Source organism: Salmo salar, chromosome 12, assembly GCF_965601325.2.
Source record: "Salmo salar chromosome 12, fSalSal1, whole genome shotgun sequence".
Taxonomy (NCBI): Eukaryota; Metazoa; Chordata; class Actinopteri; order Salmoniformes; family Salmonidae; genus Salmo; species Salmo salar.
This window is the reverse complement of record NC_138302.1, coordinates 26,245,150-26,389,328: the sequence shown is the minus strand read 5'-3', so window position 1 is coordinate 26,389,328 and position 144,179 is coordinate 26,245,150. Positions and strand designations below refer to the sequence as shown.

At 44.5% G+C, this 144,179-nt stretch overlaps 6 protein-coding genes across 9 annotated transcripts; 4 read left to right on the top strand and 2 right to left on the bottom strand.

The window, feature by feature from the left end:
* Positions 1-4,009: 4,009 nt before the first annotated feature.
* LOC106564584 (uncharacterized) lies at positions 4,010-38,828 on the bottom strand. The gene is made up of 4 exons (XM_045691158.2): positions 38,126-38,828; positions 35,812-36,964; positions 5,840-5,897; positions 4,010-4,654 (listed from the first exon to the last, which is right to left on the bottom strand). Exons 1-4 carry the CDS (start codon positions 38,360-38,362, stop codon positions 4,636-4,638), a joined length of 1,467 nt encoding a protein of 488 aa, XP_045547114.1. The 5' UTR covers positions 38,363-38,828; the 3' UTR covers positions 4,010-4,635.
* Positions 38,829-39,147: 319 nt separating this feature from the next.
* LOC106564604 (protein transport protein Sec23A) lies at positions 39,148-57,090 on the top strand. The gene is made up of 17 exons (XM_045691157.2): positions 39,148-39,319; positions 42,567-42,792; positions 43,209-43,266; positions 43,536-43,622; positions 44,075-44,311; positions 45,034-45,261; positions 46,540-46,698; positions 47,611-47,726; positions 48,010-48,214; positions 48,417-48,506; positions 48,728-48,834; positions 51,876-52,029; positions 52,420-52,497; positions 53,248-53,409; positions 54,434-54,520; positions 55,468-55,689; positions 55,973-57,090. The coding sequence occupies exons 2-17, from the start codon at positions 42,572-42,574 to the stop codon at positions 56,060-56,062; spliced, it is 2,301 nt and encodes a 766-aa protein (XP_045547113.1). The 5' UTR covers positions 39,148-39,319; positions 42,567-42,571; the 3' UTR covers positions 56,063-57,090.
* Positions 57,091-62,442: 5,352 nt separating this feature from the next.
* Positions 62,443-72,901, top strand: LOC106564598 (germ cell-specific gene 1-like protein). 2 transcript variants are annotated; one of them, XM_014130745.3, is made up of 5 exons: positions 62,443-63,108; positions 66,169-66,216; positions 69,502-69,660; positions 70,189-70,300; positions 71,152-72,901. In XM_014130745.3, the coding sequence occupies exons 1-5, from the start codon at positions 62,820-62,822 to the stop codon at positions 71,444-71,446; spliced, it is 903 nt and encodes a 300-aa protein (XP_013986220.2). In that variant the 5' UTR covers positions 62,443-62,819; the 3' UTR covers positions 71,447-72,901. The 2 variants fall into 2 exon arrangements, with proteins under 2 accessions (XP_013986220.2, XP_082814917.1); XM_082958791.1 differs by having other exon boundaries at positions 62,443-63,113; positions 66,174-66,216.
* On the bottom strand, positions 72,758-98,563 carry LOC106564597 (transmembrane channel-like protein 5). Of its 2 annotated transcripts, none has more exons than XM_082958790.1 (21): positions 98,237-98,563; positions 97,458-97,643; positions 96,491-96,747; positions 92,459-92,536; positions 90,271-90,387; positions 89,796-89,898; positions 89,285-89,366; positions 88,603-88,863; positions 88,264-88,412; positions 83,401-83,545; positions 82,686-82,838; positions 78,638-78,813; positions 78,096-78,171; positions 77,887-77,984; positions 77,604-77,699; positions 77,047-77,122; positions 75,592-75,725; positions 75,015-75,188; positions 74,410-74,488; positions 74,029-74,112; positions 72,758-73,794 (listed from the first exon to the last, which is right to left on the bottom strand). In XM_082958790.1, exons 2-21 carry the CDS (start codon positions 97,532-97,534, stop codon positions 73,159-73,161), a joined length of 3,051 nt encoding a protein of 1,016 aa, XP_082814916.1. In that variant the 5' UTR covers positions 97,535-97,643; positions 98,237-98,563; the 3' UTR covers positions 72,758-73,158. The 2 variants fall into 2 exon arrangements, with proteins under 2 accessions (XP_082814916.1, XP_045547112.1); XM_045691156.2 differs by having other exon boundaries at positions 97,458-97,636.
* A 480-nt stretch (positions 98,564-99,043) lies between these two features.
* LOC123725466 (transmembrane channel-like protein 7) lies at positions 99,044-112,853 on the top strand. Of its 2 annotated transcripts, XM_045691152.2 has the most exons (16): positions 99,044-99,205; positions 99,719-99,986; positions 100,522-100,670; positions 100,983-101,138; positions 104,872-104,957; positions 105,090-105,235; positions 105,440-105,587; positions 105,865-106,041; positions 107,314-107,459; positions 107,703-107,817; positions 109,546-109,643; positions 109,720-109,903; positions 110,305-110,435; positions 110,734-110,889; positions 111,081-111,159; positions 111,355-112,853. In XM_045691152.2, the coding sequence occupies exons 1-16, from the start codon at positions 99,190-99,192 to the stop codon at positions 111,532-111,534; spliced, it is 2,235 nt and encodes a 744-aa protein (XP_045547108.1). In that variant the 5' UTR covers positions 99,044-99,189; the 3' UTR covers positions 111,535-112,853. The 2 variants fall into 2 exon arrangements, with proteins under 2 accessions (XP_045547108.1, XP_045547109.1); XM_045691153.2 differs by lacking the exons at positions 99,044-99,205; positions 99,719-99,986 and having other exon boundaries at positions 100,546-100,670; positions 105,090-105,131.
* A 178-nt stretch (positions 112,854-113,031) lies between these two features.
* On the top strand, positions 113,032-134,508 carry LOC106597070 (BOS complex subunit NOMO1). Its single transcript, XM_045691151.2, has 29 exons — positions 113,032-113,263; positions 113,957-114,046; positions 114,554-114,599; positions 114,677-114,777; positions 115,189-115,295; positions 115,543-115,615; positions 115,849-116,001; positions 116,413-116,550; positions 116,840-116,929; positions 117,084-117,189; positions 117,390-117,540; positions 117,669-117,846; positions 118,174-118,315; positions 118,686-118,817; positions 119,123-119,259; positions 121,332-121,419; positions 121,631-121,694; positions 121,787-121,882; positions 122,300-122,601; positions 123,410-123,569; positions 123,923-124,049; positions 124,354-124,467; positions 124,685-124,812; positions 125,133-125,274; positions 125,504-125,698; positions 127,081-127,182; positions 131,987-132,106; positions 132,391-132,483; positions 132,725-134,508. The coding sequence occupies exons 1-29, from the start codon at positions 113,135-113,137 to the stop codon at positions 132,854-132,856; spliced, it is 3,636 nt and encodes a 1,211-aa protein (XP_045547107.1). The 5' UTR covers positions 113,032-113,134; the 3' UTR covers positions 132,857-134,508.
* Positions 134,509-144,179: the final 9,671 nt, after the last annotated feature.

Genomic DNA, 144,179 nt, shown 5'->3' with positions numbered 1-144,179 from the left:
TAATTTCCACCTGTTGTCTATTCCATTTGCACAACAGCATGTGAAATTTATTGTCAATCAGTGTTGCTTCCTAAGTGGACAGTTTGATTTCACAGAAGTGTGATTGACTTGGAGTTACATTGTGTTGTTTAAGTGTTCCCTTTATTTTTTTGAGCAGTATATATACACACTGGCCCGCCCGTTCCCCAGACCTGAATCCAATTGAGCACATCTGGGACATCATGTCTCGCTCCATCCACCAACGCCACGTTGCACCACAGACTGTCCAGGAGTTGGCGGATGCTTTTGTCCAGATCTTGGAGGAGATCCCTCAGTAGACCATCCGCCACCTCATCAGGAGCATGCCCAGGCGTTGTAGGGAGGTCATACAGGCACGTGGAGGCCACACACACTACTGAGCCTCATTTTGACTTGTTTTAAGGACATTACATCAAAGTTGGATCAGCCTGTAGTGTGGTTTTCCACTTTAATTTTGAGTGTGACTCCAAATCCAGACCTCCATGGGTTGATAAATTGGATTTCCATTGATTATTTTTGTGTGATTTTGTTGTCAGCACATTCAACTATGTAAAGAAAAAAGTATTTAATAAGATTATTTCTTTCATTCAGATCTAGGATGTGTTGTTTAAGTGTTCCCTTTATTTTTTTGAGCAGTATATATATATATATACCATTAGACAATATTTTCCATCACATGTAATGCTTTTCATCCATTTTGATGAAATTGTAGTAACATTTCACAGTTTCCTTACCACAAATTCTTCATACCATTGAAGTCCAATGTTGCATTACAATGGCATTACACACCAGAGACATACTATATGCATAGTCCCACAGCAGCATATTACAGTACAGTTCAACACAGTAGCCTACCTACTACAGTACAACAAAGTGCAGTAATACGAAATATCACTGAAACATATCCAAGACTTTCAGTTCAGAAAACAATGACAAACATTGGTCCTTGTGCTACTGTCTGACTTTACTTGAATTACAAGTGAGCTCCTTAGGGAAACACTCTGTTCTCAGCACCAACACACATACTCCACTCTTCAGAGACTGAACCATACATCTTCCAAAGCCTCGTTCATCTCAACACACTGCAAACCAAGACCACAAGCTAAATAGAGACACAAGTTGAACATAAACACAAACACATCATTTTCTCTATCTCTTTCTGAGCCCATGCAGCATCCCTGATAAGACACACACACACACACACACACACACACACACACACACACACACACACACACACACACACACACACACACACACACACACACACACACACACACACACACACACACACACACACTCCTCGCTTATCCTTACCTCATTCTGAGTCAGAACTCTCCCTTCTAATAAGGGGATCACTCGATTCCATCAGCAGCCTGATCTCCCAGAAGCATCCGTGATCCATAGGACAACACCCACTAACAACACAGATATGACATCACTAATACACAAATACTTTGGCTGGGAGTAAGTCTCATTAAAGGGATTATTCTGGGGCAATAAAGTGAACCCTAATCACTCCAAACGAACAGATAGATGAAGTAGATCAGCCGGAATTTGATTTCAATCACACACACACACATATAAGGGCACACAAACACAGGCACATTAACCAACACACACACACACACACACACACACACACACACACACACACACACACACACACACACACACACACACACACACACACACACACACACACACACACACACGCACATCCATTACACCCCCATTACCAAACCCCTCTTCCATCCAAAATCCAGAGAAGCAGATGTCATGGTAATTGAATGGGATTGGGACAGTCTATCATCCTCACCGTGTTCCTCCCAAATGGCACCCTATTCACTATGTAGTGCACTACCTTTTACCAGGGCCCATAAGGCTCATAAGGCTCTGGTCAAAAGTAGTGCACTATGTAGGGGATAGGGTGCCATTTGGGACGCCGACAGGGAAGAGGTCAGAGGTAAGAGGAAATGGAGCTTGGGTTACGAAGTGACCTCGTCCTACGGTTACACAATGGACAGAGTCCCTATGGGGTGAAGCAGCTTCCTGTCCAATGGCCAAGCTACTACGGACCCTGTCTGATCTGATGGGACAAGGCTTAGTTACTACGAACCCTGTCTGATCTGATGGGACAAGACCTAGTTACTACGAACCCTGTCTGATCTGATGGGACAAGACCTAGTTACTACGGACCCTGTCTGATCTGATGGGACAAGACCTAGTTACTACGAACCCTGTCTGATCTGATGGGACAAGACCTAGTTACTACGGACGCTGTCTGATCTGATGGGACACGGCCTAGTTACTAATGACCCTGTCTGATCTGATGGGACAAGGCTTAGTTACTAATGACCCTGTCTGATCTGATGGGACATGGACCCTGTCTGATTTGATGGGACAAGGCCTAGTTACTAATGACCCTGTCTGATTTGATGGGACAAGGCCTAGTTACTAATGACCCTGTCTGATTTGATGGGACAAGGCCTAGTTACTAATGACCCTGTCTGATCTGATGGGACAAGGGGAGTTGATGGTGGTGAGTGACACCATAACCTACTATTGTTAGACTTTCAGACTGTTGAGATCATGTCCATCTAAATCACCATAGAGAAGTCCTGTTTGCGTACTTACTATATATCAAAGTGGAACCTTTGACTAATTCATACAAATGCACATTAATATTATAGTCGTCTATATACAACATAGAACATACAGTATCTTTGCATAAAATAAGGTAAGACCGGGATTCAATCCAATCGGGTGTTGTAGGCAATGTTCCAGTGTTCGCAGAGATTGCATTCACAGTAAACACAGCATAAGTCGGCCCATTCAGAAAATGTCGCCTTGCCTACAACCCGCAATCGGATTGAATCCCAGCCTTAATTACATATATAGTTGTAGTAGTATCATGCAAAAATAAGTTTTCCAAAAACCAAAGTTTACATAAAGAAGAATCTTTATTATTTTGTATACATACTTTTGTATACATATACAGACTTCATATAATTGTTCTAATACCAGTCAAAAATAATAATCATTATATATATATATATATATAGAAAACTAATCCCAATAAACTACTATGTACTTTGACTTTACATTTCTTGTATAAAACAACATGGAGAATGTATACTCACCTCCCTAGCTGGAAATATAGGTGCTCGGAAGGGAGCAAGATTTTACAAAAAAGAAAACTAGGCTAACACCGTTACACTGTATCTGGTTAGAACTACAATGTTACCCAACAAGCTAACATTGGCGGCCATTTTGTAGTTTTGTAATAAGACAGCATGTTGGTGGTGGAGGGTAATTGCCTAGGAACTTCTAAAAAAAAGGATAGTTCAGCAAAATTAGATATTTGAGAAACTGTTTTCAAGGTGAGGAAACAAATATCTAAATATGCAATTTCGCTGAACTTTCCCTTTAACACAAACTTCAGCTTTTTCACTCTGTTTAATGAAATTGGTTAAAAATAGTTTGAGATGATGACTGGGAGAGGATAGGATAATCTTATCATCTAGATTTGTGGCTGCAGACGAGAGGAGGAACATTAGATTACTACTGTCTCAGTACACAGAAGAAGATGATGAATATCTGTGGAGGCTGCTGGAGGTAGGGTGGGAAGGAGGGAGAGGGGGAGAGGGAGGGATGGAAGGAGAAAGGGGGTGGTAGGAGAGAGCGAGAAAGCAGGGGAGAGAGGAAAGGGAAGAAGAAAGTAGAAGTGAAGGGGAAGATATAGAGATTAAGAGAGAGAGGGGAGAGGCTGAGGGAGAAAGAGGAACAGGAGAGAGACAGAGAGAGAGAGAGAGAGAGAGAGAGAGAGAGAGAGAGAGAGGGGGAGAGAGAGAGGGTAGAGGCAAAGGGAGAAAGAGGAACAGGAGAGAGACAGAGAGAGAGAGAGAGAGAGAGAGAGAGAGAGAGAGAGAGAGAGAGAGAGGGGGAGAGAGAGGGTAGAGGCAAAGGGAGAAAGAGGAATAGGATAGAGAGAGAGAGAGAGAGAGAGAGAGCAAGAGAGATAAAAATAGATAATGAAAGAGGAAAAGGAATAGGAGAGAGAGAGAGATAAAGAGAGAGATAAAGAGATAATAAGAGAGAGAGATTGAGAGAGATTAAGAGAGAAAGGGGAGAGGCAGAGGGAGAAAAAGGAATAGGAGAGAGAGAAAGAGAAAGAGAGTGGACCCCATACTGATGAGCTGAATCTGTAAACAGAGAGAAGTGGTCCGCTTCTTCTCTCCTTCTTTTCACTTCTTCCCCTGCTTCTTTCCCTCTCTGGGAGGTAGGCCATATCATGGTGGTTGGCAGGGAGCTCATATGCGGTATCCAGTCTCGCTCTAATCCATTTAGCTGTGACAGTCTTTGGGAATGCCATCCATCCGTCTTAATAGCATTCCCAAGTTATCCCCCGAATTGTCCCAAACTCTAGATATGTAGAAATGGTGACATAGTAGTATATGAGGACGGATGGGACAGACCATCAGGATCTTGGAGAGGGGTGTCCAGTTGTCCTAGTGTCTGATTTGGGCCAGGGCAGCAGGAGGGTTGGACCCTCCTTATCCCCCCGTTGAGGAGGTACCGTCTCACCCCAAACGTCCCAGCTGGGGTGCAGTGTGGTCAAGAAGAGGCATCAAAGCTATGAGGGAGAAGAAGATATGTTTTAGACATACTTTGAATGCATCAATGATATACTTACTGTTATGATGTGACTAAAGGCAGAGAGAGCGAGAAAGAGAAAAAGAAAGGGGGGAATACGAGAAAGAGGGTGAGAGAAATTCTGAGAAAGTAAAGAACAGGAAACGAGTATGTTCCATCTTTAGGCAGAATGAAACATCAAGAAGTGATTGTGTGTATGTAAGGTGGTGTGCAATCCCCCAGGAGAGAGGGGATGTCCTGTCGCTGAATCATTCAATACTAAAACACACACACACACACACACACACACACACACACACACACACACACACACACACACACACACACACACACACACACACACACACACACACACACACACACACACACACACAGAGTCATCTGCTCCCTCCTCGCTGGGCCAAGATTTAAGATGGGAAGGTCACCTCTATCTCTTCATTACTATAAACCCACTACAGTCGCACTGTCTGCCACACAGCTTGATTATTACACACCCAGATTGGCCAACTGATGTGATGCATACCTTAGTTACTACACTGGTAGCCTGGTTCCAGATCTGTTTGTGCTGTCTTGTCAACTTCTGGTCATTGGCATTCAAGAGAGCACAAACAGATCTGGGACCAGGCTACCACACTGGGCGCGTTCTCTCTGACTCATAGGATGACACAGCTAGAGTTACAATTCTTCTATTCCCTCTGGCTCAGGTCTGCTTATACAGGCTTTGTAAAGTTTTGCTCAGGGCTACGTTTAAGGAAGGGATATTTTTTGAAATATTTTTTTTATTTAACCTTTATTTAACAAGGCAAGTTTAAGAACAAATTCTTATTTACAAAGACGGCCTACACCGGCCAAACCCGGACGATGCTGGGCCAATTGTGCGCCGCCTTATGGGACTTCCAATCACGGCCGGATGTGATACAGCCTGGATTCAAACCAGGGACAGTAGCACTGAGATGCAGTGCCTTAGACCGCTGCGCCACTTGGGAGCAAAGTTGGTAGAGCATGGCACTCGCAACACCAGGGTTGTGGGTTTGATTCCCACGGGGGACCAGTACTGGGGGAAAAAGTATGAAAATGTATGTACTCACTACTGTAAATCGCTCTGGATTAAAGCATCAGATAAATTACAAAAAAGTTCAAATGTGTCTTATTGAATGATTCTTACCTGTCCCATATTTTCACATTTCTACAGTTGGTGGTACAGCATCCAGCTGACATCAAAGCTGATAGAGAGAGAAAGAGAAACAGAAGAGATGCAGCTCAGTGCTATGTGATTTAGTTCTACAGTTTGGGTGTTAAATGAAACAACATCCCTTTTAACAATGAAACAGCTGTGACGGGGAGTAAAACAGGAGAGGAGAGGGACAATACTGTGCATGACTGTTTAGTTAATAGTGATAGATGCTATATTACAACGTTCTATTTGATTGCTCTATCGTGTGTTTGGTATGATAACTCCACTCCAGACTGTGTGTACAGGCTTTGAGGCGTTCCCCCTCGACTGTTTCAATCCTCTGCTGCAGCGCTGCAGTTGACAGCCACCAGACAGGCCTCTCTCCTGTAACGTCAGCCAGCCTTCTCAGGCTCAGCTAAGTCAATTTGGATAAGTTCTGTTTTAGTTTTCCACCATATTCCCCATGTGTGGGTGTGCACAAATGTACACGCAAAAAAGGCTTACACAATCTGATAGCCACACAGCAGTATGAAACACACAGAGAAGGTGAGGACAGTAAAATAGTAAGGAAGGTGAGAGGAGGGGAGAGAATGAGAGAGATATGGGGGAAAGAGGAGAGAGGTACCAATGGGCTAAGGTGTGAAAACAAACAAGGCGCTGTGGAGTTCAGTCCATTTCCTCTTGTACTCCTTTTGACAGGATGTGAGATAGCTACAATCCATGACATTAACACAAGGACACATCATTGTAATGTGGCACTGATTCTGACAGAACACCAGTTCTATCAAACACTGATGTCTCAATACAATACAGAACTATCCCTCTTAGTTTATTCTCTCACTCTCTCTCTCTCCTCCACTGTTGTCCTCCCCATGCGACTATAATAACGTTTGCAGCACATTTTCTCCCCCAGCTCTCTGGGATGGCTTCTATTGCCTATTAACTATTCATAAGATCTTGTGGCTGTAGACTTCTACAAAAAATCCCACTGTAAGCCTCCACTACGCTAGTCCACACATCACCATCAAAGGTGCGCGCACGCACACACGCCTCAATTTATCTACGGGAGGGAGAAAATAGCGAAAACTGTTTTTGTGTGTGTCTGCCTGTGTGTGCGTGTGTGAGGATAGAGATCATGTATGAAAATTCCCTTAAAGTTTTGGAGGTCAGGGTGGGTGGAATGGAATTGATTTCACGACTAAGGAGCCTCAGGGCGTTATGAATGAAGAGAAGGTTAGACGCTCACAAACACACACACACACACACACACACACACACACACACACACACACACACACACACACACACTCCATTTGAAGTGTATAAGCAGCTGACAGTAGTCTGACCCAGATGCTAATAGTGACATTAGAAAGGTGAGGGAGGGTAGGCAGACTGCTGATGACATCGTGTTCTGTGATAGGTGGGTCATTCTATTTGTAAGCTGACAGCTTAACGTGGAGGAGAGTGGGAACAATTAGCCTTAAACGGATTAGCCAATCCCAAGCTCAGGAATCCGACGCAGGTCATGTGATCGTACGGTTTTAATCACAGGCTTGTGATAGGGTGATGATGTAACGTTTAGATAACGTTTGACATCAACTGGACTGATACTGACAACATGCTGAGACCCCTTCCAGTATGAACTGACTAGAACTGATTGAATGGATTCAAATGATCACGAACTGATAGAATCCCTCTCCCAATATTCACAATGACATTGGAGATATATTCAAACCTGACCGGAACGGTAAAGTGAGGAACAGTTCCTCAGAACATTTAGATATTCAGGGGGTTGGGTGTTATACCGCTAACCCGGAATTGGATTTGGGGTCACAGAAAGAATAGCTGACGTGATTATTCAAGAATAAAGTGGAGCTTAACTTTCCCAGACCTTCACCTCTGTGCTCAGCGGAACGGCTCTTCATTTTTCTTTTCCTCCAAAAGATTTGTGTGATTTGCTGTGCAGAAAATCTGGTCCCACTAATACATCGCGGTTCCGGATCTAACACTTTCCATGCAGCTCAGGACTAAGACTAATTATGACTTTACATAACTGATCGTTCTTCTATAGTACAGAGAGAAAGGGCAAAACAATCTTTTGTAAAACAGAATTAGCAATAGCCAATGTGACCTTTTTTCGAAGGAAAAACTTTGACGCTCAGGACAGGGATAGTTTCCCAGACCCAGATTGAGCCTATAGTCGTTGACTAAAAAGCATTGAAATACACTATATTAAAAGTGTTTTTTATTTAGGCTTCATCTGTGTTTAGAAAACTGTCCCTCAATGTTAAGGAACTCAAGGAAGTTATCACATTTATAGATTGACCAATCCTACCCATGGCTGCAAACTACCTGTGTATTATCAAAATGTGTAATCGAGATATAATGTATGTCTAAATCAAACCAGAAAACACATCAACCCTTCCATGTGGCCCCAGTCAACCCCTTTGGTCCTTTCTATCGTTCCAGAAATGATGCAAAAGAGGCGGCAAACAAGTCAGGCTGCTCAGCAGATTGGTTCACGTACTGTCAATTGAGATTTTTTTGGACTAAACTTAACAAAAAATAAGAAAGAAAATACAATACCAAAAGACATAAAACACAATGGAAAAAGCCTCAGTATCAGAATGGGAGATGAATAATAAACTGGTCTTAAATACATCTACAAGTTAAAGCACGGTATTTGGTTCAAAACCTTCTCTAAGACCTAAACCTCACCTGGAGTTGTACATAAAGGGTGTGGCCACTGAGCAAGTTGAGGAAGTTAAACTCCTAGGTATAACACTGGACAGTTATCATGGTCAAGTTGAGGAAGCTAAACTCCTAGGTATAACACTGGACAGTTATCATGGTCAAGTTGAGGAAGTTAAACTCCTAGGTATAACACTGGACGGTCAGTTATCATGGTCAAGTTGAGGAAGCTAAACTCCTAGGTATAACACTGGACAGTTAACATGGTCAAGTTGAGGAAGCTAAACTCCTAGGTATAACACTGGACAGTTATCATGGTCAAGTTGAGGAAGCTAAACTCCTAGGTATAACACTGGACGGTCAGTTATCATGGTCAAGTTGAGGAAGTTAAACTCCTAGGTATAACACTGGACAGTTATCATGGTCAAGTTGAGGAAGCTAAACTCCTAGGTATAACACTGGACAGTTATCATGGTCAAGTTGAGGAAGCTAAACTCCTAGGTATAACACTGGATGGTCAGTTATCATGGTCAAGTTGAGGAAGCTAAACTCCTAGGTATAACACTGGATGGTCAGTTATCATGGTCAAGTTGAGGAAGCTAAACTCCTAGGTATAACACTGGACAGTTATCATGGTCAAGTTGAGGAAGCTAAACTCCTAGGTATAACACTGGACAGTTATCATGGTCAAGTTGAGGAAGCTAAACTCCTAGGTATAACACTGAACGGTCAGTTATCATGGTCAAGTTGAGGAAGCTAAACTCCTAGGTATAACACTGGACAGTTATCATGGTCAAGTTGAGGAAGTTAAACTCCTAGGTATAACACTGGACGGTCAGTTGTCATGGTCACGTCATATTGAGAAAGTAGTTGAGACGTCTGTTATTGAAGACTTTCTCATCTGCAGAAGTTCTGCATTTATTTTAACACAAAAGTTAACTGTAGTTGTTAAGGCTCTGGTCTTGTCCCATCTTTCATTTCATTCATTTAAATAACTGTTCATCTTCATACTGTCTGGTAATATGGTCAGGTGCAGCAAAGAAAGATCTAGCAAAGCTGCAGCTGGATCAAAACAAAGCAGCACGCCTTGCCCTTAACTGCACACACACAACTAACATCAACAACATGCATGATAGTCTTTCCTGGTTGACGGTTGACGAGAGATTAACTGCATGTCTTCTAGTTTTCATGAGAAATAAGTACTGTGACGAAAATTCCAGATTGTCTGCATGATCAAATAACATTCAGCTCGGACACCCATACATACCCCACAAGACATGCCACCAGGGGTCTCTTCACAGTCCCTAAATCCAAAACAAATTCACGGCACATTTTATACAGAGCCATGATCACATGGAACTCCCTTCCATCTCCAGTCACTCACCGGTGTGTCAATCTAAGTAACATAATACAAAAAATCCCCATCAAAATCTTTCCGTTTAAACTAGAGATATCATTTTTGCACGGGCTGCGTCTCAATCCACCGCATCAGCCAATGGCGGCCTTCCACATTTGTGGTGTTTGTCAGAACATGAGACATCCCGAAAATGTGTCTTCTCACGAATACGTCCGTAGCGTCCATTTTGCTCAACGGCCCCCCACACGTGTCACGGGACTCGTCTGAAGTCAGTACCGTCGATGAGCCAACTTATAGCATCCGAAACCGATTCTCACGAACACGACGGCGTTCTCCGTTTTGCTCTACGACCCCCACAGTGTCACAGGACTGGTCTGATTGTAACCCATACCATTTAAAAGACAAAACGGAAGTATAGAGGTAGTTTTGTGCCTTCCCAAAAAAAGAGGTTAAACCCTGAGCTTTCTTACATCTCCTAGATACGGGACAGACACTTCAAAATCTTGTTTCTTATGATTCATTTTTTGACTGTCTTTTTTTTGTTGCTATTTATGAATGTGTTATTCAATGCGTTTCTATGGGCTATAGTAGTAAAGGCCAAATTCAATATTTTATCAAATAATTATTTTATATTTTTGGGGGATACCTAACAGGGTCCTAAAATTCTAAATCAAATAGCTAAATAATCCCTGGTATGACCTTATTAAAACAATTCCATATGTCAGCTCAGAACCCCCCCCTCCCGCCAAGGCTTAGACTTACAGTGGTTAAACAACATCTCATGGAACTGTGGGGACCGTGAAACACTCTAACACACACATTTTTTGCTTAGTTATATTGACTGTATTATTTTTGTTGTTGTATTGTTTGTATATCATTGTCTTTTAAAATCAGTGTATCAGTGTCCTGCTACTTGTCATGTTCTGTGTTTCTTTGTGGACCCTAGGAGAGTAGCTGCTGCTTCTGCGAAAGCCAATGGGGATCCAAATAAACAAATGATCCAGATCAACGCATGGTCATTTCCGAGCCTCAGATCTCCTAAAAATCGGCTTTATTAATTATTTAGGGGCGCGGCTGAGAGGAAGGCATGTTGAGATGCACTGTAGATCAGTGACCTTCCGCTTAGCTAGCGGTCAGTCTGTCTGTCAGTAAGTCAGTCAGTCTGCCCATTAGGCAGACACAGTTACATATAATATATAATAATATATGCCAATTATTAGACGCTTTAGTCATGCGTGGATACATTTTAAGTATGGGTGTTCCCGGGAATCAAACCCACTAGCCTGGCGTTAGAAGCGCCAACTGCTGAGCATCTACCACAACTAAAATGTCACTACAGCATCACTAGGCTGAATATAGGTTATAATGTAACCCTTTACAGTACATGAACTGTCCAGCTACATTACCAGGGGAAAAGGAATACAAGCTGAAAAAGAACACCGATGCCTTGGGGCATTGTATAGGAGAAATGCATCTGCAACTATGCACTCACTGCACTGCATCTATGTACTGTAGGGTACTGTATGTATTGTTCAGGGCATCCAAATGTGTTACATTTGCAGATGAGAACGAGAGAGTGATTCCAGGAAGCTAGAATTATCTCCTTTACATAATGTTGTGGAGTAGCAATCCAGCCCTCTCTCTCTCTCTCTGTCTGTCTCTCTCTCTCGTCACTGTCTCTTTCTCTCGCCTCTCCTCTCTCTCGCTCTCTCTCTCCTCTCTCTCCCCTCTCTCTGTCTCTCTCTCTCCTCTCTGTCTCTCTCTCTCTTTCTCTCCTCTCTGTCTCTCTCTCTCTCTCCTTTCTGTCTCTCTTTCCTCTCTGTCTCTCCTCTCTCTCTCGCTCCTCTCTGTCTCGCTCTCTCTCCGCTCTGTCTCTTCGTCTCTATCCTCTCTGTCTCGCTCTCTCTCTCGCTATCCTCTCTGTCTCTGTACTGTAGGGTACTGTATGTATTGTTCAGGGCATCCAAATGTGTTACATATGCAGATGAGAACGAGAGAGTGATTCCAGGAAGCTAGAATCTCCATCACATAACGTTGTAGAGTAGCAATCCAGCCTCTATCTCTCCCTCTCTCTCTCTCTCTCTCTCTCCTCTCTGTCTCTCTCTGTCCTCTCTGTCTCTCTCTCTCTCCTCTCTGCCTCTCTCTCTCTCTGTCTCTCTCTCTATCTATTCTGTCTCTCTCTATCTCTCCTCTTTCTCTCTCTCTCTACAGCAGTGGTGTTGTGTGTTGTTTCAGGTTAGTACTCGTAGGATGAAGGCCAGTTACAGTACATTGCATAGCTGGAGGGCTGAATGCTAAACGTGACATCTACTGTTCTGTATGTAATGTATATGCTAGTAATGTAAGATACTGTATTGTGTTACAGCATACAGTAAAGATCTTATAGCACAGTTCAATTGTGTGACAGGAGAGCTGAATGATAGTGAATTCCACAGTTTGGTTTCTTACGGACCTGTCGGCTGTCTGCTGCTATGCCCAGGACTCAGTATCTGGCTGTACGTACACACACACACACACACACACACACACACACACACACACACACACACACACACACACACACACACACACACACACACACACACACACACACACACTCTGGGCTGCGGAAGCTTGACTGTGGGTGATTGGAGCGTGGAACTCACCAGAGTGGAGCTGGCTAATGAGGTTGACCATGCCTGGGGCTGTGTGTGTGTGTGTGTGTGTGTGTGTGTGTGTGTGTGTGTGTGTGTGTGTGTGTGTGTGTGTGTGTGTGTGTGTGTGTGTGTGTGTGTGTGTGTGTGTGTGTGTGTGTGTGTGTGTGTGTGTGTGTGTGTGTGTGTGTCTACTTTATCACTGACTCCAATCAAGAACCACAGACTGAGACACAGAGACATCAAAAGACGCACACACACCCACCCACACACACACACACACACACACACACAGAGAGTAGCCCATGGTAACCTCTCCTTGGTGATAAATTATAAACAAGGGAGGGGCCACGTCATTGGCAACCTCTCCCCACTGTTAACGACAATGTTACCCCAACGTTAGCCTCCGGGCATCCCCCAATGCACCACTACACTACTGCTTCTTCTAGTGCCCAGGGTCAAAATTGAATGAGTTTCTCCCAACAAATCGCACACACACACCACACACATCATACACACACCACACACATCATACACACACATGGTACAGACACCATATCGTGCGGATTACAGCAGAATGGTCTGTGTGTATGTGTGTGTATGTGTGTTTGTGTGTTAGACACCTGCCTCTCTTCAGTTCTGCTGCTCCTTTGATCTCAGTTCTACTTATCACTGCCTCCAATCAAGAGACAGACTGAGACACACAGACATCAATAGACGCACACACATTGACGCACACACTCATGGTGCAGACGCCATATCGTGCGGATTACAGAATAGGACCTATTTTTACAGTGATCATATTGCATTGCAGTATGCTGGGGGGGTAGTAGGGGAAAATAAACACACACAGAAAACAGTATTCCTTCACGCCTGGTAAATCTGCCTAGATCCTCCACTCCACTCAAGTGGAGAAGAACCTCTAATTTATTCGGAATAAAGTAAATAGTTCAAAATAGAACTGAGTGTCGGGTGTCAGAGGGAGCTCACAGATTCCAATGTAGATGTATTATTGTATCAGCATCAGCTAACTGTGCTAATCTATTGCCTCATTTCATGGCTTAATATAGTCTATAACCCTGTGCTTTCAAAGATGGTCACTTCATGGTCACTCTGGGTTGTATTCATTAGGCACCCAACGGACGAAAACAGACTAACACAGGGAGGGTCTGCTTGGACTTAAAAGTAATGCTCATTAAGAATGCTCGTTAAGAATCCAATAAAATATGCTCTTTTTTGTTTTCCGTCTCAGAACGTTTCCGTTAAGTGCCGTAAGGAATACGACCCTGTATTCAAAAATGGTCACTTCCTTCTTAGCTGTACAGAGGCATGTTTCGGAAATGACTCTCAAAAGGCAAATTAAATATTGAAGCATACATTTATAAGATAAACTGCTGTTGTCCTAGCTTTGGAGACAAACACAGTAGCCCACGGTAACCTCTCATTGGTGATAAATTATAAACAAGGAAGGGACCACGTTATTGGCAACCTCTCCCCACTGTTGACGACAGTGTTACTCCAACGTTAGCCTCCGGGCATACCACAATGCACCACTCCACCACTGCTTTTTCTAGTGCCCAGGGTCTAACTTGAATGAGTTTCTCGCCACAAATCACGCACACGCACACACACACGCACACACACGTGCGCGCACACGCAGTCTCAACTCAATACCTTGGTTATCCACTTCCTAAGGAGATACATTGTTTACACTCTTATTTTGCCCTCTCTATGTCATGCAGTTCTTTTGTAGCTGTTGCATCGCTGTATTTCCCTTCAATCTAAAGCTTTTGTTCTATTTCATATGGGAATAATACGCAATCACAGCAATAGTCTAAAGCTGGGGTCTAAAGGGCCAGTCTTGTGTAATCTACCAAAGAAACGCTTTAAAGACAGAAAACACTTCATTAGAAAAAAAACAAAGACATTCTTCTGATGAACCCAATGCAGACAGATGTGGTGATGATGTCGTAACAGCAACATCTATACCGTTAGTAGATACAGAAGATATCTCCTTCCCATATAGCATCTATGTCTTTCTGATATAGCACCTCGTCTCTGTCTTTCCCATAGCATCTCATTCTCACTGTGATCAACGAGGGCTCTTCTAACACTGTACAGCCAAGGTGAGATTCACACTCCTATCTCAGCGCTGGGAGAAGAGGCAGGAGGGGGATTACACAACTCAACTAGGGAGTACTCTTGATGAATGCCAGTTCAACACACACACGGACAGACAAAGACACACACACTTGCATGTGCACACGCGCACACGCTTCTTGACAAACGGCAATTGAACAACAGCACTGCAGCAAATCCCTCAACCTCAGCACCAAGGCATGTATCCCTGACCTCCCCTTGGAAAGACAGACACAATCAGAGCCTCAGAAGTCACGCCAGCATTTTCTTGACTAAAAGTCGAGCAAGAAAACACTCGCAATTCTATGTTTCACCTGCGGCGAAAGTTCCTCTTAGAGCCAAGGCCAAAACCGTAATGAAATGTTATTTTGCTGTAACCGCGCAGAGGAAAGAAAAAGAGCGAGTTGGGTTCTAGCAATGGGGGGTAATGAGATACAGTAGCCATTATCTGCAGACTGCTGCTCGTAATTGTGTCCTATCAAGAGGAAGAAATCTCTCTACAGTACAGAGAAGCAGACAGTATGCTACAGCTAGACACAGGAAATCAGACGTATGACCTTGATGCCAATCATTCAGATGTCAAGTTTAAGTAAAAAAAACATGATTATCCATTTTCCTGTGAAAATGTACATAATTATTTTGCTTACAGGCATTTGGCTCAGACACATCACAGATCCATCCCGATCAAAGGATGAGCACATACAGTTGAAGTGGGAAGTTTACATACACTTAGGTTGGACTCATTAAAACTTGTTTTTTGACAAATTCACACATTTCTTGTTAACAAACTATAGTTTTGGCAAGTCGGTGCATGACACAAGTGATTGTTCCAACAATTGTTTACAGACAGATTATTTCACTTATAATTCACTGTATCACAATTCCAGTGGGTCAGAAGTTTACATACACTAAGTTGACTGTGCCTTTAAACAGCTTGGAAAATTCCAGAAAATTATGTCTTGGCTTTAGAAGCTTCTGATAGGCTAATTGACATCATATGAGTCAATTGGAGGTGTACCTGTGGATGTGTTTCAAGGTCTACCTTCAAACTCAGTGCCTCTTTGCTTGACATCATGGGTAAATCAAAAGAAATCAGCCAAGACCTCAGAAAAAAATTGTAGACCTCCACAAGTCTGCTTCATCCTTGGGAGCAATTTCCAAATGCCTGAAGGTACCATGTTCATCTGTACAAACAATAGTACGCAAGTATAAACACCATGGGACCACGCAGCCGTCATACCGCTCAGGAAGGTGACGCGTTCTGTCTCCTAGAGATGAACGTACAATGGTGCGGAAAGTGCAAATCAATCCCAGAACAACAGCAAAGGACCTTGTGAAGATGCTGGAGGAAACAGGTACAAAAGTATCTATATCCACAGTAAAACGAGTCCTATATTGACATACCTGAAAGGCCGCTCAGCAAGGAAGAAGCCACTGCTCCAAAACCGCCATAAAAAAGCCAGACTACGGTTTTCAACTGCACATGGGGACAAAGATCGTACTTTTTGGAGAAATGTCCTCTGGTCTGAAGAAACAAAAATAGAACTGTTTGGCCATAATGACCATCGTTATGTTTGGAGGAAAAAGTTGCAAGCCGAAGAACACCATCCCAACCGTGAAGCACGACGGTGGCAGCCTCATGTTGTGGGGATGCTTTGCTGCAGGAGGGACTGTTGCACTTCACAAAATAGATGGCAACATGAGGCAGGAAAATTATGTGGATATATTGAAGCAACATCTCAAGACATCAGTCTGGAAGTTAAATGGACAAATGGACAATGATACAAGCATACTTCCAAAGTTGTGGCAAAATGGCTTAAGGATAACAAAGTCAAGGTATTGGAGTGGCCATCACAAAGCCCTGACCTCAATCCCATAGAAAATGTGTGGGCAGAACTGAAAAAGCGTGTGCGAGCAAGGAGGCCTACAAACCTGACTCAGTTACACCAGCTCTGTCAGGAGGAATGGGCCAAAATTCACCCAACTTATTGTGGGAAGCTTGTGGAAGGCTACCTGAAACGTTTGACCCAAGTTAAACAATTGTAAGGCAATGCTACCAAATACTAATTGAGTGTATGTAAACTTTCGACCCACTGGGAATGTGATGAAAGAAATAAAAGCTGAAATAAATCATTCTCTCTACTATTATTCTGACATTTCACATTCTTAAAATAAAGTGGTGATCAAACTGACCTAAGACAGGGAATTTTTACTACGAATAAATGTCAGGAATTGTGAAAAACTGAGTTTAAGTGTATTTGGCTACTTCAACTGTACATACCATCTTGTCTGAAACATAGAAAGCATTATAACAAACAGATAATGAATGCCCCAGGCACTGAAAAGATTAGAAACTACATTGAGGGGTTGTGATAAAAAATGTAGAATAATGTGGTCGGTGCTTAGCTTTGACATCCTACGTTATCTTAAAGCTACATTCTGGGATTTAAAAAAACAACAAAACGGCAGCCCTGAATTGAAATGAGGAACAGATTCCCAGATCCCATACTGTACCTTTAATGATGTGTTATCTCTCTTCCCGTCCCTGTTATGTTGTGATAGATGTTATCTGACTTTGGTGAGACCAGAGTGATGTTGTTACTGGAGACAATATAACTCTGGGAGGTGTCCCTTGATCATTGATCAAACTGTTAGATAACACACTGTTAATAGATGCTCATCAAGATAGCATTGTTAACAGCAGCGGAAGCCAGTTGGCTAGCAACAGAGAACGTGAAAGCAAGATGAGTACTCACTGTGAACGTCACTTCCAAGATGGATGACATTCAGGTTGACATTAATTCAACTACTTCTTGCCCACCAGGAATGACACAAACTGTCACAACCTGGTAATAACATCCAAGATGAGCATTGTTTAAGATCGTATGAATTGAACTGCTTTGAACTGAATCCATCTACCAGAAATGACAAAAACATCAAGTCAAGGTCACCTCCAGGTCTTCAAATGATGAAAACATGGAAATATTCCTCCAGGTAATTTCTCCCCTGGAATTGATGCCTGTATCTCCCCTCTCTCCATCCTCTCTCCCCACTCTTCATCCTCTCTCCCCTCTATCCATCCTCTCTCCATCTTCTCTCCCCCCCGTCATGTCTGCTTTTAGGTTTAGATCTGATTTGTCTCAGCCCACTGGTCCATCTCTCACTGGCACGCCACACCGGGAGAGAGAAGACCAGGGGAGGACACTGACTGTCTATTCTCTCTGTCACTGGAATGAGATTGCGTGTCTACGGCCCAGGCCTGACTCTGGAACAGTTGTCACATATCTCAGGATCTTGAGATGAGGCCTGGGAGCAAATGCTTGGAGTTGGTCCCTTCCACTACTGACCACATGGTAGGGGTGTGAAGGTGAAAGTTGAGGCCTTTAACTAAGAAATGCCTGGTTTTAATCTGTAAAGATGACGATATCTGAACTTTCCCTTCAATATAGTTTAGCTACAATTCAACTCTCCATGTCATTTTCACACTGAAGTGCCAAAATAAAACGGTTCGCCTCAACTCAAAAAGTGAAAACTGTTTATCTGTGAGAACGACACCAAAAATAGTTTTTTTTAGCTTAATAGTGATCTGCTAAACATCTCTGTGTTAAACACACACACACACACACATGAACGCATGCATGCGCGCACACACACAGTTGTCCAAGGGGAGCAGACATTAAGGTAATGAGGGATATCAACAAAATGTTTAATAACACTCTTGCTATAATGTTTGCTCCGAAGGTACGTTGGCTGTTGTTATAAGGTTATGTGTCCTAGACGTGAACACAAACAAATATAAAACAAAAGACCGTAATTCAAACCCGGTCTCCTGGGTACCATGAGATTATGTTAGTCCTCTGATGTTAGTCCTCTGATGTTAGCCCTCTGAGTCTTCAGGTCTTAGGCAAGGTTACTCAGCACACGAGTGTGCGTGGTTCCAAACCAGCTCTGTTAAATAGCTACATCTCCAAAGTGCAAGAGGTAAGGTATGGTATATGTTAAGAACATCTAATACTTTTTTGATTATACTAATCCATGTGATAAATGTCTGCCTAATACTCACATATTTCCAAACACAGAATCAGTGACTAAATGTTGGATTTCCTGTACGAATTTGTTCTCACATGAACGTAGCTTGTGAGTGTGACATCTTTTGGCAGACTTGCACGGAAGAAGAACAGAGAGGAAGAGTGACAACACACTCTCTCTCTCTAATCCACTGTGTGTGTGTGTGTGTGTGTGTGTGTGTGTGTGTGTGTGTGTGTGTGTGTGTGTGTGTGTGTGTGTGTGTGTGTGTGTGTGTGTGTGTTCTGAAACAAGGCTTTCTGATGGTGCTACTCCTCAGACAGGTGATTGAACACTGTCGACCAATTAGGAAGAGAGAGAAACATCCTGGTACTTTTCCCTGACAGACTGACTGTGGAGACTAGAGAGAGAGAGGAGCGCACACACACACACACACAATCACACACACATACACACACATACACATACACACACACACACACACACACACACACACACACACACACACACACACACACACACACACACACACACACACACACACACACACACACACACACACACACACACACACACACACACACACACACAGAGCGGGCATCAGAGCAGAGGCCAGACTACAGTAATTGTTCTGTCACTGCACTATAGACATTCTCGGGCAGCAATACGACTTGAATCTAATGGATACTTTCTCTACAACCAATGCAGTATTATACAGATTGTAAAATAGTTGCACAAAAACATAGGTTCCATCAGCCAGTCAGTCAGCACTTTATACCTTTTCAATAAAGTGGAATCTTACCTTGGACCCCCAAAATACAATAAGAGCATCCATAAATAAAGCAATTCTCGAGAAAGTAATATCATGGGAAAAATTGATCAGAAACTAAAATCTCAATTTAGATCAATTCAATTTCAGAGAGACAATTCAGCATTCAACAATGATTGACAGCCAGGTGGGACATTGAAATGAGTTTATTTCTGGAATGCGTGTGCGTGTGCGCAGATGTGTGTGTGCGTGTAGGTGTGTGTGTGTGTTTGCACGCTTGCACACAGGGAGCGGGAGAGAGAGAGAGAGAGAGAGAGAGAGAGAGAGAGAGAGAGAGAGAGAGAGAGGAGGGCTGCTGAACCACAGGCTTCCCCTTTGCACCGGAGGGAGGGAGAAGGGAGAGAGAGAGAGAGAGAGAGAGAGAGAGAGAGAGAGAGAGAGGGTAGGGGAAAGAGAGAGATGGGGAGAGGAGAAAGGAGGATAAACCCTGTCCCTCTGTGACTACTGCCAGACAGTCTGCATTACCAATCTCCCATTGTCACTGGGGCTTCACGCACTCTCTGTGTCCCAAATGGCACCCTATTCCCTTTGTAGTGCATCCACTGACAAGCAAGATGGCGCCGGAGGGTAGGGCTGCAGTCTTATCGGCTCTTAACCAACCATGCTATTTTGTTTGTTTTTTCGCGTTGTTCGTAAATTGTTTTGTACATAATGTTGCTGCTACCGTCTCTTACGACCAAAAAGAGCTTCTGGACATCAGAACTGGGATTACTCACCTCAAATTGGACGAGGAGTTCTTCTTCAATTAGTTGGACACGAGGGATATACTACAGACACCCGACCAGGCCCAGATCCCCGTGATTCGCTGGAAAAGGAAAAGTACACTACCGTTCAAAAGTTTGGGGTTACTTAGAAATGTCCTTGTTTTTGAAAGAAAGCTAAGTTTTTGTCCATTAAAATAACATCAAATTGATCAGAAATACAGTGTAGACATTGTTAATGTTGTAAATGACTATTGCAGCTGGAAACGGCAGATTTTTTATGGAATATCTACATAGCCGTACAGAGGCCCATTATCAGCATCCATCACTCCTGTGTTCATCCCGGAGTCGCCGGAGTCGCCTCTTCACTGTTGACATTGAGACTGGTGTTTTGCGGGTACTATTTAATGAAGCTGCCAGTTGAGGACTTGTGAGGCGTCTGTTTCTCAAACTAGACACTCTAATGTACTTGTCCTCTTGATCAGTTGTGCACCGGGGCCTCCCACTCCTCTTTCTATTCTGGTTAGACAGTTTGCGCTGTTCTGTGAAGGGAGTAGTACACAGCATTGTACGAGATCTTCAATTTCTTGGCAATTTCTCTCATGGAATAGCCTTCATTTCTCAGAACAAGAATAGACTGACGAGTTTCAGAAGAAAGTTATTTGTTTCTGGCCATTTTGAGCCTGTAATCGAACCCACAAATGCTGATGCTCCAGATACTCAACTAGTCTAAAGAAGGCCAGTTTTATTGCTTCTTTATCAGGACAACAGTTTTCAGCTGTGCTAACATAATTGCAAATGGGCTTTCTAATGATCAATTAGCCTTTTAAAATGATAAACTTGGATTAGCTAACACAACGTGCCATTGGAACACAGGAGTGATGGTGGCTGATAATGGGCCTCTGTATGCCTATGTAGATATTCCATAAAAATCTGCCGTTTCCAGTTACAATAGTCATTTACAACATTAACAATGTCTACACTGTATTTCTGATCAATTTGATGTTATTTTAATGGACAAAATTGTTTTTGTTTTTTCAAAAACAAGGACATTTCTAAGTAACCCCAAACTTTTGAATGGTAGTGTAGGTTTCGCGGAAAGAGATCAGGATGCCTTGTGAGGATCAGGCGACGAGTGGCTAATCTGCCCTTGCCATCCGTTCCGCTAGCTTACGTTCATTCGCTGAAAAATAAATGGGACAAACTGAAAGCACATATATCCTACCAACCATCCTACCAAACTGTAATATCTTATGTTTCACCGAGTCGTGGCTCAACGACGACATTAAGAACATACAGCTGGCGGGTTATACACTCTATCGGCAGGACAAAACAGCAGCCTCTGGTAAGACACGGGGCAGGGGCCTATGCATATTTGTTAACTATAGCTGGTGCACGATATCTAAGGAAGTCTCAGGGTTTTGCTCGCCTGAGGTAGAGTATCTCATGATAAGCTGTAGACCACACTATCTATCTACAGTGTTTTCATCTGTATTTTTCATAGCTGTCTACATACCACCACAGACCGAGGATGGCACTAAAACCGCACTCAATGAGCTGTATTCCGCCATAAGCAAACAGGAAAATGCTCATCTGGAGGCGAAGCTCCTAGTGGCCGGGGACTTTAATGCAGGGAAACTTAAATCAGTTTTACCTCATTTCTATCAGCATGTTAAATGTGCAACCAGAGGGAAAATAATTGTAGACCACCTTTACTCTACACACAGAGACAGTACAAAGCTCTCCCTCGCCCTCCATTTGGAAAATCTGACCATAACTCTTTCCTCCTGATTCCTGCTTACAAGCAAAAATTCAAGCAGGAAGCACCAGTGACTCGGTCTATAAAAAAGCTGTCAGATAAAGCAGATGCTAAACTACAGGACTGTTTTACTAGCACAGACTGGAATATGTTCCGGGATTCTTCCGATGGCATTGAGGAGTACACCACATAAGTCACTGGCTTTATCAATAAGTGCATTGAGAACGTTGTCCCCACAGTGACCGTACGTACATATCCCAACCAGAAGCCATGGATTACAGGCAACTGCTGCTGCTTTCAAGGAGCGGGACTCTAACTCGGAAGCTTATAAGAAATCCCGCTATGGCCTCTGACGAACCATCAAACAGGCAAAGCATCAATACAGGACTAAGATCGAATCATACTACACCGGCTCTGACGCTCGTCAGATGTGGCAGGGCTTGCAAACTATTACAGACTACAAAGGGAAGCACAGCCGAGAGCTGCCCAGTGACACAAGCCTACCAGACGAGCTAAATAACTTCTATGCTCGCTTCGAGGCAAGTAAAACTGAAACATGCATGACAGCATCAGCGGATCCAGACGACTGTGCTATCACGCTCTCCGCAGCCGATGTGAGTAAGACCTTTAAACAGGCCAACATTCACAAGGCTGCTGGGCCAGACGGATTACAGGGACGTGTACTCTGAGCATGCACTGACCAACTGGCAAGTGTCTTCACTGACATTTTCAACTTCTCCCTGTCTGAGTCTGTAATACCAACATGTTTCAAGCAGACCACCATAGTCCCTGTGCCCAAGAACACTAAGATAACCTGCCTAAATGACTAACGACCCGTAGCACTCACGTCTATAGCCATGAAATGCTATGAAAGGCTGGTCATTTTTCACATCAACACCATTATGCCAGAAACCCTAGACCCACTCCAATTTGCATACCGCACCAACAGATCCACAGATGATGCAATCTCTATTGCACTCCACACTGCCCTTTCCCACCTGGACAAAAAGAACACCCATGTAAGAATGCTATTCATTGACTACAGCTCAGCGTTCAACACAATAGTGCCCTCAACGTTCGTCGCTAAGCTAAGGACCCTGGGACTAAACACCTCCCTCTGCAACTGGATCCTGGACTTCCTGACGGGGCGCCTCCAGGTGGTAAGGGTAGGTAACAACACATCCACCATGCTGATCCTCAACATGGGGGCCCCACAGGGGTGCGTGCTCAGTCCCCTCCTATACTCCCTGTTCACTCATGACTGCACGGCCAGGCACGACTCCAACACCATCATTAAGTTTGCTGATGACACAACAGTGGTAGGCCTGATCACCGACAACGATGAGACAGCCTATAGGGAGGAGGTCAGAGACCTGACCGTGTGGTGCAAGGACAACAACCTCTCCCTAAACGTGATCGAGACAAAGGAGATGATTGTGGACTACAGGAAAAGGAGGACCGAGCATGCCCCCATTCTCATCGATGGGGCTGTGGTGGAACAGGTTGAGAGCTTCAAGTTCCTTGGTGTCCACATCACCAACAAACTAACATGGTCCAAGCACACCAAGATAGTTGTGAAGAGGGCACAACAAAACCTATTCCCCCTCAGGAGACTGAAAAGATTTGGCATGGGTCCTCAGATCCTCAAAAATGTTTTACAGCTGCACCATCGAGAGCATCCTGACGGGTTGCATCACTGCCTGGTGTGGCAACTGCTCGGCCTCCGATCCCAAGGCACTACAGAGGGTAGTATGTACGGCCCAGTACATCACCGGGGCAAAGCTTCCTGCCATCTAGGACTTCTATACCAGGCGGTGTCAGAGGAAGGCCCAAAACATTGTCAAAGACTCCAGCCACCATAGTCATAGACTGTTCTCTCTGCTACCGCACGGCAAGCGGTACCTGAGCACCAAGTCTAGGTCCAAGAGGCTTCTAAACAGCTTCTACCCCAAGCCATAAGACTCCTGAACAGCTAATCAAATGGCTACCTGTAACGGCTGTCTTTGGAAGAAGAGGACCAAGGTGCAGCGTGGAATTTGTTCATCTTTTATTTTGGATGAAAAAAGGCACTTCACAAAGAAACCACAAACGACAGCCAAACAGTCCTGTCAGGTATCCTAACACACTAAACAGAAATTAACTACCCACAAACCCCAAAGGAAAACAGGCTGCCTAAGTATGACTCCCAATCAGCGACAACGATGTACAGCTGTCCCTGATTGAGAGCCATACCAGGCCAAAACAAAGAAATGCAAAGCATAGAAAAAAGGACATAGAATGCCCACCCAAATCACACCCTGACCAAACCTAAATAGAGACATAAAAAAGGCTCTCTCAGGTCAAAAAGGCTCTCCCCCCCCCCCCCGGACATTGACACATTGACTCTGTACCGGTACAACCTGTATAGAGCCCCGCTATTGTTATTTACTGTTGCTCTTTAAATATTTGTTATTCTTATCTCTTACTTTTTTAGGGATTTTCTTAAAACTGCATTGTTGGTTAAGGCCTTGTAAGTAAGCATTTCACTGTAAGGTCTACACCTGCGCATGTGACAAATACAATTTGATTTGATTTGATTACTCAGGGCCCATTGTGCACTATATAGGGAAGAGGGTGCTTTTTTGGATGAATCCACTGTAACCCTTTTCTCCCACAGCCTTTCACTCCTGATCATCTGAGCAGCTTAAGCCAATATCCAGAACATGTGATTACCAAGGCAGAAAACACGATTTAGCCGCAGACTTATCTGTCCTTAAATGGATGGAAAAGACCCGCCAGCACTATCCTATGCTGCATGTCAATCCACGTACTGAATGTGATACTGCAAAGTCATTCTGTCTGAGATGTCTGGTAGTAGGCTACATCAGGGTCATAATTCATTAGGATACACCGTAACAAAAGGTTTTGCAACAGAAAACAAAAACAAGCTTCCTATTGGACAAGTTCAGGTTGTCCCTCCCTGTTTCACCCATTTTTCGCCCGTTTGGTGCGTAGCGAATTCAACCCAGGTTGATGATTGACTACTATATCATTGAATTGAATTATCATTCCAATGCTCTGACCGATAAATACTATTCGCCCCTACTAACAAATGAAGTTGTCACAACATTGCAAATAGGTTGTGAGAAGGTTGTTTATAATGACACTACCATGTGACAATGTTGTGACAACACAAATAAAAGAAGGTTGGGGCATCAATCTCATTTTAATAGGCACTAGTAAGAACCTGCTTGTTTTTTGTGAGGATTTATTTTTTTGACACTGTAAACACACACACGCACACACACACACATGTCCACACACGCACACACACACACATGTCCACACACACACATGCACATGCACACACACATACACACAACAGCGGCTGGCTGTGATTTAGACAACGTCCTAAAATAAGCAACAACAGATGAGAGCATGAAAAGAGCTGCCTGTTGGTTTTCATTTGGGATTTCACCCAGCCCAGATTCCACAATTTAAATGGGATTGCATTTAGACTTTCACCGTTTGTTTGCATGGCCGTTTGGCTTTTTGTAACGTGTGTGTGTGCGTGTCTACATGGGTGTGTGTGTTTGCCCACGCACATGCGTGAGTGTGTGGACTGTGGCAGCGGAGACCGGACACACACACACACACACACACACACACACACACACACACACACACACACACACACACACACACACACACACACTTCAAAAAAATGAAATAATGTTGAGTAAACCGCTTAGAGGATAATCCCATGGCGACGAGGCAGGCTGGAGTACACCACTCAATCGTCACAAAAACACACACACACTCAGGCTGGAGTACACCACATCATCACAGAACACACACACATTAACACATACACACAATTAATTCCACCCCCCAAAACGATTTGTTCTGTGTTTTTTGGCAGCAGGAAGAAACTGACGTACATGAACATAATGAGGCTCTAACACTGCTCCCAATCCTCTGGTATCTCTAAAGCCAGCCGTTACTATCTAGACTTTTCCAACCCACCCTTTGTAGTGTTGTAACAAAGGTGTTTCAGATAGCCTTCCATTACAGATAGATTTTCAGAGGTAATATCGTGAGTGGCATTTAAAGAGCACCGTAAAAACAGCAGGTTAACGTTTTTCGTCATGAATATTCTTCTGGAGGCAGTTCTGCCGAGTGGTCACTAGCTGGCACAGCCATGAAGTCATAAAATCTGATTTTAAACCTAACCCTAACCTTAACCACACTGCTAACCCTAATGCATAACCCGAACCTTAAATTAAGACCAAAAAGCACATTTTTGTTTTCATAACTTTTTACAATATAGCCAATATTGACTTTGCAGCTGGCCTATTTAAGGGGAAATCTCATGATAATACTCATGACAAGACTCATGACAATAAACATAATCATGTGTAAAAACAGAAGAGATCTTAGTCATAGTTCATAACCAGGCCCGTATAACCTGGCCCAGAGTGTGTCCTGATCAGATCACTGTCACAACGTCTACGGAGGGTGGCTCCTCTCCCCGTTCGGGCGGCGCTCGGAGGTCGTCGTCGCCGGCCTACTAGCTGCCACCGATCCCCTTTTCATTTTCGTTTGGTGATGTCTATTTTGTGTGAGCACCTGTTTGGAGTTAGTTCGTTAGTGGGGGTATTTAGTCTGTCGTTCTAGGTTCAGGTTTGTGCGGGATTGTTTGTGTTTTCTGTCGTGGGGTTTGGGGATTGTTTTTCTCTGCTGTATTTAAGTGGCAAGGACGGTTTTCCCTGGGCTGTGTCCCGACTCTGTTCTGGCGTGTTTTGCCCTATTTGGATTCCTTGTTCCCTGCCTAGTGTTCAGCATTTTTTGACTTGGCATCTATTAAACGTGCTACACGTACCTTTGGTCTCCTGCGCCTGACTTCACCCCTCCTGCACATCTAGAGCATCCTGACAGAATCCCGCACCAGAATTATGGAGTCAGCAGGAGCGGAAGCGCCCACTCGTCCATGGAGGAACGGGTCACCCAACACACTACCATCCTACATCGCCTGGGTACAGCCATGGACCAAGTGTTGGCGCGAATGGAGAGCTGGGAGAGAAGCGCTCCCCCCACCACACCTGCAGCTGTCCTACAACCTGCGCCCCTACCAGCGCCGACGGCGCCCAGCCCCAGCGGGATTAAGCTCGCGCTCCCGAGGGAGTACGATGGGACGGCCGCTGGGTGTAAGGGGTTCCTTCTCCAGTTGGAGCTTTACCTGGCGACCGTTCGCCCTACTCCCTCGAGAAGAGAGGACAGCGTCAGCGTCCTCGTCTCCTGTCTTACGGGTAAAGCCCTAGAATGGGCCAACACCGTCTAGGAGGGTCTGGACTCTGCAAGGGACCATTACCCGCTACTTCCGTGCTGTGTTCGATCATCCCCCGGAGGGCAAAGCGGCGGGTGAGCAGCTGTTCCATTTGAGACAGGAGACGAGGAGTGCGCAGGACTTCGCGCTGGAGTTCCGGACCCTGGCCGCTGCAGTGGGGTGGAATGAAAGGGCCCTGATGGATCATTATCGGTGTAGTCTGAGATAGGATGTCCGCCGGGACCTGGCATGTAGGGACACTACCATGACACTGGACCAACTCACAGATCTGTCCATCAGATTGGACAATTTGCTGGCTGCCCCGCGGGCGTCCCGATCGGGCCCTGTTCACTCCACCTTCCAGCACTCCTGCTCCAACGCCCATGGAGATAGGGGGTGCGCAGCTAGGAAGACTGGAGGGGGAGTCTTCTCCTGCGCCCACCGTGGTCAGAGAGGACACATTGCCGACTGGTGCTGGAGAAGCTCGTCCGGGAGTCAAGAGGGCAGGCAGAGCACTACTCCGACACCTCAGGTGAGTCAGCACCAGCCTCACTCAGAGCCCCCTGTCGGCCACATGCATGTATTGGTTTCTTTCCCTGAGTTTTCCCCTCATTCCCAGCATAAGGTGCTAGTCGATTCAGGCGCGGCTGGGAGTTTTATGGACCGTGGGGTCACAACTAAGTTAGGGATTCCTTTAGTTCAGTTGGACCAACCCTTCCCCGTGCACGCCTTAGACAGTCGACCACTTGGGTCAGGGCTGGTCAGGGAGGCCACAGTTCCACTGGTCATGGTAATGCGGGAGGGTCATGAGGAGCGGATTAGCCTCTTCCTCATTGATTTCCCTGCATTTCCGGTGGTGCTGGGGATTCCCTGGCTGGCCAATCACAATCCTAAGATTTCGTGGAGACAGAGGGTGGGGTGGTCGAAGGAGTGCTCGGGCAGATGTGTAGGGGTTTCCATCGGTGCGACTACGGTGGAGAGTCCAGACCAAGTCTCTACCGTGCGCATTCCCTCAGAATATGCCAATTTGGCTATCGCCTTCAGTAAAACGAGATTGAGGAGATTGTGCGATAAACCTCCAGGTTAACGGTGCACTTCCCAGGAGTCACGTGTATCCCCTGTCTCAGGAGGAGACGGTGGCTATGGAGACATACGTCACTGAGTCCTTGAGGCAGGGATATATTCGGCCATCCAAATCACCTGTCTCCTCGAGCTTCCTTTTTGTGAAGAAGAAGGAGGGAGGTTTGCGTCTGTGCATTGACTATAGAGGTCTAAATTCCATCACGGTGGGTTTCAGTTACCCGCTACCTCTCATCGCTACGGCGGTGGAGTCATTTCACGGGGCACGCTTCTTCACAAAACTGGATCTCAGGAGTGCGTACAATTTGGTGCGTATCCGAGATGGGGACGAGTGGAAAACTGCATTTAGTACCACATCTGGCCATTATGAGTACCTCGTCATGCCGTATGGGTTGAAGAATGCTCCAGCCGTCTTCCAATCCTTTGTAGACGAGATTCTCCGGGACCTGCTCGGTCAGGGTGTGGTGGTGTACATCGATGACATTCTGATCTACTCCACCACATGCGCCGCGCATGTGTCTCTAGTGCGTAAAGTGCTTGGGCGACTGTTGGAGCACGACCTGTACGTCAAGGCCGAGAAATGTGTGTTCTCCAAACAAGCCGTCTCTTTTCTGGGGTATCGCATTTCCAGATCCGGGGTGGGGATGGAATGTGACCGCATTTCGGCCGTGCGTAGTTGGCCGACTCCGACCACGGTTAAGGAGGTGCAGTGGTTCTTAGGGTTTGCCCATTACTACTGGCGGTTTATCCGGGGCTTTGGGCAGGTGGCGGCTCCCATTACCTCACTGATGAAGGAGGGGGCGGTGCGGTTGCGGTGGTCGGCGAACAGAGCTTTTGGTCGGCTGAAGACTCTGTTTACCGATGCTCCTGTGCTGGCGCATCCGGTCTCCTCTTTGCCATTCATAGTGGAGGTGGACGCGTCCGAGGCTGGGGTTGGAGCCATGCTAACACAGCACTCGGGCGCGCCCCCGAAGCATCGCCCCTGTGCTTTCTTTTCTAAGAAGCTGAGTCCGGCGGAGCGTAACTATGATGTGGGGGGACATGGAGTTGCTGGCTGTGGTAAGGGCCCTGAAAGTATGGAGACATTGGCTTGAGGGGGCGCAACACCCTTTTCTCATCTGGCCTGACCACCGTAATCTGGAGTATATCTGGGCGGCGAGTAGACTGAACCCTCGTCAAGCTAGGTGGGCTATGTTTTTCACGAGATTCCAGTTTACCATCTCGTATATACCAGGTTCCCGTAACACTAAGCCCGACGCACTGTCTCGTCTCTACGACACCGAGGAACGGTCCATCGGCCCCACTCCCTTACTTCCGGCCTCCTGTCTGGTGGCACCGGTGGTCTGGGAGGTGGACGCGGACATCGAGCGAGCGTTACAGTCAGAACCTACTCCACCTCAGTGTCCCGCGGGTCGAAAGTACGTCCCGCTCGGCGTCCGCGATCGATTGATCAGGTGGTCGCACACGCTACCCTCCTCGGGTCATCCAGGGATTGAGCGGACGGTGCTGGGTCTTAGAGGGAAGTACTGGTGGCCCACATTGGCGAAGGACGTGAGGTTCTATGTCTCCTCCTGTTCGGTGTGCGCCCAGTGTAAGGCTCCTAGACACCTGCCTAGAGGGAAACTACAGCCCCTCCCCGTTCCACAGCGGCCGTGGTCCCACCTGTCAGTGGATTTCCTCACCGATCGCCCGCTGTCTCAGGGGAACACCACAATCCTGGTCGTTGTGGATCGGTTCTCTAAGTCCTGCCGTCTACTCCCTTTGCCCGGTCTTCCTACGGCCCTACAAACCGTGGAGGCCCTGTTTACTCACGTCTTCCGGCACTACGGGGTGCCTGAGGACATCGTCTCTGATCGGGGTCCCCAGTTTACGTCCCGGGTGTGGCGGGCGTTTATGGAGCGACTGGAGGTTTCGGTCAGTTTGACCTCAGGTTTTCACCCCGAGAGTAATGGGCAGGTGGAGAGAATTAATCAGGATGTGGGCAGGTTTTTGCGGTCCTATTGCCAGGACCGGCCGGTAGAGTGGGCGAGGTTCGTGCTATGGGCCGAGATGGCGCAGAACTCTCTCCGCCATTCCTCTACTAACCTGTCACCCTTTCAGGTTGTGTTGGGTTACCAGCCGGTCCTGGTGCCCTGGCATCAGAGCCAGACTGAGGCTCCTGCGGTGGAAGACTGGGTGCAGCCCTCAAAGGAGACCTGGAGCACCATCCAGAAATCCCTTAAACCGGTTGGTGGACGGCAAAAGGAGAGCGCTGACCGCCGCCGCAGTGAGGCCCCCGTGTTCACACCGGGGGACAGGGCCTGGCTCTTAACCCTCCACCTGCCCCTCCACCTGCCCTGCCGGAAGTTGGGTCCGCGATTTGTGGGGCCATTTAAAGTCCTGAGGAGGATAAACAATGTGTGTTATAGGTTACAGCTCCCCTCTTATTACTGTATTAACCCCTCATTCCATGTGTCTCTCCTCAGGCCGGTGGTAGCTGGTCCACTGCAGGACGTTGAGGTGCAGGAGGTCCCTCCGCCCCCCCCTGGACATCGGGGGGGCCCCGGCATACACAGTCCGTTCCATCTTGGACTCCAGGCGCCGGGTAGGGGGCCTGCAGTACCTTGTGGACTGGGAGGGGTACGGTCCGGACGAGAGGTGCTGGGTACCGGTGGAGGACATCCTGGACCCATCACTGTTGCGGGAGTTCCACAGCCTCCATCCGGATCGCCCTGCGCCTCGCCCTCCGGGTCGTCCTCGAGGCGGGAGTCGCGCGTCGGGGGGGGGGGGGGGGTACTGTCACAACGTCTACGGAGGGTGGCTCCTCTCCCCGTTCGGGCGGCGCTCGCCGGTCGTCATCGCCGGCCTACTAGCTGCCACCGATCCCCTTTTCATTTTCGTTTGGTGATGTCTGTTTTGTGTGAGAACCTGTTTGGAGTTAGTTCGTTAGTGGTCGTTCTAGGTTTAGGTTTGTGCGGGATTGTTTGTGTTTTCTGTCGTGGGGTTTGGGGATTGTTTTTCTCTGCTGTATTTAAGTGGCAAGGACGGTTTTCCCTGGGCTGTGTCCCGACTCTGTTCTGGCGTGTTTGCCCTATTTCGATTCCTTGTTCCCTACCTAGTGTTCGCCATTTTTTGACTTGGCATCTATTAAACGTGCTACACGTACCTTTGGTCTCCTGCGCCTGACTTCACCCCTCCTGCACATCTAGAGCATCCTGACAATCACATGGTCAGGAGGTACTAGTCATATACCACCTCAGGGTTTGAGTTTCAGAGTAACAATCGTGACATTGTCATACCATTGTCATACCACTGCAGCAATATATATATATATATATATATATATATATATATACACACACTTCCTTTTCTGAATGTGGAATATAGAGCCTAGGCTACTGTTCATTATGAAGAGAAGAGGTGACATGCAGAAAATGACTTTCCTTCAGGAGCAACACAAAACTATTGATTGTATGACTATGGTAAAGTCTCCATGACGTACAGAAAACAGGAGGTGATATAAATGATGTACAGAAAAATATATATACAGGAGTCACTGTGGCCCCCAGGTCAGTGGGTATACTGTGGCCCTCAGGTCAGTGGGTATACTGTGGCCCTCAGGTCAATGGGTATACTGTGGCCCTCAGGTCAGTGGGTATACTGTGGCCCTCAGGTCAGTGGGTATACTGTGGCCCTCAGGTCAGTGGGTATACTGTGGCCCTCAGGTCAGTGGGTATACTGTGGCCCTCAGGTCAATGGGTATACTGTGGCCCTCAGGTCAGTGGGTATACTGTGGTTCTCAGGTCAGTGGGTATACTGTGGCCCTCAGGTCAGTGGGTATACTATGGCCCTCAGGTAAATGGGTATACTGTGGCCCTCAGGTCAGTGGGTATACTGTGGCCTTCAGGTCAATGGGTATACTGTGGCCCTCAGGTCAGTGGGTCAGTGGCCCTCAGGTCAGTGGGTATACTGTGGCCCTCAGGTCAGTGGGTATACTGTGGCCCTCAGGTCAGTGGGTAAACTGTGGCCCACAGACAATGACCTGGGGACAGACAGTGACAAATGACCGGACGCTCGCTGTCACTAAGACTGGTGGTGATAATATTCTGTACACAGCCGCCGCATCTGTCCACACAAAGACACAGACACACACACAGACACACACACACGCACAGAAACACACAGACACACACACAGTGCATACTGTACTACTGAGTGCCCAACTGCAGTCAGCTAATACTATCCAAACACATAATCCAATTCAAAGTTGTGCTTTAAACCTAATCCTTCAAAATCCATGGAGGATTCTAAATTAGTAGACAACGTTCTACACTACTATTAGCTAGCCTGCATAAAATGCCTATTGGGGAAGTAATAGGAATCTATCTAGACAGCATGGTTCTATGTTCTTGCTCTATATTACAAAGTAAGACAAATGAGAGTTCAAAACCAGTGGAGGCTGCTGAGGGGAGGACAGCTCATAATAATGGCTGGAACGGAGAGAATTAAATGGAAACCATGTGTTTGATGTATTTGATATCATTCCACTGATACCGCTCCCACCATTACCACGAGCCTGTCCTCCACAATTAAGGTGCCACCAACTTCCTGGGGTGTACAATACTGCTACTGCTACTACTACTACTGCTACTACTACTGCTGCTGCTACTCCTACTACTACTGCTACTACTACTACTACTACTGCTGCTGCAACTACTACTACTACTACTACTGCTGCTGCTGCTGCTGCTACTACTACTAAAACTACTACTACTGCTACTACTACTACTGCTGCTACTACTACTACTGCTACTACTACTACTGCTACTACTACTACTACTGCTGCTGCTGCTACTACTGCTACTGCTACAGCTCCTACTACTATTAATACTACTGCTGCTACTGCTACTACTAATACTACTGCTGCTACTACAACAACTACTACTACTACTACTGCTGCTACTACTACTACTACTACTGCTACTACTACTACTATTGTTACTACTACTACTGCTGCTGGTACTACCACTACTACTGCTACTGCTACTACTGCTACTACTAGTACTACTACTACTACTACTACTACTACTGCTATTACTATTTGTACTATAACTGCTGCTACTATTACTACTACTACTACTGCTGCTGCTGCTACTACTGCTGCTGCTGCTACTACAACTACAGCTGCTACTACTATTACTACTACTACTGCTGCTGCTGCTACTACTGCTGCTGCTACTACAACTACTGCTGCTACTACTATTACTAGTCTAGGCTTTATTTGGGAAGTAGTTGGTCTAATCTAGATAAAATAGTTCTACGCCTATGCATTTTTCTCCATTTTGCAAAGTAAGGCAAATGACAGTTCAAAACTAGTCGAAAACATGTACACTTCTACTTTAGCCCTGCGTATTCTTGAGCAGTAGTTAGTTCTTCTAATCTAGATTGTACGGATCTATCATATGGTTAGATCCATACTGCAAAGTAAGGCAAAATTTGTAGGAAACTACTATTAGCTATTAGCCTATTCTGGGGACAGTGGTTAGCTGTACTAAAATGTAGATCGAACCGTAGCATACGTACTAAAGTAAGGCAAACATTTCACCTTGCGGAAAATGTCCTGTGGCTTCTCTCTCTCCCCTCTCTCTCTCTCTCTCTCTCTCTCTCTCTCTCTTGCTACCCCTCTCTGTCCTCTTCATCCCTACCTTCCTCTCTCCCTCTCTCTGCCAAGCAGAGCCACTCAGCACTTTTACCTCAGCTAGAGAAATCATCATCAGCCACCGTGGGGTACTCAAACACCAGCCAAGGGGGTACTTTGATATTCTCTCCCTGACAACCTAAGACCTGCGGATCTCCCAATGAGATGGGTGGAAACCACCGCAGATTTGGCAGAACGAGGAAGTATGTTAGTGGAACAGTTGAAGTGGAGGCGGCAAAGGAGGTGGGAGGGGAAGTTAGGGGAATTATTTATTACGAGAAGGTCTTACTACACTATACCCTACACTTCAGTGTGCCTTTAAGTGCAGTTGATTTGGAGCCGCCTTGGATTCCATTAGAAACATCCAGTCTTCATTCAACCTCATTCATTTCAAGCCTCTATTCCCAGCACCCTTCAATTCCCATACAATACCTCCAGAGATATACGGTTATACAAATCTAATTGATTCTAATCACAGCAACGGGGAGTTCTTGTCAGTTTTTCTAATTTAATTACATCAGTTCACTACATCTCTCAATCTCTTTCTTGTTCTCTGTCTCTATTTCTCTGAGCAAACTTTTTTAAATTACTTTTATGAGCCACATACAGTAGCTAATGAAAAATGTAGATGTCTTTGGTACTGACTGTCTGCAGAGGTATATGTGATGTGCGCATACAGTATAGAAATGTACACGGAGTATAATAAACATTAGGAACACCCCCCCCCCCCCAACTTGTCAGGCCATGGACTCTACAAGGTATTGAAAGCGTTCCACAGGGATGCTGAACCATGTTGACTCCAATGCTTCCCACAGTTGTGTCAAGTTGGCTGGATGTCCTTTGGGTGGTGGACAAATCTTGATACACACGGGAAACTTTTGAGAGTGAAAAACCCAGCAGCGTTGCAGTTCTTGACACAAACCGGTGTGCCTGGCATCTATTACCATACCCTGTTTAAAGGCATTTAAATATATTGTGTTTCCCATTCATCCTCTGAATGGCACACATACAGGACACAATCCATGTCTCAATTGTCTCAAGGTTTAAAAATTATTCTTTAACCTGTCTTCTCTCCTTCATCTACACTGTTTGAAGTGGATTTAACAAGTGACATCAATAAGGGATCATAGCTTTCACCTGGATTCACCTGGTCAGTCTACTGTATGTAACGGAAAGAGCAGGTGTTCTTAATGTTTTGTACAGTCAGTGTATAAGGGTCTGTATGTGTCAGGGTTGGGGTCCATTTAAATTGAAGCCAGTCAATTCAGGAAGTGATTTCAATTTAAAATTCAGAAATGTAAAACCCTTTGAAATATATATCTTTCTAGTTTTTCATTTACTGAAAAGTGATTGAAAATAAATGCCCTTTATTCAATTATTTAATTGGAATTTCAGTTTACTTCCTGAATTTCAGATGACAGTACTTCCCTGGTATATGTGGTTGGAGGGACTGTAGTCTGTCTGTCTGTCTGTCTGTCTGTCTGTCTGTCTGTCTGTCTGTCTGTCTGTCTGTCTGTCTGTCTGTCTGTCTGTCTGTCTGTCTGTGTGTGTCTGTGTGTCTGTCTGTCGTGTGTGTGTGTGTGTGTGTGTGTGTGTGTGTGTGTGTGTGTGTGTGTGTGTGTGTGTGTGTGTGTGTGTGTGCGCACGCGCGTGCTTACTGTTTGTATGTGAATGAGTACTTATTTGAAATCTCAATTAACCCCTGTATTCTTATACTCGCCTTAACAGTCCTTGTAACAGTCTTATACCAGTCTTATAACACCTACCGTTCATGCCGTTGTAGATGCTCCTGTGATGCGGTGACAGCTCTTCAGCGGTGGCCGGTCTCTTCTGTACCTCTCTCCCAGGGCTGCCGAACTTCATGTGGTCTGGACTCCAACTATACTGGTGCCTGTGAGTCTCTGGACTGACCCCGGCCGACATCACACAGCCCTTCTCATGGTGCTGGTGCTCTGGCGTCCCCAACCCTAGATGTGCCTGTCTGGGCTCTGGGCTTCCGCAGCAGCTTCCTCCCCCGATGCTCCCCCTGTGGTGCCTCTGGTAGAGCTCCCCGGCGCTGCCGCCCTGACCCGACCCCAGGAGGTGCTGCTGTTTCTGGGAGAGAAGCAGGTCGGAGCCGTGGAGGTGGTGGTGCTTGGTGGAAGGGAGCTGGGTCTCGGGGCTCCGGCGTCCCACGTTGCGGCCGTACTTCTCGGGGCTGAGCCCCCGCATGGAGCGGCCGCTATGGGTGTGGTCGGGCACAGAGATGGAGCCGCAGCGGGGCCGGCAGAGCTGGGGCATGGCGTACGGATACTCCAGGCTGGTGCTACGGTGCCTGCCCTGGGGGTGAGGAGGTTCAGGGCTGGAGGGGATCTCACGTTCTCCACTCGCACTGCCAGCCCGGGGCTTTTGGAGATGCTCCGGGCTCCCAGTTCCACCGCCCCCGAGGCTACCGGCTTGTGTAGCCAGGTGGAGCTGCTTGTGGTGGGGGTGATCGGAGCTGTCGGCGCTCCCCGCGCTAGACGTACTACTCCCATCCCCCACGTCCCTCATCGACAACCCTGTCCCGGGGACCAGCAACAAACTACTCTGGCTATCGATAGAATTCCTACACCCTCCTGCCACCCCCACCACACAACCTCCTCCTCCTCCACCAACCCCCACCCCTCCACCAACTCCTCCTCCTCCTTTCTCCTCGTCGAGTAACAAACAGAGTTCTTTGAGATCCAGGTTCTCCCGGACCACCTCGTCTTGCCGCACCTCCAGCTCCTTGAGCTTCTGAAGGTACAACGTCACCTCCTTCCTCATGATGGAGGCACTGTAGCGCCCCAGTCGCTGCCACTCCCTGGACACCCTCTTGCCCTTCTGACGGTCATCATCCAGGAAGCAACACAGGTCCCTCAGCTCCCGGTTGTCCTCCTGTAGTTTCTGGTTGATGTCCTGAGGAGAGGAGAGGGGATGAGAGGAGTGGAGTGGAGAAAGAGAGGTGAGATGTGTTCATTAGTGCTATTTTATTCATTCACTCTTATCTAGGTCCTACTGGGGTAGAAATATCTTATTTGAGGGAACCTCGCTTTAATATCATGTCAATCAAAGACAGTCAAATAAAAATGAAAATCAGCTGCTCATAAACCTCTGTGTCACATAAATATGGATGTGAAAATGTTGGATGTAAGAGTGGTAGAGGGCAAATAGGCCGTGAGAGAGGGAGCCAGGGAGGGAGGGCAAGCAAAGCACCAGGCCAGAACATACCTCTCTCTCTCTCATTTGCAACATGATGGCATCTTTGCCCAAAGTTCTCCACCTCCTCTAATTATCCATAATAACATACTCCTCAGACCCTCCAGCACGTGTAGTTTAATTAGGTACCATGGTGCTTCGGGCTGGGCTTTTGGGTCTGCTCTCTGAAGCAGCCAAGGATCCTTCCTCCATCCCCATGTGCTTCATCTCAGTCGCTCCCATCTCATTTTAATGAATCTCAGAGTATTGGAGGAGGACGTTAAATCAAGTCTATGTAGCTTGGAGAAATAATAAGATTATGCCAGGATTATTATTGCTAGTTACACTGCACCAAATAAGATTTGGGAGAGAGAAGTCATATATTTGGGGAGTTTAATGAGTATTCTGGGTTAAATAGGTTTACTCTTGTAGCCTAGCAGAATTTGTTGATGATATTCCAAGAGCAAGCACCAAGGTTGTGCCACAGGCCGACACACCAAAGCTTTTGCAAAGGAGATGAAGACTAAAGACAACAGGTGAGTGAGTGAGAAAGAGAGAAGAATGATGATGCTTGACATTCAGCCCAGATGCCTTGTCACACTATGCTTTCTGATGGAAGATGATGGATGCACACACAAGTAGGCACATGCACGCTCACAGACACATGCACAGGGAGAGGGAGAGAGATCTTGTAAAATGAAATGAACTTATATACATCCTGCCTCCATTTCATCATGTGGACAGCGGCGCCCTTTAAAGAACGCGCAAACTCAACCCCGAACACCCTCTCATGCTGTGCGCGCTCAGGTGCGCCAGTGCGGCCTACCCGCGGTTAACTATGATCTCATCTTTTTAGAAATGCCGTGCGCGCCCATTCCTCACCTTCAGCCCTCTTATCTCGTTCAAGTGCAGCTGGAGGCTGCGATTGACCTCGCGGATCAGATTGCTGTGGTCCAGTATCACGCTCATTTTATCGGCTTCAGACCGCCGGAGCCGCCGCACCAAATCCTCTTTGGTCCACTTGAGAAGGTCCTCGTCCTGTATATTTGAGATGTCCTCCGCTGGACTTTCACTCTTTGTTATGGACAGCGAAAGCTGTGGCTGACTAGCTTTTTCCATCCCTACGGTTCCGTTGTCGGGAATACCGGCGACAACAGGCTTGAAATACAACTCAGAGGGCACTGACAGTCAACCACCGCTCGCATCAGCCGCACAAGTCAAACTGATCCGGAATTACCATTCGAAATCAAATCGCATAGTTGCCTGACCTCTCTCTGTGCTCACTTCAGCCCCCAAATGCAACAGCTGAGGACGCCGCCGACTCCCTAGTCCAACAGTGAAATATAGCCCTAGAAAAGGCTATGTGCAGCTATCTAACATCCCGTAACCCCGGCATGGACTATTTATTTTAGTTCATGCAAGTTTGCACCTGAATGCATCCACATTTAGTCTCTTCCGTCCTGAAGTGGAGAGAGCTTCGGCGGGTAGCGGGTTGCTGATGCGCATCTCCCGCCTCTTGTAGCTGTACAGTCCAATACATAAGGGAGGAGGAACCGCTGTAGCATCGCCAGGCAAGTGCACTGCGCGTGAATAGAGGGAGAGAGCGTGACTGCAGTGACTAGCAGAACCTCATCTCTCTCTCTCTCTCTCTCTCTCTCTCTCTCTCTCTCTCTCTCTCTCTCTCTCTCTCTCTCTCTCTCCATCCAAGTGTCTCCATCAAATGATGCGGGGTGATGGGTATGCTTTGGTACCCAGCGCCATCTACAGATCAAAAGCCATGGGCTACAGCATTTCGTCATCTTTATTATAGGCCTATAATACATTCAGGACTTCATTTCCCATGATCCTCGTGTGCGTGCTTGTATCCTACGTCATGGACACGAGGGCCAGAATATGTAGTAACACGTCATTCTACTGAAGTAGAGGAACACCGGCCGGGAGTTGCCCCCTCAGATTCTTCGCTCTCTCATTCTGTTTGCTCATCGGTATTTATCACCTACATGCTGATCCGATTTGATTTATTAGTCTAATATTTATTTACCTTCGTCTGGATTTCCAACCGGATCTGTATAAAAGGTATGGTTCTCCGTCTGATCTGCCTGCATCAATTTGATGAAAAGTGTCTAGCTAGGCCATTCTGTTTGCGTTTCCTTGGTGGTTAGTCCAGGAAAAAAGCCGACTAAAAACTGGGTTAGTCCGTTAGCAAGGCTAGCCTAGTTAACATCTGTATCGTTAATTTAACTTGCATGATCGTGTTTTATATCAATTTATCATGATATGTCGATGGCAGATTGACTTTAGAAACACTCCCGGAATTTGATAAAATGTTAACTGACGTTAGCTAACGTTACCTAAGATTTCAATTTTTCTAGCTAACGTCAACTAGCAACTAGCTTGTTGCTACTACTAGCATCCGCCTCCTTTCAGGAAGGCATCTCTACCAGGGACGAGATCCTAAAATGTGATTTGCGATACCTGTCTAACCATTTAACTACTACAACATGCTTGTAGCTAAATGTTGCCAAGATGATCATCATTTGGTTCCTAGTAATGGCAAGTAATAGCTAAGATGTGCTAGTATATAGCATAGCTAGAAGAGACCGTTTTTAGCCTGTCCATGTAAGCACTGAGTTGTGTAATCAATTGATCGATACTACTTCAAGTTCAGGGTCCTGTAGGTCAGCTGTCAATCACCTAGTAGAGTTGTTTGATGCAGAGGGTTCCCCTGAATGAGAGAGTGGAGAGCTGCGTGTGCGCGTTCATTTTTGTTCATATCTGAATAGATAGCTGAAGTGAATTATGGTTTGGAACAGACAGTTCTGTCTTGATAAGTGTGTCAGAAGACCATCAAGCAGTGGTGGTCTGTTCCATAACATTACATGGAGTTACATTACAAGGAAACGTTCCATAACATTCCATAACTAGGGCCCTGTGTGTTGTGCAATCATGTGACATGCCTGTATTTTTACCTTTATTTAAAATGATAGTGTAGGGAATTATAGTACCATCTAAAAGGCTGTGAAATATGTTTTCTATCAAAATAAATATATTTTCAGCTGTTTGAAGCTGGTGTACAAAACCGAAAGTAAAAGATACCAAAAACAAAAGTTAATGGGAAGCATAGAAATAGCAAAATAGAACAGATCTACCGCTTCTTAGACTTGCTTTCAATGAGAATGACAGATCTATAACTAACAATTCTATGTGAATTTGTTTGGGTCGCCTACCAAATTGCAGCTTTAATGCTTTTCCGTTGAACTCAAAATGACCCCTTTTCTTTTCATGTCAGATGTTCCAATGCCATCATCAGACAATTTTTTACATTTTTTGTGTATTTCTCATTTCTAGATAAGATCGGATAAAAAATGTACACGTCACATGATTGTGCAAAACATAGCATATGTCTGGACTTCCAAAGCTATAGAAATCTAAGGCATCTGGTTACTGCCATTCATACCTACCGAGGCATATTTAAAAAATATATATATTTCACCTTTATTTAACCAGGTAGGCAAGTTGAGAACAAGTTCTCATTTACAATTGCCACCTGGCCAAGATAAAGCAAAGCAGTTCGACACATACAACAACACAGAGTTACACATGGAGTAAAACAAACATACAGTCAATAATACAGTAGAAAAATAAGTCTATATACAATGTGAGCAAATTAGGTGAGATAAGGGAGGTAAAGGCAAAAAAGGCCATGGTGGCAAAGTAAATACAATATAGCAAGTAAAACACTGGAATGGTAGATTTGTAGTGGAAGAAAGTAGAAATAGAAATAATGGGGTGCAAAGGAGCAAAATAAATAAATACAGTAGGGGAAGAGGTAGTTGTTTGGGCTAAATTATAGATGGCATATGTACAGGTGCAGTGATCTGTGAGCTGCTCTGACAGCTGGTGCTTAAAGCTAGTGAGGGAGATGTGTTTCCAGTTTCAGAGATTTTTGTAGTTCGTTCCAGTCATTGGCAGCAGAGAACTGGAAGGAGAGACGGCCAAAGAAGGAATTGGCTTTGGGGGTGGCCAGAGAGATATACCTGCTGGAGCGCATGCTACAGGTCGGTGCTGCTATGGTGACCAGTGAGCGGAGATAAGGGGGGACTTTACCTAGCAGGGTCTTGTAGATGACCTGGAGCCAGTGGGTTTGGCGACAAGTATGAAGTGAGGGCCAGCCAACGAGAGTGTACAGGTCGCAGTGGTGGGTAGTATATGGGGCTTTGGTGACAAAACGGATGGCACTGTGATGGACTGCATCCAGTTTATTGAGTAGGGTATTGGAGGCTATTTTGTAAATGACATCGCTGAAGTCGAGGATCAGTAGGATGGTCAGTTTTATGAGGGTATGTTTGGCAGCATGAGTGGAGGATGCTTTGTTGCGAAATAGGAAGCCAATTCTAGATTTAACTTTGGATTGGAGATGTTTGATGTGAGTCTGGAAGGAGAGCTTAGTCTAACCAGACACCTAGGTATTTGTAGTTGTCCACATATTCTAAGTCAGAACCGTCCAGAGTAGTGATGCTGGACGGGCGGGCAGGTGCAGGCAGCGATCGGTTGAAGAGCATGCATTTAGTTTTACTTGTATTTAAGAGCAGTTGGAGGCCACGGAAGGAGAGTTGTATGGCATTGAAGCTCGTCTGGAGGGTTGTTAACACAGTGTCCAAAGAAGGGCCAGAAGTATACAGAATGGTGTCGTCTGCGTAGAGGTGGATCAGAGACTCACCAGCAGTAAGAGCGACATCATTGATGTTTTTCAGAGAAAAGAGTTGGCCCAAGAATTGAACCCTGTGGCACCCCCATAGAGACCACCAGAGGCCCAGACAACAGGCCATCCGATTTGACACATTGATCTCTATCAGAGAAGTAGTTGGTGAACCAGGCGAGGCAATCATTTGAGAAACCAAGGCTATTGAGTCTGCCGATGTGGTGATTGACAGCATATAAGCCCAAGTCTCACTCATCCCAGAAAGGTTACGTAGTTGAAATAGGTGTGACCAATATTTACGTAGGATTCAAAATTAGCCCAGGGATTCTTAAGTATCAAAACATGCCAAACAGGTTTTGATGACGAACATCATCGTCATCCATATTCCACATAGGCCTCCACCTATGATTTTGGAACAAAGCCATGACAAGAGTGAAAAGTGAGAGTAGCTCACACCGAACTCCAGACTCAAACAGCTCTCAGAGAAGCTAAGACAGACTACCTGTCCTTAGCTAGAGCTAGTTTAGCTATCGGACTAACTTCTCTCCATATTTATTTATTTAACCTTTATTTAACCAGACGAGTTTGTTAAGAATCTCTTCGTTTTCTTTCCCATTGAAGTTGCCATGGCGACATACCAGGAGTTTATCCAACAGAATGAGGATCGGGACGGCGTGCGTTTTAGCTGGAACCTGTGGCCCTCGAGCAGGCTGGAAGCTACCCGGCTGGTAGTGCCTGTCTCCTGCCTCTTCACCCCACTCAAGGAGAGGCCAGACCTGCCACCGGTGCAGTACGAACCGGTCCTCTGTAGCAGGGCCAACTGCAAGGCCGTACTAAACCCGCTATGGTGAGTATTTGAGGAGTGGAGGTGAATGTTGTTGTTTTAGGCTGAGTGAGTGTTTTTAATGGTTGCTTGTTGAGTGTTTGCTTTGTTGACGTTTTTACAAGCACTTAGCTAAAAGCCAAGCTATGTCCAGCGACTTACATGGCATCTCTTTGTTTTCATCTTCAGCATTTTATTCTTCTGAGAACTTACGTTTCGGGTGAAGGGAAGAGTAGGAGAAGAAAGGGGTCATCAACTAAGTGTTTAATATCTTTAGGGATGCTTAGGTATCACTCAGGGACAGGTGTGGTGGGTCAACCCTATCCACACTTTAACAATCCAATCTACATGCGCTTAAAGCCTTAGGCTAGGTGACAGGTTTGTTTGACTGCTGCTGTACACTGTATCCAAGTAGCTCTGTCTTTTCCCCCCCTTTGTAGCCAAGTTGACTACAGAGCCAAAATATGGGCGTGCAACTTCTGCTTCCAAAGAAACCCAGTGAGTACACCACAATGGACTAAACTGAGCTGTAGGCCCAAACACTATTCCACCATAGAATACCGGGGTGCATAATGTACCATTTAGACCTATAATAATAGCCATATCTGTAGGCAGCCTACCTACATTCCTGTGTTTACACTAGTCATATTCCACAAAGGAGCACAGCTGGTGGTAATAGGAATATCTTTAAAGTGGCCCATCTACATTCCTTTATCTAGTGAAGCTGCTAGCTAACCACTTTTGTCTTCTCCTTCTCTCCTTCACAGTTCCCTCCATCATACGCCGGCATATCGGACGTGAACCAGCCGGCTGAGCTCATGCCACAGTTCTCAACCATTGAGTACATAGTGCAGGTAAACCCTTACAGTTCTGCATACAGATCTCTGAACTTTGCACCTAGACACTGTGTTCTGTACACGCGCCTGGCTTTGTAGTTGTGCGTCTCCATCCACAAAATTGCTTCATCAAATATGAATGTTTCTTTAATCGTCAAGTTGAGTTACCAGCCACAAAGAATGTACTGGAAAATGTACACACCACATGACATTACCATCACTTTTAAGTTCATAATTTCTTTAGACAGTCTTCGTCTTTGATGTTTATTGTAATGGACGTTGTCAATTTACAAAGTGACATCGGGTTACAAAAGTCACTTGACCACAAAGTGTATCACATGTCATGTGACACCATCCCAACATGGAAGAACTCAAAACACTTCGACATAGAAAAACCATGTCAACTCAAAACTAAAGACCCAGCACTTTGTTTCTTCAAAATAACCTCTCCAAATAACCCACCAATGTAGCGCGGCCCCTCGAACCCGCTCATCTTCCTGTACGTGGTGGACACGTGTCTGGAGGAGGAGGACCTGCAGGCCCTGAAGGAGTCCCTGCAGATGTCCCTGTCCCTGCTGCCCCCCAACGCCCTGGTAGGCCTCATCACCTTCGGACGCATGGTGCAGGTCCACGAGCTGAGCTGCGAGGGCATTGCAAAGAGCTACGTTTTCAGAGGAACCAAAGAGCTTTCCTCCAAGCAGATCCAGGTCAGTCAGTAACTGTTACATACGGCAAGGCAAATAGTCTTGAAAATGTATTCATTCGTTTTGGGAAAAGGTCTGGATTAGTTGTACTAAGATGACTGTAGGCTGGCCGCATTAAATGTTTCACGGACCGCATTTGGCCCGAGGGCCGTATGTTTGAGACCTCTGATCTAGGTCATAGTCTGCTTTGTCCATAGAATAGGATCTTTGTTGTGGTCGTTTGTCATATGATCATGTCTAGGTGTCCTTGTATCAATTGGAAATTAAATGACAATAAAACAGTAGAATGGGGACAGGATACAGGTCAAAGACAGCCAGGTGTCACAAGATAGAATAAGAAGATATGATTGGCTCTTTGGGATGGTTCTGAATGACATAGAATGGGTCTATGCCACTACAGGGGTAGTGTTTCATACAGAAAAAAAGCCCTAGGGTCCTAACAGCCAGAAACAGAGCGTTAGGCCTATACAGAATACAGCTGACAGGGAACACTCCCTTAGTCTGTCATGTAATAATCAAAAACATTGTCAGAGGTACTTTGAAATACAGTGCTGTATAAATACAGTATTGTATATGATATGGTGTACAGTCAGAGCGTTAGGCCTATATAGAATACAGTCAAGAGACTGGCCAGGACAAGCAAATCTCTTAGGCTGCCACGCAATATTCCACAATACCGTTGTTGAAAGTCCATGAGAACTCATAGCTCTCTTTCTCTCTTTCAGGAGATGCTAGGCCTGACAAACCCAGCGGCATCTGGGCCTCAGGGTCGTCCCGTGGCCCCTCAGGATCCAGCCGTCACCTGTAGGTTCCTGCAGCCGGTCCATAAGGTAGACATGAACCTGACAGACCTGTTGGGAGAGCTGCAGAGAGATCCCTGGCCTGTACCACAGGGGAAGAGACCACTGCGGTCTACTGGAATAGCACTGTCCATCGCCGTGGGCGTGCTGGAGGTAATAACAGTTACACACACTTACACAAACACACAGTCCTATGTACACATTTTGTGCGGTGTACAAATAACCTGATTCTATGTAGTCAACATAGACAACTGACCTTCAAGACAACTGAACTTTACCCTCTCTGACATGTCACAGGTTTCAACTAACCTTTCACACACACACTCTCTCTCGCTCTCTCTCTCACTGACATTATCTCTTCAGTTAGGTCTGCCAATAGTACCACTCGTACTTTCTTAGGTCAAAGGTCAGCTTCTTTCTTTTTGCCTTATTGCGCTCTCTCTCTCTCCACTATCCTCTCTTCCTCTCTCTAGTAACACAACTAACATGCTGTAGGTACGTGTTAGAACAGCTATGTTCTCTGCTGTCCTGTCCTCTGGTGCTGATGTCTACTGATAATGTAATGATTAGAGAAAATCATCTGAAGTCTTAACTTCATCCATTCTGATGGTTCTAACGATGAACTTCCCCTTAAGGTGCTTTTGGGAAACCGGCCTCTGGTCTGTATGGTAACTTAATAGGAATGCGTTTCTTGAAGGGATTATCGGTAGTTTGGTAAATCCTTACCGTGACTGAGGGAGCATTTGCATACAATTTCACTGTCAAATCACTTGGGCTGAAACACGGTAGCATGTTATGTCACTGTAACGGGGAAATTATTCCGTTTAGAGTAATTAACACAATGCTTAGCGTATGTTTTCTCTTCATGTAATACACAGTATATCCAGTGTTCTGTTTGGGACAGTCATTTGTGTACGGGTTGGTGGTCACTAGAATTGATAGTGAATGTTCTGGATTGTTGTCATATCTGTTGATGGTGATGCCAGACTGGAGGTACAAGGACACAGGACACCGATTGTTAATGTATTCTGGGACACTGTGATTCTGTAGCGGCTGATGTTGTGACTTCCTACAAGCCTCTCAGCAGGTGTTTACAGAACATTGGCGCTGTGAGATTAGAATGTAGAGGTTACAGAAAGACAGCCATTTTCTCTGCTTCTGTTCTGGAGGTGTCTCCCTGTTCCCACTTATAAAACCGACGCGATTTAGATTGCTGTTATCAACGATCGCTGTCGTTATTGGTCACCTGGAAATTCCCAATACATTCAGTTATATCAGACTACAGTTAAATCAGACTACAATAACCTAGTGGCAGCTTCTGTCTTGGCAGTCACATCTCAGTCAGAAATACCATATTTATGGTTGAATTAATCAACTAAATAAATAAAATCTGGACCATACTGACCATAGCCACCATCTTTCCACCCCCAGGGTACGTTTCCCAACACGGGGGCCCGTGTGATGATGTTCACGGGCGGACCCCCCACCCAGGGCCCCGGTATGGTGGTGGGAGACGAACTCAAGACCCCCATCCGCTCCTGGCATGACATCACCAAGGACAACGCACGGCATCTGAAGAAAGCCACCAAGGTCAGTCCAAGAGTAACAGAATGGATAGCGTAGAATGGATAGCGTAGAATGGATAGCGTAGAATGGATGGCGTAGAATGGATGGCGTAGAATGGATGGCGTAGAATGGATGGCGTAGAATGGATGGCGTAGAATGGATGGCGTAGAATGGAAGGTTTATTGTCCATGTTGTACATGGACACTGTGAAAAAGAAAACCAACCCACATACAAGTTATGTTGTAAAAGTCGTTGTTTTGTAGCTGTTTGTCCTTAGTGGGCTAGTTTTTAGAGTTAAAGCTGGAATCTTTAATTGGTTGAACTGCCACGTCCGTTTGCGATATAACAACAATAGAAGTTACTGGAAACAACAAACACCTATTTTTCTCCTCGGACATCATTGCACACACGATAGAACACAATATGTGGTGCAATTCACAGGAGGTTGGTGGCACCTTAATTAGGGAGGACGGGCTCGTTGTAATGGGTAGAATGGTATCAAATACATCAACAAATGGTTTCCATGTGTTTGATGCCATTCCCTTCTCTCCATTCCAGACATTATTATGAGCCTTCCTCCCCTTTGCAGCCTCCACTGGTGCAATTTTTTTTTACCATGCTGCGCGACACTCCTTAGCTCGGCAACAAAAACAATAACAATGGTGTTGGGGCGGCTAGTGGCACTGTTTCCCTCTACTGCGGATTCCATCTTAAGCGATTTTTATCTTAATATAGTTTAGCTTAATTATTTTCTTTCACTCACGTCAAGCTCTCACGATGTGTCAAATATTTCGCTCAAGTTTGCGCTCTCTTCTCTCTCCATACCTCTTCTGTTGAGGTATGTTCATGGACACCAATGCTCCAAAGAGTTCTCAAGGTGCTACACAGCACTGTTTGTATGTGTTGCAAACTGTTCCCTTGTTTTGTTTTATTCAGTACTACGAAGCCTTGGCGAACCGTGCGGCAGTGAACGGCCACAGTATTGACATCTACGCTTGTGCCTTGGATCAGACCGGACTTCTAGAGATGAAGTGTTTATCCAACCTCACTGGGTTAGTACCAGTCTCAGACTACCTACGACTGACCTGTATACTGTCTTCACCTGATTCCCATAGTTGTGCTGAATACCTCATGTCCCTGGTGATTGAGAACTGTCTACTGAAGCTTTTATTTTACCTGAATAAGAAATACCTTTGTACAATTCCTCTACATTCGATAGAATGACTTTTCCAGAGACTTCATCCTCACTAGCTCATTGACTTTTCGTTTGTATTTATATTCGAATTATGCAGCTGAATATTCATGTTTTTTTCCCCTCGGTTTCCCTTCTCTCAGAGGTCACATAGCGATGGGCGACTCCTTCAACACCTCTCTGTTCAAGCAGACCTTCCAGAGGGTCTTCAGTAAGGACTACAACGGAGAGTTCCGCATGGCCTTCGGAGGCACGCTGGAAGTCAAGACGTCCAGGGAGCTGAAGGTATCGGGGGCCATCGGGCCCTGTGTCTCCCTCAACGCTAAGGGACCGTGTATATCAGAAAACGTGAGTCTTTCAGGCGCATACAGAATCCAAATAGGGTTAAAAAAATATATATCCAGAAACGGTCCCAAAATTCCCAGCTTTTCCAGAATTTCAGGAATGTTTTGCGGAATCGTTCAACCTTATATTCTAATAGCATTTTCCCCTCTGGAAGTGAATTGGGAAGAGGTTTCCATTGACTTCAATGGCTCTGTCTCTGTTATAGGAGGTAGGTGTTGGAGGAACAACCCAGTGGAAAATCTGCAGTCTCAGTCCCTCCACTACGTTGGCCTTGTACTTCGAGGTCGTCAATCAGGTAAACACACTCCCTTTGATCAAACACATCTCATTTGTTCCTCATTTCATCCTTACTCAAAGTAGTCATTGATTTGGGTCGACCAAACCAATGGAACGTGACAATTCATCATTCTCACCTCAGTGATTACTTAGGACATGGTTTTTAGTATTCAAACAGGATGTTTAGTAATATTAAATGTACTCCTATCCTAACTATTGTAGTTACCTTTCTCCGTGCAGCACAATGCCCCAATCCCTCAGGGTGGTAGAGGAGCGGTCCAGTTTGTCACCCAGTACCAACACTCCAACACCCAGAGGAGGATCAGGGTTACCACCGTCGCCAGGAAGTAAGTCTTCTCTCTCGCTTTGAAATAGTAAACAGGAAGAGGGTTTGCACATCGTTCTTGACGGAAGTGTGACTGAACTGACAGCCCTTACATATTTGCAAGAGTCTGCATTTTGTACACGTCGCATAATCTGAAAACAAGGCTCCCCAAAGTCTATTAGCATATCAGTTGTGCTACCAGGGGCAGCAAAACCCTAGACCACTGTTATTCTAACTTCCGTGACGCATATAAGGCCCTACCCCGCCCTCCCTTTGGAAAAGCTGACCACAACTCCATTTTGTTGCTCCCAGCCTATATAGACAGAAACTAAAACAGGAAGCTCCCGCCCTCAGGTCTGTTCAACGCTGGTCCGACCAATCGGATTCCACGCTTCAAGATTGCTTCGATCACGTGGACTGGGATATGTTCCGCATTGCTGCGAACAACAACATTGACGAATACGCTGACTCGGTGTGCGAGTTCATTAATAAGTGCATCGGTGATGTCGTACCAACAGCGTCTATTAAAACATTCCCCAACCAGAAACCGTGGATTGATGGCAGCATACGCGCAAAACTGAACGCGCGAACCACTGCTTTTAAGCAGGGCAAAGTGACCGGAAACATGACCGAATATAAACAGTGTAGCTATTCCCTCCGCAAGGCAATCAAACAAGCTAAGCGTCAGTATAGAGACAAAGTGGAGTCGCAATTCAACAGCTCAGACACGAGAGGTATGTGGCAGGGTCTACAGTCAATCACGGACTACAAAAGAAAAAACAGCCCCGTCGCGGATCACGATGCCTTGCTCCCAGACAGACTAAACAACTTCTTTGCTCGCTTTGAGGACAATACAGTGCCACTGACACGGCCCGCTATCAAAACCTGCGGGCTCTCCTTCACTGCAGCCAACGTGAGTAAAACATTTAAACGTGTTAACCCTCACAAGGCTGCAGGCCCAGACGGCATCCCCGGCCGCGTCCTCAGAGCATGCGCAGACCAGCTGGCTGGTGTGTTTACAGACATATTCAATCAATCCCTATCCCAGTCTGCTGTCCCAACATGTTTCAAGAGGGCCACCATTGTTCTTGTTCCCAAGAAAGCTAAGGTAACTGAGCTAAATGACTACCGCCCTGTAGCACTCACTTCCGTCATCATGAAGTGCTTTGAGAGACGGACCATATCACCTCCACCCTACCTGACACCCTAGACCCACTCCAATTTGCTTACCGACCCAATAGGTCCACAGACGACGCAATCGCCATCACACTGCACACTGCCTTAACCCATCTGGACAAGAGGAATAGCTATGTAAGAATGCTGTTCATCGATTACAGCTCAGCATTTAACACCATAGTACCCTCCAAACTCGTCATTAAGCTCGAGACCCTGGGTCTCGACCCCGCCCTGTGCAACTGGGTCCTGGACTTCCTGACGGGCCGCCCCCAGGTGGTGAGGGTCGGTAACGACATCTCCACCCCGCTGATCCTCAACACTGGGTCCCCACAAGGGTGCGTTCTCAGCCCTCTCCTGTACTCCCTGTTCACCCACGACTGCGTGGCCATGCACTCATCCAACTTAATCATCAAGTTTGCAGACGACACTATAGTGGTAGGCCTGATTACCAACAACGACGAGACGGCCTACAGGGAGGAGGTGAGGGCCCTCGGAGTGTGGTGTCAGGAAATAACCTCTCACTCAATGTCAACAAAACAAAAGAGATGATCTTGGACTTCAGGAAACAGCAGAGGAAGCAGCCCCCTATCCACATCGACGGGACAGTAGTGGAGAGGGTGGACAGTTTTAAGTTTCTCGGCATAAACATCACTGACAAACTGAAATGGTCCACCCACACAGACAGCGTGGTGAAGAAGGTGCAGCAGCGCCTCTTCAACCTCAGGAGGCTGAAGAAATTCGGCTTGTCACCAAAAACACTCACAAACTTTTACAGATGCACAATCGAGAGCATCCTGTCGGGCTGTACGGCAGCTGCTCCGCCCATAACCGGAAGGCTCTCCAGAGGGTAGTGAGGTCTGCACAACACATCACCGGGTGCAAACTTCCTGCCCTCCAGGACACCTACACCATCCGATGTCACAGGAAGGCCAAAAAGATCATCAAGGACAGCAACCACCCGAGCCACTGCCTGTTCACCCCGCTAACATCCAGAAGGAGAGGTCAGTACAGGTGCATCAAAGCTGGAACCAAGAGACTGAAAAACAGCTTCTATCTCAAGGCCATCAGACTGTTAAACAGCCATCACTAACATTGAGTGGCTGCTGCCAACATACTGACTCAACTCAAGCCACTTTAATAATGGGAAAATTGATGTAATCAATTTATCACTTGACACTTTATTTATATTAGATAATGTTTACATAACCTACATTATTCATCTCATATGTATATACTGTACGCCATACCATCTACTGCATCTTGCCATCTTGATGTAATTAGATGTATCACTAGCCACTTTAAACAATGCCACTTTATATAATGTTTTCATAACCTACATTACTCATCTCATATGTATATACTGTACTCTATACCATCTACTGCATCTTGCCATCCTGATGTAATGTATCACTAGCCACCTTAAAACAATGCCGCTTTATATGTTTTCATACCCTACAATACTCATCTCATATGTATATACTGTGCTCCATACCATCTATTACATCTTGCCTACGCCGTTCGGCCATCACTCATTTATATATTTTTATGTACATATTCGTATTCATTCCTTTACACTTGTGTGTACAAGGTAGTTGTTGTGGAATTGGTAAATTACTTGTTAGATGTTACTGCATGGTCGGAACTAGAAGCACAAGCATTTCGCTACACTTGCATTAACACCTGCTAACCATGTGTATGTGACAAATAAAATTTGATTTGATTTGATTCTCACATTGTCTTTAAGCAGTGAGTTACCACAAAGTCAATATTGGCCATACAAATGAGAATGTTGACATTCGCCCTATCCTGTTAAATGACTGGAAGTGGACGTGCGTCAGTCTTGCCCTGCCCCTAACCTGTCCACTCCCTCTTTCTCCCTCCATCCAGTTGGGCCGACGCCCAGTCCCAGATCCAGCACATCGAGTCGTCCTTCGACCAGGAGGCGTCGGCGGTCATCATGGCCAGGCTGGGCGTGTTCAGGGCCGAGTCGGAAGAGGGGCCGGACGTCCTGCGCTGGCTGGACAGACAGCTCATTCGCCTGGTGAGTGACAGCTAGGCTGACCAATGTGTGACAGGCCTTGTAATGTCATTGGGCATTGGTCCCACCTTGGCTATTCCAAGAGAGTAGCCTGTTGTTCTTCACATAGCTGAATGTATGTAGGAATTGTGGGTGATTGTAGATAGAAGAATCCTTTGTATTCTTGTGTCTCCTTGTTCTTATTCATTGTTGAAGAATGTAGAAAGGAGTTGTCTGGAATGTGAAGCAGTATGACGCGAATACTAATTCATTGACAGTTTAAATCCCTCTATGACGTTTCGGAAGTTGTGTTGTATACCTAAACTAAAGTAGCACCACTTAACGGAAGTCTTAAGGTATGTGTTGATGCCTTAGTTCAAGAAGCTGATGTTTGTCTTGTCTCCTTGGTTACAGTGTCAGAAGTTCGGTCAGTTCAACAAAGATGACCCCACCTCCTTCAAGCTCTCGGAGTCCCTTTCACTCTACCCACAGGTAAGACTGACACCTAGTGGTACACTCTGGAACTACACGAGCTGTTCAATAAGAGCCCTTCAATACTTCTTCTAATAGAGTAGAACTGGAATAGATTTAACTAGCTCGTCGAGATCTGAATTATTACTTGAGTATATACATGCTTACCGCTAACTTTAGCAAAAAAATAAGATATTTATGTCAAATGGGATATATGTACGTGAAAAACTAGTCAACGCCTGTATCCTAACACCATCCAGCACAGAAGCAGAGAAAAATGTGTAATTGGCCTTCTCTGACAACTGTTAACACCAGCCAGAGGCTTGTATGATGTTGAAACAAAAGGCAGTGACTTTGTCAGTTGCTACAGAATCACACAACAGTGTGTTCTTGTACCTCCAGTCTGGCATCAACCACTGTCAACAGATAGGAGTTTAATCCATAACACACAGCACTGTGTCTAGTGGCCGTCAACCCGAGTGTCACAAACAGAACACTGAAAAATCATGTTTATTACAGAAATGGAAAATATATAAATATTCTAAACATTGTGTTAATCACTCTAAACTGAACGTTAATTTTATTCATCTTAAATTTTCCCATTGCACAGATACTCACAACTCATAACTTCCACTTAGTTTAGTTGACATCAGTGGGATATGTACAGGAACATTTGATGATGCTAGAAGTAATATCCCAAATATAAAAAAATATAATTCAATAATATATTTCATTATAATGGTTAGAATAATGTGTCTGTCCTCCCTGTAGTTTATGTTCCACCTGCGCCGGTCGCCGTTCCTGCAGGTGTTCAACAACAGCCCAGATGAGTGTTCCTACTACAGACACCACTTTGTCCAGCAGGACCTGACCCAGTCTCTCATCATGATCCAGCCCATCCTGTACTCCTACTCTTTCCACGGACCACCAGAGGTCAGACTCCTACCAAATACTATGGACACACACTAATGTCACACACTCTTTCTATATAGTGTACTAGATGGTGGCGAAAGACATGGTCGACCAGTTTCTAGCTCCTAGAAAACTTTGAAGTATTTAAAAAAAATGTTATTTCTTAATTTAAATTTTCAGCCTTTGTGTGTGTTGTTAGGTATTACTGGACTGTTGGAGCTAGAAACATAAGCATTTCGCTACACCTGCAATAACATCTGCAAAATGTGTACGCGGCCAATCAATTATTAAATATTGAATTTAATTCTAATCAACTTCCTTAGTTATTTGTTTTCCAATCTACTCTGATGTTATTAAACCATTCTATATATTAGATAAATAGGTCACATTTCCCTAAGGGCAAATTAGTTTAGTCAAATATTCACATGCTCAATGAGTTCCACACTACCTTTCTGTTACGTGAATTAAGTTATCAATGTTCTTAAACCGAACTTCAATGAAACTACTCAGTCTGCCCCCCAGAGGGTGTAAGATTCTGGTTGAATGAAGCAGACGGAGAGCCAGCTTACAATTGGTCAGAATGTTTATTTATGAGAGCTCTAAAATCCATACAATGCACACAGCCTTTTATACTACACATTTCGTCATACAAATGAACTTACATCAGTAGAGAACTCCACCCCGCTTTAGGCGGCTGTATTTTTCCACAGTACCCAGACCACCTGTCTCATCTTTTGCCAGCCTAGCTGTTTTCGGGCAGTTGTTCCCCTCCCTAACTTAGGGAGGCCCATTTTCCTGCTCCTCTCACAAGGTCGTCTTATCAACTATGCCCTGTTCATTTTGAAATAGTAACAGTGTCTTACTCACACACAGTATTGGAATATAGTTTTTAACCCATTATTATAGCCTTATAATTTCTAATACATTTCAACAGGTTATATGGTTTCTGAGTGAAATCATTTAGTCAAACCTTTAATCGTATAATTTCTCTGTTAAAAAACTGGATGTGAGACTTATCCTGTTGTCCCATCTGTCTGTTCTACAGCCTGTTCTCCTGGACAGTGGCAGTATTCTCCCAGACCGGATCCTCCTCATGGACACCTTCTTCCAGCTGGTCATCTACCATGGAGAGGTGAGAGGTCACACAGGAAAACAATGGCGCTGGTGGTCTAATGCTAGTTATTAGTAGCTGGAACACCACTACTGTGCTATAATAATTGTTATTATTTATAATTATTTCCTAGCATCTCAAACTGAACATCATCATATAGAGCATAAACAACAATGTAAATCACTATCAATATTACAACAAGAAACAAGATGTGTGTATCTACCTGCATGATGGGATACATATTAGTAGATCCACTGTGCCCCATCATCCACTGTGCCCCATCATCCACTGTGCCCCATCATCCACTGTGCCCCATCATCCACTGTGCCCCATCATCCACTGTGCCCCATCATCCACTGTGCCCCATCATCCACTGTGCCCCATCATCCACTGTTCTCAACATGTTAGAGATTTTTCTCACAAACGACAAAAAAGAGATTAGCTGGCACAACTAACACAAACACACATACTACCATGACAATAACCCTGGTCTATACAACTAACCCCAACACACAACATCCTACCATGACAATAACCCTGGTCTATACAACTAACCCCAACACACAACATCCTACCATGACAATAGCCCTGGTCTATACAACTAACCCCAACACACAACATCCTACCATGACAATAGCCCTGGTCTATACAACTAACCCCAACACACAACATCCTACCATGACAATAGCCCTGGTCTATACAACTAACCCCAACACACAACATCCTACCATGACAATAGCCCTGGTCTATACAACTAACCCCAACACACAACATCCTACCATGACATTAGCCCTGGTCTATACAACTAACCCCAACACACAACATCCTACCATGACAATAACCCTGGTCTATACAACTAACCCCAGCACACAACATCCTACCATGACAATAGCCCTGGCTTATATAACTAACACCAAAACACATCCTACCATGACTATAACCCTGTTGTATCTCTATCTCTCCACCAGACCATCGCCCAGTGGCGTAAGGCGGGTTACCAGGAGCAGCCAGAGTACGAGAACTTCAAGCATCTACTGGTAGCACCCGTGGATGACGCCCAGGAGATCCTGCAGACCCGCTTCCCCATGCCCCGGTACATCGACACAGAGCACGGAGGGTCCCAGGCCCGCTTCCTCCTGTCCAAGGTCAACCCCTCCCAGACGCACAACAACCTCTACTCTTGGGGACAGGTAATACAATGTTCAATTCATTCATTCTTCAAAACGTAAACAGAAACAGTTTTTATGTACAATAACAGCTGTGGACTTGATTTGGAAATAGGTGATGTCAAGGCTGGAGTTTCATCATGGGGAGTCAATTGTATTTTTCTTAAAGGAATTCTAGTCTTACAAGTGGTAGAGCTTCATGCAACATCTGTCTCTATTCTGTTGGCCATTTTGAATGTGATCCAACTGAAGGAAGCTTTACTCTAGCGTTTCACCATACTCATCACATTTCTGTCTCTTCTCATAGGAGACTGGAGCCCCCATCCTCACAGATGACGTCAGTCTACAGGTGTTCATGGACCACTTGAAGAAGCTGGCCGTGTCGAGCGCCGCTTAAATTCCCAGTCCCGGGACCAAAGTGATAGCCTCGTAACCAGACCGACATGCCCACCGTTCTATTTCACTTCACGATACGTCTGGCTTACGAGGCTACCAAAGTGAAGGATGTGAAAGGAGAGAGGGATGAGAAGGAAAGAGAGAGACGTTCCTGTATTAATACAGGGACCTAGTAATATTTTCTTTCCCCACGTATGACCTATGATGCTTTCAAATCCTCTAAGGTATTATCATTCCTGCTTTAAGTTTCCGGAATTTTGCTTCCCTAAAATTGTGATTGACATGAACTTCTCCCCCATACTGGAAAAGCCTTACTGCACCTCAGTTGTAGCCTGGTCCCAGATCAGTTTTTCATGCCTTGACAATGACCGTAGGAGTTGGCTTATACAGCACAAACAGATCTGGGACCAGGCATCCTCAGTTGAGCCTTTTGGGGATATTCATCACAGTTCTTACATTCCATCTCACCTTTTATAATAATAATAATTTGGCTAATGATTATAATTGGTTTACTTGTTTGTCTGTCTGTGGTAAGGCATGTAGCTACTGTAGTAGTTTGGTCAATGATTACTGCTCGAGACGCTTTAAATATTTTTATGTTCTTGATAACGTCCTATAGTTTATTTTTTTCCATTTAAATTTCCCCTAAATAATGATTAATTTAAATAATGTTCTGATGAAACTGTCAATCTCTCCTTGTAGTGCTACTGTTTTCCTTTAGAATACAGAAAGACTGGAAGTTCAATGAAAAATGTTATTGTATTAAACAAAACCCCTATTTTTTTTTTCTAACACATCTTTTACATAGTCTAGTCCACTGACTACTTTTTCCACATATCCATTTTCGCACCATCTGGCATTTTGTACTACTTACCCCAAAACCCATCGTCACTGTTCTTTCACTCGCCTACTCTCGTCTGTTCCTGATGTTAACACTTGTACTTACTGTAAAAAAGGGAACGTAACTGATTTAGTCTGACTGATTTGTTTCTTAATGCTATGCATATAAAGTATGTCAAGACAACCTTATTCACCAGCTATGTTTTTTATGTTTACCTCATTATTGTTTTTGTATGGGTTTCTATGTCATAGAAATGTGTCAAATAGATCAGCAATACCCAAGAATCATTCATTTTTCCATTTCTCTGGTCTGTGTAGACGGACACCATATTCAAATTTTTGTCCCTGGCAAAGCCTATGCCTTTAGTGGAAGTGTGAACCATAGAATTAGGAATTAGAATACTAGCGTTCTGGAACTTCAAGGGTTTATAACATGGCCCCTCTAGGAATTTAATAGGATCTCTATGGTGAGAACATCCTCATTCACACAGATAAGCAAGGGGTCAAAGGGCAGCTGTCTGGTTCATAGTGTAGCTGACCCCTGATTTCTGTATCGACTGTGTTTCCTGGTATCCGGTCTTAATGGTCTGGCTAGTTCGTCTCATCCTCATTTTTTATTTATTTATTTTTATCCTTTTATTTAACAAGGCAAGAACCTGTTGGGGCTACAGGTTAGCAATGAACCCCGAGTCGGGATTGCTAACAAGGCTGGAAATTCAAAACATCAAAAATCTAATAATTTCAATTTCTCAAACAATCAACTATTTTACACAATTTAAATGATAAACATCTCCTTAATCTAACCACATTGTTCGATTTTCAAAGAGGCTTTACGGCAAAAGCATAAAGTTAGATTATGTTAGGACAGTGCATAGCCACAAAAGTACAAACATCCATTTTCAATTCAAGGTCAGGCGTCACCAAAAGCAGAAACCAGCTAGAATTATGCACTAACTTTTGTCAATCTCCATCAGATGACACTCCTAGGACATTATGTTATACAATACATGCATTTTTTGTTCCATCAAGTTCATATTTATATCCAAAAACAGCATTTTACAGTAGCGTGAAATTCCGATTTTTTTCTTCTCTGAAATGCTTCCGGTGAACATAACAAAATTACTATTCGAAAACATTGGTAAATTATAATATTGTCATTCAAAGAATAATATATTATCATCTCGTAATTGCAACCGAATGGCCAGATCTCAAAATAACTTTAATGGGAAATCACATTTTGCAATAAACAGGGTGCTATGCTAAGAACAACAGGCTATGCTATACAGTTAGCATCATCTAAAATCGATAATAACATTGTAAATATCCCCTTACCTTTGATTATCTCCATCAGAAGGCAGGCATCCCAGGTCCGGAACAAATGTGGTTTCTTTTGACAAAGTTCATAATTTATGTCCAAATAACACCAAGTACTTAGCGTTCATTATGCTCCCACAAAACGTGGTGGGGGGAGTGTAAAATCACGCCGAAAAGCTAAAAAAAAACCTAGTAAATAATCTATTTATGTTCGTTCAAACATGTCAAATGTTGTTTAGCATTAATCTTTTGGTCCATTTTTAACGTTAAACATCAGTAATATTTTCACACAACCTATCCTATGTCTAGATAAAAAATGATGACAAACTCACGTTTCTCAGATTTATGCGCAGGCGCAAAAAAATGAAGTGATGACATATCAACTTCCTTGGATTCTAATTTGCTCTCTGTTTATCATAGACGCTTCAAACAACTTTATAAAGATCGTTGACATCTAGTGGAAGCCGTAGGTGTTGCGAAATGAATCCTTTCTCACTATGGTATCTAGAAAACAATGACACTAAATAGTACAGTCACAAAATTCACATTTTTTTTGATCTATTTTTCACAGGTTTTTGCCTGCAATATGAGTTTTGTTATACTTACAGACACCATTCAAACTGTTTTAGAAAATTCCGAGTGTTTTCTATCCGAATGTGTTAATAATATGCATATCCTAGCTTCTGAGTTGGTGTAGGAGGCAGTTAAAAATGGGTACATATTTTTTTCAAAATGTCTCAATACTGCCCCCGAGCCCCAACAGGTTTTAAGAACAAATTCTTATTTATAACGACAGCCTACCCCTGCCAAACCCGGACAACGCTGGGCCAATTGTGTGCCACCCTATGGGAATCCCAATTATGGCCAGATGTGATACAGGCTGGATTCGAACCAGGGACTGTAGTGACGCCTTTTGCACTAAGATGCAGTGCCTTAGACCGCTGCGCCACTTGGGAGCCTGGTAATTTACTTCAAAGGGGCTTGATCAAATCAGTCGCTTCACTGGGCAGTGAGCAATATGGAGCTGCATTCAAGATTGGAAAAATAACTAGCACAAAAACATCCAACAAAAACAATTGCAATTTCCACTCTCACACCCAATGTCCCAGAGCACATTAAAACCCCATACACAATCACATCAAAACACAACTGATCACCGTCAACGATGAGAGCCTATAGGGAGGAGGTCAGAGACCTGGTCGTGTGGTGCCAGGACAACAACCTCTCCCTCAACGTGATCAAGACAAAGGAGATGATGGTGGACTACGGGAAAAGGAGGACTGAGCACGCCCCATTCTCATCGACAGGGCTGCAGTGGAACAGGTTGAGCGCTTCAAGTTCCTTGGTGTCCACATCACCAACAAACTAACATGGTCCAAACACACTAAGACAGTCGTGAAGAGGGCACGACAAAGCCTATTCCCCCTCAGGAAACTAAAAAGATTTGGCATGGGTCCTCAGATCCACAGAAGGTTCTAGAGCTGCACCTTCGAGAGCATCCTGACTGGTTGCATCACTGCCTGGTATGGCAACTGCTCGGCCTCCGACCGCAAGGCACTACAGAGGGTAGTGCGTACAGCCCAGTACAACACTGGGGCCAAGCTTCCTGCCATCCAGGACCTCTGAATTTTACTGCTGCTGTTTAATTATTTGTTACTTTTATTTTCAATTTTTTTTCTTAACATCTTAAAGCATTGTTGGTTAGGGGCTTGTAACTAAGCATTTCACTGTAAGGTCTACACCTGTTGTATTCGGCGCATGTGACAAATACAATTTGATTTGAACTCAACAATCAGCCTGTGACAAACAAACACTGTTCTAGAAGCTGTTTCTAAATTGCCCTGCACACCCAGTCAGACAGTATGATTTCGAGGGTCTGTAAAGTGCAGATTATACTAATCCTTAATCTCTATCTGTTGAGAGACTAATTCCCCTCCATCTATCAGCTTCAAACGGAAGGCACCAGCATCCAAACGCAAGTGAAGCCCCATGTCTATGGCTGTGAACCAAAGGGCAATCTATTCCCTATATCGTGCACTGCTTTTGACCAGGGCCCATAGGGCTATGTAGGGAATAGGGTGCCATTTGGGATACATCTCATATCCGTGCTTACTATGTTGCTGCTCTTACTTCTTTGGAAGTGCATGTGCTTTAAAAAAAAAAGGCAGGGCTGGTGGATAAAAAAATGTCATGATTTCTATGCAGTAATCCGCTTGTCATCGACACTCCTGCATAACGTAACGGCAACCGTTTAAGCTTTTTTGTATGTGTGTGTGTGTGCGTGTGTGTCCATTTGTTGGGCTATAAATTGCATGGGTGTTTAACGTGAGGTCTCAGGGTTGACAGCTTTTGACATGGATTGAGCATCATTCAGCCGAATCATCATATTTCATTGCCTGATATCCCCTGCATCAATGTATCCATTTTGCAGTATATTTAAGCTTTGCATGTGTTGATGATTGATATTTGCGTGTCTAGGACATTTTGATTTCCTGTTTTATCAGTCAACTGTGTGTGTGTGTGTGTGTGGACCATTTCTATCTTTCTTGAAAATGTGTATCAAAGCTTAGAGCCAAACCTGTAAGACAGCATTTTTGTCTTTTTATATGTGCAGTATATGTGAGCGCAATCGAAATATGAATCCGTCCTATCTGACAAATACAATTGACCATACGTGTTCCATTTCAACGTATGTCCTAGACATGTTATGTAAGCATAATGTGTGGAATATGGGTTATACAACAATGGCCTAGTTGAGTCCAGCTGCCTCCTATACAAGGGGAGTAGGGTCACTGATGGGATGGAATACTGAACAAATCAGTTCTGTATGGATAGAATGACAAGTGCTTTGAACCAGTGGGTGTAGCTAGGACCTACAGTACCTACTAAATATAGGCTATGTACAAACCTGTCACTGACTGTCTAAACATTTACTCCACCACAGGAGGTTGGTGGCACCTTAATTGGGGAGGATGAGCTTATGGTAATGGCTGGAGTGGAATAGTATCAAATACATTAAACACATGGTTTCCAGGTGTTTGATGCCATTCCATTTGCTCTTTCAGCCATTATGAGCTGTCCTCCCCTCAGCAGCCTCCTGTGTACTCCACCCTAACCCCAATCCATGTTTCCTTCTATTTCTCTGACTGTTACAACTACTGTAAATAGTCTATAATACCAAGCTAAGCCCTTTGAAATGTTGAAATAATGCCCCATAAGTACTGCAATCAAGATATCTTCTTCTGTCATCAGTGGTGATGCTTCATGATCACAAATGTATCAGAAGAACTGTTGTGTCCCACCAACGTCATACACACACACATTTAGGGTGAAGTATCCTGGCTTTCTGTTGTAGCTTATCCAATCAGAGTCTCATGTGAGCATGCTGTCTCTCGAGTAGTAATGAGAAGAGCTGCTGTACCAACCCAGTAGCCCAGATTATTGGGAAAACAAATTACTTATTGGACATTTGTGACAGGCACACGAAAAAAGGAAGGAAGGAAGGAAGGAAGGAAGGAAGGAAGGAAGGAAGGAAGGAAGGAAGGAAGGAAGGAAGGAAGGAAGGAAGGAAGGAAGGAAGGAAGGAAGGAAGGAAGGAAGGAAGGAGGATGCATTATAACGAAAGAAAATCATGTATTTCACACAGTGGACTTTTTCATGTGGCCGTCACAAATGTCCAATAAGTAATTTGTGTCTATTTTACAATAAGCTGTGATTGTGTGTTGGCTTTTACACTGTCAGAGGGGAGAGGGAGATGGAGTGAGAAGTTTGGGTGATTACCCAATTGCTGTCGACGTGGCCCTTCAATTAGAACAGCACCCTCTTTGCAGAACATTATAGATGGACTTTATGGCAACACTTAACTAGTTGACGTCTTAATGGTAACACTGAACAATGGCTATCTAGATAGTCTTTATGGTAGGCTTGTCTTGTATGTTGTTTAGACTTTATCATTTTGTAATTGCCAATGGAATAGTCCCAAAAGTGCAAATCCTACCCATCTGGCACTCCACCCCAGACAGGCTCAGTCAAACAGTCCAAGTACTGTTCTGAAATATAAGAAATACTATTCCCAGTCTGATGCTATGGTTTGATTATTGTTCACACAAAATTAAATATGCTATCAATAAACTGTAATCTCATCATCTCTGAGAGAGGGAAAAAAATAGAGAGAGGGGGAGAGAGAGGGAGAGCGGCTCATCACAGATTGAAGGCGAGCATCACCGATACAAATCCCACAGATTTTGTGCGAACAAGCTCTTCAAATCTTTTGACAACGTGACAATCCTTCAGCGAATGGATGAGGGTCATTTCAGGGCACTTCGTGTGAAAATGATCGAATGGCTAACGACTCGAACAGATGATAATGGTGGATTGAAGCTGAATTTAAACTCAGATTTTGCCGTCCCTCAAATCGGGTAGGGAGAGTAATTTCAATTCAACGGGTTGGAGTGCCAAATTATGTATTTTTTTGCCGACATGTTGCACATCAATTGAAACTTATTTTCGGTAGAGTTTGACCAGTTTTTCATTCCCTGTTTTGATTCATATTGGATGGATGGTGAGTGAGTGAGTTATCTAATAAGTGCAGATATCTATGGACAATGAAGACCACTCGCAAATGCAGGGCACTGCTGTCCGTTAGTATGAATCTTTTAGCACTATTTTTCTCAATAACTGCTTTCATCACAACATACTGGTGCGTCGGCACGCAGCGCGTCCCCAAGCCGAAGTGCACTAAACTTCGCACGCACAACTGCATCGATTATGGAGTGAACGAGACGGACCCCAAAGTAGTTGTGTACAGTTGGGAAACGGGGGACGACCGGTTCCTTTTCAGACAGTTCCACACCGGGATCTGGTTCTCCTGTGCGGAGAATATCCATGATGAAGGTGAGGTGATGAGGTGTTGTTGTTAATGACTTTGTCCCGTCTTGTTGTCAATTAATTATAGTGAGGTTTCTGGAGTGTAAAGGCTAAAATATTATGGATATTTATTGGAAGGAGGTGTGTGTGTGTGTGTTCAAACTATTCAATCAATACCGGTTTCTAAGCAGGCATTCTTGCCATTCAAAAAGAACACCCTATACATTCAGAAATAGACAAGGGTCTATAAAGGCATGATTAGATTGTTACACACACACACACACACACACACAATGATGTATAATTGCAGCTATTAAACTCTGTAGTCCTTGCTATAATTCCTTGGTTGTGTCGTGATGAGAGCCATTCTCATGTGTCATCATCTTGTGTCACCATAAGCATCAGTCTCCAGATGGGACATATACATACATATGATCTTAAACTGCAAGCTAAGGATATTTACAAAGTTATGAGTTTTTTAGGGTAATCACCCCCGGTTTATGTAGGGAGACGCCACTAGTCAAAAATGGCATCTTGAAAAACGAGTTGTCCTTTCTGGCATGAAGTATTGGATAGCCAAAAGAGCAGTTTATCCCGGCATAAGAATCATTGGAACATGGGATGGGAGTTTCGACTTATGGTACAGTGACCCCTTGGTAAGAAGTTTAGGGGACATGAGCTTAGTGCTTTTAGAAAGGGTCCCTACTGGCTCTGCTAGTACTTTACCCTAGCGTCTCTCTCCCTACAGGTCTATAGGGTACTAGTAATCTACCCTAGCAGTCTCTCTCCCTACAGGTCTATAGGGTACTAGTTATCTACCCTAGCAGTCTCTTTCCCTACAGGTCTATAGGGTACTAGTAATCTACCCTAGCAGTCTCTCTCCCTACAGGTCTATAGGGTACTGTGAATGTCTGTAACAAGAAGTAAAATCGTCACACAGCTTTACTCTTGAGTCTAAACAAATGCACAAGGTGGAAGTGCAACAGCTGGATCCGATGACGTGCCTGCGTAAGCGTGGACACCATGTTAATGACAACACCATTAAGTCAAAGGTGTTTCTGTAGATTATATAGCTAGATTAGTTACACTGAGTTTGACTCAATCAAGAACATTTTGCAACATTCCCACCTTTAAAAGAGGGGAAATGGCAGCTTTCCCATCTCCAAACATCGGTCTTGACTTCCAGGTACTCCATCTGTAATGACATCAGGATCAAAGCCTCTGGTTGGAGACAGTAGACCTGGTCTGGTGATGGCATATTAAAGAGACATTAAGAACAGAAATAAAGCGTCACAGTTTATGCCAGAATAAATACTGGGAGCATGTTGTCTCATCAGGCCTGGGTCTGGGACTGTACAAACACACAGGCGTGCACACACACACACACACACACACACACACACACACACACACACACACACACACACACACACACACACACACACACACACACACACACACACACACACACACACACACACACACACAGTTGAGTTGACTAATAAGGATTACATAACGGCCCTTGATGAGTTTTTCCTCTAAACAGCTGTCACCATCTTCCTGATACCTGATTAAGCGTTAGATTTACGACAAATCCAGCAGCCGCAGCGGGCGGCTACAATCGACAGCGGACGGAAAGAATAAATCATGCCTGGAAGAGGGGAGGAAAGGAGGGAGGAAAGGGTGGATGAAAAAGTGCATCATGTTATCAAGTCTTGATCAACTGACATAAGGTCTTATGGGATCCCTGAAGGTCCCAGCAATGTCCAGGAAGAAGAAGTACCAGAAGGATGTAATTTGGGAAGGATTGAACTGGAAGCTATGTGGGGATGGTCAAGTCATCGACCTCTGTGAACTCTGGCTGCTTGTACTTGACCACGCTGTGCCTTTTCTCATGCAAAGGACGCAATGGTTGAATTTTTAACCACCCACATGTCCTCTAAAATAGCTTCTACCGATGCATTAGACTAGATAGGCTATCAATGAAATGTATTTATAAAGCCCTTTTTACATCAGCCGATGTCACAAAGTGCTATACAGAAACCCAGCCTAAAACCCCAAACAGCAAGCAATGCAGATGTAGAAGCACGGTGGCTAGGAAAAACTCCCTAGAAAGGCAGGAACCTAGGAAGAAACCTAGAGAGGAATCAGGCTCTGAGGGGTGGCCAGTCCTCTTCTGGCTGTGCCATGTGGAGATTATAACAGTGCATGGCCAAGATGTTCAAACGTTCATAGATGACCAGCAGGGTCAAATAATAATAATCACAGTGGTTGTAGAGGGTGCAACAGGTCAGCACTTCAGGAGTAAATTTCACTGTGACTCTCTCATGATCTTTTGCTTGTTTCTGACCTCTTGATTTGCAGTTTTGGCTCTTGGCTTTGCTCATGCAAAGCACACAATGGTATTTCTTCTTTTGAACAGCCCACTGGGCACTGATGTCATTTCAAAGTCTAGTTTTGATTGACATTTGGTTGAGTTGTAAATTCACTATTGAAATTAACAAAACATTTCACCATGACATTGGATTTAGGTTAAAAGTTGGGTGGGGGAAAAAAATTCAATTCCCTTAGATTGATGACTTTCCACATAGATGTTTTGTTGTTGAAATGACTTCATTGCGTTTATTTTTTGTTGTTGTTGGAATTACGTGGGAACAACATTGATTCAGCCAGTTTTTGTCCAGTGGGTACAATCAAGTAGACTAAATAATCTGAATGACTTGTGTATGCCTTGAAGCTGCTATTTAATCTCTATTGTATGCCAAGCTCGCAGTGTGTCTCTTCTTGAACTGTTGAACCATGTCCTTAAGTAGATTATACGTTACTATCAAGTAGGCTAATAGATACTCTGAATGACTTGTGGCTAGAATCCAGTGAACTTTACTTCTATTTGACTTATTTCACTTATGGGCTTTTCCCTTTTTCTATGCCAAGCACGCAATGTTTCTCTTCTTGAACTTTTGAACTTCCCCAAATTACGAAAATCAAGTCGTCTAGGTAGGATACTCTGAGTGAATTGTGGCCCTGAAGAACCCATGCATGGTATTACAGCTTGGAATGAAACTCAATTTTCTCCATTCGTTCCAGGTGAGAAATGCAGGAGCTTTATCGATCTGGCTCCGGCTTCGGAGAGAGGTGAGTGATCACTGCATACATCAGGAGGTAAACACATCTGCTATAGAGCTGTACATCACCCGTACCAGGAAGATTACTTGTAGAGGGAGAGCAGGGGCAGACTGGGACCAGAAATTGGCCCTGGCATTTCTAACACACCGGCCCATTTTCAGGCCCCCATTATTAGCCAGATAATAGTCATTTTTGTGAAAAGAAAAAAAAGGTTAGACAGACCCACTTGACCCACTAGGCAAAAAATGGACCAGTCCATCTGGCATTTGGCAAAAATGCCAGATGGCCATTCCACCCCTGGGGAGGAGGATATTTTTATGACTATAACTAGCAACAATATAATAAACACATTTCCAATTACATGTCTACAGTAGAAAAGAAGAGAATATCTACTTTATTTGTCAACTCCTAATATTGAGCTAATTACACTCCTTGGAGCTAATTACAGTCACTGGAGTATCTGACTTGGGCTTTTGAAAAGGCTACCAGTGCAGCAAGTGCTGCTGGTAAGCTTTCTTGACTTGGACATTCACTTTTGCAAACACATGGATAACCTTTGCTTAACCAGCTAAACAGCTCTTAGTCAAAATAATGAAAAACTATCTACCAAATCTATTCATCATTTTTTTTTGGAGTACTTCTCCTTGCCATTATCATTACCCTAATGATAAGACAAGACAGCACATGTTTTGCTAACATATGATGGGGGTCCCAGCTGTCAAATGCCTGTTTGCCTGGGAGGGGGTCCCTGGACAAAAAAAGATTGAAGACCCCTGGTCTACATGGTTGCATAAAGTATAAAAGGATGTTGAGCTATACTCTTGCAGTATGAAGGGGTCTGCATCCTGTCTCAACTGCTGTTCAAATGTTATAACAATGGCTGTCATGACACCACCATACAGGAGATGTTTGCAGGGTGTAGTGGCTGTCATGACACCACCATACAGGAGATGTTTGCAGGGTGTAGTGGCTGTCATGACACCACCATACAGGAGATGTTTGCAGGGTGTAGTGGCTGTCATGACACCACCATACAGGAGATGTTTGCAGGGTGTAGTGGCTGTCATGACACCACCATACAGGAGATGTTTGCAGGGTGTAGTGGCTGTCATGACACCACCATACAGGAGATGTTTGCAGGGTGCAGTGGCTGTCATGACACCACCATACAGGAGATGTTTGCAGGGTGTAGTGGCTGTCATGACACCACCATACAGGAGATGTTTGCAGGGTGCAGTGGCTGTCATGACACCACCATACAGGAGATGTTTGCAGGGTGCAGTGGCTGTCATGACACCACCATACAGGAGATGTTTGCAGGGTGCAGTGGCTGTCATGACACCACCATACAGGAGATGTTTGCAGGGTGCAGTGGCTGTCATGACACCACCATACAGGAGATGTTTGCAGGGTGCAGTGGCTGTCATGACACCACCATACAGGAGATGTTTGCAGGGTGTAGTGGCTGTCATGACACCACCATACAGGAGATGTTTGCAGGGTGTAGTGGCTGTCATGACACCACCATACAGGAGATGTTTGCAGGGTGCAGTGGCTGCATCAAGTTTGAACTGCCTTCTGATATTTAGTTACTTTGTTTGCCTTTGTTGTTCCAATTGAGGAAATTACATTAAGACTCAATATTTTTTTCCCTCATATAAATGAAATATGAACGTACCACATCATCAAAGTTACATTTGATGAACTTTAATTATGTCTGAATTTGGATATGATACAGTGCAGATAAAAAAAACAATATGAAGTATTTAGCTGTTACCAATGTTTCAGATTAAAGTAATGCATAGAGCAATAGGATTGGTGTAACTTTCTTTGTTAATATATTATAAAGGAAGGAAGGCAGAATAGGTTTAATGGAGCTTCGAAATGACAAATCCACCCACGTGCTTCTACTGATTGTTTGTTGTTAATGAAAATTCTTGAGAAAGTTCTCCTGTGAGACTTATAACTACAGTAAATGTTTTTATATCAGATCGTTTATCTATAGGCTTTGGTCTAGTTATTCCAACTTGTTCTGTATCTCTGGTATACCTTTTACATATTCATTAAACCTGAACTTTGAGATCACAATAGTTGATTGCTTTGTTGACTATATCAGCCTTGATATACTGGAGGTAATATAAACTCCCCATTCCAGACGTACTGTGGCTTATGTTCTCAAACAACCTTGGCATCATCCCCTGTGTTGTCAGGGACACAGGATGTGGGGTTGCTATGGTCACACCCACTCTGTCAAAGGAGACGGTTATGATAACAGCTGTGAAATGATCCATGCGCAAATAATGCAGACTGACAACTAATCAAAACAAGATAGAAGCTCTCATACTTCCGCGAGTCATAATGTGTCTCCTCTAGAAAGTGTCTGCTAAACAACTCAATTGAAACAAAACAGAAAAACGACATGGATTGTACTGTAGTTCATATAGCCTACTTTATTTACTACCGTAGCAACTACACTCCACTCACAAGAATACTTCCACAATAATAAGAACGCTGTACGGGGTTAATACTGTCTCCAAAGTTAAGTACCACCAAACCTTGTTCCAAAATTCCATTACGAAAAGAGACACTGTCTCAGTCTTGGGACATTCCTTCCCCAACCCCATCCCCGCCACCACCCCTGACCCTCCGTCCTATCCCGTTGACAGCGTCTCGGGGGAAATACTGGCACCAACCAATGTTCACTTCCTGCAATGAAGTGTCAAGAAGGATTAATAGCAGACTGGCGAGGTAGGAAGAGATGTCTGACTCCAACCTCTTGTAACGAGACAGTGTGAGGGTCTGACGCTCTGGAAGGCCTGAGCAGATTCCCGATACTTTTTGCGGCAAATGACATGAATTGGTTTTGAGTGGCCTGTCGGTCCTGAGATATGTTATCAACAGGTCTGTTGTCGCTATGGATGTCAGAAATTATTTAAGAGATGTAAGATAGGCGAGACCAAAAACACCAAAAATACAAATGTGCACCTGAGTTTAGGTTAAGTTAGGACACAATCATCAGACATCAGGAATTACTTTTTAGGGAATAAAACGTTTGTGTCCATGACAGGACTTCAAATAGGCACCTGCCAAATACAGTCCTATGATTTATGAACAAACAGATGGGTGACGCATACACGATCAAAGAAATCAACCCTTTTCTCCACAACCATCACATATCATTATGATAATATGATCAGTGATTCAAATTCCACATCATATCGCAGTTCTAGAGAAATCTATCACTGATTTCCAATACCCTAACGACTGTTAATGCTTTTGCTTTGTCTGTTGCAGGTGTCCTGTGGCTGTCGGTGGTCTCTGAGATGCTGTACATAGTCCTGTTGATAGTGGGTTTCAGTCTGATGTGTCTAGAACTGGTCCACTCCAGCACCAGCAACATGATAGATGGACTGAAACTGAACGCCTTCGCTGCAATCTTCACCGTCCTCTCAGGTACAGAGGGACTGTTTAAAACCACCTCTGCAAGACGGCACGAACAGATCTGGGATCCAGGCTATTGTTTCGTGTGTAAGGGCCGGGAGTTCTCCCAGACCTCATGACCTGACCAAGAAAAACTCCATGGCGACCACAGAGCCCAGATTTCTTTCTGTTCATGACACATTTAGATTTTTGTTGAATTACATAGGTTACGTCATATGGCCAGGAAAAAAAACGCTGTCTGCTGTTGAGTCTGGTCTGGGGAAAACTCCTGGCCCTTTTTATGCCTAATTGGTGGAGCAAAGTAAAGAAATACTTGTATACAGTACTATGCAAGTGTTGCCACTAGCAGACATCGAACAAGTCTAACACAGCGGTGAACATGATAAAAAGCGAAGCTAGCAAGGAGAAAAGCAGGTTTTGTAGGTCTTGATCAGGAAATAACCTGCAGCCTCTCCCAATCAGAGAGGGATTGTGTGTGTGTGTGTGTGCCTACATGTACACTAAACATCTAAATGTATACCGGTATCTGTGTATTTCCAGGGCTCCTGGGTATGGTGGCCCACATGATGTACACACAGGTGTTCCAGGTGACAGTCACCCTGGGCCCTGCAGACTGGAGGCCCTATAACTGGGACTACGGATGGTCCTTCTGGTAGGGAACACACACACACACACACACACACAATTCTACGTCTCCGTATGTAGCGTCACACTTATCTAATGAAAACCCCAAAGCTCTCATGTTACCGGGCGGATTAGGCTTTGGTGTCCCAAAGCCCCAATATATATATGGTCGATGGAAAATTGCATAAGGGGATCAAGGGTAAAGTGTAAGCTCACATAGACATATGTACACTGTATGTTCAGAATTTTAATCTTCCAGGCTGAACCCTTGTGACATAGCTCTGGATTATAACATGTGCAGTGAGTGAATATGGGAGCTACACTGTATAGACTAATGTACAGTAGTGGCCCATTACATTGGGATCTATCCAGATTGACATTCTACCCTGTTGGGATTGACGGATTGACAATAATCCTGCAAAGCTACGACCCTTCCATTTTTACATGGGAATAATAATATTTACAAAAAGTATACCAGAAATCCCCAAAGTGATTATTTGTTTTTTGCAGTATTTTGCAGTGTTTCATAAAAACATCCTATTTCTTAGTGTAGTATTTGTCAGAATTTCTTGAGCTGTTGTCAAGTGATTGATAACTTCGGTATTTGACGTTTCTTAGCTTTTAAAGCCATTTGTTTAAAGCCATTTGTTTGTTTTAAACCATTTGTTTGTTTTAAAGCCATTTGTCATTTGTTTTTCATTCAAACAGCAACCCTATGAACTGACCCTGAACAACGATAAGCCTAAATATGCAGATTGCATCTTCAATTGACTCCTCCTTGCCTTTTCCTCTCTCTGTCCCCATCATTTTTATCTCCTCTATCTGTTGTGCCTATTTCCTCTCCTCTCTCTTCCATCTTTTCCATTTCCTGTTTTCCAGCATGGCCTGGGCATCCTTCACCTGCTGCATGGGTGCATCAGTCACCACCCTCAACTCCTACACCAAGACTGTCATCGAGTTCCGACACAAACGCAAGACCTTCGTGCAGAGCATCCGCAAGGAGCAGGCGCGGGAGGCTTTGGGATACTACCGCGATCACTCCCTACACTCCATATGCCAAACTGTGGAGGTGTACACACAGACGCCGTATAGCAGTGGTATTAGGACGCACGTACCGGCCTCGTCATTAGACCTGAGTGAGGTTTCAGAGACTCTGGGGGAAGACCAGTGCTGAAGGGAGGGATGCCAGCGGGCAAAACTGGTTACAACTGCTTCACATTATGTCGCAATTATGTCATTTTTTAACCAGTTTCTGGTTGTGCTGATGTTATTTCATCGTCATTTCAACTCGTTTTGCCCGCTGGGATGAGTCAAAAGTAACTGTATGAAGTTAGTTCTATCAAATTGTGGTCCGTCATCTGTGTTGGGTCTTTTGGGGATTCTGTAGCAACTGAATCAGTTCTATGATTGAATTCATCACTGCCTTAATTGAGCCAGGATGTTCACTCCCTCGTTCCCAGTTTGGACATTGATAGCCATGGAAAGACAGCCTTGTACACACTGATCATACAACTAGATGATCTGACACACAAGGAAAGCAGCAATCAATAACAATAGCGTTTTCCCCGCCCGTTTCAGTAAAAAGCTGAGGAATGGAGCTGGAGAAATGTAACCCCTCTCAAATTCAGAGACAGAACTATGGATGCTTCTATTTTGGCTTCTAATGGGGTCAGACAGTTGAACTAAGCCGATGAGGCATTAATGTTATATTCTTCAAGAATTAATGGCTACATATCATTCATTTGTATGTTCAAAAATGGATACCCCTTTAAACAAGATTTGTATTAGAATGCCCTCTGATTTACCTGGAACCCCATAGGACTGTTTATGTGATGTTTTTGCATGCTATTAGCCTTACTAAATTTGGAATTAGGAAGGGGTGACAAACTGCATTTAACTCGTATTTTAAGAATGTGCACTGCAAAATATAGCTATAAGTGTTTGCAGCATACACAGTGCCTATAACGCATAACTACATAAATGTAAATAAATGTCATAAAGTATAATGGTTTTGATCTGTGAAATCACTGTAAGATGTGTATTATTTTACTTTTGAAGTTACATATTGTTTGTTGCCTCAGTGGTATGTTTACTGCACATTACTCACTATCGGATAAAACAAAAACTGACCACTGGACACCAATGTTACTTGAGTATCATTATGACCAATGACTGTGTATTCTATTTAAAGTACTTTATGCTCATAGGGATTAAGGATTCCGCAATGAATTACTCAATAAACAAATGTCGTCTTCCATAGCAAACTCAGAATGTTTCATTTTGTACAGAAAATATTTGCTGTAGTTTCTTTCATTATGTTCTATATACGTTTTTGCTTTGCTCTGAGAACAATAAGTGACTTGGATGTATTCTCAAAGTATATATTTGATATCTACTCAAGTATCTATTCATTGATGAACATCCAGACCAGGTTCAATCCCTACCACTAGAGGACAGTGCTGTTCATGGAAGAAAAAAAAAAACATACAGTACCATACAATTTTATAGTATTTACAATTTAGTACGGACCAGAATATTCCTACATTTATACAACATTCATTGACAATATTTTACAGGATAACCACATATCATGTATACATATAGTACACAAATATATTAAATATTAAAATATTTTTTTGTACAAAAACAATGTGTTCTTTTATCAAAAGGGAATACATATATCAGATGTATCTTTTCACACCCCATTGGCTACACTCTTTTATGGTCCAATAGAAACAGTCTGCATAGAGGTGGTCCTGCCCTCTCTTGATGTCAGTCAGAATCTTATTGCATTTCCTCTGATATTTCTCTGCTTTCTACAGCTGGTCACATTTCAATTGTGTCCGCCATCTTTTTTTCCCCAAGTGGTTCAGTTCTCAGTCATGCTCAGTATCTGTCACCGTACTCCTCCTCTACCTGTTGCCGGGCTAGCATGGCCTGTATCAGAGCGCTACCGGTGCCTGACACATCTGGGTGCTGTGAAGAAGCAGGCGCCCGGTAAAACTCGCTCTCCTCCTCTGCTCTAAGCCTGGCCTGCATGACCTGCATCATCGCACTGGACGTTGATGATACTGGGTGTTCTGAATGAACTGGTGCCCGGTAAAACTCGTCCTCTTCCTGCTCTGACTCCACCCTCTGCCTGGCTTGCATCACCTGTATCATCGCACTGGGTAATGCGTTTACTGGGTTCTGTGACTGAACTGGCGCCCGGTAAAACTCGTCCTCATTCTGTGACTCCGCCCTTTGCCTGGCTTGCATGGCCTGTATCAGTGCACTGGAGGACGCAGGTGCGGGGTCTGCAGGAAATGGCACACCGCGGTAACTGGCTACATCCTGGTCCTCTGCGTATTGTCTGGCTAGCATGGCCTGCATCAAAGCACTGGATGTCGTGGAGACTGAGTGGCCGGAAGGCATGGGCACACCGAAAGAGCTGCTGTCACCATGCTCTTGCTCCAACCGCTGTCGGGCAAGCAGAGCCTGGAGCATGCCAGTGGAGGATTCATTTTCCTGTCTTTTCCTGGCCTGATAGAGAGAAAGGGTCATAGTTCAAGTATGACATTTGAAATAACGTAGGAGTTTAGGTATTTATTGTAAGTTAGTCTCAAGGTTAAGTTCGATAGTCTCAAGGTTAAGTTCCATAGTCTCAAGGTTAAGTTCCATAGTCTCAAGGTTAAGTTCCATAGTCTCAAGGTTAAGTTCCATAGTCTCAAGGTTAAGTTCCATAGTCTCAAGGTCATTTCTCTTTGATCCTCTCACCTGTTTTTTCTTTTTCTGTTTGTTCTGCTTGGATTTCTGAAGGGTCTGTAGCTTCTCCAACAAGAATGCCTTGTCCTTCCCTTCCTAATAAAGGGAGTGAGAGAGAGAAAGAGAGAGAGAGAAAGAGAGAGAGAGCGAGAGTGAGAGCGAGAGAGACAACCAGAGAGAGAGAGTGAAAGAGAGAGAGAGAGAACGTTCTAGACAGTCAATACAATTCATAAAAACAGCAAATGAACAACATCAACATTGCACATTCAAATGAAATCAGCTAAATATATTACTCCCACACTTCAACATCATCATAACGTAGACACAACCACTTCAGATACAACAGCTCTGATGGACGAGACACTTCGGACCAGACAGCTCACTAGAACTCACATTAACAATCTGCTGTCTCAGTAGAATGATAAGCAGCTTGCGTCCCTGAGTGATCTGCCTGAAGATGTAAATGAAGACACTGTGGAAAGGAGGTCAGTCAGTGAGTTTGTATTACAGTATGTGAAAGGGCAAAGTAGGCACTTAATGTCATAAAGTGCCACTAGATTGTATTTGAAGGCTTGATCCAGTAGACAGCGTTATAAAAGCTGAATGTATTGCTTGATAGGACTTCAGTATACTGCTTCAAGGCAGGTAGCCTAGTGGTTAAGAGCGTTGGGCCAGTAAGGTCGCTGGTTTGAATCACGAAGCTGACTAGGTGAAAAACCGGTCGATGTGCCCTTGAGCAAGGCACTTCACCCTAAGTGCTCCTGTAAGTCGCTCTGGATAAGTGTGACTAGCAAAATGTACAAGTCAATCTTTTGACAAACAGCTGAAACGATCAATAATTTCTAGGAATCATGATCAAGTTAAGTTTATGCCTTATATCACATTTTCAAGACAACTGTCACTTTACCGTAAGACTGTGCTTTAAAACTACTTGTTACCTTCATAAACACAACTTTAACCCAACATAACCATCTCAACATGAACAAAGATGAACTCACAGGATGATGAGAGAGACCAGGAAGTAGAATATCTCACTCCTGATGACGTGCTGGTAGATCCAGACAATCCACTGAAACCCATCCACCCCATTCAGATCATCCATCCAGATCTGTATTGCACTGAAGGTGGTGTTGAGGCCCCTGAAGGGCCCACAGTTGTCTGAGGGGGGCAGACTGGGGGAGGGATCAGGGGAGACATGGCAGTTTGAAATGCTTAGGTCAGAGAAAAGGAGCCAAAGTCAACCAACTTTCAATCAACCAACTTTCAACACATTTTCAACTTTCTTACTAGAAGGTTTAAGTATAGCATCATGCTTTTGAATAGCTGTTAATCAAACAGCCTGATTCCACGGACTATCTCAGCCCCTAAAATGAAACCAAACTGAATCACGTTTATCTCTTGGTTATCAATTAATGACTACAGTTCTTCTGAACAAGTCATATTTATCCAGAACTAGATGGAATCTGAACCACTCCATATATCTACAGGTGTTTGTTTGGCCTTTCTTAATCTATGACAGCCTTAACATAACATAAGTCCCTAGACTAGCTTTGCCCTGACCGCTTATACACCTACGTCCACACGGTGTAGGCCACCATGGACAGAGCCCCTACGAAGGAAGGGAAGAAGAGGATAGCGATGAAGATGGTTTGCATCTGAGCCGCCCTGCCGGCTCGCCTGGGGGGCTGGCAGTTCTGGGTCAGGCTGACCTGGAGGACACAAAGTATAGACAGGGCATTACAGAGCTGGAGAGGGAGATAGAGAGAGGAGGAGCCTGTTGACGGTGTCTTGGCAATGGCACGATTTGATGAACAGGTAAACGAACAATGACCTTTGACAATAAGGGAGAACTGTGAGTAACAATTAACCTGCACCTTAACCAGGAATAAAGTCATTATTGATTTGTCAGGGAGGTATTTATTAGTATTTTATTTCACCTTTACTTAACTAGGCAAGTCAGTTAAGAACAAATTCTTATTTACAATGACGGCCTACCAAAAGGCAAAAGGCCTCCTGCGGGGACGAGGGGCTGGGATTAAAAATAAAAATATATATAAATATAGGACAAAACACACATCACAACAAGAGAGACAACACTACATAAAGAGAGACCTAAGACAACAACAAAGCAAGGCAGCAGCACATGACAACACAACATGGTAGAAACACAACATGGTAGCAACACAACATGGTAGCAGTACAAAACATGGTACAAACATTATTGGGCACAGAACAACAGCACAAAGGGCAAGAAGGTAGAGACAACAATACATCACGCAAAGCAGCCACAACTGTCAGTAAGAGTGTCCATGATCGAATCTTTGAATGAAGAGATTGAGATAAAACTGTCCAGTTTGAGTGTTTGTTGCAGCTTGTTCCAGTCGCTGGCTGCAGCGAACTGAAAAGAGGAGTGACCCAGGGATGTGTGCGCTTTGGGGACCTTTAACAGGTATCATGTTATTGTACTTGATCAACTAAATCCTCTATTGCAGATACCTTCCACTTGTAGTTTTTTTTCTTCAGATGAATTGATGAACATGTAATGATTTCCCTGTATATACCACAAGGAAAACATCTCTTTTAATTTCCAGGACACTCATATATGTTTCATCATTGTATTGGAAAATCCTAGTGACCATCGCTACCATCTATGAATAGAGCTAATTCTATGCCATGCAACCGTGTCATAAAACATTCAGCACCCTCTTCAGAAGAGAGTAACACGAGCCTGGCCCATTCTGCTATGGCATGGTATCTAGGGCAGTGAGTCAACACCAAGGTTCAGTTTACTGTCACCTGAGTCAGCCATGGTCCTGTGTGGCTCAGGTGGTTGGAGTGCTGCGCTAGCAATAACAATTCCTGCAGGGGTCACATTGCCATACTAAAAATGTACTCACTCTCTGTACTATAAAATATTTTTTTCACTATACTGCTTTGGATAAGAAGTGTCTGCTAAGGGGCCTATATTATCTACCATAATGAACAGGTTACCTTATTTAGTTAGATGAAGAACCATACTGAACAGGTTACCTTCTTTAGGTAGAAGAGGATGAAGAACTTGATTATCTGTATCACTGGGAGGAGGGGAGAGAAGTAGATTCCGATCCTGCAGACAGAAAAACATGCTTATAAGAATTGACCATAGCTCATCCACAGTACCGTGTTATGTTTTACTATGAAATTAGATGGAGCTATAGATGAACAGAAGATTAGAGTCGAGGACAGCGCAGTTCAGTACAGTAGAGTATATTAGAGCACAGTACATTAGAGTACAGTAGAGTAGAGCACAGTAGAGTCCACTACAGTAGAGTACTGTACAGTAGAGTACATTAGAGCACAGTACAGTAGAGTACAGTACAGTAGAGTCCAGTAGAGTCCAGTAGAGTCCACTACAGTAGAGTACTGTACAGTAGAGTACACTAGAGCACAGTAAAGTAGAGTACAATCGAGTCCAGTAGAGTACAGTACAGTAGAGTACAGTACAGTACAGTACAGTACAGTAGAGCACAGTAAAATACAATAGAGTACAGTAGAGTACAGTAGAGTACAGTACAGTAGAGTACAGTGTAATGAAATAACGTCAGTACCATGCCAGGGTCTGTGCATAGATCAGGTCAAGGACATTCCTGGCAACGTCAAACTCTGGAACTCCCAGGCTCTGTATGCACTTAGTCCCAATGACACTGGTGGAGAAAAGAACAAAGGAGTTACAGAAGAGCATTTTTCAATGAACCCTTATGTGATGCCTCGTTGAACCTTTCCATCAAAACAGAGAGATGAGTTACACTATAGAATTCTACTGCATACTGTAGCCTTTTTAGCTTTAAGTGAACACGTTATGGGAAAATGTGTTTTGAAAATGCCACTCACTTGCTCAAGAACTCTCCAAAGAAGGATCCTAACATTATGAAGAGGAAGTCCACAATAACCAGTCTGTACAAGGCTTGTCCTACGATGGACTCCCAGCACTAAGACAAACGATTGTAATCACAGTGGTGAATGAACATACAGTACATATATTAGTGACAATCAAAAACCTTTTTGAAAGCATGTATGTGATTTGGCTTAAAAGAACGTACTGAAAATGTATTGGCCACATCCTTCATCCAGTAGTAGCAGAGAATACCCAGAATGGACATCTTGAGAATTACATTTCTAAAAAGGAAAAAGGCATTCAAAACAGCATTCAAAACATCAGGCTTCTAAAACATTGTACAGTATATCACCTTTCTGTTTTTTCCTGATATTTTATTAAGCATATTTAGAATTTAAGCATTACTGTAATATTTCATTCATCCATTGTTTTAAATTGATCATTGAGCAAATAGTTTTGATCAATCGATTTCAATATACAGTACCAGTCAAAAGTTTGGACACACCTACTCATTCCAGTGTTTTTCTTTATTTTTACTATTTTCTACATTGTAGAATAACAGTGAAGACATCAAAACTATGAAATAACACATATGGAATCATGTAGTAACCAAAACCAAAAAAAGTGTTAAACAAATCAAAATATATAAAATATATAATAAAGAAAAACCCTTGAATGAGTAGGTATATCTAAACTTTTGACCGGTAGTGTATGTATTTTTAAATGTGTTTTGTATGCATCTCTAACCTGACTATGATGGCATAGACCTGCATGCGAGGGTTGGAGTAGTGTTCTATCTTTTTGAACAGAGAGTAGAAGAGAGGGACGACCAGATTAATCAGGGACACCACAAAGGGGAGGAGGAGAGTAGCGGCCTCCTCCAAGAGAGAGCCGGAAGCTTTGTCCGCTGACTGCCTTGTCCGCTGGAAAGATACCATAGTAGGTCAGTTTGTCCTGATCTAAGGACAGTTTTGTGTTTCCCTCATGTTAAAAAGAGGATTTGGAGAGGGTGAGCTGTTCCTAGATCAGTGCCTAGAAGCAACCAGCCTGGAGGAAAGATAAGACACTGAAGTCAGGACATAATCAATCACAGCTTTAGCAAGATAAAGTGTCCAGTTTTCACTTGAGATTTACCCCGGTGTTTTACACAAAAGGCTCAGATTTTTCTGTTTCCATCTACGCGGGCCGGCACTGTCACGACTTCCGCCGAAGTCGGTTCCTCTTCTTGTTCGGGCGGCGTTCGGCGGTCGACGTCACCGGTCTTCTAGCCATCGCCGATCCACCTTTCATTTTTCCATTTGTTTTGTCTTGTTTTCCCACACACCGGGTTTACATTCCCTCATGATTTGATGTGTATTTAATCCTCTGTTCCCCCCATGTCTGTGTGTGGAATTGTTTGTTGTTTCGTGTATGTGCACGTTAGACTGGTTTGCGCTGGGTTATGTCAACCCATATTGTGTTTAGTGTTCTTAGTGCCGTGTGTTTTGTTCGCCAAAATAAAAGGCTCCGTTTGCTACTCAAATTTCGCTCTATTGCGCCTGACTCCCTTATATCCAGTTACGGATACCTAACAGAGACAGTGGGTCCCTCCAGCGCCCCCACCAGCACAACAGGGGTCTCCACTACTCACCCCCTCCACACCCGGTTCCAGTGGGATTTGTCTCGCACTTCCCAGGGAGTACGATGGGACGGCCGCACGCTGCCAGGGTTTCCTGCTGCAGCTGGATTTATATCTGGCGACCATCCACCCGGCTCCCTCAGGCCGTGAGAGGGTGTCGGCCCTCGTCTCGTGCCTCTCGGGGAAAGCCCTGGAGTGAGCCAACACTGTTTGTGGAGAAGGAGATGTGGCGCTGGATCACTTAGAGGATTTCACCCGCCGCATCCAGGCAGTCTTCGGCCACCCGTCCGAGGGTAGAGCGGCGGGTGAACGTCTATTCCACCTGAGGCAGGGGACGAGGAGCGTGCAGGAGTTCGCAATGGACTTTCAAACCCTGGCCGCCGTCGCGGGATGGAACGACAGGGCCCTGATCGACCACTATCGCTGCAGTTTGCGCGAGGACGTCCGTCGGGAGTTGGCCTGCAGGGACACCACCCTCACCTTTGACCAGCTGGTGGACCTGTCCATTCGGCTGGATAACCTGCTGGCCACCCGCGGACGTCCAGAGTGGGGTCTGTTGGTTCCATCCCCCAGCACCACCGCCCCGATGCCCATGGAGCTGGGAGGTGCTGCGCTCAGGGAGACCGGAGGAGGTTCAGTCTCGTACACCATCTGTGGCCGCAGAGGTCACACTGCCGGTCGGTGCCGGGTTGATTCCTCTGGGGGTCGAGGCAACAGGCAGGGCACTCTGGCGTCACCCCAGGTGAGCCGGCACCATTCTCACCCAGAGCCCTCTGTTGCACACATGTTTTTGTATGTTACTTTTTCGGAGTTTTCCCCGCATTCCCAGCATAAGGCGCTCGTCGATTCAGGCGCGGCTGGGAATTTTATAGACAGATCATTCACCCAAAGTTTAGGGATCCCCATTGTTCCAGTGGTTATGCCCTTCCCAGTTCACGCCTTAGACAGTCGACCATTAGGGTCAGGGTTGATTAGGGAGGCCACCACTCCTCTGGGCATGGTGACGCAGGGGGGTCACAAGGAGAGAATCAGTCTCTTCCTCATTGACTCTCCTGCATTTCCCGTGGTGCTAGGCCTACCCTGGTTAGCCTGTCATGACCCCACTGTTTCATGGCAACGGAGGGCTCTCACGGGGTGGTCGCGAGAGTGCTCGGGAAGGTGTATAGGGGTTTCCGTTGGTGCTACTACGGTGGAAAGTCCAGACCAGGTCTCCACCGTGCGCATTCCCCCCGAATATGCCGATTTGGTTCTCGCCTTCTTTTTGCCTCCTGCCTGGTGGCGCCGGTAGTGTGGGAGCTGGACGCGGACATTGAGCAGGCGCTGCGTGCAGAGCCCACTCCCCTCCAGTGTCCCGCTGGGCGTCTGTACGTTCCGTCTGCTGTCCGTGACCGGCTGATCTATTGGGCCCACACGTCACCCTCCTCTGGTCATCCAGGCATCGGTCGGACGGTGCACTGTCTGAGTGGGAAGTACTGGTGGCCCACTTTGGCTAATGACGTGAGGGTTTATGTTTCCTCCTGCTCGGTGTGCGCCCCGTGTAAGGCTCCTGGGCACCTGCCCAGAGGTAAGTACAACCCTTACCCGTTCCACAACGGCCTTGGTCGCACCTGTCGGTGGATTTCATTACTGATCTTCCTCCCTCACAGGGTAACACCACGATCCTGGTCGTTATGGACCGTTTTTCTAAGTCCTGCCGTCTCCTCCCTCTGCCCGATCTTCCTACGGCCCTACAGACTGCGGAGGCCTTGTTTACACACGTCTTTCGGCACTACGGGGTGCCTGAGGATATAGTGTCAGATCGGGGTCCCCAGTTCACTTCGAGGGTCTGGAGGGCGTTCATGGAACGTCTGGGGGTCTCGATCAGCCTTACCTCTGGTTTTCACCCCAAGAGTAACAGGCAGGTGGAGAGAGTGAACCAGGATGTGGGTAGGTTTCTGAGGTCTTATTGCCAGGACCGGCTGGTGGTGTGGGCGGCGTTCTTGCCCTGGGCAGAGATGGTCCAGAACTCGCTCCGCCACTCCTCCACAAACCTCTCCCCCTTCCAGTGCGTACTGGGGTACCAGGGGTACCAGCCGTTTCTGGCTCCTTGGCATCAGAGTCAGACCGAGGCTCCAGCGGTGGACGACGCGCGGAGGAGACATGGGACGCCGCCTATGTTCACCTTCAGCACGCCGTGCTGCGCCAGAAAGCCAGCGCAGACCGTCACTGCAGTAAGGCCCTGGTGTTTGCACCTGGGGACCGGGTCTAGCTCTCGACCCGAAACCTTCCCCTCCGCCTGCCCTGCTGGAAGCTGGGTCCACGGTTTGTGGGGCCGTTCAAAGTCCTGAGGAGACTGAACGAAGTGTGTTACAGGTTACAGCTCCCCCCCGATTACCGTATTAACCCCTCTAGCGTCACACTCCTGATGGAAACACAATAACACTTGAGCTTACATTAACATGAATCAGTGGTGACACAATGGTGTAGGGTAAGTCTTAGGTGCTCCCGAGTGGCGCAGCGGTATAAGGCACTGCATCTCAGTGCTAGAGACGTCACTACAGGCACCTTGGTTCGAATCCAGGGTGTATCACAACCGGCCGTGATTGGTAGTCCCATAGGGCGGCGCACAATTGGCCTAGCTTCGTCCGTGTTTGGCCGGTGTAGGCCATCATTGTAAATAAGAATTTGTTTTTAACTCACTTGCCTAGTTAAATGAAGGTTAAATGAGAAGAAAAAAAATTATTATAATAATTTGGTGGAAGTGTAGCAATGATGTCCCATTAACACCATTATAAAGACCACACCCTGTACTGCCAGGAAAGTAGTATTGTATTGATGTTATATGATTCAGATATGCTCAGGTACACACAGACGCTATGACACACTTTGAATTACTGTACACAAGGGTATGTCTTATACCATGGTCATCGACACTGGTCCCGGAGCTACACAGTGTGCAGGCATTTGTTTTAGCCCAGCACTAACACACCTGATTCAACTAATCACCACCTGGTCTTCATCATACTTAGATGGATCAGGGTCAGCTGATCCCGGGATCATACATTAACAACACAAGCTTTATAAGGAAGCAACGTGTCATCGTGTCACAACGTTTATGTAAGGTCTCCCTTGGGAAAGAGTTCTTCTGACCTCAATGGGACTTCCTGGTTATATAAAAGTTAATAAAATGAACCATACCCATGTGTCATATTGACACAGGAAGTAGACACTGGCACCACAGCCCAAGGCCATGCCTGTGGAGAGGAGCCAGGTACCCAGGAAGACCCCGTAGTGCTTCAGCCTCTCTGTCAGAGGTAGCAGGGCCACCTGGAACTTTTCTGATAAGGACTCCTGGAGGGGAATGGAAACATTATTTCAAAGTTATTTCACAGTTGGTTATCTGAGAGAGATCCTATTTGGGCCCCCTAACAAATCAGAGTGCAGAGTATTCTATGTATGGAAGAGCAGATAAGTACTGATAAGTAATGTGGGATTTGTTCAGCGATATTACATTCTTTCTTGTAACAAAGCTACAGTTATGATATGGCCATGAGGTCAACAAAGCTACAGTAATGATATGGCCATGAGGTCAACAAAGCTACAGTAATTATATGGCCATGAGGTCAACAAAGCTACAGTAATGATATGGCCATGAGGTCAACAAAGCTACAGTAATTCTATGGCCATGAGGTCAACAAAGCTACAGTAATGATATGGCCATGAGGTCAACAAAGCTACAGTAATGATATGGCCATGAGGTCAACAAAGCTACAGTAATGAGATGGACATGAGGTCAACAAAGCTACAGTAATAGTTTATCAAAAACAGTGACATTAGTCACTTGTAAAAGCCTGATAACTGGCCAGCTCACACAAGATTTGGTTCTGGTTTCCGAGATTACAGTGAAAGTGACCTTGAGTTGGATGCGCAGATTGTTCTTGCGCTGTCGTACGGCTCTCTCGTTAGTCACACTGAAGTCCCAGCTACACAGGAGCTGCCAGGCTCCACCCAAGCCTGAGTCTGCAAGGACATACTTCTTCCTGAACGAGCTGGCCATGCTGCAGAGAGAGAGGGGGGAGGTCAACAATCCACAAAAGTGGAGACAAATTTGACCCCAATAACTACCGTGGGATATGAGTCAACAGCAACCTTGGGAAAATCATCTGCATTATGATTAACAGCAGACTCGTACATTTCCTCAGTGAAAACAATGTACTGAGCAAATGTCAAATTGGCTTTTTATCAAATTATCGGACGACAGTGTAAGGATCTGGGTAGCTGGTGCAGAGGAGTCAGGCGCAGGACAGCAGAGATGAGTAACAAAAGGAACTTTACTCAAAATATCCAAATACATGAAGTCATACCAAGCCCACAAACATCGGACCGAACTTACAAAAAACAATCACGCACAAAAACCATGGGGAAAACAGAGGGTTAAATAACGAACATGTAATTGGGGAATTGAAACGAGGTGTGTAAAACAAAGACATAACAAATGGAAAATGAAAAGTGGATCGGCGATGGCTAGAAGGCCGGTGACGTCGACCGCCGAAGGTCGCCCGAACAAGAAGAGGGACCGACTTCGGCGGAAGTCGTGACAGACACACCACATATTCACCCTGCACACCCTAACTGACAAACAAACAAACCAAAACAAAGGCAAAGTCTTCTCATGCTTTGTTGATTGAAAAAAAGCCTTTGACTCAATGTGGCATGAGGGTCTGCTACACAAATTGATGGAAAGTGGTGTTGGGGAAAAACATACGACATTATAAAATCCATGTACACAAACAGTGTGTGCGTTAAAATTTGTAAAAAACACACATTTCTTTCCACAGGGCCGTGGGGTGAGACAGGGATGCAGCTTAAGCCCCACCCTCTTCAACATATATATCAATGAATTGGCGAGGGCACTAGAACAGTCCGCAACACCCGGCCTCACACTACTAGAATCTAAAGTAAAATGTCTACTGTTTGCTGATGATCTGGTGCTTCTGTCACCAACCAAGGAGGGCCTTCAGCAGCACCTAGATCTTCTGCACAGATTCAGCTAGACCTTGGCCCTGACAGTAAATCTCAATAATACCAAAATAATGGTGTCCAAAAAAGGGACCACAAATACAAATTTCATCTAGACACCGTTGCCCTAGAGCACACAATAATGCATGCATAGCAGAATTAGGCCAATACTCTCCAATTATCAAAATCCAGAAAAGAGCTGTTAAATTCTACAACCACCTAAAAGGAAGCGATTCCCAAACCTTCCAAAACAAAGCCATCACCTACAGAGAGATGAAACTGGAGAAGAGTCCCCTATGCAAGCTGGTCCTGGGGCTCTGTTCACAAACACAAACAGACCCCACAGAGCCTCAGGACATCAACACAATTAGACCCAACCAAATCATGAGAAAACAAAAAGATAATTACTTGACACATTGGAAAAAATTCAAACAGAGCAAACTAGAATGCTATATGGCCCTAAACAGAGAGTACACAGTGGCAGAATACCTGACCACTGTGACTGACCCAAACTTAAGGACAGCTTTGACTATGTACAGACTCAGTGAACATGGCCTTGTTATTGAGAAAGGCCGCTGTAGGCAGACCTGGCTCTCAAGAGAAGACAGGCTATGTGAACACTGCCCACAAAATGAAGTGGAAATTGAGCTGCACTTCCATCCTCTGCCAAATGTATGACCATATTAGAGACACATACTTCCCTCAGATTACACAGATCCACAAAGAATTCGAAAACAAACCCAATTTTATTAAACTCCCATATCTACTGGGTGAAACACCACAGTGTGCCATCACAACAGTAAGATTTGTGACCTGTTGCCACAAGAAAAGGGCAACCAGTGAAGAACAAACACCATTGTAAATACAACCCATATTTATTTTCCCTTTTGTACTTTAACATCGCTACAACACTGTATATAGACATAATGACATTTGAAATGTCTTTATTCTTTTGGAACTTATGTGTTAATTTGTATTGTTTATTTCACTTTTGTTTATTATCTATTTCACTTGCTTTGGCAATGTTAACGTGTTTCCCATGCCGATAAAGCCCTTGAATTTGGAGCGAGAGCGAGAGAGAGAAAGAAAGACAGAGACAGAAAGACGGAGAGAGAGACTGATCACCTCAATCCACAAAAGTGGAGACAAATTTGTCCCCAATAACTACCGTGGGATATGTGTCAACAGCAACCTTGGGAAAATCCTCTGCATTATCATTAACAGCAGACTCGTACATTTGTAAATACAACCCATATTTTATGTTTATTTATTTTATTTTTTGTACTTTAACCATTTGCACATCGTTACAACACTGTATATATACACTGCTCAAAAAAATAAAGGGAACACTTAAACAACACAATGTAACTCCAAGTCAATCACACTTCTGTGAAATCAAACTGTCCAGTTAGGAAGCAACACTGATTGACAATAAATTTCACATGCTGTTGTGCAAATGGAATAGACAACAGGTGGAAATTATAGGCAATTAGCAAGACACCCCCAATAAAGGAGTGGTTCTGCAGGTGGGGACCACAGACCACTTCTCAGTTCCTATGCTTCCTGGCAGATGTTTTGGTCACTTTTGAATGCTGGCGGTGCTTTCACTCTAGTGGTAGCATGAGACGGAGTCTACAACCCACACAAGTGGCTCAGGTAGTGCAGCTCATCCAGGATGGCACATCAATGCGAGCTGTGGCAAGAAGGTTTGCTGTGTCTGTCAGCGTAGTGTCCAGAGCATGGAGGCGCACCCAGGAGACAGGCCAGTACATCAGGAGATGTGGAGGAGGCCAACAACCTAGCAGCAGGACCGCTACCTCTGCCTTTGTGCAAGGAGGAGCAGGAGAAGCACTGCCAGAGCCCTGCAAAATGACCTCCAGCAGGCCACAAATGTGCATGTGTCTGCTCAAACGGTCAGAAACAGACTCCATGAGGGTGGTATGAGGGCCCGACGTCCACAGGTGGGGGTTGTGCTTACAGCCCAACACCGTGCAGGACGTTTGGCATTTGCCAGAGAACACCAAGATTGGAAAATTCGCCACTGGCGCCCTGTGCTCTTCACAGATGAAAGCAGGTTCACACTGAGCATGTGACAGACGTGACAGAGTCTGGAGATGCCGTGGAGAACGTTCTGCTGCCTGCAACATCCTCCAGCATGATCGGTTTGGCGGTGGGTCAGTCATGGTGTGGGGTGGCATTTCTTTGAGGGGCCGCACAGCCCTCCATGTGCTCGCCAGAGGTAGCCTGACTGCCATTAGGTACCGAGATGAGATCCTCAGACCCCTTGTGAGACCATATGCTGGTGCGGTTGGCCCTGGGTTCCTCCTAATGCAAGACAATGCTAGACCTCATGTGGCTGGAGTGTGTCAGCAGTTCCTGCAAGAGGAAGGCATTGATGTTATGGACTGGCCCGCCTGTTCCCCAGACCTGAATCCAATTGAGCACATCTGGGACATCATGTCTCGCTCCATCCACCAACGCCACGTTGCACCACAGACTGTCCAGGAGTTGGCGGATGCTTTAGTCCAGGTCTGGGAGGAGATCCCTCAGGAGACCATCCGTCACCTCATCAGGAGCATGCCCAGACGTTGTAGGGAGGTCATACAGGCACGTGGAGGCCACACACACTACTGAGCCTCATTTTGACTTGTTTTAAGGACATTACATCAAAGTTGGATCAGCCTGTAGTGTGGTTTTCCACTTTAATTTTGAGTGTGACTCCAAATCCAGACCTCCATGGGTTGATACATTGGATTTCCATTGATTATTTTTGTGTGATTTTGTTGTCAGCACATTCAACTATGTAAAGAAAAAAGTATTTAATAAGATTATTTCTTTCATTCAGATCTAGGATGTGTTGTTTAAGTGTTCCCTTTATTTTTTTGAGCAGTATATAATATGACATTTGTGGTGTCTTTATTCTTTTGGAACTTCTGTGAGTGTAATGTTTACTGTTCATTTTTATTGTTTATTTCACTTTTGTTTATTATCTACTTCACTTGCTTTGGCAATGTTAACACGTTTCCCATGCCAATAAAGCCCCTGTCATAAGCGTCGTAAGGGACAGACCAAGGCGCAGTGGGTATAGTGCTCATCTTTCTTTATTTAGAGAGAACACTCAAACAAAATAAACAAACAACGAAACAGTTCCGTAAGGCACATAGGCTATCCCGAAAACAACCACCCACAAACCCAAAGGAAAAAAGGGCTGCCTATGTATGGCTTCCAATCAGAGACAACGAAAGACACCTGCCTCTGATTGGAAACCATACTCGGCCACACAAGGAAAACGAACCTAGAAAATGAAAACTAGAACAAATCCCCTCTAAATAAACCAACCCCAAAACACACAAAAACAACACCCCCTGCCACGCCCTGACCATACTACAATGACAAATTACCCCTTTACTGGTCAGGACGTGACAGCCCCTTGAATTGAATTGAGAGAGACAGAGAGAAAGAGAGATAACAGGGGTCACTTTATTGCACTATTACAACATGAAGGAAAGGTTAAATAAATATCATGAAGGTATGATGTGAATGTCATGGCATTGCTGATTTGATTGACATCATAAATGTGAGATCAACTGGCTTTGATAAAATATTTACTGGCACTTGAAACCAATGAAGAAGCACATGGAAACCAAACCATGCACGACATAAATGACAGTCCAAAGCAGAGTTAATAGTGGTCAATACAATGTTACTGTTACATGATCACTGTGGACTATGCTGTGCAGTCCCATCCCATACTGACCTGTAGATGAGGGCGGCTCCACACAACACCATGTAGGCTGCTATGGTGAAGAAGTAGGCCAGCTGCATGTTGTACTCAGGCCAGCCCCCTGTTCCTTGTGTTTTATTACTGTAGCCGCCATAATACATCACCGTGTGGCTGAAATAACCCTGTGGGGAAAATAGATGCATCAAAAAAAAAAAAAAATTACCACACAGTAACTGTTCACACTATGCTGACTTTACAGTACGGGCTGTAGTATAACCAATATTTTGATCAAATTAGTAGCGTTTGCTGCTACGGAATGATTCATTCAAAAGCCTCTACTAGAAGTAGCGTGAATAGTAAACAACAACAAACCGCTCCGGTCAGTATCTCTAGCCCTTTGAAGCTGACCCCAGTGGGGATGTCTGGTGTGGGGTGATAGATGAGCTGGGGGATGGTGATGAAACCAAAGTTGACCAGGAAGGAGAAGATGTTGAACATCAGCAGCCATTTTAGGAACTTGAAGTAGGAGAGGACCCCCGTGCCAAATTTACCCCCGACCTCCTTCATGGTACCCCGCCACAGTTCCAGGGTCTGCCTGGCTAAAGTCATGTTAGCACCGCACCTACGGAACGCCTGAGGGGGAAGACTGGTCTGAGAACAGTGGTGGGGGTCTTGTATGTCACAAATGCACTGTCATAGATTTCATAGCATAGCTGTCATAGAATAGGTGTAAATGTCAATAGAGGATGTGGATGATGGAACAGTAATAATGTTCAATGTAAGTAGAAAGTTATTGTATTGTAGCCTGCATGGTGGCAGTCTGTTTCTGCTTTTGTCAATGTTCAAGTGTCGCTGAATGCAGGGACAGAATGTTGTATTGCTCATAAAAGGCATAATGATTTAGTGATAGCCAACCACAGGAAGTGTTGCACTTTGCCATAGTCTAATAGGGCACTGTGTGTGCAGTACAAGGACACACAGGAAGTAAAGTTGGGCATCAGGACAGGAGGGCACACAGAGAGACACAAAGATGTCAGAGAGTCAAACTGCTCACCAGTGAGACAGTCGTCGAGCAGTCTGAAAAGCAGTTCAGATGCCGGGACTTTTTGAATGATTTCAATGCCAACACTTGGCCCCTAGGAGATATGAGATCAAACAAACATAAAGATTACAGTCTGATAGTTATGTAGCGTATGATAATAACATACGCGCATTACAGCGTTATCTCCTCATAAAATATATGACCTGTCAAAAGTTGCACAGTGCTCTTGGCTGGCTGTGTGGCTGTAAACTTTGGACTTGGCCGATGCGATGCGCTTATGGTTAACACTTCTTCCTTACCCGCGTACCGCAAGAAGGTGTGTATGTGTGTTTGTGTCTGTGTGTGCGACTATTCCCCCCAATGATCTCAGACTGCAAGCCTACATAACTGCACACTCGATGACCTACCTACCCTTGTACATAGTACTTATTTTACTACCCCTGGTCATAAGTTAAACGTTCCATAGTAAAAGTGTAAGAAAACAGGCACCTTTTGACCTATGACGGTGACATGACAACTATACCTGATGTGTTTCTTGTCATCAAAGCTCATAGGGAGGTCTCGAATGGCCTTGATTCTGTCCCTCGTTGACATGGCAACCAGCTCTTTGACCAAGTGCTGTTCCTCTGTTGGACAAAGACATGATAAGACAGATCTGTGAGGTTTATTAATCATAGTATGCCTTTAAATCGGAGTTGTAATATAATAATATGAATATAATCATATATGAGTTAAATCGTTGTGAATTAAGTATAAGAAGTGACGGAGGGTTATGACTGAGTTATAAAGTTAGTATATAGTGACTTCTTTTACTTCAATCAGTGTATCCAGAATATGACTTGGATAACATTGTCCTGAACCGATTGAAAAGAGAAACATCATATTTCTACCGGGAGAATGGACAGGCATTCTCAACAGTGGTTGTGCCCATAGGAATACAATTCTAGAAACTCTATTTCTATGGATGTGCCGTAGGCTCTCCTTTCTTCATCCCTCACCATTTTCCATCTCATTCCTGATGTCGTCCTCAGAAAGGCCCAGATTGCCCAGAGCAGCCTCTCCTACAGGGAATAGACTCATCTTCCTCGACCCCCTGAACCTCATCGAAACATGACCTGGGAGACACAAGGACATCTAATTAAACACAGCTGACAGCCTAGCTATTACTGAGGAATGATGAGCTTAATAATGTGTGTTGAACAAATAGAAAGTCATCCATCATAGGCTTACTATCAGCACTAACAATACGGAGGATTTGTTAAGCTAATAGAAAGTACTACACATTCTATTTATTAATTTCAGATCATGTCCACTCATTGACTGTCACGTTCGTTATAATAATGATCGGACCAAGGCGCAGCGTGAGTAGCGTTCCACATAATTTATTAGAAAGTGAAACTTACAAAACAAATAAAGAATAAATGAACCGTGACTACAATGAAGCTACACATAAACAATATCCCATAACCCCCAAGTGAAAAACAAGCTACTTAAGTATGATCCCCAATTAGAGACAACAATTTTACCAGCTGCCTCTAATTGGGAATCATACCAAATCAACCAAACATAGAAAAACTAAACTAGAACCCCACATAGAAAATAATAACTAGACAAACCCCCCAGTCACGCCCTGACCTACTCTAACATAGAAAATAAGAGCTTTCTATGGTCAGGACGTGACATTGACTTGGCAAACACAATTCATTCCCATAATTCCAGTGCAAACAAGTGAATTTACAAAGAACGGCATGCACATACAACTTACAATATATCACACACTGACATGGGCCTTGATTGCACAAGGAAGTGGTTTTAGGTGGCTTGAAAGGGGAGACCCCCCAATCACATTGCATGTGTGTGTCGTGAGTCAATATTTACAATGTGTAAATAAGCGTTAGCTGCTGATGATCAACTTTGATTAAACCAAATCAAATAGAGGTGATTAAAAAAAGGTTTCCAAAAGGCTGTCCCCATAGCAGAACACTTCTTGGTTCCAGGTAGAACCATTTTTGGTTGCAGGTAGAACCCTTTGGGTTCCATGTAGAACCTGAAACCAAAAGGGTTCTTCGTGGAACCAATAAGGGTTCTTCAAAGGGTTCTCCTATATGCAAAGGGTTCTCCTATGGGGACAGCCAAATAACCCTTTTAGGTTCTAGACAGCATATTTTTTTCTAAGAGTGTACTATATTTCACATCCTTTTGACAAACGCAGTAGCATGACTAGCTGACAATGAAAGAAGATAAATAGAGTAGAGGTACTGGGGTGCAAAGGAGCAAAAAATAAATAACAATATGGGGATGAGGTAGTTGGGTGGGCTATTTACAGATGAGCTATGTACAGGTGCAATGATCGGTAAGCTGCTCTGACAGACATTTACATTACATTACATTTAAGTCATTTAGCAGACGCTCTTATCCAGAGCGACTTACAAATTGGTGCATTCACCTTATGATATCCAGTGGAACAACCACTTTACAATAGTGCATCACAATCTTTTAAGGGGGGGGGGGGGGGGGGGGGGGTTAGAAGGATTACTTTATCCTATCCTACAGCTGATGCTTAAAGTTAGTGAGGGAGATATAAGACTCCAGCTTCAGTGATTTTTGCAATTGTTCCAGTCACTGGCAGCAGAGAACTGGGACGAAAGGTGGCCAAAGGAGGAGTTGCTATGGGGATGACCATAGCAAACACCTAATCATCAGTCCTCGTGATGAGACCGTATTACCTGGATTGTGTTCATTAGTCAACAAATGGAAGAAAACAGACTGAAACAGGGAGGGACTACCTGGACTTGTCCAAAAATAAATGCTCCTTGTAACGTTTCGTTGTAAAACGTTTTGCTACGTTTTGCCCTAATCAATACAGCCCTGTAAACTGTTAGCGCCACAGTTTCCCGGGATGGTATTTTTCTGCCAACTTCCTTGTGCTGCATTTTTACCTTTGGGTAATGTTTTATTAGACATTGGATCGTCAAATCATCCTCTGAATGATCTGACCCCCTTTTTTTTTCAATTTTCGCCTAAAATGACATACCCAAATCTAACTGTCTGTAGGAAGGATAGTGCAACAGCTAACCTCAAAGGTTCTTATGATCAAAGGGACCAACTGATAGCTAAAGAAGTAAAGTAAGGAAGTAAATAGAGAGTAATCTACTGTATGTGCTTTAGAAGTGATTTGAACAGTACCTGAAGTTGCAGATGGAAGTCGTACAGGAGGCGTTGTGTCATAATGCGTTGCCTGGTCGATCTGGTACCCGCTGTGATCTGAACATCATGGAGAACAGAACACTAGATTCATTCATTGCATCCACCTAATTTTCTAACGTTGCTATGGGCACAGCCAAACAACGGAAGTGATGGATTCGATTTCCGCTTTACTTACCTAGTGCAGCGTGCATGTGGCAAATTTGCTGGATTAAATTATTTGAAGGAGTCCATTTGTAGAGTATGAAAGTCAAGTAAACAAGTGTAAGTGTAATTGTATATGTAATTCATTCAAGTTCTCAAACATTAGCTAGACCTACTAGTAGTTATGTTGTGATAATTACGTGAATTGTGTTGTGTGTGAGATAAGGGCCTCCACAAAGCCAATAACTATAACACTAACTATAATGATAAACTATCGACTACATAACTATAAAACGTTGGTGAGCATCCACACTAGAGGAAAGTTGATCGTTTATTGTTCTGTAGTCCTGCACCTGTCAATCAACTGATCAACGCATTCTACTGCACACTGCCTATTAATAAGGTGGTAACACAAGACCATCCATGAGGTCTCTAACACACAGATACTGGTTCAGACCAGTGCTTTCAGGGTGTGTCCATTGTCATAGTGATAACTGCAAATAATACTTCAATGTACATCTAGGCCAAATGAAAAATAATATAGTAACTCGTATTTAAATGTGGCAATTGAACAACAAACGCCGAGCCTGCACATATTTTACAGCATCTCATTGCCTCGTTGCTCAAGTGGTTTGCAAGTGATTTCCATTTTTCTAATGGTTGTCAATTCCTTTGAGTCTTATTTTTCACTGTGCTCATCTAGGCTATGTCCTGTACAACTATTTGCAATGCATCAGTGCAACAATGTTATAATCATAACAGGCCAAACGTGATCAATCACACAAACACACTTTCTCTCCTCAATTTTCCCCGAAATGGATTTTCTATGCTGTAGGCCTGTTTTACACTCAGCAATTAGTAAAAGCAAGCCTGCTTCTTTCCCTGAATAGGCTATTAGGCTTTGTAAAAAAAAAACTATAAAAATACATGTCCTATAGCTTTTGTAGCCTATAGCTTTCCTGGGATTTCACCAGAAGAGGAATCGCCTATTGCAGAGAGGCTTGTTATAGGCTGTTACGGACGGGAACAGCTGGAAAAGAGAGGCTAGTGATGTGTAGCTGAAGTAAGAAGCTAAATATTAGCTCGTTATTAGGCCATGCATTAGCTAAATATTAGAGCTATAGTCTAAATGCTTACCTGTCAAAGTCCGTTACAAGATTATCAAATGGCAAATCTGCAGTATTGCGCTGTGTGGTTCACCGGCACGCAAAGTTCCATTATTGATTAGGCATAGGACTACGTTTTTAGACAATACTTGATTGTACCTGGGCTACAACAACACAGTGCAACGAGGAATGTATTATTGTTATGAAGTGAGTATACAATTATTGTCCATAGGCTGTAAACTGCAGTGATGTAGGCTCATTTGAATAACCGCTCAAACGTCCTGTTTTGTTTGATTCCGAAGTAACCGCATAGGCCTACAACCCATAGGCCTGATTATGTAACCATTTGGATCAGTTCAGGTCTATTCTCGACAGTTTAGAAGCACAAGAAAGGTACATTAGGGTGTATTTTGTCAGGATGTAGCCCGGTGTTAAGATAGGCAGGCTACTATAGGAAAATATGGGCTTCTCCTTTCCAACTCCCAGCTCTTAATGCTGTAGCCTATTTTACATTCAGCAAGCTAGTGCACGCGTGCATCTATCCTCCAATAGGCTGTTAGTAGGCTAAAGAAGAAAGGTCGAAATAAGGGTCCAAAAAGCTTTTGTACTCTGTCTTTTCCTGGGACTCCTCAAGATGTAAGAGGCTGTCAGTAGAGAGGCCAGGTGCGTAATTGCACAACAGAACAAAGACAGACAGGCTCGAGATGTAGCCTATAGCCTAAGTAGAAGTGTATGCATATTAGACCATCATTTATAAGCTCAATGTTAGGCTTGATACTGTAGTGAATATATCCAGTCAATTTACACAGCAAAATAAAAAAAAGTGAATCAGATAACGAAATCATAGGTAGCTCTACACTATGTGCGCTCCCGAGGCTGCGCTGAGTGCGCTCGCTCCCAGTCCCCGGGTTTGCAGCTGGAAAAGCTACCATATGTTTAAGTTTTTTAGGGACAATAAATGTATCCTACCTAGGCTACCACAACACAATGTAATGAAGAATGTTATTTATTGTTTTCAACTGAGTACAAAACTGTAGTCTGCCTGTAAACTGCAGTGAATAGCCTGTGCCATTTGAAAAAACGCTCAAAAGCCTAGCGTTTTGAATACATCCCGGTAATCATTTCGAAATAACTGCATCTAGCCTGCCTGATTGGGAAACCATTTGAATCAGTTGTTTTTTTCTTCTCTGCAGTTTAGTCTACAAGGTCCAGGCACATAAGGCAAGTTATATGTTGTATTTTGTCAGGATGTTTCGCTATCAGAAACATGCCAATTGCAAGGATTTTTAGTGGCGCACATATGAATTATGATAAAGCATGAGCGCGGAGGAAGTTGTATCACAAGTTGGTGGTACCTAAATAATTGGGGAGGACGGGTTCATGGTACTGGCTGGAGAGGAATTAGTGGAGTGGTATTAGTGGTGCTGCTGCTCCAGTTTCAACTGTTCTGCCTGCGGCTATGGAACCCTGACCTGTTCACCGGACGTGCTTGTTGCACCCTCGACAACTACTATGATTATTATTATTTGACCATGCTGGTCATTTATGAACATTTTAACATCTTGACCATGTTCTGTTATAATATCCACCCTGCACAGCCAGAAGAGGACTGGCCACCCCTCATAGCCTGGTTCCTCTCTAGGTTTCTTCCTGGGTTTTTGGCCTTTCTAGGGAGTTTTTCCTAGGGAGTTTTTCCTAGCCACCGTGCTTCTTTCACATGCTTTGCTTGCTGTTTGGGGTTTTAGGCTGGGTTTCTGTACAGCACTTTGAGATATCAGCTGATGTACGAAGGGCTATATAAAAATAAATTTGATTGATTGATTGATTATTAAATACACCAACACATGGTTTAATGCCATTCAAATCGCTCCATTCCAGCCATTATCATGAACCATCCTCCCCTCAGCAGCCTCCACTGATGTTGTATCAATAGTTTGAGCGTTTGGCTTCCGTGTTTTAAAAGCGTTCGAAAAGTAGGTGGATATGGTACCTATAACAACATTGAAAACACAAAGAATTAACCAAACAGAAGGCAGGAAGTAATAGAAGAAATTCAGTCACTTAGCAACACAGAACCTGAAGACCAGCCACACTGAAATACTACTCCATTCCCAACCTGGACTCAGGGGTAGACTTAACATAGTAAAGTAAATCCAGACCCTCCCATTAGTACGCTTAGGCTAGGGGTTAGGGGTTAAGGTTAGGGTTAAGGTTAAGGTCAGGGTTAAGGTTAAGGTTAGAGTTAGGTTAAAGGATTAAAGGGTTTGGCAATGAGGGCCTTCATCTACGTCCCCAGAGTAGGATGAACTCATAGATACCATTTTTATGTCTCTACGTGCAGTTTGAAGGAAGTTGCTAACTAGCACTAGCAGAATTGCTAACTAGCGTAAGCGCTATTGCTACTAAGCATTGGCCCGTGAAATTACCTCAAACTTCCTTCATACTGGACTTATGTAAACATACCAAACGTAACATATCATACTAATTTGAGTGTCACGGATATATATTTACTATGTTACTTCTAGTCTATGCGACCAGGCTGCCATTCCAACAAAATCATGGCCATACTATCCTCTCAGAACCCGGAACCAAATCTTGGGAGGAGAGACTACCCTTAATACAGCACAAGGGATCATATTTCTCTGATCTGTTTACAATACAATCTTCCATCAGAAAACGTGTGTACTGCCATTACATTGGTGTGTGGCTGTACATTACTTGTTTCTATTGTCTAATTAATCAATTAAATCAAACATCGACTTACTGAGGTCATGCTGCTGCCATCGTGGGCTCTCCGACCGGGGAGGAAGGAGACCCATGGGAATGCTGTCTCTGCCCCTCCAGCTCCCCTCCTGCCACCCGCCCCAGGGTACTCTCTCCTGGGCATCGTCGTAGCTGGACTGGACCCCTCCTGGGAGCTGCTGGAGGTCAGACCTGCCTCTCTGCCCCCCGGCTCCATCATCCCTGGGGTAGGGGTTACCATGTGGGTTACTGTGATGGGATTGGGATTTCCTGGAAGGACTTTGGAGAGAAGGACAGAGGAGATAACATTACTGGTGCGTTGTTGTATAAACCCTGCATCAGTCAGTCCAACGCCTTAATCATTACACTCATAAGGTTGCTGATGGTGTTCTAAGAATCATGCTACAATATTATTATAGACATATGACATCTGTCATAGACAATAATGTTTTTTTTTCTGTGGCGCTATAAAGTGAGTCTCTTATAAGAAATACCATTACTTTGGTCACACCACTGAAGGTTCATGACCGTCTCTAGTACTTAGCACAACATTAACTTAAAATGACAACAATCTCCTACTGTAACACAACCTTCAACACACAAAGGAGGAGAATTGGACCACTTTGACAGTATTCATTTTAGGGATAGCTTCCTGCTACAATATGTGACAGCACTGGCAATATACAAAATCTGACACCAATTGAGAGATTACAGATGATGTGACCAAGCACAATGATGGTTTACATTTAAATATACAGAACAAAAGATCCTCTCAAAATTATTTTCTAATACTGGACCATTATGTTTTACTTCACTTCTCATATTTGTGTTATTTGTGCCCTCTTCCCCAAAATATTTTTAAGAGCTGTCCGTCAACATTTCATTCAGGTCCTCTACCCATTGCCCAGAGGTTTGATTAACTGTACCCAGTTAAAGCAGAATTATAACAAACATCCAAACAACACAATCGTACAAGTTGACACACATACCTCCTATCTATCTCCAGGGTGTCACTGTCATGATAGGCAGGGTTGTTATATTCTCCAGTATTGTTGTAGTGCGACATAGGGATCCTTGGCTTGATCTTCTTCTATAGTGGTTAACCCGGAGGTGATTTCGGTCCGTCCCCCTCTTCTTTAGTTCCCTGGAGGTCTGAAAGGTCCTCCTACTGTATTCTCAGTAAAACAATTAGTGAGAATCAGCTTGCCATTACATAACATGAGAACTGGAAACGAGACATAAACGTGCCACTAGCAACAAGACCCCCTTGGGTATAAAGAAGGGGCAAATACAAGACTTCTGAGATCATACCTTGATGCTATTCCCATCTTCATTTCACAAATAAAGCTGTGCTTTCTAATACACATCACATGTTTTGGATTGAATGGCTGTCTTCAGCCAGTTACTTAACTCCCCTGTCCTATCCCTGTGTATATCATTACTTATTAACACAGGGATATGGTTTCTGTTTTGCCATGGTCTGTGCCTCAGTGCTGCCCTATGGCAGTAAAGTAGGCAAAGTAGAAGTAACAAATTCTCGAGCAACAGTCTGGGAAGAGATCTGACTAACAAATATGTTGACATGGTAGTATATTGTGGGAAAAACACGTAGAAGTCATATGTGACAGTGAATCTGTGTTGTCAAATTAAGAGAAATATAACCATGTTCCAAATTATAATAGTATACATTGCTGTTGGATAAAGTAACAATTTAAACCAGTTGTATCAAACAATTGTTTAAAAGAATAAATCCACAGAGTGTAATTACCTGGTTAATGTGCTGCTTATTCAGGGAATAGATGTTGCAGTCCGAGGCTGCCTCCTTTTTCCTTATAATCCAGGTTTGAAGTGTCAACTCTGGTAGCTAGAGTGCAGCTCTGATATATCTACCTTTGTTGAACTTTATCACTGTGTGTCTGTCAGACTACCCGGAACTGTGCGCTTGAAATAAAGGTAAAAGTCCCGGGGTTCTGAATGCCGTACGCAAATCGAATAGGCTGCTATGGTTGGCATAATGACAAGTATTTCCAAATGATTCCCATAGGACGTGAAAATTAATTGGCATAATAAGATATGGGACGGCCAAGGGCTCAACTGTGTTATTACGAATGACTGCATGTGCAGTGTGCAATAGGATAGGGAATTGCAATGAAGAGCCATAATGATTAACTTTTGTCTTCGACTCTCTATTTAAACACAATGTCAAACAAAATGTTGAATTCTGTGAATAACAGCATAATAACCAGTTTTATTGTTATTTGGACATTTTTATTATTTCAAATTCAAATAATATTAGCCCATTTTAAGCGTTAATAATAATTGATGCTCCATCATTTAAAAGGTTTATGGTGGTGGCATTTGAGGACAGAGCGCGACAAATGTTGTTATATAAATATAAAAGCTAGCTAACTAGCTATAACAAATAAACGTAACATTGTTGGTCGGGTCGTTTGTCAGTATTGCAATTTGATTAAACTCCAGTCATATCCCAAATGAAATAAGCACGATTGTTGTGTATAATTGTGGCAAAGCATGCTATGCCGATCTAGTATTTATACATCTAGCCTCCAGTATTGCGTCGCTTTGGGATTCAGGAAAGGGAATGCGGCTTTGTTTTCCTTCTGCTGACTGACAGCCAACGTCAGCTAGCTACGCTAGTTAGCTAACAAAGTTGTTCATTAAACTTTCTTTGATATTAAAAGTGCACGAGGACAACTGAACATGGAGAGAGACTCAGGTAACTAAGCAAACTAAATTTCATATGGACCTTCTCAGCAAGTAAGTTAGTAAATGTAGCCAGTTATCTAGCTAGACAAGGCAGGTAAACTTTCCTAATGCTAAAAAGCTATTCAGCCAACGTTAGCTAGCTAACGGTAGCTATGTAACTTTGAGCTAAAACTGAGCCAATTGTCGTTGTTATTGAAAGAAAACTTCCCTTACTCTTTGAGTTTTATGACATTAAATAGCAACAGTAACTTGATTGCTGAATATATGTTTCGATAGTTGTAATGTTAATTGTTGAGGTGGGGTTGTTGTAGTTTTTCCAAAGGTACCTGTCTGTTGCAATGCTACACCACTTCCTGTGCATTCACAGCCAAATAGTTTAGTGAGTTCAACAGTATGATATCAATAGAGTGTATTGCATTCAAGTACTGCTCTTTAAACTCCACATTTTACTCTCGCTTTATGAACTTTAACCCCCAGCCTCTTCCCCAAACACTTTTTTAAAAACCGTATTTCTCTCTGACAGTGTTCCACAATGATCGTCTGGGAGCACCACGTAACCCACTACTGGACGAGCTCCCCAGCTACCAGTCTCTGCTGTACCGCAGAAAGCCCTCAGCCTCGGGCAGTACCAAGCGCCGTGGCAGCTCACGGACCAGGCTGGGCTCCTCCAGCAGTGGGAAATGGGGACAGACCACAGTGGCCAGACAGTATGAGGAGAAACACAGGACTCAGACCCTACAGAGACCAGTCAGGGAACTGCCCAAACCTATGGCGGAGAAACGCAGAGACAAGTCAGATCTCTAATATGTCTTCATGCAGTGTTATACTGGTGTAAAATGTTGTATTGTAATGATAATATGAAAAGGGTTGCACTGTGTAATACCATGTGTATACTATGTAACTGTATAAGTTACAGGACATCAGAGATTTGTAGGTTTTTAACTGAGTCTTACTGTGTTGGAAGTAATTGGTTATCTGCCTTCATTGCCTTCACTCACTATAGGGGCCAGCAGTGCATAGTTATTGCTCTGCAGGCAGTGTTTCATTTTCTCGTATCAATTTGAGACATTACACGATTAGTGAAGTAATGCTCTCTAGGCCAATAACAGAGCACAACATTCACTACAAGTAGGCTACAATTTCATGAGCATAACGATTGGGGCTAGAGATGGTTATGTTCATGGTGGACACTACTGTATATTGAGTTTCTTTGTCGACGCTCTCTTGGTGGATCCTGGTGTGGTGTTAACATTCTTGAAAAATGCTTAGTATGTAAACATTGACTGACTGATTGCTTAATATATTGACTGATTGATCATCTGACAGGGACCAGCGTTTGGAGCAGGCCAAGGATCTGAGCAGTTGGAGCCAGTGGAGACAGAGCACCAGACGGACCCTGAGGAGGCTGAAGGAGGATGGGTTTGAGATGCTCAGCAACCTGGAGCTCTGGAGGGGAGACATCCATGTCATTGAGGGTAAGAGAGTGGATGCCAGTGACAAAACAACCTGTTACTCCAATTGACTTCTATTGACATCACTACATGATTTATGTCAAAGGCTTAGTTACACGAACAAAGCTCAAAATTGGATTTGTGAGGGACAACGGCAGAGTTTCCACAGAGATATGTAATATCGCTGATGAAAATTGGGCAATTAAAAGTTCTCTTGCTCACTTGTGTGTCTTCTGTTGGAAGCATTAAAAGATGAGTGCATTGATGTTGATCTCTTTAAGATCCTGGATGGTATCTAAATCACTCATCCTTTCCCTTCTCTGTGTCCCATCACAGGGATGTTTGGCACGGGGATCCTGTCCTACTTCTCCTTCCTGCGTTTCCTGGTGCTGCTCAACTTCGTCATGTTCCTGCTCATGTTCGGCTTCGTCATGCTGCCCATCATCACCGCCCCCCATGCCTCAGGAAACACCACCTTCAACCATGTAGATGGTAACACAGGCCTTTACGTGTTATAGAGTAAAGTGGACCATATTATACATGTAACTGTCAAGATAAAGGAAACACACAGATCCTATGCTCCCTTGAGACCCGTCTTTCAAAGTCACTTCTTCTAGCCAAGGGAGCAAAAATAATAAGCATTTTTATACATGACTCTAAGCATGATGGGATGTTAATTACTGAATTAACTCAGGAACCACACCTGCGTGGAAGCACCTGCTTTCAATAGACTTTGCATCCCTCATTTGCTGAAGTGTTTGCTTTATTTTGGCAGTTACATGTACATCACAGGAGGTTGGTGGCACTTTAATTGGGGAGAATGGGCTCGGGGCAATGGCTTGATCAGGATGTGTGTAATGGTATCAAATACATGGTTTCCATGTGTTTGGTGCCATTCCATTCGCTCAGTTCCAACTATTATTATGAGCCTTCCTCCCCTCAGCAGCCTCCACTGCTGTACATTAATTATATAGTATTTATGTACATTTACATTTACGTCATTTAGCAGACGGTCTTATCCAGAGCGACTTACAAATTGGTGCATTCACCTTATGATATCCAGTGGAACAACTACTTTACAATAGTACATCTATATCTTTTTCTTTTGGGGGGGGGGGGGGGTTAGAAGGATTACTATATCCTATCCCAGGTATTCCTTAAAGAGGTGGGGTTTCAGGTGTCTACGGAAGGTGGTGATTGACTCCGCTGTCCTGGCATCGTGAGGGAGCTTGTTCCACCATTGGGGTGCCAGGGCAGCGAACAGTTTTGACTGGGCTGAGCGGGAACTGTGCTTCCGCAGAGGTAGGGGGGCCAGCAGGCCAGAGGTGGATGAACGCAGTGCCCTTGTTTGGGTGTAGGGCCTGATCAGAGCCTGAAGGTACGGAGGTGCCGTTCCCCTCACAGCTCCGTAGGCAAGCACCATGGTCTTGTTGCAGATGCGAGCTTCAACTGGAAGCCAGTGGAGTGTGCGGAGGAGCGGGGTGACGTGAGAGAACTTGGGAAGGTTGAACACCAGACGGGCTGCGGCGTTCTGGATGAGTTGTAGGGGTTTAATGGCACAGGCAGGGAGCCCCGCCAACAGGGAGTTGCAGTAATCCAGACGGGAGATGACAAGTGCCTGGATTAGGACCTGCGCCGCTTCCTTTGTAAGGCAGGGTTGTACTCTGCGAATGTTGTATAGCATGAACCTACAGGATCGGGTCACCGCCTTGATGTTAGCGGAGAACGACAGGGTGTTGTCCAGGGTCACGCCAAGGCTCTTAGCACTCTGGGAGGAGGACACAATGGAGTTGTCAACCGTGATGGCGAGATCGTGGAACGGGCAGTCCTTCCCCGGGAGGAAGAGCAGCTCCGTCTTGCCGAGGTTCAGCTTGAGGTGGTGATCCGTCATCCACACTGATATGTCTGCCAGACATGCAGAGATGCGATTCGCCACCTGGTTATCAGAAGGGGGAAAGGAGAAGATTAATTGTGTGTCGTCTGCGTAGCAATGATAGGAGAGACCATGTGAGGATATGACAGAGCCAAGTGACTTGGTGTATAGCGAGAATAGGAGAGGGCCTAGAACTGAGCCCTGGGGGACACCAGTGGTGAGAGCACGTGGTGCGGAGACGGATTCACGCCACGCCACCTGGTAGGAGCGACCTGTCAGGTAGGACGCAATCCAAGAGTGAGCCGCGCCGGAGATACCCAACTCGAAGAGGGTGGAGAGGAGGATCTGATGGTTCACAGTATCAAAGGCAGCAGATAGGTCTAGAAGGATGAGAGCAGAGGAGAGAGAGTTAGCTTTAGCAGTGCGGAGAGCCTCCGTGACACAGAGAAGAGCAGTCTCAGTTGACTGACCAGCCTTGAAACCTGACTGATTTGGATCGAGAAGGTCATTCTGAGAGAGATTGCAGGAGAGTTGGCCAAGGACGGCACGTTCAAGAGTTTTGGAGAGAAAAGAAAGAAGGGATACTGGTCTGTAGTTGTTGACATCGGAGGGATCGAGTGTAGGTTTTTTGAGAAGGGGTGCAAATCTCGCTCTCTTGAAGACGGAAGGGACGTAGCCAGCGGTCAAGGATGAGTTGATGAGCGAGGTGAGGTAAGGGAGAAGGTCTCCGGAAATGGTCTGGAGAAGAGAGGAGGGGATAGGGTCAAGCGGGCAGGTTGTTGGGCGGCCGGCCATCACAAGACGCAAGATTTCATCTGGAGAGAGAGGGGAGAAAGAGGTCAAAGCATAGGGTAGGGCAATGTGAGCAGGACCAGCAGTGTCGTTTGACTTAACAAACGAGGATCGGATGTCGTCGACCTTCTTTTCAAAATGGTTGACGAAGTCATCCGCGGAGAGGGAGGAGGGGGGGGGGGGGGGGGGGGGAGAGGAGGATTCAGGAGGGAGGAGAAGGTGGCAAAGAGCTTCCTAGGGTTAGAGGCAGATGCTTGGAAGTTAGAGTGGTAGAAAGTGGCTTTAGCAGCAGAAACAGAGGAGGAAAATGTAGAGAGGATGGAGTGAAAAGATGCCAGGTCCGCAGGGAGGCTAGTTTTCCTCCATTTCTGCTCGGCTGCCCGGAGCCCTGTTCTGTGAGCTTGCAATGAGTCGTCAAGCCACGGAGCAGGAGGGGAGGACCGGGCCGGCCTGGAGGATAGGGGACATACAGAGTCAAAGGATGCAGAAAGGGAGGAGAGGAGGGTTGAGGAGGCAGAATCAGGAGATTGGTTGGAGAAGGATTGAGCAGAGGGAAGAGATGATAGGATGGAAGAGGAGAGAGTAGCAGGAGAGAGAGAGCGAAGGTTGCGACGGCGCAATACCATCTGAGTAGGGGCAGAGTGAGTAGTGTTGGAGGAGAGCGAGAGGGAAAAGGATACAAGGTAGTGATCGGAGACTTGGAGAGGAGTTGCAGTGAGATTAGTAGAAGAACAGCATCTAGTGAAGATGAGGTCAAGCGTATTGCCTGCCTTGTGAGTAGGGGGGGGACGGTGAGAGGGTGAGGTCAAAAGAGGAGAGGAGTGGAAAGAAGGAGGCAGAGAGAAATGAGTAAAAGGTAGACGTAGGGAGGTTAAAGTCACCCAGAACTGTGAGGGGTGAGCCATCCTCAGGAAAGGAACTTATCAAGGCGTCAAGCTCATTGATGAACTCTCCAAGGGAACCTGGAGGGCGATAAATGGTAAGGATGTTAAGCTTGAATGGGCTAGTGATTGTGACAGCTTGGAATTCAAATGAGGAGATAGACAGATGGGTCAGGGGAGAAAGAGAGAATGTCCACTTGGGAGAGATGAGGATTCCAGTGCCACCACCCCGCTGACCAGATGCTCTCGGGGTGTGCGAGAACACGTGGTCAGACGAGGAGAGAGCAGTAGGAGTAGCAGTGTTTTCTGTGGTAATCCATGTTTCCGTCAGCGCCAAGAAGTCGAGGGACTGGAGGGTAGCATAGGCTGAGATGAACTCTGCCTTGTTGGCCGCAGACCGGCCAACTGTAGGTCAGTAAGGGATTAACACCACATTCAACCATGTTGTCATGAAGGTTCAGTTAGAGAGGAGAGATATGGGGTATGTAGTCAGTAACTGTTCTGCGACATCAAGAGCATCAGTCATCTTTACAGTAGATTATGAATGTTCTATTGTTAATCTCATCTCTGATAGATAGATATATATATTTTTTTACATTTTTATTCATTGTTAATGTTATTGAACTTCTAGATAGATGTCTTACCAATATTATATTGTTGCTTTTGTTGTGAACCACAGGTTTCGAGTGCAGTAACTACCCCAGCACCTCTCGCCGTGGCCTGGTGGTTTTCCACCAGCACATCACAGACCTCCTCTCAGGGGCGGTACGGATTTCCCTCCTCATATACCACGCCCTCTTATTCATTTAATTCAGTCACTCGTTATACGCCTGCATAGCACTGTAGTTTATGTTCTGGGACTGAGAATGACTCCCATGTTTGTTTCACATCTTAAAGGGCTTTCTGGAGCAGACCTACCTCTTCTATGGTTACTACAAGGTAGAGACCATTCACTTCCCTAAGTTCACCTACAACTTGCCTCTGGCCTACCTGCTGGTCACCATAGCCTACCTCTTCCTCAGTCTCATATGGATAGTCAAAAGGTAAAAAAGTGCCCTACCTTACTGTATTCAGACTAGTCAATTATACTAGTCTTTTGGATAAACCGGTCCTCAAAAGGCATATCTTCTCAAACATGCACATGCTGTCCAATTGTTTTTCATGGTCATGCAAGTCATATACTGTTATAGAAATACTTACGTTTTTTTAGCAATTTCCAAATCTGCATTTCTCGTCGTTCCCCAAAGGTCTGCGACTGGCTTTAAGCGTAAACTGGTGCAGGACGAGGATCGCTTCCAGAGCTTCTGCAACAAGATCTTTGCCGGCTGGGACTTCTGTATCGTCAACGACAGCGCAGCCAGGCTCAAGAGGAGCAGTCTTCTTTATGAACTGAAGGTGAGGTGTCAGTAGTCAGTCAATAGTGTAGGTTGACTCAAAACAACAGGGAGAAATGTGATTCAACACTATTGACAAAGTGAATTGAAGTCCTCAGTTCACACATTCCAGTTACAACCATATAATGTAACAGAACTGTATTGGTTCACTTCTGTTTACCACTCGCTTTTCACTGACTTTCAGAAGGAGCTGTGTTTATTTGTTTATTAATATATACATTATAACTGCATATAATGGAGATCCTATATTAATTCCTCTGTCCTTTCTATGTCAACAGACTGATCTGGAAGAGGAACGAATTAAGCAGAAGATAGCAGACAGGACACGAAAGGAGAAGTGTAGGATCTACGTGATCCGACTGATCCTGAATCTGTTTGTGATCGCTGTACTGGCTGCCTGCTTCTACTCCATCTACATAGCCACCAACTTCTCCCAGAAAGCACAGATGACTAAGGTAACTAGGCAAGTCGGTTAAGAACATATTCTTATTTACAATGACGGCCTACCCCGGCCAAACCTGGACGACGCTGGGCCAATTCTGCGCCGCCCTATGGGACTCCCAATCACGGCCAGATGTGATACAGCCTGGATTCGAACCAGGGTCTGTAGTGACGCCTCTAGCACTGAGATGCAGTGCCTTAGACCGCTATACCACCTGGGAACCCCATGTAGTGGAGGATTATTTTTAAATCACATTGTGATAAACCTTTAAACAGCAATGTTAGTTCAGTTTAGTTTAATTTCATGTGTACTATGGAAGCTTAAAACTGAATTGCAGTAGCACATACAAGAAAACAAATGTAAATCAATGATCAACATGAAGGGAGTTGAAGCATGAATTGAGGAGGAGCATCTTGGTCACAGCCAGGGAGGATAGTTGGTCAGAGAGTCGGTCAGAGACAGGTAGTCTCCTCAGCACACCTTGCTGTCCCTGATGTCCTCAGCCTCTCCTTATGGACTCTGTAGGTAGCTGGTCAATAGACATATGCTTATTTTAGATCTGCTACATATGTCTAAGTTTAGCACAGGTGTGTCAAATATACGGCACACGGGTGGTCTGAGTAAAAACTGAAAAATATAATTTTATTATAATAGTTTTCCCCCCGGGGGAAAAAATTATCTTAATCGCCATTGAAATGACTAAAACCAAATCTAAACTGTAAAATTGATAATGGACCTACATTTATAGTGTCGTCACTCTTTCCAGCATCCTAAAAGTCATTGAAATGAAAACTAGACAGTCAGGGAGCATTGATGAGACCGAATGCGGCCCGCGGGGAAAAATTAGTTTGACACCCCTGGTGTAGCACAATTTATTTAACTACACAAGTCAGTTAAGAGTAAATTCTTATTTACAATGACGGCCTAACCCAGACGACGCTGGGCCAGTTGTGCGCCGTCCTATGGGACTCCCAATCACGGCCGGTTGTGATACAGCCCAGGATCGAACTAGGGTCTGTAGTGACGCCTGTAGCACTGAGATACAATGCCTTAGACTGCTGGCCACTCGGGAGCACAATGGTTGTTTTGTTTTTTTAAACCTTTATCGATTTTACAAAAAACACAAACATCAACACAGAACGACACTGACACGTTCAACAATTTCAAAGGTTGAGGGATGAGCACAATGGTTGTTCTATTGAAATGAATGCTCTCTTCCTCAGTACTGTATACCTAATGGCATGTGCCTTTTCTGTTTTACTTCAAACACGCATTGTCATAATAGGTGAACTTCATCCTGGACCTGATCTATGAGTATCTGCCTTCCATCGTCATCACCCTGGCCAACTTCATCACCCCCCTCATCTTCTCGCTCATCATCCAGTTTGAAGACTACTCCCCCGCCTTCGAGATCCGCTTCACTCTCATGAGGTAAACAACAGGGCTGGGGTTGTTTTGATTTCTATTCAGTCGATACATTTTTCAGTTTACTTCCTGAATTTATATGAAATTTACCCCAACCCTGTCAACCAAGCACTTTCTTCTGTGAAAATCAATGAATGATGCTGTTGATGTTTCAGTTTGCATACTGATGTAGCACCCTGGTATGGATGAATAGATTTTTGCATACTAACACCAATGTCATTTCTTTATAATGTCATAATCTTTCCACAGGTGTGTGTTCATGCGCCTGACCAGTATCTGTGTGCTTCTCGTCTCCCTCTGGGGTCAGATCACTTCTTGCCAGGAAGGCAACTGTGTCTGCGGGTACAACCACATCCTCTACCCGGTGAGTGGAGGTCAAAGGTCACCGTAGATATACAAAACCAGTCAAGTTTGGACACACCTACTCATTCCAGGGTTTTTCTTTATTTTTACTATTTTCTACGTTGTAGAATAATAGTAAAGACATCAAAATTATGAAATAACAAATAAGGAATCATGTAGTAACCAAAAAAGTGTTAAACAAATCAAAATATATTTTAGATTCTTCAAAGTAGCCACCCTTTGCCTTGACATATTTGCACTTTCTTGGCATTATCTCAACCAGCTTCACCTGGAATGCTTTTCCAACAGTCTTGAAGAAGTTCCCACATATGCTGAGCACTTGTTGGCTGCTTTTCCTTCACTCTGTGGTCCAACTCATCCCAAACCATCTCAATTGAGAGTGTAATTGTCTTTAGGCCAGCTGTTTTAAGTCAAGACTCTCGTGTTTTTAACGTAAAATGTTTTTGTTGTACTGTATGTGTGTTTATAGTTTTGTTTAATGCTGTGTTAGTGTATGTAAGTTGTTTTGTATGAAACGTTGTTCCCCCTGCTGCTATTGGACCAGGTCTCTCTTGGAAAAGAGATGTTATCTCAATGAGAAAAACCTGTATAAATAAAGGTAAAAAAATGTTGTTTTTTTTAAGTAAAAAATTGGGTTGAGGTTGGCTGATTGTGGAGGCCAGGTCATCTGATGCAACTCTCCATCTTGGTCGAATCGCTCTCCTTCTTGGTCAAATAGCCCTTACACAGCCTGGAGGTGTGTTAGGTCATTGTCCTGTTGAAAAACAAATGATAGTCCCACTAAGCGCAAACCAGATGGGATGGCGTATCGCTGCAGAATGCTGTGGTAACCATGCTGGTTAAGGGTGCCTTGAATTCTAAATAAATCACCAACAGTGTCACCAGCAAAGCACTATCACACCACCTCCTCCATGCTTCACGGTGGGAACCACACATGCAGAGATCATCCATTCACCTACTCTGCATCTCACAGAAACACGGCAGTTGGAACCAAAGATCTCAAATTTGGACTCATCAGACCAAAGGACAGATTTCCACTGGTCTAATGTCCATTGCTCGTGTTTCTTGGCCCAAGCAAGTCTCTTCTTCTTATTGGTGTCCTTTAGTAGTGGTTTCTTTGCAGCAATTCGACCATGAAGGCCTTATTCACGCAGTCTCCTCTGAACAGTTAATGTTGAGATGCGTCTGTTACTTGAACTCTGTGAAACATTTATTTGGGCTGCAATTTCTGAGAATGGTAACTTTAATGAACTTGTCCTCTGCAGCAGAGGTAACTCTGGGTCTTCTTTTCCTGTGGCGGTCCTCATGAGAGTCAGTTTCATCATAGCGCTTGATGGTTTTTGCGACTGCACTTGAAGAAACGTTCAAGGTTCTTGAAAGGTTCCGCACACCTGTTAATTGAAATGCAGTCCAGGTGACTACCTCATGAAGTTGGTTGAGAGAATGCCAAGAGTGTGCAAAGCTGTCATCAAGGCAAAGGGTGGCTACTTTGAAGAAACTCCAAATATAAAATATATTTTGATTTGTTTAACACTTTTTTGGTTACTACATGATTCCATATGTGTTATTTCATTGTTTTGATGTTTTCACTATTACTCTACAATGTAGAAAATAGTGAAAATAAAGAAAAGCCCTGGAATGACTAGGTGTGTCCAAACTTTTGACTGGTACTGTACATATTGATATTGGTCGTTACTATGATCTCATATGATTCTGCCTCTGCCTATAGTGTTGGGAGTCTCGCGTGGGCCAGGAGATGTACAAACTCATGATCTTCGATTTCCTCATCATTGGTGCCGTCACTGTCTTTGTGGAGTTCCCTAGGAAGTAAGTAATCTTTTCTCTTCTCTCCTCTTCGCTCTTCTCCTCTTCTGATGGTTCTCTCCCTCCTCCCTCCCCCTAGACTTATAGTGGACTACTGTGACTGCGGCTTGGCCAAGTGGTGGGGCCAGCAGGAGTTTGCCATCCCCCAGAACGTCCTGGAAATTGTGTACGGCCAGACCATCTGCTGGATCGGGACGTTCTACTGCCCCCTGCTGCCCGCCATCTGCACCATCAAGTACTTCATCATCTTCTACATCAAAAAGGTAGCATACCATAGAAATACTAGACCGTATCAATGTACTGTGATAGATGGGCCGGTGGACATAATTGTAGTTCTATGTAATACAGTACAGTAAAAGCATCAGGAAGGTACTTGATATGAATGACTGTTGGTGTTTTTAGTTGTAGTGTATGGTTTAAGCTGGGACTAAAGGTCTGGTTACATACTGTAGGTAACCGTGGTTCCCTGATTGAGTTAAATTAGACATACTGTACCACATAGGTAATAGTATAGGTCAGGATATTTCCTTATCCTAATTCCTACCGCCAATTGATAGAGAAAAGGAATATCCCATACCTGTGTGTATTATGTTGACTGAAACTACTGAAAGGGAATTCTCACCCACAGATATGTTGATTAATGTATGTATTGTCTACCCTGCAGGTGACCCTGGTGAATAACTGCCGCCCGGCCACCCGTCCGTTCCGAGCCTCCAGCTCCAACTTCTTCTTCCTGGCTGTGCTGCTGATTGGCCTGGCACTGGCCTGTGTACCTGTCACCATTGGCATCGCACAGTGAGTACATGGCTGCAGTTAGCCTAGCATGCATGCATCTTTATTTCCATAGATAACCATAATATGGCTAATTTCACTGAAACTCACCGTGCACCAATCTCATACCCTTTTCACACTGCTGAGCCTAACTGAGCCTAGCTTAGCTGTACTGCTGTACTGTTGCTGAAACTGGGCTGGAAAGGAAAATATTTGAGTCAGCACAGTACTGTTTGGCTTGGCACCATAGTGTGAAAATAGTATCAGTCTGCTCCTAGATCAGTTGTTGGGGACACTAACCCTCCCATTTCTCCCTTATCAGGATCAGCTGTTCCCAGGCCTGTGGTCCCTTCATTAACTACACCACATCCTGGGAGGTGGTCCCCCGGACGGTGTCCCAGCTGCCTGCAGGAGCACGCACATTCCTCCTGGCCATCTCCTCTGAGGCCTTCGCCGTCTCCCTTTTTGTCATCACATGGTATGGGTTCCAGCCAATGATATCACTCCTGTCTACGGTTCATTGTCATTTGATATCCAGGCCGATAGATTGTGGTTTCAGCCAATCAATCAATAAAATGTATTTATAAAACCCTCTTTTCATCAACACGTTGTCACAAAGTGCTATCAAAATTCTGCTTTGTTAACCCTTGTGTCTCTTCCCTCCCTCAGCCTGGCCATGTTTTATGTCATTGCTCTAGCTGGAGCGCACAAGCGAGTGATCAACCAACTGAGGGAACAGCTAGTCATGGTGAGTAGCTACAGTAACCAGTCTACATGGCTGCACAACTCTATACCGTACAGTAGCTTCATAGGATTTAGCTGTAGGGACAGGATTATTTTCCTGACCAGAAAAAAATGTAGGTCCTAGTTATCTGGCATAACACTGTTATAGGGCATAGGGTTAATTTAGGCACTAACACTCCTCTTCTCCCTATCCGGCCAGGATGGGCGAGACAAGCGTTTCCTGATCCAGAAGCTGTGTCAGGCCCAGAGGACCTGTGCTATTAGATCCACAGGTTCGGGATTCCAGTCCCACTCCTCAGACAGAGTCAGCCCCAGCTACCGCTCCAACTCTGGGGTCTTCCTGGTCCAGCCACCCCCGGACTCTGCTACTCATGTCTGAATTGCTAGGATTAGGCCCTTGAGTTTTACCTGACCAAAAAACTCAGGGCTCTTGATATTACTTGTAACTGGCTATCTAAACACTATTACTTGCAGACACTAAAGGGGCTGGTTTCCCAGACATATATTAAGTCTAGACATGGACTATAAAATGCATGCTCAATGGAGAATCTCCATTAAAATAGCTTTTTAGTCCAGGACCAGGTTCAATCTGTGTCCAGGAAACCAGCCCTACCACTGGCAGACACTAGATTTGAGGAACACTATGCAACTGGGGGATTAACTTTCCCTAGGGCTCTTTGGTTTTGATCCAACGCATGTTGAGATCTGTGAAAGTTCAAATGTTTAACAAGCACTGTTTTTCAATATTGGACCAATAGTTTGAACTCAAAGCTGGCAAAATACCTTTTGTGGAGAATATCTTGTCCTGTTTGTTGTTTACTATATGTAGCCTACCATAAACATTACTATATGTGATGTCATGATGATAATTCTGCTGACTATTACCTTTTTCCTTCCAAGAAGGACTCTTATTATAAAGCTTTGAATTGCCCTTCTGAGTAAAGTAATTAAAAAAATTAAAAGCTGATCCCATATTGTTCCAAATGAACACCTATAAACACTAAACATTCTTCTTGCACTTTAAATGTGACCTTTCTTGTTTATCTTTTAAAGGTATACTGTATTGATTTGTGTGAACTTATATTCCTTAATCTCTTGTTTACTATTTCCATTAACTCCCCCTAAGTATTAACTTTTAATGACCATGACAAGCTACATGTGATTTAATATTTCAAAATGTATTTGAGATCTACTGTCCCAACTTCCGCTACATACCAAACTGAACTAATACTTTTTTACTGTACTCTGTCTCCACTGCCTGTGTTCCATAAAGGGGAAGTGTTGTTTTATCCATTGCAAACCTTTGTTTATGAGTGAACTGTTACATTTGAATCAACTAGTAAGATGTCATTTTGGCAAAAGTTTTATAATTCCAAAATCTGTGTGTTATTCATTGTTATAAACTGGGTGGTTCAAGCCCTGGATGCTGATTGGCTGACAGCTGTGGTATATCAGGCTTAATACCACGGGTTTGACAAACCATGTATTTTTACTGCTCTAATTACTTTGGTAAACAGTTTATAATAGCAATAAGGCACCTCAGGGGTTTGTGGTATATGGCCAACTCCGCTTTGCGTCGTGCTTAAGAACAGCCCTTAGCAGTGGTATATTGGCCATATACCACACCTCCTCGGGCCTTATATCTTATTGAATTGTGGCTGGAAAAGGAAAATAAATAATGCAAGTATTTAAAACGTATGTTATTTCTTGTCATACTTTGTGTGAATATAACTTGTTTAATTTGTTCAGTAGGGAAACCCAAAAGACAAGATTCTGTTCATATTTGAATAGGCACCCAACATTTTCAAAAGTACATTCTTAATCTATGTCACCTCCGCACCAGCAGGTGTCGACACCTCCAGAATAGCTAGCTACTGCTCCTTCAACAGCGTAACGGGAACCGGAGGCAGCGTGCACTGTCAATTCGGTTGTCCAGAAAAATCTTCTGGCGTAAACTCGGAATAACGGAACCGGCAGACATGGCAGTGTTCTGGATATTATTTGGAATCATCTGCTGCCAGTTTATTACAGTGTCAGCTGATGACATTGTGGTGGCCTGCGGAGGGTTCGTGAAATCCGACGTTGAAATCAACTACTCGCTGATCGAGGTGAGTGCAGAGACGGCCTACTACCTTAGTAGGCGGAGACAGACTATTGCTTGTGGTCTTGAGTGGTGAAATGACAGTTGAGTTTGAATGAAATAACATTAGCCCCAAGGTGGCTAGTAAAATGATCTAGCTAACTCTATGACTAGCCACACTAATCTCACGTGCCATCTCTGATCTATGTTGCTGGTTTCTCGTGCACAACCATGTCGAAATTCAGAACTTGTGAGCTAACTAGTTAATATAGCATTGTACTAACTAGCTATCCTTACAAAACACATCAGAAACGCAATAACCTGCAGCTATTTAAAAAGTGCGTTTCACAGATTTTTAAGCCCTTTCTACATTTAAAACTCTGAGCGAATGGTAGTTTACGCACTGGCTAGCTAACGTTAGCTAGCATGCTGAAGTTAAGCTAGCTAGTTGCCAGTCCACTTAAACCCCACTGTACTGACGAGGTATTGCACCATACACACACCATTTCTAATAATAGGATTACTATTTAGTCAAATCATCTCAGACTGGACCACCCTCACCCTAATGACTGCCGGTGTAAGTCATTCACGTTAGCTAACTAGCTACTTGACTTCAAAAGCCTCTAGTACTGTCCAGCATGCATTGCATGAAATCATGCTTTTGCCTTTTGGTTCTGTTTGTGCATTGCTAAATACATATCGTCTTTCTTGTCTCTCACAGATTAAAGTGTACACCAAACAAGGCTCTTTGAAATATCAGACCGACTGTGCTCCCATCAATGGATACTTTATGATTCCCCTCTATGACAAGGTAATGAATGTATTGATCAGAGTTGGCAGGCGACCTCATTGTAAGGGCTGGAATGTAATAATAAATGGAACAAACGTGGCTTCCATACGTTTGATGTGTTTGATACCGTTTCATGTATTCCATTCCAGACATTACAATGAGCCCGTCCTATAGCTTCTCCCACCAGCCCCCTGTGGTATTGATGCATATGAAAATGCAATAGTAGTAGTATGGCATTGGTTTGTCTAAACATCAGACTGTTTTCCTGGTTACTTCATGGATATCAGTCTGAAAGAAGTCGCTGTAAAATAAGACGCAGTAGTCTACAAGACAGAATGTTGAATACAATTATATTTCATCGTACTTTACCAGTTATCCATGCTATTGGTCCTTGTGGCGGTATCAGGTGGAGATAGGGTAGCCACAGGAAAATGCTGTTTACCTGCCTACATTTTAGCGACGAGAGAGGAGTCTTCCACTCTGATTCATAGAGGCAGTTTTGCTGATATTTGACTCTCTTATTTACAGGGAGACTTTGTGTTGAAGATTGAGCCTCCTCTTGGGTGGAGCTTTGGTAAGGAGAATTTCATGTGTATTTGTACTTCTTGTGTATTGCCAGCAGTGCTGTAACATAACACTGTGTTTTTGCAGAGCCCACCAGTGTGGACCTCTATGTGGACGGGGTCAATGATATCTGCACCAAGGAGCAGGACATCAACTTTGTCTTCACTGGCTTCTCTGTCTCTGGAGCGGTGAGAGGAACTCTTCTTCAAAAAGCCTTGGCCTAACCCTTGTGGGGATGGTGCTGGCTAAAATACATTTACATTTTAGTCATTTAGCAGATCCTCTTATCCAAAGCGACTTACTGGAGCAATTAGGGTTAAGTGTCTTGCTCAAGGGCATATCAACATTTTTTAATCTAATCGGCCCGGGGATTCGAACCAGCGACCTTTCTGTTACTGGCCCAACGCGTTTAACCGCTAGACTACGTTCCCCCCCAAAGACTCAATACATCACTATTTACTGACTAAACGGAATGGCACAGAGATCTGACACTTCTTTAAATGGTTGTTTAGTGTTTGTACTTACCGGATCTACAGTATGTGCATTTCTGAAATAATAGTTTACTTTGTTGTGGCGTTAATGTGTTGTGTATGTCCCAGGTGCTAAGTAAAGGCCAACTCCTGGGCCCAGCTGGGGTGGAGATCAGCCTGACCAGGGAGGGAACAGGAGAAAAGCTGCAGACTGTGCTCACTCAGCCTGGAGGAAAGTAAGGGACCGCTCCTCAATCTCTTAACAGCATTACTTTAAACTACAAGGCAATATAACTACCCTTTACAACACAAACAATCTCCCACACACACTGGCTTTTCTTTCAGTACTGACAACTCAAGCCATTCATATCAATGCTAATGTTTTTGTACACATCTGCTGTTGTTTTTGTATCAGGACAATATACGTGGGGGTGGTACAAGCACAAGGCTTCTAACACAGAATGTTTTTGGGTCATTTCACAGGTACACCTTCTCCAAAGTACTTCCTGGAAATTATGACATCATTGCTTCTCATCCATCCTGGACCTTGGAGCAGGTGAGTTTCTTTCTGCATGGCTCATGATCTCAAGCCATCTCAATGTGCAGCTGTAGGTGTTATTGGCACAATTTTAGTTGGATGCAATTGGAACTCAACAATCATATTGCACAAGTAATATAAGCAAGCAGAATAAGAACATAAGTGATTACAGGTAGTGTAAACTATGCAAAAAGGATTAGAGAAAAAAACGTCCAAATGATTCACTATCATTTTGCGTTGTCTTTCCACAGAGCGCTACGTCAGTGCGTGTGTCCAGTGCCAATGCAGCGGCTGCAGAACATCTGGTGGTGGGAGGGTACGATGTCTCTGGGGAGGTCCGGAGTGATGGGGAGCCCATGAAAAAAGTCACCTTCCTCCTCTACTCTGCCACAGTGAAGAAGGAGGTAAAATGTATTTGTATTGAATTGAATGGAAAATTCAAAGAGCGGTGGTGTCCAGTCCGCTGTATTTCTATACATATTGTGATACACTACAGTGATATTTTATCCTTAATGTTGGCTGTCTATGAAGCTGGGCATTTTACCTCATGAATGGTTAAATTATGATATAGAAACCCAGATGGATACATACAGTTTTTACCCAAAACGGGAATCTCAAGGTTCAAATGCATGTAATACTTATCTTACATCCAGGCTGTATGACAACCGGCCGTGATTGGGAGTCCCATAGGGCGGCACACAATTGGCCCAGCGGCGTCCGGTGTAGGCCGTCATTGTAAATAAGAATTTGTTCTTAACTGACTTGCCTAGTTAAATCAAATTCCCTGTAATATGTGTATTTGTTGTGTTTCCCAGGACATCAGTGGCTGTAACACAGCCCCAGTGGATGGAGCCGAGTCTGGAGATGACTCCCTGGTCTACGTGTGTAGCGCCCTGTCCCGAGAGGACGGCATCTTCTCCTTCCCCTCACTAGCCAGCGGAGATTACACTGTGGTAAGATGGCCGCCACAACACACCCGTGTTGTTCACACTGCACTTATCCCATGGCAAATTAGCCCTGGGCTAAGAAAATGCTCTGTGAAAAGGCCTTTTGAAGATTACGTATTCAGCACATATCACTCCCAGTTAATGTGTGTTGCTGAAACAGCACAGTTGGTGTTCTTATGCTGTCTTTTATGTGTAAAATATCCTTGAGATCTAGAAGGCTCTCTACAAAAATCTGGAGGGCTCTATATAGGCTCTATACAAAAAGAATGTATTATGTACTTTGTCTGTGTTTCAGATTCCCTTCTACAGGGGAGAGAGGATCACATTTGACGTGGCGCCTTCCAGAATGGACTTCAGGGTGGAGCACAACAGCTTGAAGCTGGAGGTAAGTTTACAGTGCTCCAGCTTCCTGCTTGGCTGTTACTTATGGGTTAAAATCGTACAGCATTGTCCTTTGTGTCATGTGATAAACAGTGGTTATGGTACTGTACATGACCCTGGAGGTGTTGTGTTTTGAGTTTCTCTCTCTCTCTCTGTAGCCTATCTTCCGTGTCATGGGTTTCTCTGTGACCGGCAGGGTTCTCAACAGCCTGGAGGGGGACGGGGTACCCGACGCCATGGTAACCCTCAACAACCAGATCAAAGGTAACCATAGTGACATCCACCACCCCATTTCTCGTCTATTATCTGTGTTCAAATTCGTAGGAGAAATATCAGCGATAGCGTTGTTTGATTAACGTGGAGACATGCTATGTCCATTTGCGTTGGGATTGTCCTTCTGCCGAACCCTTTCTTTCTCCCACTCTCTCCCTTTTCCTCCCTCTCTCTTTCTTCCCCTCTAACAGTTCTGACCAAAGAGGACGGCTCCTACCGCCTGGAGAATATGACCACCGGTACCTACACCCTCCGCACGCACAAGGACCTCATGTTTTTTGAGCCAATCACGGTGAAGATAGCTCCCAACACGCCTCAACTCCCTGACATCATCACTGCTGGGTGAGTTTCTACTTTCAATGTGTCCTATTGATGGCTCCATCTATAATCATAACATACATCTCACTAAACAGCTACGTAGTTGTTCTGTTGAAGCGTTATAAATGTCATGCTCATCCCCCCCTCTCCAGGTTCAGCGTGTGTGGTCAGATCGCTATCACCCGTCTGCCAGAGGGCCTGAAGCAGCAGGGGCGTTACAAGGTGACCCTCACTCCCCTGGGACAGGACAACACCGCCACCCGCACCACCGACTCGGACCAGCAGGGGGCCTTCTGCTTCCATGCCAAACCTGGAGACTACAGTGTTACCGTACGTTACAGAAATACAGCTTGTTCTGACTATGAGATGAATTGTCTGTATTTTGGTGGCTTTGGTTGTATCGAGCGAAGTTGCCCTTAGGCCCTTATCTAGGATCAGCTTACCTGCTCTGAATCATATCCCTATAAGGGTGAAGAAAGCATACTAAACTGATCTATGATCAGTGTCTATGGGCAACTTCATCCTACTTCCAGTCCTATTTACGTGAGATCAGCTCTTCGGGATGTTACCCTCAAAATACAACCAAACAGGATTTTTCCATTTACCTTGGCTGTACTTAGGCTAACGTTTCACCCTGTCTTCCATCCTTCCCTGCAGGTGTCTCTTCCTGAGGCGGAGGTGAAGGCTGGCCTGGCCCTGCAGCCTGCTGCTCTGGAGGTCTCCCTGGTGGACAGGCCCCTCTCCGACCTCCTCTTCACCCAGTTCATGGCCTCCGTCTCGGGCAGGGTCTACTGTCTGGGTAAGCCTGCCCTGGAGCTCTCTCCCATTAGTCTATGACTAACTCTGAACGTTTCCTGTTTAGATGTCAAGTAGGAATAATTCAAGGTTAATAATAACCCCTTAGGGAGAAATAACTCTTATTCAACAGGGAAAAGTAGGGCGCATTTTCTGTTGAATGAAAACAGTCATGGTTAAAAGTGCTTTTCTATTAGACAGACTGGGTGGGTGTGTTTTGATGCCTAACTGGGTCATTGTCAAGACAAACACTGAAAACACAGTCAACCTAAATACTCTATTAGTCCTAGCATCCTCGTTAGACAGCCAATCAGTGACGGTCTCATTTTCACGGCTTTACCACTTTGAATAACCTTTGACCTCTTGACCCCCAGCGAACTGTGATGACCTGTCGGTGACCCTGCAGCCGGTGAGTCGTCAGGGGGAGAGGAGGAGCGTGCTCCTCTCAGGGAGCGGTGACACCTTGGAAATCTCCTTTGACAACGTCCTGCCTGGCAAATACAAAGGTATGGACCTCCTGGGTTGTGTTCATTGGGGCAAAAGGTATAAAAAAAAGAATGTTGCTATGGAAAACAAAAATTTATTTTTGGACAATAATCTTTTTAGTAGCTCCTCGTTTCGTTCAGTTTTCTTCCGTTATGTGTCTACTGAACAAGTATGTTATAGGATGGTCAATGTTGTAAGAAAATAAATCCATATACAAAAGCCAGGCTGTACTCCAGTCTCTCAGGCTAGGTTATGTATGTATTGTCCTTATGTCAATATTGTAGAAATGTCAGACTTTCTGACTCTCTGCTCTCCTCCCTCCCAGTGAGTATCTCCCATGAGGAGTGGTGCTGGAAGCTCAAGTCGGTGGAGGTGGAGGTGCTGGACTCTGACGTGCTGGGAGTAGAGCTCAGACAGATAGGCTACATCCTCCGCTGCTCACTGTCCCACGCCATCACCCTGGTCAGTAGTAACACAGGGGAGGGGTGTGTGTAGGGGACAGAGAGAGTGTGTCTTTAGGTTTGTTCTTATGTGTAGTTGTGTGCATGTGTACTGTTATGTGTTCCTGCGTGTATTTCTGTTCGTGCTTGTTATACACTACACGGCCAAAAGTATGTATTTGGACACCCCTGTAAATCAGTGGATTTGGCTATATCAGCCTCACCCGTTGCTGACCGGTGTATAAAATCGAGCACACAGCCATGCAATCTCCATAGACAAACATTGGCCTTACTGAAGAGCTCAGTGACTTTCAACGTGGCACCGTCATACGATGCCACCTTTCCAACAAGTCAGTTTGTCCAAATTTGTCCTGCTAGAGCTGCCCCGGTCAACTGTAACATGCTGATCACACTGCCCACATCGTATGCGTTGCAAAATGAATGTACACGTTATTCAATCATTGCACCCACGCTGCTTGCACTCGTCAACGAGCGTCTGCGTAGCCAGGCGCTAAAATAGAACTTGGTTCTTTTTGTGAAGCTTGACGTGCTACAAGTCCCGCCTCTCCCATCTCCTCATTGGTTTTTAGGAGCATATACCTACGTGGGTGATTGAAAGACGAACTGAGGTCCACACTCCAGTCCGGTTGGTGGTGGAGGTGGTAATGCACCTTAAAGTTGGTTGCCAGCCGCCATATAAAGTCTGAAGAAGAAGAAGCCTGAGGAGATCGGTTTACCCTTTTATCTGTGGATTAATTGTCGGAGTAGATGACGTTGTGCGTTTCAAGTAAACTTACAACCCATTGTTTATATCCCAGGAGAAATTGGCTATCAACAGCAAGCTAGCTAACTTAATTGCCATGAATGTTTCATGTGTTTCGACCTGTCCCCAAATTAATATAGTTGGTTCAGAGTTTGTTTTGATATTTCAACCTGCATATCCTTATCGTGTCTGGTGTGGATGGACAAAATCAACATGCGCCCGCGGACTAGTCTGCATGTAAGTCCTGTTATTGTGAAGTGGAAACGTCTAGGAGCAACAACGGCTCAGCCACGAAGTGGTAGGCCACACAAGCTCACAGAACGAGACCGCAGAGTCCTGATGCGCGTAGCCCTTTTAAATCTGTCCTCGGTTTAAGCACTCACTACCGAGTTCCAAACTGCCTCTGGAAGCAACGTCAACACAATAACTGTTCGTCGGGAGTGTCATGAAATGGGTTTCCATGGCCGAGCAGCCGCACACAATCCTAAGATCTCCATGTGCAATGCCGAGAGTCGGCTGGAGTGGTGTAAAGCTGTGGTGAGCTTTGGACCAGTGGAAACGTGTTCTCTGGAGCGATGAATCACGCTTCATCATCTGGCAGTACGACTGATAAATCTGGGTTTGGTGGATGCCAGGAGAACACTACCTGCCCCAATGCATAGTGCCAACTGTAAAGTTTGGTGGAGGAGGAATAATGGTCTGGGGCTGTTTTTCATGGTTTGGGCTAAGCCCTTTAATTCCAGTGAAGGGAAATGTTAACGCTTCAGAATGCACAGACATTCTAGACGATTCTGTGCATCCAACTTTGTGGCAACAGTTTGGGGAAGGCCCTTTCCTGTTTCAGCATGACAATGCCCTCGTGCACAAAGCAAGGTCCATACAGAAATGGTTTGTCGACATCGGTGTGGAAGAACTTGACAGCCTGTACAGAGCCCTGACCTCAATCCCATCAAACACCTTTGGGATGAATTGGAACGCTGACTGGCAGCCAGGTCTAATCGCCCTACATCAGTACCCGACCTCACTAATGCTCTTGTGGCTGAATGGAAGCAAGTCCAGCAGCAATGTTCCAACATCTAGTGGAGAGCCTTCCCTGAAGAGTTGGAAGGCTTTTGTAGCAGCAATTGGTGGACCAACTCTATATTAATGCCCATGATTTTGGAATGAGATGTTCGACGAGTAGCTGTCCATATACTGTTGGACAGCTGCTCTGATAAGAAGATAATGAGTGAATTGCTGAGAAAAATGGTTCTTAAATAGCTCATACGTTATTTTACATAATTGTGGTTGCTGGTGTGAAAGTCTAAATGAGTGTGTATGTATCTTGGCAGGAGTTCTTCCAGGATGGCAGCAAGCCTGAGAACGTTGGCGTCTATAACCTCTCCAAGGGGGTCAACCGCTTCTGTCTCTCCAAGCCTGGTGGGAGAAACTCCTCCTCTTCTTTTTACTTGTCTTCGATTCTCTTCAAAATCCTTACTGAAAGACCTCTCTTTGGACAATAAATGTGTCTTTATGAGACTAACCTAGGTTAATATAGGTTACCGGTAGATACATGAATATATATATATATATAGATATAGATATAGATATCTATCCATCCTTATTAATCATCTAATCTTGCCTTTGCCAGGTGTGTACAAAGTGACTCCTCGATCTTGCCACCAATTCGAACAGGACTATTATACCTACGACACGTAAGGGTGTTCTATTGGATCCATTTCTATGTTTTCCTTTTATATAGCCACACCAAAGTGAATGACTCTACTTGTCTTAATGTCTCCTTCAGGTCAGCCCCCACTATCCTGACCCTGACTGCAGTGAGACATCACATGACTGGCCTAATCACCACTGATAAGATCCTGGATGTCACGGTCACCATCAAGTTAGTCCCCGCCACCTCTATAGGCCTGCTATCACTCTACTTTCACTCTACCATGTCCAAACAACCTGGCAAAATGTGGACTGATGGCATTGTCGTTGTTTGTAAGATAAATATCTGAAATTGTGTGTAAGATTTGCTGAGCAGTACTGTATACAGAATATACGGTGAACTCAAAGGGGTGAATCTGTGTGCATAATTTGATTCAACCACCTATTTACATAGAACAGTGTACATCATTCATAAAAAGGTTGGAGATTTACATGCATTTCCAGAATTAGGGTTTAAACATTAATTACTTGATTGTTTTTCTAAATATGACAACAACAAAAAACGATTATCACTGTGTTCCTCCTGTAGGTCGTCCATAGTCTGGTCCTGCTGTATAAAACTAAACACTGTTTATGTGTCCTCCATCAGATCCTCCATAGAGTCTGAGCCAGCTCTAGTCCTAGGCCCTCTGAGAAGCCTGGAGGAGCAGAGACAGGAGCAGCAGCTGCAGGAGATCGAGCTGCGGCGCCAGGAGAGGGAGAGACGCGCCCAAGAGGCTGAGGATGGCGGTGACAGCCAGCCCCCCATCCAAGAGAGAGCTGATGAGCTCACCAGCCCCTTTCACTATGAATTTTCTTACTGGGCCAGGGCTGGGGAGAGGATCACTGTGACTCCCTCCTCCAAGGAGCTTCTCTTCTATCCGCCGGAGGTTGAGTCTACTATAACTGGAGGTCAGAGTTCACTCCTTGTTATCCTCTTCTTGTGTGTGTGTGTGTGTGTGTGTGTGTGTGTGTGTGTGTGTTTGGTCTGGTGTCTGTCTGCATATCTCTCTGTGGTTTGTAGTGGAAATTCTAACCAAAAGGGAAGAGAGATTCTTCAAACAACAATTTATATTTAATTAGATTAGCAACAAATGGATCAGTCAACAATCCGCACAAAAGTGCAGAGTTAAAAGCCCAACGAGCAGAGTTGGCTCTCCGCTTTTATAGAAAGTACAACCTCTTGTCTACATGGCAGTTTAGCAGATGTGTGTAAACAGGGGCGTAACATAGTGTGTACAAGGCGATTGGTTTGACTGTGCAGATCTTAAGATGGCTCGAGGTTGATAGCTCTAGGGCTCAACCGTCTAACTGCATTTATCACAGCTCACAGATAGTAAAAACACGGGATGTCTCACATGCTGGGGTCACACCCTAACGGATCTTAGCTATTCGCCCAATCTTGTGACTAAGTCACACGAAGACACATTTGTATCAGGTTAGAAAAAAACAAACACTTAACATATAGCAAGAGACAATTATCTTAAGTAGTATCACACGGGATAGCATAACTCATTTAGTAATTTTCCACCACAGGTGTATAACCTGTTTTTGTCTGTCTCTATATTTATATATGGTGTAACTCCCTATTCTCTGCCCCAACCAGCACCCATCCACAGAGATCTGTCCAGGCCGTGTGGTGGACATCACCGGCCATGAAGCTCTGTCTGTGTGCAGCGGTAATCTATATACCTTCTCTGATTCTGTCCCCTTCTCACAGAGTCTTGTCCAGGGCGTGTGGTGGACATCGCGGGGCGGGCTGGTCTGTTCCTGGAGGGCCAAGTGACTCCAGAGCTGCAGGGGGTAGAGATCTCCATCACCGAGAGAGGAGCCAAGGCCCCCCTCATCACTGTCGCCACCAACGAGAACGGGGCTTACAGGTATACATGACTATCCCCTAACCATAACCTCAGTCACTGCTGTGCTAGTTGTAAGGCTAGAATCCCCTACTCATCCTTGCCCGAGGCATCAGGCAAAACATCTTGCAAGCTGGGGTTGCTTGTTCAAATCATGCTCTTGTTGTTTTTTTACAATACATTTGACCACTTTGCGTTTTAATCTAGCCACTTGAAATGTCCACCATGTTACATATTTGTTGCTTTAGATTAGCTTCAGGCAGGTTTTCTCATGGTGTTTGGTAAATAAATGCTCCTTGATTGTGACATTTGTAGGAAACGTACAGTAATACAAGTCAACCTGAATGACTTTCTATTGGTTGTTTCTCCCTCCTCAGTGTTGGTCCCCTGCACAGTGACCGTCACTATGACATCAGTGCCAGTAAGGAGGGCTTCATCCTCAGCACTGTAGAGGAAACCCAGGGAGACTTCAAGGCCTTCGCCCTGGCTGGAGTCACCTTCAAGGTACAGAACACACATACTACTAGCTAGCTCAGTGGAAAGAACAGGCCATTTATTAGCCTTTGTCTTGTTGGCAGAACATTGTTTTTTTGTTTAATTAGTAACATTATCCCTCCTTCGGTAGGGTGTGGGTTGTTTTAATAAATATTTGATGAGTCTGTTCTGCGAATGTATTGCCATTCAACAGTGTTCTTTTGGAATTTTGCCTTGGTGTCGAACTGCAACTTAAATATAGTTTTGGCTGCGGCAGGGTTTGTATAGTCTTATACAGTGTGTTCATTCTCCTATCTTTCTCTGTGTGTCGTAGATCAAGTCAGAGGATGGTCACGCTCTGTCTGGAGTCCTGCTGTCTCTCAGTGGAGGATCGTTCAGATCCAACCTGCTCACCCAGGACACTGGCGTCCTCACCTTCAACAACTTGGTAAGGACCTCGACGTTCCTTACTGAACTCAACACCTACTTCATACCTGTATTATCCTCCTGAATGATTAACTATTAAACACACCGGGCTACTAGGTGGAAGTCTATATTCTGTGTGATGTGAACTGGTGCTGATTTGGTGCAGCAGCACTGCAGGTGGCATTTATTGATTGCATGTCTTCTGTTCTTCCTTTCTATCCCTCCATCCCTCCCCTCAGAGCCCAGGTCAGTACTACTTCAAGCCCATGATGAAGGAGTTCAGGTTTGAGCCAGCCTCTCAGATGATCACCGTAGAGGAGGGACAGAACCTCAGCATCCACATCACCGGATTCAAAACAGCATACAGGTACTAGAAACGGGACAATCAAATTAATCTTTATCTATGTAGCACATTTCATAAAAAGTGAGTGAAACCCAATGAGCTTTAAACTAACTGCAAAAATGTACTAAACAAGGCAGAATGATGTTCAATTCCCCCCCAGCCATCATTAGCCACTTCTTTTTATTGTAACAAATCTTATTCAGGCATGTTCTTGCTGACTTACTTGACAAGGAGCGTAACAGTCCCATCCCCCAAATAGCGGTGTGTGATTATTTGTCTGTCCTATCGATCCCCAAAATGGCTGCCTGTCTGACCAGTTTCCTGATTTACTGCGTCCTATCTAGCTGCTACGGGGCAGTTCAGTCCCTGAGTGGTGATGCTGAGAGGGACGTGTCAGTGGAGGCAGTGGGACAGGCAGAGTGTAGTATCTACAGCGAGGACACAGTCACAGACGAGGAGGGCCGCTTCAGGCTCAGGGGCTTGCTGGTGAGTCGGGCCTTTTTGAGGCTTCAATAAGGGCTACATAAAGCACTTATAAAGCCTGTATACAAGCACATAAAGTAGTTATGAAGCTGACATAACGATACAACACATTTGTAAGAGTTACTTTGTGCAGAATGGGTCATTACCGTTTGCAACAGCAGTGTTTGGGGGTATCAATTGCTAATAGCTCTGCTATTATTTTTGTGTTGCTAACTTTGAGCTTCTCTCACAGCCTGGCTGTAGATACCTGATCCAGCTGAGAGCACAGGGCAACGACCACATCGAGAGAGCCCTGCCTCAGCACCGCTCCATAGAGGTTGGGAGCACCGACATTGTAGGAGTCAACATCATCGCCTTCAGGCAGATCAACCAGTTTGACCTGAGTGGGAACATCATCACCTCATCAGAACACCTGCCCACCCTCTCTGTAAGATCCCCTCACTACAATACCCATAAAACCTCACCAGAACACCTGCCCACCCTCTCTGTAAGATCCCCTCACTACAATACCCATAAAACCTCACCAGAACACCTGCCCACCCTCTCTGTAAGATCCCCTCACTACAATACCCATAAAACCTCACCAGAACACCTGCCCACCCTCTCTGTAAGATCCCCTCACTACAATACCCATAAAACCTCACCAGAACACCTGCCCACCCTCTCTGTAAGATCCCCTCACTACAATACCCATAAAACCTCACCAGAACACCTGCCCACCCTCTCTGTAAGATCCCCTCACTACAATACCCATAAAACCTCACCAGAACACCTGCCCACCCTCTCTGTAAGATCCCCTCACTACAATACCCATAAAACCTCACCAGAACACCTGCCCACCCTCTCTGTAAGATCCCCTCACTACAATACCCATAAAACCTCACCAGAACACCTGCCCACCCTCTCTGTAAGATCCCCTCACTACAATACCCATAAAACCTCACCATAACACCTGCCCACCCTCTCTGTAAGATCCCCTCACTACAATACCCATAAAACCTCACCAGAACACCTGCCCACCCTCTCTGTAAGATCCCCTCAATACAATACCCATAAAACCTCACCAGAACACCTGCCCACCCTCTCTGTAAGATCCCCTCACTACAATACCCATAAAACCTCACCAGAACACCTGCCCACCCTCTCTGTAAGATCCCCTCACTACAATACCCATAAAACCTCACCAGAACACCTGCCCACCCTCTCTGTAAGATCCCCTCACTACAATGCCCATAAAACCTCACCAGAACACCTGCCCACCCTCTCTGTAAGATCCCCTCACTACAATACCCATAAAACCTCACCAGAACACCTGCCCACCCTCTCTGTAAGATCCCCTCACTACAATACCCATAAAACCTCACCAGAACACCTGCCCACCCTCTCTGTAAGATCCCCTCACTACAATACCCATAAAACCTCACCAGAACACCTGCCCACCCTCTCTGTAAGATCCCCTCACTACAATACCCATAAAACCTCACCAGAACACCTGCCCACCCTCTCTGTAAGATCCCCTCACTACAATACCCATAAAACCTCACCAGAACACCTGCCCACCCTCTCTGTAAGATCCCCTCACTATAATACCCATAAAATCACCTCATAACTACCTCTCTCAATCCAAAAATATTTTCAATGTGTCATAAGGAACTAATTCATAGATGAAGCCAAAATGTAGCTGATGTCCCATTTAATGTTATGATGCCACTTTAGAGGACTAATGCTAAAACGGGTTATATCCATCTAGAGTCCTCTATTTAATTCTATGGCTCCATATAATTGTATTTCTCCTCCTGTCCCGTGCAGGTGAAGCTGTATAAGAGTGACAACCTTGACAACCCCATCAACAGTGTGTCTTTGGGACAGTCCCTCTTCTTCCACTTCCCGCCTCTGGACAGGGATGGAGAGGTATGGACCTGCAACAGAAATGTGCTGTCATTCAGTATGTAAGGTGGTATAAGGCGGGCTAGAAATGTGCTATCATTCAGTATGGAAGGTGGTATAAGGCGGGCTAGAAATGTGCTATCATTCAGTGTGTAAGGTGGTATTATAAGGCGGGCTAGAAATGTGTGTAGCTGATAGCCAAGGAAGCATCACTACTGCCTTCCTGAGACCTGAAGTAATGCTGTACCCAACCCAGAAATGGCTCTTCTGGGTCAGTGGTATTACTTAAATCAAATCTCAACTTATTTAAATTGTATTTAACAAAGTTGTAATACACTTCCCAGAAAGAAGAAAAAATCTAAATAATAACAATATTTTATAAATTAAAGCAGAAGACAACAGAGAAATCAAGAACAAAATGAATCTGTTTATTTTGGGATTGTCAGTTTAACAATGTAAAACATATAGAAATACATTTTCTTAATTAAGTTGTCGTTTTTTTCAAGATATAACAGTCAATAGTAAAGGTCTTCACTCTATGAAAATTCACAATATATATTTTTTTCTTAGAGTAATACCAGCTCAGATTTCATCGTGATACATTCATATACGCTGTAGATGAAATAAAAACGTTTTTTTTTTGTGTTTTCGGGCCGCCTATGTCAAAAAAAATTACAAGTAAGTACTTTTTAGGATGGAAAAACATTTTCGGTGTAAACTTAAACAACTTAAACCAGATATTAAGTATATAGAAAAGATAATGGACCTATATATTTTCATAATATAATCTTTGAGAACCAACAATCACCAAAATAAAAGCTAGACAGTCGGTGAGAATCTAAAATTCAAAAAATGATGCATTCAAGAGTATTTTAGTCGACGCATGGAGCCCCCATTGATTTTGTTATGACGTTTGATTGACTCCGTTTTAAAACCGCTACATTTTTCACCGCCAACAACATGAGGGCCTCTAAAATGTTGGTTGGTGACCGCACCATTGGTCACGCCCCCCACCGAACCCACAACCTAAGCTCCATTTTGATCCAAAAAACCCCGGTTAATTACTCACATTGACTTCTATACTACAGATGGCAAACTTAACTACTGTGTCTTTACAAACCCATCACAAGCATATTATGGCTTAACTATACTGAACAAAATATAAACTCAACATATAAAGTGTTGGTTCCATGTTTCATGAGCTGAAATAAAAGATCCCAAAATGTTCCCATACGCTCAAATGGCTTATTTAGTTTTTTTAAAATTGCACAAATGTATTTATATCCCTGTTGGTGAACATTTCTCCTTTGCCAAGATAATCCATCCACCTTACAGGTGTGGTATATCAAGAAGCTGATTAAACATTATGATCATTACACAGGTGCATCTTGTACTGGGGAAAATAAGAGGCCACTTTAAAATGAGCATTTCCAGGTCCCTTCCGTCTCTGTCAGTCAGACCAATCCAGATGCATTGGTCAAATGTAGTGAGAAATACCTGTTCCTATTGGCTGTTTATGATCACCAGGTCTGCTTTTCTTGCCAGACAGTCATGTCTGCTCTCATTCCAGGATTTCTGTTCGGTAGTGATGTAGTGACAGCTGCATTAGAACTTCAGCCATCCTTCGGGACAGGCTTTTATAAATGTCTCTCTCCCTCTGTAGGTTGGCTGTATAAATGTGATAGATAGTTAGATGATCCCAGCCAGTAGGAGTAGACAGCAGCCCCAGACACTAGCAACAACAAAGGGTCTCCTCCATGAACTCTCAGTACCTGAGGGTTGTGGTGTGCTCCCTGGGGTAGCATCCTCAGTCTCTGTTATTTTTTATTTGACCTTTATTTAACTAGGCAAGTCAGTTAAGAACAAATTCTTATTTTCAATGACGGCCTAGGAACAGTGGGTTAACTGCCTTGTTCGGGGGCAGAACGACAGATTTTTACCTTGTCAGCACGGGGATTCGATCTTGCCCAACGCTCTAACCGCTAGGCTACCTGCCGCCCCGTCAAGACACGTGTCTGGAGTTTCGTAATTGCGCTGTCTATAGACCTCTTCATAGGCGTCGGCTCCATTACCAAACAGGTCCTCTGAATGTTCAGGCTGTGGTGTGTTCCATTGGGTCACTGCATCCTCAGTCTCGTTTCTCAAGTTCGGAGGCATGTCTGGAGTTTCATAGTAGGGCTGTTCGTAGACATCGTCATAGATGTTGGCCCGGTTATCTTCATTGGTAAAAATGGCCCGGGACATCTCCATGGTCTACCGCTGTATCTGTATGAGAGCTGTCGATTGAGTCCACTCTGGGACTTTCTATTTGTGACCATGGACATGGAACTGACATACCAGGAAGATGTATATGGAGGGAAAATGGAAAACAAAGGCTAGCTGTAAGGCAATATAAATATCACCTGTGTCAGCCCCAAGCAAATTTGGGGAGTTTCCCGAACTCCCGCTCCTTCCTTTTCACCTTTCTGCAGATGTGTAGCCTCTGTTTACTCCCAAATATACACTACATCACCAAAGGTATGTGGACACCTTCTTGTCATACATCTCATTCCAAAATCATGAGCATTAATATGGAGTTGGTCCTCCCTTTGCTGCTACAACAGCCTCCACTCTTCTGGGAAGGCTTTCCACTAGATGTTGGAACATTGCAGCAGGGACTTGCTTCCATTCAGCCACGAGCATTAGTGAGGTTTGGCGATTAGCCCTGGCTCGCAGTCGGCGTTCCAATTCATCCCAAAGGTTGAGGTCAGGGCTCTGCAGGCCAGTCAAGTTCTTCCGCAACGATCTTGACAAACGATTTCTGTATGGACCTTGCTTTGTGCACGGGGGCATTCTCATGCTGAAACAGGAAAGGACCTTCCCCAAACTGTTGCCACAAATCTGAAAGCACAGAATAGTTTAGAACGTCATTGTATGCGGTAGCGTTAAGATTTCCCTTCACTGGAATTAAGGGGACAAGCCCAAACCATGTAAAACACCCCCAGACTATTATTCATCCTCCAACAAACTTTACAGTTGGCACTATGCATTGGGGCAGGTAGCGTTCTCTTGACATCCGCCAAACCCAGATTCATCCGTCGGACTGCCAGATGGTGAAGCGTGATTCATCGCTCCAGACAACACGTTTCCACTGCTCCAAAGCTCACCACGGCTTTACACCACTCCAGCCGACTCTCGGCATTGCACATGGAGATCTTAGGCTTGTGTGCGGCTGCTCGGCCATGGAAACCCATTTCATGACGCTCCCGACGAACAGTTATTGTGCTGACATTGCTTCCAGAGGCAGTTTGGAACTCCGTAGTGAGTGTTGCGGAGGGCAGACAATTTTTACGTGATATTGCGCTTCAGCTCTTGGCGGTCCTGTTCTGCAAGCTTGTGTAGCCTACCACTTCACGGCTGAGCCGTTATTGCTCCTAGACGTTTCCACTTCACAATAACAGCACTTACGGTTGTCCAGGGCAGCTCTAGCAGAGCAGAAAGTTGACAAACTGACTTGTTTGGAAAGGTGGCATTCTGTGATGGTGCCACGTTGAAAGTTACTGAGCGCTTCAGTAAGGCTATTCTACGGCCTATGTTTGTCTATGGATATTGCATGGCTCTGTGCTTTATTTTATACACCTGTCAGCAACGGGTTTGGCTGAAAAAGCCGAATCCACAAATTTTGAAGGGGTGTCCACATACTTTTGTGTGTGTATATAGTGTACATCAACATGTTCAGGAGGTCCAGGGCTACATACATGGGTCATTATCATATTCATAACATTGATTTTACACTACAGACTACAGGTTGGGTACGTTTGACCAGTGAGGATGGGGAACGGCTGGGGCTCTCTTACTCTCTTAATGAACCTGATTGGCCAAGAAGTAAATTTTAAAAATAAATGTAAAAAGTTTTTCAAATAATGTTTATCCAGACTTACAAACCGTCATGGTGCAGCCGCTCCCCCCTCCCCCATAGAAATGAAACCTAACAGGTCATACAAAAGCAATGCAAAATAGTGATAGAATGATCGTCTCTCCAAGTGTATTGACCAACAGTAACCGATTTATTTATTTATTTATTTATTTTTATTTTTTTTCCCCCTTCTAAACCCCACCCCACCCCCACTTGATCAGTGTTTGAGAAATGCCAGCATAGGTGAGGAAAAGTTTCAAACAAAGCAGACCAGGTTGCTTGTAAATGACGTAAAAATGTCCTTTTGTTATCATTGATATCGGTGCTTTTTGATTTGTTTTTGTTTACAATGTTGTTTTTGCTTACAATATGTATTTTTTTCCCTCTAGTTTTTGGGAGGAGAAAAAAATACATTTTATGGCTCATGAAAAATAACTCTCAATTGATTTTTTTTTTTTATCAATTGTGATACCATATATCAGTTTATATATATGTATCAGTTTATATATATGTATCAGTTTATATATATGTATCAGTTTATATATATGTAACCTGAAAACTGTTATTGGCAGAGAGGTTTGAAACTCTCATTATTGGTCCATTAACTTAAACTTCACCCATGCAAAACCTGCTGATTTAGAATGTCTTGTGTAAATTGTATTTTCAACCAGCAACTATCAGAAAATTACACTGCTCACATCTGTCACGCTTCTACAGTGTTTGTTTCATCAGCTGTTGTACAATATGATAGAAAACACAGGAAAACAGGATTTTGACAGCACTGGGCCTTTAATGGTTACTAGAAAGTAGTATAGGTTTATCCAGCGGTTCTGGAACTCCAGCGGTTCTGGGTCAGTGGAATTAAGTGCTTTACAGAGTATGTTGTCATCACCATAAATGTACTTTTTTTGTGTGTCCTCTCCCCCAATACAGACCTATGTGTTGATGCTGTACTCAACACTGTCTCGCTCCCAGTACGACTTCTCTCTGCCCCAGGTCTCCTTCACCTCTACAGGCTACCATAAGCACATCACTTTGACCTTCAACCCCAATGTAAGTACACAGTACCAACTCCGCCAGGGCTGAATCCTCCGGCTAGAAGTTCCTCCGCAGCCACAGATCTAAGATCAGCTTATCCTGTCCACATTCTAACCTTATCCATTATGTGGGAAAACAGAAAACTGATTTTAGATCAGCGTCTACAGGCAACTTCATCCTAGTTTGGAAAACAACTAATGTAATACATTTATAATATTGTCATTACAGTGATAATAAAGCCTGCATTGTGTGTCTTCTGAATATTGAATGAGAACCCAATGTGATGTTCTTCATCACAGCGTAAAGTCCCTGACCAGGACGTAGCCCAGGGCTCCTACATAGCTCTACCCCTCACTCTACTGCTCCTGCTGGCAGCCTACAACCATGAGAAGGTACACTGCCTCTACTCCTATTGCAAAGCCATGTATCATGTATCCAATGTACTGTAATTGAGTGTTCTAGTAAATGTTCAAGCAGACCTCCTATTGCCTCTGTATTATGGCATAAATGTATGTACTTTGTATTGAAAAAAAACAACATTCTATTGGTTTCTGGGATCTTCATGGCATTTTAGTACACAGAAGATCATATAAATTGGCATCTCACCCTTTTTAATGCCCTGTCTCTCCCCAGGTGATCCCCCTGCTGCTGCAGCTGGTGAGCCGTCTCCAGGGGGTGCGTAGCCTGAGTCAGGCCGGTGGAGACAACGCTGCCCTGGACGAGGCCAAACGCCAGGCCAAGAGACAGAAGACCCGACGCACATGATCCACAGACCTAACATCTAGCATGTAAACTACCCCAACAGGAACCACAGACATACTGTGTCTGAAATGGCACCCTGTTCCATATATAGTGCACTACTTTTGACCAGAACCCTATGAGAGTAGTCCACTATGTAGGGGATAGGGCCATTTCAGTCGCAGCCATACTGTACAATAGCATACTTTACCGTACTATACCCATAGCCAACCAGGCTCTGTCTATGGACTGATGTTACCAGCATTGGTTCTATGGAAGGTTCTATGGAAGACTGGCTGTGTAGTTCTGTGGGACTCCTTCGTTTTATAGAACACTCACTCATCAGAAATATTAAGAAGAATCCATTTTGTCGATATGTATATGAGCCATTGTTGCTTTTTTTTTTTACATTTGTAATGAATGAATTGTCAATTGAGATAAAAAAAAAATATAACACTTTGGAGGTCTTAAGGGAGGTGGTTATGTCGATGTGGGTTTCATGGGGATTTTGGGGTTTCAGGGTCACGCTTTGTGGTAACGATGCATCATGAAAGCTTTATAACTTGTTATAAAAGTGACAAACTGTTCATGATCATTTATTTACTATGACGTGCAGTGGCATTCATTTTAATCACATCCAATTCAGCCAACTGTTCAAGTCACTGCATGTGTCATAAGGAGGGCCAGGAGGTTTTTTTCCTGACCACATGACCTGACCAGATGTTGGCCTATAAATGGTTCCTGGTCAGATCACATGGTCTGAAAATACTCCTGGCCCTAGTATGGAATGGTTTGTCATAATGGTTCTGAAATGTTATGTCATGTTTTTATAATGGGTTCTACAGGCTGTGGTAGTTTGAAGCATGGTGGATGTTATGTGTTGGTCTGTCAGTTTGCTCAGGGAGAGTGGGTGGGTTGAGGGTCTAAGTGTTTGAAAGGGTTAGGGTTAATAATTACAGTAACAAGATAAGAAATTAAGATTTCGGGTAGGGAGCTGTAGGGGTATAACTTTTTGTTAGTGATAATTATTAATTTATTAACATTTTATTTGTCTGATGTGAATGATGAGCAGTTTGGTAGCAAATTTATTTTACGGTGTGTTTGTGTTTTTGAGGAAATAAACGGTCCGATTTCAAGGTATGCAAGCTATCTGAATGCAAAGGCAACCAGTGTAAATGTATCAGACAAGTATCTACTACCTACGAGGAGATATTTTCTCAAAGTCCGGGACGAATCCTAACTTTCACTTTATAAAGTCAAATCTTTACAGGTTTTCCCATTGACATCAATCCATGACTAAGTGAAAATTCACTTAAGTTTAGGATTTGCAGTACAATGTTTGTCTCGACCTCACGTTGCGTTAAGCTAAAACAGAAGATGTGATAATCTTGAATAATTACTGAAGAAAATGTAATTGGTTCATCCAAGTTTCTACTCAGGTGGTAATATGAATGTGAAATGGAACCACCTGAACCAATCTCTTTTTGTACATGGTATGCTATTCTCCTATTCTTCTTAGTTAGTTATGGCCAATTTTAAAGAAAAAGATGAACAGGCCAATGGCTATTTACTGAGTTGAAACATATTCCATTTAGGTTATGGTTGCTGGAGAGAGTCGGGTTGAAGAGTCTGATCTGTGTGAAATGAATGGTAAATAAAATCTGACATGGGAAAATGTGCTCCTGTTTGGCTCAGTTGGTAGTGCTGTGTGCAACTGTCCTGGGTTCGGTTCCCCCTGGAGCCATGCAACAAATGTATGTAGCTTTGGATAGAAGCGACTGCTAACGGTTAAAGCGTTGGGTCAGTAACCAAAAGGTCGCTGGGTCGAATCCCCTAGCTGACAAGATGAAAAATCAGTCGATGTGCCCTTAAGCAAGGTACTTAACCCTAATTTGCCTCAGGGGCGACGTACTACTATGGCTGATCCTGTAAAAGGACACATTTCACTGCACCTACCAAATTGTTGTATACACTGAGTGTACAAAACATTAGGAACATCTTCCTAATATTAAGCTGCATCCCCTTTTTCCCTCAGAATAGCCTCAATTTTGTCGGGGCATGGACTCTACAAGGTGTCAAGCATTCTTCAGGGATGCTGGCCCATTCTTCCCACAGTTGTCAAGTTGGCTTTGGGTGGTGGAACCATTCTTGATAGACATGAGAAACTGTTGTGTGAACCCAGCTGCGTTGCTGTTCTTGACTCAAACCGGTGCGCCTATTACCTACTACCATACCCTGTTCAAAAGCACTTAAATCTTTTGTCTTACCCATTCACCCTCTGGATGGCACATACACAATCCATGTCTCAATTGTCTCAAGGCTTAAAAATCCCTAATTAAGCTGTTTCCTCCACTTTTACTATACTGATTGAAGTGTATTTAAAAAGTGACTTCAATAAGAGATCATAGCTTTCATCTGGTCAGTCTGTCATGGAAAGATGTTTCTAATGCTTTGTAGACTCGGTGTGTATATTCATGGGGTGGTGTTGTGTCATATTCATGGGGTGGTGTTGTGTCATGACCATGTCTCCAGGGGGCAGTGTTGGGTAAGGAAACAATTGATCGATACAGTCAAAGCTTCTTTTCTACACTATGAGAATCATGTCCATTGTTGAGTTGTGTTTTCAAGTGGACAGACATAGAGGACAAGAGTCCAGGAAACCTTGGGTTATGTGTAATTACACATACACCTTGTGATTTCATGTCATATGCATGTTGTATGTATGTAAGCCTATGTCATGTACAGTGCCTTAAGAAAGTATCCTCTTGAATTTCCACATTTTGTTGTGCTACAGCCTTCACTTAAAATGTATTAAATAAAAAATGTGTGTCACTGGTTTACACACAATCAGCCCATAATGTCAAAGTGGAATTGTGTTTTTAGGCAAGCCTAAATAACTTCAGGAGTACACATGTGCTTAAGTCACATAAGTCTCATGGACTCACTGTGCAATAATAACTAAAGTTTAACATGATTTTTGAATGACTACCCCATCTCTGTACCTCACACAATTATCTGTGAAGTCCCTCAGTTGAGCAGTGAATTTCAAGCACAGATTCAACGACGAAGTCCAGTGAGGTTTTCCAATGCCTCACATAGAAGGGCACCTATTGGTAGATGGGTAAAAATAAAAAAATCAGACATTGAATATCCCTTTGAGAATGGTGAAGTTATTAATTACACTTTGGATGGTGTAGCTGCCCAGTGACGCAAGCGTATCAGACAAGCAAAATTACTTTTCGAGGCAAGCAACACTGAAGCATGCATGAGATCACCAGCTCTTCTGGACGACTCTGTGATCACGCTCTCCATAGCCGATGTAAGACCTTTAAACAGATCAACATTACAAGGCTGCGGAGTCAGACGGATTACCAGGACTGGTACTCGGAGCATGCGCTGACCAACTGGCAAGTGTCTTCACTGACATTTTCAACCCGACTGAGTCTGTAATACCAACATGTTTCAAGCAGACCACCATAGTCCCTGTGCCCAAGAACTCCAAGGTAACCTGCCTAAATGACTACCGACCCGTAGCACTCACATCTGTAGCCATGAAGTGCTTTGAAAGGCTGGCTATGGCTCACATCAACACCATCATCCAAGAAATCCTAGACCCACTACAATTTGCATACCGCCCCAACAAATCCACAGATGACATAATCTCTCTTGCACTCCACACTACCCTTTCCCACCGGGACAAAAGGAACACCTACGTGAGAATGCTGTTCATTGGAAAAGGACGTCCGAGCACACCCCCATTCACATCGACAGGGCTGTAGTAGTGTCCACATCACCAACAAACTTTTATGGTCCAAACACACCAAGACGGTCTTGCAAAGGGCACGATGATACCTATTCTCCCACAGGAGACTGAAAAGACTTGGCATGGGACCTCAGATCCTCAAAAAGTTCAACACCTGCACCATCGAGAGCATCCTGACTGGTTGCATCACTGCCTGGTATGGCAACTGCTCGGTATCTGACCGCTAGGCGCCACAGATCAGTACATCACTGGGGCCAAGCTTCCTGCCATGCAGGACCTTTATACGAGGCAGTGTCAGAGGAAGGCCATAGACTCCAGTCACCCAAGTCATAGACTGTTCTCTCTGCTACCGCATGGCAAGCGGTACCGGAGCGCCAAGTCTAGGTCCAGAAGACTCCTTAACATCCTTTACCCCTAAGCCATAAGACTGCTGAACAGCTAATCAAATGGCTACCCTGACTGTTTGCATTGACCCTCTTTTGTACGCTGCTGCTACTCACTGTTTATTATCTATGCATAGTCACTTTACCCCTACCTACATGTACATATTACCTCAATTACCTCGACTAACCGGTACCGCCGCACATTGACTCGGTGCCGATACCCCACGTATATAGCCGTATAATTTTTTTGTGTAAATTTTTTTAACTTTAGTTTACTTAGCAAATATTTTCTTAGTCTTCATTATTGGTTAAGGGCTTGTAAATAAGCATTCCACAGTAAGGTCTACACCTGCTGTATTTGGCGCATGTTACAAATCAAATTTGATTTGATTTAATCAATATACCCAGTCACTACAAAGATACAGACGTCCTTCCTAACTCAGTTAACGGAGAGGAAGGAAACCGCTCGGGGATTTCACCATGAGGCCAATGGTGATTTTAAACCAGTTACAGTTAAATGGCTGTGATAGGAGAAAACTGAGGATGGATCAACAACATTGAAGTTACTCTACAATACTAACCTAAATGACAGAGTGAAAAGAATAGGTACAGCATGTGTTCGTTCCATCCCCACCATGACCAACCTTATCAATGGCCCCAGCACTGCTGACCTCTCCCCCAAGCTTACAGCTTCCCACCGAGGCTAGAGCTGATAGCCCTAAGCCAGACCTGGCTTCAAATATCATCCAAAATGTTTCAAAGGCTGTGGAAGCTTGCCAATGGAACCAATGGAATAGCCCCAGAAGTGCAAACCCAAACCCTGCCCATCTGTCATTCCAGGCAGGCTGGAGCAAATGCTAAGTCAAAGTACATGAAATATTTTGAATACTATTTGGACCCAGGTCTGTCTGATGGTCCTCAGCCTGTGAAAATTATGGCTGGTGTCAGAGCTCTCTCATTGCTCCCCTCCGTCCCAGTCTACATTCCAAATGGCACCCTATTCCTGATATAATACACTACTTTTGATCAGAACCCATAGGCTTGCCCATAGGGCTCTGGTCAAAATAGTGCAATATGTAGGGAACAGGGTTCCATTTGGGATGTAACTCCAGTCTGCAGGGCTGTAATGGTTTGGTGGGCTAAACTGCTGTCCTCTCCTCTCTGGACTACTGTAATTCCCCTCTGAAATACAGCCTATTAGTCACCGTGGGCAACTCCACTCCCTCTCTGTCCGTCTGTGTCTCAAATGACATCATATTCCCTTTGTAGTACACCACTTTTGACCCAGGTCCATAGGGCTCCTGTCAAAAGTAGTGCACTAAATAGGTAATAGGCTGCCTTTTGGGGCGCAGACTCCGTCTGTCTGTGTCAGAGCAGGAGAGGAGATACAAACCATCCCTGGGTTAGTGCTGAGAGGAAGCATGTTGGTGGGAGCGGTGGGATCCGGTGATGTCATCGTGTCATGTAAGTCTACAGCAGCCCAGAGTAGGACACGAGCTAAACACTGTTTCAATTCTGCTGTGGTTTTTGTTACTTTGATTAACTATCAAATATCCTCGATGGAAAATTGCTTGTTGTATCTGTTTACCCATTTCATTTTCATGCATTTATAGCGCTGAGAGGAAGCATGTTGGCGGGAGAGATGGGATCCGATGATGTCATCGTGCCATGTAAGTCCAGTTCTGTTCTGCACAGTGTGGTTTTATTACTCTGATTAAGCTATCAAATAGTCTGGGTGGATAATGACATGGCGTATTAAAGAAGAGTAGCATTTATCACCATTTGCTCTTCATCTATTTACATATAGAATTGCATGATGGGGACACATTTCAAATTGCACTGGGTAATTTTGAACATCTGTCTCTCCCATTACATTATTGTTTTTGCCAAAGTGCTACATGACGTGCATGCCTCAGACGACCCCTACTTGCACACACACACACACACACACGCACACGCACACGCACACACAGAAACCAGCCCTGTTTGCCTCAGATGACCGCTATACACACTGCCAGCCAGCATTCAGTGCTCCGTCACACTCTACCTCACACCCTCCTACGCACGCACGCACGCACGCACGCACGCACGCACGCACGCACGCACACACACACACACACACACACACACACACACACACACACACACACACACACACCACCTACTGCCATCCAAAACCCAGTCACCAGCTGCCTCTCTCTCTCACTGACTCACTCAGTCCCAGTCAGTCACAACACGTTCACCCAGACACAAGTCATCGCAGGGAAAGGGAGGGGACACAAAACACAGTGACACATTAATACCAAACCAGACACTTGACGAGAGAGCCGTGGAGAACTGAGTGGAGTGAAGTGGAGACATTAGTAGCATCCCAAATGGCACCCTGTTCCCTACAATAGCACTACGGGCTCTGGTCAGAAGTAGTGGACTACATAGGGAATAGGGTGCCATTTGGAATGAATATTAAATATTCATAGAAGGATGATGACAGACAGACATGACTTGTAGAGGGGTTGATCAGGGAAGGAAGGGTAATGGTATCACCAGCTGCCTCTGATAGAGATGGTCGCCTCGCTTCAAGTCCTTAGGAAACTATGCAGTAATTTGTTTTTTTAAAGTATTATTTCTTACATTGTTAGCCCAGAAAATCTTAAGTGTTATTACACACAGCCGGGAAGAACTATTGGATATAAGAGCGACGTCAACTTACCAACATTACGACCAGGAATACGACTTTCCCGAAGCGGATCCTTTGTTCGGACCTCCACCCAGAGGCCGACCCAAAACAACGTCGTCGGCGCAGGAGAGGCAGAAGGAGCGGCCTCCTGGTTAGACTTAGAAGGCAAGCACACCACCCACCTTTTCTGAGCATGTTAGTTGCCAATGTCCAGTCTCTTGACAACAAGGTGGACGGAATTAGGGCACGAGTTGCCTTCCAGAGAGACATCAGAGATTGTAACATTCTCTGTTTCACGGAAACATGGCTCAATCAAGATATGTTGTCAGAGTCGGTACAGCCAGCGGGTTTCTTCATGCATTTTGCAGACAGAAACAAACATCTCTCTGGTAAGAAGAAGGGTGGGGGTGTATGCCTCATGATTAATGGCTCATGGTGTAACAATAACAACATACAGGAACTTAAGTCCTTTTGTACACCTGTCCTAGAATTCCTTACAATCAAATGCCGACCGCATTATCTCCCAAGAGAATTCTCTTCAATTATAGTCACAGCCCCCCCCAAGCAGATACCTCGACGGCCCTGAAAGAACTTCACTGGACTCTATGTAAACTGGAAACCATATATCCTGAGACTGCATTTATTGGAGCTGGGGATTTTAACAAAGCTAATTTGAGAACAAGACTACCTAAATTCTACCAGCACATTGACTGTTGTACCGGCTCGAGCAAAACACTGGACCACTGCTTCTCTAACTTCTGCGATGTATACAAGGCCCTCCCTTTGGCAAATCCGACCACGAGTCCATCTTGCTCATACCGTCCTATACGCCGAAACTCAAACAGGATGTACCCGTGACTAGAACCATTCAACGCTGGTCTGACCAATCGGAATCCACACTTCAAGATTGTTTTGATCACATGGACTGGAAAATGTGAAATGGAGTTGCAATTCAATGGCCCAGGCACGAGACGTATGTGGCAGGGTCTACAGGCAATTACGGACAACAAAAAGAAATCCAGTGACGTCACGGACACTGACGTCTTGCTTCCAGAAAAGCTAAACACCTTTGCCCGCTTTGAGGATAATACAGTGCCACCGATGTGGCCCGCTACCAAGGACTGCGGGCCCCCCCTCTCCTTCTCTGTGGCCGAAGTGAGTAAGACATCTAAACGTGTTAACTCTCGCAAGGCTGCTGGCCCAGATGACATCCCTAGCCGCGTCCTCAGAGCATGCGCAGACCAGCTGGCTGGTGTGTTTACAGACATATTCAATCACTCCCTATCCCAGTCTGCTGTCCCCACATGCTTCAAGATGGCCACCATTGTTCCTGTACCAAAGATGGCAAAGATATCTGAACTAAATGACAATCATCCCGTAGCACTCACTTGTGTCATCATGAATTGCTTTGAGAGACTAGTCAAGGATCATATCACCTCCACCTTACCTGCCACACTAGACCCACTTCAGATTGCATTCCGCCCCAACAGGTCCACAGACAATGCAATCGCCATCACATTGTACACTGCCCTATCCCATCTGAACAAGAGGAATACCTATGTAAGAATGCTGTTCATTGACTACAGCTCAGCATTCAACACCACAGTACTCTCCAAGCTCATCATTAAGCTTAAGGCCATGGGTCTCAACCCCGCCCTGTGGAATTGGGTCCTGGACATTCTGACGGGCTGCCCCAGGTGGTGAAGGTAGGAAACAACATCTCCACATCGCTGATCCTCAACACTGGGGCCCCACAAAGGTGCGTGCTCAGCCCCCTCCTGTACTCCCTATTCACATGACTGTGTGGCCATGCACGCCTCCAACTCAATCATCAAGTTTGCAGACGACACAACAGTAGTGGACTTGATTACCAACAATGACAAGACAGCCTACAGGGAGGTGAGAGCAATCGGAGTGTGGTGTCAGGAAAACAACCTCTCACTCAACATCAACAAAACAAAGGAGATGATTATGGACTTCAGGAAACAACAGAGGGAGCACCCCTCTATCCATATCGACGGGACAGTAGTGGAGAAAGTGGAAAGTTTGAAGTTCCTCGGCGTACACATCACGGACAAACTGAAATGGTCCACCCACACAGACAGTGTGGTGAAGAAGGCGCAACAGCGCCTCTTCAACCTCAGGAGGCTGAAGAAATTTGGCTTGTCACCTAAATCCCTCACAAATTTTTACAAATGTACAATCGAGAGCATCCTGTCGGGCTGTATCACCGCCTGGTACAGAAACTGCACCGCACTCAACCGCAAGGCTTTCCAGAGGGTAGTGCGGTCTGCACAAAACATCACCTGGGGCAAACTACCTGCCCTGCAGGACACCTACAGCACCCGAAGTCACAGGAAGACCAAAAAGATCATCAAGCACAACAACCACCCGAGCCACTGCCTGTTCACCCCGCTATCATCCAGAAGGCGAGGTTACTACGTTACTCATCTCATATGTATATACTGTATTTCATACCATCTATTGCATCTTGCCTATGCCGCACGGCCATCACTCATCTATGTATATATATATGTACATATTCTTATTCAATCCCTTTATATTTGTGTGTATAATGTAGTTCTTGTGAATTTGTTAGATTACTTGTTAGATATTACTGCACTGTCGGAACTAGAAGCACAAGCTTTTTGCTACACTCGCATTAACTTGTTAGATATTACTGCATTGTCGGAACTAGAAGCACAAGCATTTCGCTACACTCTCATTAACTTGTTAGATATTACTGCACTGTCGGAACTAGAAGCACAAGCTTTTTGCTATACTTGCATTAACTTGTTAGATAATTCGGAACTAGAAGCACAAGCATTTCGCTACACTCGCATTAACTTGTTAGATACTACTGCACTGTCGGAACTAAAAGCACAAGCATTTCGCTACACCCTCATTAACATGTTAGATATTACTGCAATGTCGGAATTGGAAGCACAAGCATTTCTCTACATTCGCATTAACATCTGCTGTGTATGTGACAAATAACATTTGATTTGATTTGGTATCTACTGCAAGGCTGACTGGATGACATGCTAGATTCAGAGGAGGGCAGAGAAAGAGAGAGAGAGAGTGTGTGTGTGTGTGTGTGTGTGTGTGTGTGTGTGTGTGTGTGTGTGTGTGTGTGTGTGTGTGTGTGTGTGTGTGTGTGTGTGTGTGTGTGTGTGTGTGTGTGTGTGTGCCTGCGTGCGTGTGTGTCCCTCTGTGTCCGTCCGTCTGTGCGTGCGCTCACTTGTGTGTGTGTGTTTTTATATATGTATGTACGCGGGTGTGTGTATATATGGGTGTGTGTATATATGTGTGTGTGTCTATATGTGTGTGCGTGTGTTTATATGTGTTTGTGCAGATGAGACAGAGCTAAGTGTCAGTCCAGATCAAGGGTAGTAGGAAATGTGTCCTGTCACCCAGATGAAACCCAAAGCCTTTCTTTCCATGACTGTTGTGGTTATGTCATTACTTATAGCAGACATTGCCTGTATATAGTGCACTACTTTTAACAAGGGCTCTGGTCAAAAGTAATGCACTATATAGGGAATAGGGCGCCATTTGGGATGCAGTCAGCCGTGGCCGACAGCTTCCTGGTGTTACTGTACACTGTGTGGTTTCTGTTGTGCATCGCTCATCCTTAGAAAAGACAAGTTCCTTTTCAATGTTTGACTTTATCAGTTTCACAAGGTAATTGTAGATGCAGTCTTATCTAGCTGTCTTAAGATGAATGCATTAACTGGACAAGAGGGTCTGCTAAATGACTAAAATGTAAATATAACATGTACATATGAGCTAAGCAACAGGAGATGAATGGAGAAAGGACATTGTTCAGTGTGATGTCTGGATATCATTTCTTTGCTCTCTGACAGTTTATGTGGGTAAATTCAGATGGGCGGCCTAGCTGGGATTAAAATGAAGCTTATCCCTGTCAGAGTCCCCCTGCTAGAGCCTATATAGCCAGACAGCATCCATTTCATACTGATTCTTCTCTCTCTCTCTGTCTCTCCCCCCCCCGTATCGACTCATCCATTTGAGCCACCACACTCTTCTCCTCCTGCCCACAGAAAACCTTGCAGGCCCATCATCCTCTCTGTTTGAGAGAGTCAGGCTGTTCCTTAGCCTACTGTGTCAGGTGAAAGAACCATCTGCACACCCCACTCTCCTCCTCCTCATCCCACTCTCCCCCAATTATCTCTCCTCCGGCATGGCTGACCCCGACCGTCACACCCAGCCGCGAGGCCACACCAACATGCCTCGCCGGCTCAGCATCCGAGCTTCGCCTCACCGTTCCTGGGGTCAGCTAGGTAAGCGTTCCCCCTCTCTCCATCCCTCCAACCCTCCATTCTGCCCATCATGCTCTGCTAACTAAACCCCGTTCCCTGGCCCAGCCCGGTCGGATCAGATAAGGTTTCAGTCCCCGCTCTCTTTCTGTGTCTGCGTGCGTGCGTGCGTGCGTGCACACAGCCTAAGCCTCATGCTTCTCTCTCCCCAGAACACTGGCTAGATGGATGTAATCTGTATGGTCAGCAG

Excerpts from the sequence above, each read along its gene's own strand:
- LOC106564598 (XM_014130745.3), top strand. The coding sequence starts at position 62,820 with ATGAAGACCACTCGCAAATGCAGGGCACTGCTGTCCGTTAGTATGAAT. Across the intron at positions 63,109-66,168 it reads GGAGAATATCCATGATGAAG|GTGAGAAATGCAGGAGCTTT; the intron begins GTGAGGTGATGA and ends CATTCGTTCCAG. Across the intron at positions 69,661-70,188 it reads AATCTTCACCGTCCTCTCAG|GGCTCCTGGGTATGGTGGCC; the intron begins GTACAGAGGGAC and ends GTGTATTTCCAG.
- LOC106564584 (XM_045691158.2), bottom strand. The coding sequence starts at position 38,362 with ATGGAAAAAGCTAGTCAGCCACAGCTTTCGCTGTCCATAACAAAGAGT. Across the intron at positions 36,965-38,125 it reads ACGAGATAAGAGGGCTGAAG|GACATCAACCAGAAACTACA; the intron begins GTGAGGAATGGG and ends TCCTCTCCTCAG. Across the intron at positions 5,898-35,811 it reads CATCTACAACGGCATGAACG|CTTTGATGTCAGCTGGATGC; the intron begins GTAGGTGTTATA and ends TCTCTCTATCAG.
- LOC106564604 (XM_045691157.2), top strand. The coding sequence starts at position 42,572 with ATGGCGACATACCAGGAGTTTATCCAACAGAATGAGGATCGGGACGGC. Across the intron at positions 53,410-54,433 it reads CTTTCCACGGACCACCAGAG|CCTGTTCTCCTGGACAGTGG; the intron begins GTCAGACTCCTA and ends TCTGTTCTACAG. Across the intron at positions 54,521-55,467 it reads TGGTCATCTACCATGGAGAG|ACCATCGCCCAGTGGCGTAA; the intron begins GTGAGAGGTCAC and ends TCTCTCCACCAG.
- LOC106597070 (XM_045691151.2), top strand. The coding sequence starts at position 113,135 with ATGGCAGTGTTCTGGATATTATTTGGAATCATCTGCTGCCAGTTTATT. Across the intron at positions 113,264-113,956 it reads TCAACTACTCGCTGATCGAG|ATTAAAGTGTACACCAAACA; the intron begins GTGAGTGCAGAG and ends TGTCTCTCACAG. Across the intron at positions 118,316-118,685 it reads GGGCAGGGTCTACTGTCTGG|CGAACTGTGATGACCTGTCG; the intron begins GTAAGCCTGCCC and ends CTTGACCCCCAG.
- LOC123725466 (XM_045691152.2), top strand. Across the intron at positions 105,236-105,439 it reads CTCATATGGATAGTCAAAAG|GTCTGCGACTGGCTTTAAGC; the intron begins GTAAAAAAGTGC and ends CGTTCCCCAAAG. Across the intron at positions 109,644-109,719 it reads TTTGTGGAGTTCCCTAGGAA|ACTTATAGTGGACTACTGTG; the intron begins GTAAGTAATCTT and ends CCCTCCCCCTAG.
- LOC106564597 (XM_082958790.1), bottom strand. The coding sequence starts at position 97,534 with ATGTCGCACTACAACAATACTGGAGAATATAACAACCCTGCCTATCAT. Across the intron at positions 88,864-89,284 it reads GCTCGACGACTGTCTCACTG|GCGTTCCGTAGGTGCGGTGC; the intron begins GTGAGCAGTTTG and ends CTTCCCCCTCAG. Across the intron at positions 82,839-83,400 it reads ATCTGCGCATCCAACTCAAG|GAGTCCTTATCAGAAAAGTT; the intron begins GTCACTTTCACT and ends ATTCCCCTCCAG.